The sequence below is a fragment of the Dipodomys spectabilis genome, unplaced genomic scaffold (genome assembly GCF_019054845.1).
Source record: "Dipodomys spectabilis isolate Male_0828 unplaced genomic scaffold, ASM1905484v1 ptg000783l, whole genome shotgun sequence".
NCBI classification, from domain to species: domain Eukaryota; kingdom Metazoa; phylum Chordata; class Mammalia; order Rodentia; family Heteromyidae; genus Dipodomys; species Dipodomys spectabilis.
The window spans coordinates 5,509,616-5,632,500 of record NW_024871460.1 but is presented as its reverse complement, the minus strand read 5'-3'; the positions used below and the strand labels follow the sequence as shown (position 1 = coordinate 5,632,500).

Below are 122,885 nucleotides of genomic sequence, written 5' to 3'. Positions count from 1 at the left end.
CTATTTTACTCCATATCCTTTTGCATCTGGGGATGCTTATGTGCCTATTTGGGTTGCCTTGGCCTCCAATCACCTCCTGGTGAGCTTCAAGCTAAAACTGCAAACCTCTCTTGGAAAGCCACCCTTACATCCACAGGCCACCACGTGCTTCTTCAGGTTGTTGATGTCTGAATCTCCACTGGTTCCTTGAGGACAGAATTTTATCACACTTATGTTTGTATTGATAGATCTCAACCCAGTGTCTGATACATAGAGTATTTTATATGTATTTGTTAGAGAAAAAGAAATAGAGGGAAGGAAAGAAGGAAGGATGGAGGGAGAGAGAAAATAAGGAAGGAAGGAAGGAAGGAAGGAAGGAGAAAAGGAAGGAAGGAAAAAAGGAAGGAAGGAAATGAGAGAAAGGAAGTTGGTGTTCTGATTAGGCTGATGATTGAGGGGTTATTAGAAGGCTACTTTTACAGATTAGGAGTCAGGTTAGCTAAAGACCTCTGAAGCCAGCCTAATATATTTAGATTTTGTTGAACAAATATCTTTAGTATGTAGGATTTGGACCATGAGATCATTCCTCTCCATTTCAGCACTAAAATCTATGAATATATGAATGGAGCTACTGTATTTCCTTTTCTTTATATTTCAAACGTTCCTAAAGTTAAAGAAAATATGTGGCTCTTTTTCCTACCTTCATGCATAGGGACTGTGTGTGTTTTATGTCAAGTATACTTTGGTGGAGTTATGGGCCTTCACTTGCTCAGGAATTTTTATTTTATTTTACTTTGCAAAAATCAAAGGAAAGATGTCAGAGTAGTTGGAAAAAAATAATTTCTTGCTGTAGTGATATTTCACTAAAAGATCTTTCATTGCTTGTCCTTTAACTACTTAATAATGAGCATCATGAAACTGAATGTGAGGAATTTCAGGCCCAATTAAACATATCAATCTCAACATTCTAGAAAGAGCCAGTAGTATGCTGTCCACTTACTGACTACAGTGCAATCAGGTTTGCACTATAATTCCTTTCTTCAAATGTGAAGCATTTTCAAACAAGTCAGTATAATAAATGATAGTAATGGAAATGTCCAAAAGCAGAATTCAAGCCCTAGTACCAGCACACATCCCCTTCTCCTCCCCACACCAGACTGAGGGCTTAAACCTCTTAAACTCCTGGGTTGAAAGAAGTTCTTTGCACTTCTTTTAGAGATGGTATTTTAGAATTGAAAACACTTAGACAGACGAGAAATGATATACTCAATGTATGTAGATGAAAATGGAACCAGGGACTTTAGAGGATATGTGGGGTTGGGATAGATGGAGCGGGGAAGGGTAAGTGGAAGGGACAATGTTGATCAAGATGCATTCTGCTTATAAATCGACATGTAGCACTGAAACTCCTTTGTACTCTACTTGAAGATAATCTTAAAAGTTGAAATCATTCTGCTATTTAGAAGACATTAGTTATGGAGTATTGGTAAAATTCAGTAGAGTGGTATTTATGTGGAAAGATGTAAAGGCCTATTTGGTGAAAACACTTTACAATGGAATATTACTACAGGATTCCAATTTTATAGCCATTTTTTAAAAAACCTATATCTCTGCATGAAGAGGCTGCAGGAGTAAATGGTTAAAGGAGCTATTTGTGCTTAGATGGGGTTACAGGTTGCTGCCTGTTTTATTTTTGTCTTGCATAACTATTTTTCTAGTCAAAGCTGGGAAACGTTTCTTCAATAAGGAAAAATGCAGTGCTGTTACTTGAGCTGAGCACTGCATCCCAAGTATCTCACCTTTTTTTTCTTTTACTTTTACAGGGTGTCCCTGGAGCAAAGGGAGAGCGAGGTGAACGAGTAAGTCTGGGCATGTTTGCTGGGTAGAGTTGACTGCACATAAGCTATGGCATTATCTTGGTAAAAGGTAGCCATTCAGCACCATGGTTATTTGTTGCTATTACATGAGCCCCTCTCCTTCTTTCTCCCTTACTCACTTGTCTGAGAGCTCATTTACTAATAGAAGGAAAAACAACAACGACAACTGGGTGCTGGACCAGATCCTGGAAGCTATTTTCGAGTCACACATCTGCCACCATCCTGTTCAATGATTTTGGGCTTTATTCCTTAAAGATAAAGGAAGGAGATAGTCTTGTCACTCACAGAGTGGATTTGCTAAGTCAGTTTTATAATGGATATAAACGAGTTTCTGGTATAACCACATAGTAGCATGAGATTGCTGTTTTCCTTATGTCTAATATCAACACCCAAGAAGACAAGGGATGGACAGGATGAATGCTGGCCCTCAAAGTTAAGTCAGTTTATTTTAGATATCTTCTCTCTCCTTAAAGAAATGGTGCAGTTGCCAATAGAATTCTATGGTTGGCTGTACTAAGAACTGGCCTTTCCTCAGCAAAATCCTGAGGAATGTGCTTAATGCTGATCAGTTACAATAAAATGAGTTTAACAGTTGTACTCTGAGTGATTGGTATTAGATGAGCCACTGCTTGAGAAAGCACTGTATTTATGAGCTCCAAAGAACTGTAAATGAGGCATTAAATATCTATGGGTTTATTTCAAAGCTGTAATTATTTACTTTTGAATCTGGGATCCTTTATACTTAGTTTTTAAATCTAATATGGACTCTGGTGGCTGGAACCATGCCTACAAATTGCCTCCTCCTCTGTGTGCATCCTGGTTGTTGGTCTACCCTGTTGCTAGGAGCCCAGAGCTCTTCTGGGCGCATTCAGTCAGGTCCTGGCTGTGTGGCTGAGCTGAGCTGTGGTGGATGGACTGATGGACTTTCTTCTCCTCTAGGGTGACCTGCAGTCTCAGGCCATGGTCAGGGCAGTGGCACGTCAAGTGTGTGAGCAGCTCATCCAGAGTAAGTGTATTATATTCACCAAGGGTGTGACCCATTGGGACGGGCCTTTCTCATGACCACAGTGACAAAGGAAGACAACCCTGATCCTTTATAAATTCTAACAGTAATCCATCTAGCACAGCCGGAACGGGTTACTCCGCAGCTCTATGTCAGCGATATAGAAACCAAACTCCTGTGTCACCATCCCAAGGACTATGGAGTTGCCCAGATCAAATCTGCTGTTCTGTCTTTTCCCTCCCCCAAAATAGGCCTCCCCCACCCCCTGCCCTCAGTGTTACACATTGAACTACCAAGATACATCTCAGAAGCTACCTTTGAAAATATCCTTTAAGATACTGAGTTCTACTCATTCGTAAGGTTTAAATCTTGTCTATTTTTTAACCTACTGTATTTTGGTAATCATAAAATCTTTCCTTTTATTCCTTAGGCTTAGGCCAAAATATATACAGAGAAACGGGGAGGGGAGGGAGAGAGGGGAAGGGCGAGTGTTAATGTGACATTTGATAGGGCACATATAATTGGGGCATGTGGTCTTGTGCCAAAAATGATACCAGACCTTGATAAAAACACCCGTCCCACTTTTTATTTTATACCTGAACAGTTTGACAGCATTGCATTTCAAGTATTGATACCTTCCTGTTCACAATATGCCAGTCTGTTTGCACATTTGCCGCTGTCTGCTGACTACGTGTTTTGTCCCATTAATGCAGCCAGAGGATTACTAGGGTTAATGCAGCTAGAGGATTACCAGAGGATTACCCTTCTCTTTTCTAGTACTTTGGTCAGTACTAAAGGAGCCGATGCCAAGTAAAGGCAAAATATTCCTCTCAAATGCGTCCAGCCTTTGTCTAGCACAGCAGTCATCCGTCCTCTGCTCTGATAACACCCTTCCCCTTGCGGGACTGACATTTGCAGTGTGAGTCTCTTATCAGTTTCAGGGTTATAGTTATTTTAACCCAGGGAAGTTTGAGAGGTAAGCCAGGGGAGTCTAACATATGTCTAAGAAGATTCTCTTGGCCGGGTCCAAAAGTCCCACCTGCAATTCCAAGATAGAGGGGAGGTATGAAGATCCCAAACTTACAAGAATTTTCATTGAAATGAAAACATTGGAGCAAAAAGAGGTCAAAGCTACAGACACAGTAGTTTTCCTCCTTATTGGTTAATACTACTTAATTTTATAATATGCACACTAAATGTGTATGGGGAGAATTGATGAATTCAATGAACTATTCAGTTTAATGCCAAAATAAGACATTTGAAAACAATGAATTACAGGACTAGGGCATGATTCAAGTGGTAGAATACTTGCCTAGCAAACACAGGCCCTAAATTAAACCCCAGTATAGCCATTTCACAGCAACAACAATAACAACAATAAATTATCAAAGGGAAAAATCTGTATCCTAGATTGCTCCATAGGATTCTCATTTCAAATGAACAATGTAAATTGACTAAGAGTGATTGATTATTATTGGAAGAAAATGTAAAGGGTTAAATGTTCATATGGCTAATGGCCTTGTTCCACTATAGAATGAAAACCTCATACAACCAGATGATTATTTAGAACATGCCCTAAAAACTGAGGATTCAAAATTCAGTTTTTTGCCCTTAGTAATTCTCAAACTCTTGTGAATAATTTCTTAGTAGAGGCAGTGAATTAGACAGAGCCTAAGTGGCTAAGAAATTAAGAAGCCTTGCTTGTCAGTGCAGTTTTAAGAGAAGGAAATTGAAGACGCTGTATGCTCCCTACTCGGCTGAAGCGCTGTTATCACAATTGTTTTCCTAACCATTGCTCTGGTTTTCTCTGTACACTTTATTTTCTTCTTTAGGCCTGAGTTATTCGTTTGTATATAATTCCTTACAGGCTCAGTCATCTGGTTTCTAGTTCTTACTTGATCAAAATAATGTTAAGAAGGGTTATAAGGGAAACTTCGAGACTCAGGTGACGTCAGCTGGGACAGTAATGAAGGACAGACAGCCTCTTGTCAAAGCAGAGCTGAAAGTCATGTATAGAAACAACGCCTCTATCCAAGAAGCAATAGATATAATCCGAGTCCCACACTTAAGGACTTTAAGACTACTTCCTGAAGGTGGTTCTTATTTTCATTTAGATTTACATATATGAGAAGGGCATCTAGAAAATTCTATTTATGATGCTGGAAAAAATGAGACATTTATTTATTATAAAGTATCAAATATTTTATAAATCTATACTTCTGATTACTAAAATATGTTCTCTCTGGCGTAAGTTGAGGGATCATGGAAGATAGTGCTATAATTTTTATTATATAAAGCCACTGGAAGTTTCTCCAGCTGAAACCCAAGGGAAAGTTTCTTGGAAAAAAAGTATCTTGCAAACTGAGAGCTGTGTGGAGACAGGGCAATTGTCTGGGGATTTGTGAGCAAGAGGGTGGAGCAGACTTGGTAGGTTGGAAAAAAGACAAATAACATGGAAGGAAATTGCCGGAGAAGGGCAGCTGTGTGAGGGTTCAGGGTCAAATAAACGTTGGGGGTGAAGATAAAATGTATGATTTCTGCTCAGCGATGCTTGTCACCACTCTGACATTTGCTGTGCAGTGCGAGCACATAGAATCGAAGCCAGACGTTTCTATCACTCTACACAAAATAGAAAATATTCAAAGTTGGACATCAGTGTGTCTCCAAGGGGTGGGCTTTCTGCCATTGGTGGATATTGAACACAATTGTTCAGAGCTTTCTGGAATGACAATCCAGACTTCTCTAGGACTATCCTTTGCATGTTGCATTTTGGTGTCTTTTCGCAGGTCACATGGCTAGGTACACAGCCATCCTCAACCAGATTCCCAGCCATTCCACATCCACCAGGACCATCCAAGGGCCTCCTGGCGAGCCAGGCAGACCAGGCTCACCTGGAACCCCTGGTGAACAAGGACCCCCAGGTGCCCCAGGCTTTCCAGGAAATGCAGGTGTGCCGGGGACCCCAGGAGAACGAGGTAAGCCAGCCTAGTCCTCGTGAGGATCTCCAGACGAGAGGTCAGGGCAGCAGAGCATGGCCGTGGTACTTATACAGCGATAAAGTCAAATAGGGGACAAAAGTTAATTCTATCCCTACCCTATACTTGCATTTCCTATTTGTCCCCAAGACTAAAAAAAATTAAATTGAACAGTGAACAGCATAAGTAGCAAAAATCATATCTACCTAAAGGATAAAGGCTCCAACTCACATGTAAGAGGCCTTGAACTAACACAAAACGGATGTCCCAGCTGAGCAATGAGGGCTCATTTTTGTCATCTTGGCTACTCAGCAGACTGAGATCTGAGGATGTCGATTCAAGCCCAGTAGACCCTTATCTCCAAGTAACAGCACAAACTAAAATGGAACTGTGGCTCAAATGGTAGAGTGCCATCCTTGAGTGAAAAAAAAAAAACAAAACAAAACTAAGAGCCAGTGTCTAGGCCTGAGTTCAAGCCACAGTCCCAGCACCAAAAAAAGAAAAAGGGTTGCTCAATTTGAAGAGTAAGAAAATGATGTACACCTTTGTGCAGAAGTGTTTCATATGAATCATAGCTCTGTATGTACAGTTGTGTGTGTGTGTGTGTGTGTGTGTGTGTGTGTGTGTGTGCAATGCCCAGATTGGGCAGCAATCAATGGCAGCAGTTTAATAGTTTCATGGGCCAATGATTTCACTTTTATTTAAGTTTCATTGACATAGAAACCCTACTAAGGCCTTTCTTCTCCTATCTATAGCTCTTCCAAGTATTGTGTAAATCACTGGTGATTCCTTTGGTTGAATTTCACTTAATTTCAAAAATGAACCAAAACCTGTCATTCCAAAAGCAGCAAAAAAGATCTGGGAATCGGTGGTGATGACATATTAATCATGAAGAAAATAATAGGGAAAAGAGACAAGTGACAAAGTGTTGCCTAAGACACAGTTTTCAGACTGTAGATGGGGTGGGGGGAGGGGAGCTAACCCGTCTACCTGTGTAGCTGTCAGCTCTCTGTCTGCTCTGTGAACTATGTGCACTTTTATAAAATGTGGGGTGTAAGATGGGGATCCCAAAGACAGAATTTCATGTCAATTCCCGAGCCATGCCAACAATATATTTCTGCCCATGCACTCTGAAAATACATATGGCTTTCTTCCTTTGGAAATATCCTTTTCTTCCTTTGTCTTACATGTATCTTATGTCATTCAGGGTTTACCTTAATTCCTGTCTCATGAATAAAAGTTTGGATTGTTTTATTGGGGTTTCTTTTTGGTCCTGCGGCTTAAACTCAAGACCTACATGCTGTCCTACATACTGTCCCACAGCTCTACTTCTAGATTTTCTTTGGTAGTTAATTGGAGAGAAGAGTCTCCCATGTTTTCCTGTCTGAGCTAGCTTTGAATATCTATCTTCACATTTTAGCCTCCTGAGTAGAATAGGTAGGATTACAAGCCCGGCTTATGCATGGAGTTTTCATTGGTCACTGCAAGCCAGATACCTCCATCTTGAGCATCTGATGCTTTTAGTGTCTTTTCCTCTCACGATACACTTCAGATGTTAATGAACAGATGTCTGACTACATTGTGAATGGCTCTGCTTTGTACTAAGTAGATGCTCACAAGGGGTTGTATCGATTGTGATGCAGTTAATGGTTTTCTTTCTGAATGTCAGCAGCATAGAGAAAGACATAATTTCCTCACATCTCTCCAGAGCTCTGTGCGCCGGGGAGGTGTCCACTTGTGTCAGCAGAGCCCCCTCCATGGCGTCCGGGTAGGGAAGCTGTCGACTCAGGACTCACAGAGCCAGAGCCTGAATCACTCCAAGCAAGTCACAAGTTGTCTCAGCTCTTTTTTGGAAGTACTAGACTCTGTTCTTGCCAAACTGAGTCTTTCTGCCTTGCAACATTATTTGAGTAGTCAGATGAGAGAAAAAAAATTACCTCAGAAATCTCAAAGAAGAGCCCAGACAACCATTAAAAATATGAACTTCCAAGATGCAAATGCCTGACATGCATGAAGATGTGTATTCCTTAAGAGCATAATAGAAAACAATGCTCTCTATCTCATAAATACAAGGACAGAAAGAAAGAGAGAGGGAGAGAGAGGGAAAAAGAGAGAGAAGGAGAAGGAGACAGAGGGAGAGAGAGAAAAAACAGGGAAAGATGATCTGAGCTGAATCCCAGTAGAAGGGTGCTTGGAGGATTAGCAGATTGGAGTTTATATCCCAATATTCAACTGACTCTTCATTTCCAGCCGCGTTTCACGGTTCATTCTTACAAGGTGGGCACTGAGATTTTGTTTTTGCCCTTGTCTTCCAAGTACCTCAGGAAAAATAAAGAGGGAAAAGTGAATGTCTTTCCCCAAAAGTATAACCACAGATTTTTGTCACTGAAGTCTTTAGCCATCTGTTCTCTGATCCTTCTGTTTTATATAAAAGGATGAGTACAGAGAGTGAGGCCAAAAGTGGCTCAATGTCAGCCAATGTCAGGACCAGAAAGAACTAGAGACCACTAGAGGCCATTATTTGTTTCTACTGTTTGAACTGTGATGATCATGATGCTGTGTCCGATAGTCTTTAAAAAGATACTGCATTATAATGAGGAAGATGAACTGTTAATAGTAAGCACCACAAGAAACAATGGAAACAGGATTAAAAGCAATATAGCTTAGCATTGAAAAGATTTAGGATGCCAATTGCTTTGGCTAGTTTTTCATCAGAAGTTGCTTCATCTAGTGTCTCTGTTGTTGTTTCCTAAAATTAACCAAGGCAACAATGACTTTTTATTATGTACTAGAATGGGTTTATTTAATTGAAAAGAACCAGAAAAGTTTTCTGGCTTATGTCTTCATGCAATGCCTTCAGTTTCTCTGATTCTTCAAAAATCTTTGCAACACAGCCACTATCCACCTAAAGACTTTTATTTGTATATTGCCAATCTATAACAGCTAGAATTCATATCTGGTTTGTTTATCTAATAAGTCAGAAAATATTTATTGAATGCAGGGTTTAGGTAGGGCTTTTTGGCTAAACTGTGTATGAGCTAATACTATTATTATGACGTTCACTTAAGCACCAAATTCATCTTCCAATATCGTGCTCAGATCTGTTCACGTACTGTTTCATTTGGAAAAACTAGATTTGTTTAAGGAAGGAATGGGAAATGTTACTGAAAGTGCCAGGTGAGGGATGGGAAATGGCTCAATGCTTTCATTAGGTAGAAAGAAAATGGCGTCGGGATTTGATTGTGGCCTTGCTAAGATAGGGTGCTAGAGTGGATTTAAGTTACTAAGCATGCATATTATGCTCATAAAACTGCTAGGTGATCAGGATTACCACCATTTTTAGGTGAAGAAAATGAAAGTTTATCTGTATTGCTAATTGTTAAAAACTACACAATAGAACAAGAAGACTGGGGACTAAATGTAGATTACCACGATCCCTAGAATGCAGTATCTAGTGACCCTGTTTTTTTTTTCCTACTGAGAGCCACCAAATTCAAAACCTGCTACCTGCTATGCTAACCAGAATGATTGGTGGGCTATGGTCTCTCTATTTATATACTTCCATACCCTTGTCTCCTTAGCCAGGGGGAATCTATAACTGCAAACGTCACAGTAAGCCAGGTGATCTGTTAGGTAAACATAAAGGAATAGGTACATTTTGCATGGTGATACACTTCAACATATGACAATTCTCCTAGGATTTTGGCAAATACTCCAGGCTATAATGTAGTTACATAAACATAACTGGAGCAATTACTTATACAATAGTATAAATAATGGTTTATGGATCTAGAGGTACAGTTATAGAAATTATTCTCCTCTGACTATACATGACTTTGGGGGCAAAGAGAGGAAAAAGCTGGAATGCAATTTATTCTTGATATACTTCTGATATTTTAGATGAGAAACCATCGATACCTCTCAATTTGAGGTGCTAGGTTAGCACCCCAAAAATTTCATCAGTGAGGGATGGAAAGAATGTGGTTTGGAAATTCATAGGAAATTATGGGAATACCCAATGGATGTTATGTAAGTGAATATAAATGATATCTATCAAAAGACCCACCCTACCCCAGCAAATACAATATAACTGGACTTAGACTGGGTCTATTCTCTGAGTAATGGCAATTCCTTTCAGACACTCAGAAATGGCAATGGGACCAGAAATGGTGCCCTACCCTGACATTTATCTGTATCTCTAATGCTCAGGATGTGAGACAGCAATCTAGGGAGAAAACAGAGACTCTGATTTAAAGAGAAAAGTAGGGTTCTTGTGTTCAGTATTCCTGTGGTCAGCATTCCTTGTGTTCAGTATTCCTGTGAGCTGAAGATAAATTTGGCAGAATACGTTGGTAAGAAATTAGATAGAGCACAACAGCTCAGAGCCAGGACTATTGCAGTGGTGAGAAGCAATTCTGTGAAACTTCTTAATAGCCTATATAGACTGGTTTGTTGTTGGGGGAAAATGAGCTCTATGGGACAGATCGGCTTGCGGAAAAGCATGGTGCAGAATAATTATGATCTGCTGCTTGGGCTTGAGTATATCTAAATCTCTCCATGATTCTGTATTTCAATTGGGATTCAATTATGTGACATGTTACTTCTTCACATTGCTATAAGAAATCTACTGTAGTTCGCTGTGCCTTCTTATCCTCTGCCTCTCATTTCCTGAGAGATGGCGTATTTTCTTTTCTTGTTCAATAACCAATGGCTAGAGTCCAAGTTGAATTGCTTTGGAGTCAAACCTTTGAAGGTTTGATGGGTCATGTTTTTTTCCTAATGTACATCCACCTTAGTCACTGGCAGTAAATGCTCTTTCTGTTATTCTGCCCCACTCCCCTTCATTGTGGCTGTTGGAACTCCTTGTATTGGCACTCTACTACTCTAACAAATTACCTAAAAACGTAGTGACTTAAAGCAATGAACATAAATGGCTTTATTCTTCGTGGGTCAGGGATTACAGTTTACTCTGAGCCAATCATGAAATTGAGATGTCATCCAGGGCTGCTGTCAGTGGGAATTTTGGTTGGAGTTGGAGGCTCTGTTTCCAGCACAACCTGCTTTCCCCCGAGACTGTAGGCAGGACTTTCAGGCCCTGGCTGACTACTGCAGGAGGGCTCCAGTTCTCCCCATGGAACTCTGCACAGCCACTTTCTTCATAGACAGTGACCATAGTCCATGAATGAGACTTTATAAAGCCTCTGAATCTGGTTTCATGAGTCCCATGCTTTTACTTCCACCATTTTCTGTCAGGGGTCATGAAGGTCAGGGGGACTTGACTTTGTATGTAAGTCATCACTCTCCTCTAAGTGAATCTCAGACATGATGCTTCCGTTCAGAACAGTGGCTCTTCTGCAGTGTGACTTCCAGGACCCTGAGATTTGGGGGGCTTGAAACAGACCAACCAATTCATTGTCTGTTTGTCTCACCACTTGTGTGTAGAGTTCTCTCCAGTAATCTTTCAAATCATTCAATGGTATATGTAGTTCTTAGAGAGAAATGTAAGATATGGGCTAAAAACAGAATAGTAGCACACACTAGAAAAGCTTATTTTGAGAAAGCTAGCATCTTTTAGGTTCCTATTTCTGAGAATAATTGCAGTCAGGACAAAACCATTCTCCAGATAAACACACGGAATGATAAAAGTCATTGACAAATTGAAATTAAATTGTCTGTATGCTCTGTAATTAGAACAAGATAGCTATTCTAATAACAAATAGTCATCACTAGTGTTGATCATCATGTTTCTTTTTTCCCTTTTGTGCATCTTGTATATTTGATATCCTCTATATTTTATATTTTATATCCTCTATATTTTATTTTTCCCCTGAACTTCAAAAAGTTGTAAATATGGGTTACAATTTAGTGTGACCATCTAGGTGTTCAATGCTTCTTGTCAGACGCACTCCTTGCATCTTGCTCCCCAATCCCCATACCTCATTTCCCATTCTCCATTTTTGCAACAGAAGCCAATATAATATTTTTCCACAGCTTAAAACAATTTAAGACCTCAGACACACTGATAGCTCACACCTGTACACATGGGTAGCTCACGCCTGTAATTCTAGCTACATAAGAGCCTGAGATCTGAGGATCATAGTTCAAAGGCAGTTTGGGCAGGAAAGTCTGTGAGATTCTGTTCTTCAGTTCACCAGAAAACAGCTGGAAGTACAGCTGTGGGGCACTAGCCTGGGGTGCAAAAAATCTCAGGTATACTGCCCAGGCCTGGCACAAAACCACCACTACCACTAACACAACAAAAATTCCAAAACCAAACCCCCTAGAGAATAATATATAATACTCTCTCTGAATAAATATGCAATAAATCAATCCTGTCTGAGTTTGAGTTAGAGGAGAATGAAGATATAAATATATACCCACAGATTACCTGACACGCCCCGCCCCCTCCAGAATGTACAGTCCAGCTGCTCTCTATCCTACCTCATTAGACCTCATACAGGTCATTTAATGCCCAGGTAGAGTTCACTTTCTCACATTGAGTTTTAATCATTTCACTTCTTGTAATCCTATCTCAGATGGCTATTTTGTCTTTAAAGGTCAAATTAAATGTGTATTTTTCTTCTATTATGCAGAATACCTGCCATATAATAGGTATTTCAAAAATCTTCAGTGATTATGGTGTTGATTTGCTCTTGGCTAGCTTTGTGACTGTCATTACTCATTCTCCCTAGGGCCCCATTAAAAGCCAAAGCCTGTGTGGTTATAGTGCGTCAGTCCTGAGATTTCATGTTCATAGCACATTCCTACCAAGTTAACAATGTAAGCATTTTCTTTCAAGTTGTCTTCCTGGTGCAAAGTTAGTCAGAAAATAAGTGTAACTTTTAAAGTAGTTTTGGATCATCTGAGGAAGGCACACTCACTCCGATAGATCCAGGTTCCTCCTACACCCCTCTCTGGTCTAGAGAAGCATGGCTTGTAGACTTCCTGTCTGGGGTCAGCCATATTGGAAAGCCTCTGTCTGTCCACAGATGCATCCTGTGCTCTCTAGTTCTGTTCTGGCTGTTCTCACCCTACACTATTACCTCTTCCTATCTACATGTTTTTCCCTACTCCATGGCGACTTCCTTTGAACAGAGAGTGTGAGAGTGTACCTTTGAGACTGGATTCTTTTTTTTTTTTTTTGGCTCGGTCGTGGGTCTTGAACTCTGGGCCTGGGCACCGTCCCTCAGCTCTTCAGCTCAAGGCGAGGACTCTACCACTTGAGCCACCACGCCACTTCCGGTTTGCTAGTGGTTTATCAGAGATAAGAGTCTCATGGACTTTCCTGCCCAGGCTAGCTTTGAACGTGATCCTCAGATCTTAGCTTCCTGAGTAGCTAGGATTACAGGCGTGAGCCACTGGTGCCTGGTGATTCTTAACGCCTTCCTTATCTTCTTTTTTCTGTCTTTCTGTTCCTTGATATGTGATTTAACTGTGTGACACTGAATCAATCCCCAGTCCATTCTGGACATGATCAGCTTATGGAAGGCATTGACACAGATTAGAGGATAACAAAGAAGGCAAAAGGCAGGATACTCCTCCCCTCAACCCTACCACGGCCTACTCTCTTACTCCACTTATGGCCAAAACCCTTCTGTGGTTCTGAGTTCTACTGGACAACCTCTCTCTCTATCTAGATCTTTCCAGTGGGCTATAGGCTTTAGGTTCCACTCACAAATTTTTCCCATTGATTGCTCTTACATCCCTATGGGTGTTAGTGACTTCCTACGGTTGCTAATTTGTACATTGCATCTTTGCTTGACATGTTACCTTTCTGTTACCCCTCTAATTGAGTATGTGAAATTCCTTCTGCTATAGAGATCCACAGTGGTTTATATGCCAAAACCCAGAATTATAAAGGCAGAGTAGATGGCCAGTTGTTAACATGAAAAAGGTAATTAAAAAGAGGGATCTTTAGCAAGATTTATTTACTTAGAATGTGCATTTTCCTACCTGGAACACGTCCACACAAAGCATGGAACATACTCTGTAAAGACCAAACATAGACATAGCAGAACCTGGCAAGGTACATAGAACATTTGTTGAACTGAGTCCAATTACTCTGCTGTCTTGTAACTAGGTATTAAGTACTTTCCACCTAGTGCCGTGTATTTAAGCATGCATTGAACTAGCAACATACTATACTTGGAATTGATTGCCAGTATTTCCCAGGCAACAGACAAATATAACACAGCTGAAGCTTTGCTCCACAGTCTCGGTGACTTTCTTGGTGCAATGACAATGAAAGCATTCCCTGGGCCTTGCATATCTGCCTGGGCATAAATCCTGGGAGTTCTTCAGAAGGTCTGGACTCAGGAAGAAGTGACTGTGTTCTGTGGAACAGCAAGGGAGACCAGCCTGGATTGCTTGATGTGGTCAGGCAGCCAGAGGAATGAGCAAAATCTTCCTACATGGAAGCCAACAGGCCAAAGAAAATAGGAAACAGACAACAAAGAGCCAGATTCAGCACATTGTAGTGTGAGCAAAAGAAATCCTCTTGAATTCAGTTCCAATATTGCACAAAACAAAGGGCCAGTAGCAAAGGTAACCGGGGAAGCGTAATAAACACAGGCTGAAAACCCAGTGTGGAGGCAGGGAGAAAAGCCGACCGATTTGACAGACAGTCAGGAAGACAAGAAACACAGCCCGCAGGTCCAGTATGGAGTCCAAGACAGTGAGAGCAATGGTTACGCATGGAGGTTTCTATACCTATCTGCCTGGATTGCAATCTCAGTTCTGTTGCTTCCTAACCAAGGTCAAGTGACTGAAGGCTTCTCCACCACAGCCCTCTTTCAGGGACACTAGTAATATCTGTCCTCTTGTTTCCTCTTGTGGAGAGTCGATGAGTCTGTATATGCAGAGTATGTAACAGTCAGATTCACGTGGAATGGTGGCTCCACCAGGAGCCACATCTTTCCTTTGCCACAATCTGTAACTGAACTGCATTTCATTTACTCATCCAGTTGGTGGGCAGATGCTTTTAAACCTATTTTTTCAATCATGCATATTAATTATACAGAATATCAAGTACCCTTTTTAGGCCTACCATACTTTAATTATAAACACTCTTCCTTATCTTCCTTCTTTTCTCCTCCTGACAGGTGTTTTTCGGGTGCTTGCTATTTGTGGCTGGCACTGGGGACACAGTGAAGAATTAAGCTGATCTGATCCCTGCTTTGGCGAATCAGTAAATATTAGAGAATAGTGTTAGGAAATCTGTAGTGTGAAATGGTGCCAAATGAGACAGTAAGGGATGAGTGAAAATAACAAATGTGGGATTGTAATGGAAGATGTTGGTGGTGGGTGGGGGTGATAGGCATATAAGCAGGCAGGGAGTATATGGGAAATCTCTAGACTTTGTGCTTAACTGTACTATGAAGCTGAAACAGCTCTAATTATTTTTTTAAAAAACGACAAAACCAGAGAAAGTCAGAAAAAAAAGATTTTAAACGAAAGACAAGAAGAAAGGAAAAGAGGAAGAGGGGGAAAAGACCTCTCTCTTATGAATCCTAAATACTTTTAGTAATTTCACAGATATAGTGTTTTAGTCTTTGTTAAATTGTATTTTTGGGGTATGTTGGCTCTTTTTACATTAATGATGTTCATGATAAAATGGCAGAACCTTAAGCCTCAGTGAAGCCAATTACAGTCATTTTCAAAAGGCATTAGAAGTAGGCATTCCACACCGGGACTTGCTTTTAACAAGCAGTGTTCCCATGATTCAGGAGTGGGGAAGTAGCAAGACTTCAGCCTAAGGACTTCGGTCTGTGGATCCTTCAGCGGCTCTGTTGCTTATAAGGTGCAGCAGGGTGTTAGTCTGGATATTCATTTGTTCAGCCTTCCCACATTTACTCAGCCCTTTATTAACTGTGAGGTTCTCCTTGGGTCTGATGCTAAAGAGATCAATAAAAAATTGTCTCTTCAGTCAAAAGGCCCAGAGTCAGATTGACATGGGAATAAGCAATGCAGTAGGATAATTGGTACCAAAGGAGACATCCATACCTTGGAAGGAAAAAAATTGATTTATTCCTTTGTTAGTGTTTGTTGTGTGGTTCAAGTAGTAGACTGCTAGACTTTAGTAGAGAAAACTGAAACAGCATCTAGGCCCTGAGTTCAAGTCCCAGTATCTATCTATCTATCTATCTATCTAGCTAGCTAGCTAGCTATCTTCCCAGATCAACTTTTAGAGCAATAAAGGGTGTAAGGTTAGACTTCAATTTCAGTCCTCATGATTTAATGTGATCCTTTTCACTTAAAAGAAAAGGGAGGGGGTCAGAGATACACAGAGATAGATAGAGAGACAAAGATAGAGAGAAATCCATAGTCATGTTTAGTTAGCATGGATGTGAATATTCCTTATGTGTTCTCATAGAAAAATATTAATATATTAGGTTCAGATAGTTTAGAAAGAATCATAGCTTCATTCAGTCTTCCTCACAAATAAGCCAAGGATAGATAGAAAAGGATAGGCTAGAAAACTTTTCTGGATGTCTGGTAAGGCTCTGCTGGCATACCAAGGTTTTCACTACGAGGTCGTGAGAGGTCTCTGAGTCACCACAATGTTAATCAGTAGCAGCTTGGTGTTAGTCATCATTATAGTTTGTTATTTTCTAGTTCTTTCATTTGAGTTTTAACAGACGAAGAAGAATTTTGGCCAAATTTTCAGCTGTATGTAAGGGAGCAAGCATTGACAAGTTATGGGACCACCCATCAGCTAAGAAGAACAAACCCTAAGGCTGGGTGTAATAGCTCCTGTCTATAATCATAGCAACTTGGGAAGTAGAGCTTGAGAGAATCCAAGTTCAAAGCCAGCCTGGGCAAAAAAAAAATTAGCAATACCACTTTCTCACCATTAGGCAAGCACCGTGGTGTATGACTGTGATGTCAGCTACTTAGCAGCTGTAAATAAGACTGAACTCTAGGGCAGTTGAGCAAAATAATGTAAGAGTGTACCTGAAAATTAAATCCAAAAAAGGGCTGGAGGTATGGCTGAAATACCAAGCACTAAGCCTGGACTCCAAACTCCACTGTTCAAATAACGACAACAATAATAATTAATAATAAAAAGGAATTAACTTAGATGAGCTCCTAGGAGAATACCCAATGGATTGGTATTTTGTCTGTCTCAACAACTTGATGAGCAACTGAGCATTAAATGTTGACTAGTCTGAGTGAATTATGTACCTTTCAAGCTCAGAGGAGATTGCATTTCCACTTTTGAGAAATCACTGTTTCCCTTATGGAAACAGTCAGAGACTGTCACAGATATGGTAGCCTGTGCCCTAGGCTAACACAGGAGTAGTGGTCTTGGGGAGCTCCGTTGGCATCAGCAATGCTCCATGCAGTAGAATTGGGTGTTTAGGAGGCACCGTGGTGTTTAATGCAGGCAGGGTGACTCCTAGCCAGAAAGAACATTCGCTGTTTCCAAGATGACATGTTACCTTACCCTCAGCAGCTGGTGATAAGAAACAATTCACACTGCAAGGACAATCATTACACATGCAATCTTAAAAAAAAATACAAGAAAACCTGTTAGTTAACCTACCACTGTTAAGTATATCACATTCATTTTTTCCCTTTTGGAACTTAGAAAACAAAGAGATTACAACTGATTATTTTCAAAGTATCAGGATTCTTGCTCATTGTAACTTGTAGCAATATATATATACATATACTTACAGTAAGGGAAAAAGTTATTTTCAATTTAGATTGTTTTCAAACATTTATGTGCATGCCACTTCCTAAACTGCCTATTCTCTTTTATTTATAATTTCTTCTAGAGTTTTCCAATTTGATATTGCTAGGTATGAATTAATGGAGCTACAATATTACATTGGGCTCTTCCAAAAAGCTGTCACTCCCCCCAAAAATAGACCGCAGGATTCTTTTTCTATTTTAAATTTACTTGATTGTTATTATAGAGGTGATGTACAGAGAGATTATAATTACATGAGTCAGGTAGTGAGTGCATTTCTTTCGTCCAGTGTCTTCTGTTCCCCCACTCTCTCCCAGTCCCTCCCTCCCATCTTTACCCATGAGTGGTAGGGTTCACTTTCATCAGTGTCCGGTGACTGCCGCTGCTTCACTTTTTGTCCTTTTCCCCTCGAGTTCTGTGCCTTCTTCTCCCCTCCCCAAGATATATACATGAATATACATCGTATACAGGGTAAAGGACACTGAATCATCAGCAACTAAAAAAAGAAAAACAAGTATTTTGTTCCATATCTTGGAGTTCATTTCAGTATGTGTATTATTTTATATAAATATGAAGAAGCACTTAGGCATTGCATCTCTCCTAAGTGATTCTCTCCTAAGAGTAGCCTCTTTTGGGCTCACTGTGAGAATCTAGAATCCTGTGTAACTTGTCATATCCCAGTGTGTTATGGATCTAACTTCTCCATATCCGAGAGAACATCGCTGTGTGTCTCTCAGACAGCAGGATTTCCTACAATGTTATCCAGAGCACCTGCATTCAAGTCCAACATCATCGTCTCTTGAATTAAGATTGGGACTCTGTACAGGTGCTCCATCCTGTCCAGTGGTCTTGTGATAAGATCTTTTGAATGATGAGGTGTCAAAGTGTGTAATTCTTTTATTATTTTTTCCTATGAAAATGTATAGTTTGTTAATGGTACTATAAATTGTTTGGTATGAGTTCTGTTCAATGGAAAAGAAGCTCAAGCAGGTTTGGATTTTATGGGGCTGAAACAGCCAAATCAAGCACAGGCTTTCTTGAAGCTTCCAAGTTTTAAATGGAAACTCACGCTTGTCAGAACTTTGTTGCCTAATTATAATTCATGCCTCTTGCAGATACATTACAGGGTGGACCAGAAGGAAAATGTTAGGCATGTCCACTTCTGATTTCTATTGTACTATTTGTGGAGTGCCAACTGCATACGTCAAGTGTCCTGATTTATGAAAAGCCACTGGGCAGAGTTTGACAGGCCGAACTACTTCAGTAGGAAGGAGAAAGATAAGAATTGTTGCTGTGTTCCAAATACACACTACATTCGAACACACAGAACCAGCCTTCTGTAGTGGGATTTTGCATTAGCCACACAGGCCAGGATTAAATCCAAAAGTCTCAAGGGGCCCATAACCTTAAATCAACACCCTTCATTGTCTACATCAGAAATATAACTGTTGAAACTTATACAAAAGAAGTACCAGGACAGAATTCTAAAGATAATTTTCTTTCCTTCCTTTCTTCTTTCCTACTTCCTTCCTTCCTTGCTTCTTTCCCTTTTCCTTCCTTCTTTCCCTCTTTTTCTCTTCTCCTTCCTTCCCCTTTCCTTATTTCCCTTCCTCCTTCTTCTCTTTCTTCTCCCTTTCTTATTCTCTCTTTCTGCCTTCCTTTTTTCCTCCCTTCCTTCTCCTGCCTTTCTGCCTTCCTTTTTTCTCTTTGAAACAGGTCTCACTGGTTTCAAGGGAGAGAAAGGAAATCCAGGCATTGGAACTCAAGGTCCAAGAGGCCCACCTGGACCAACAGGTACATCTTTCTACTTAACAAGAAACTGCAGGATACAAAGCTTTACATTTACTGATATCACAGTAAATGTGATTGTATTACATCTTTATACCCAGCTTGAATATCTACGTTTCTCATTTATGCTATTGGCAGGCCAATTTATTAGTAACAGTCCACCCATGACTGCTCTTCAGCAAGATCTTTAGATACAGAAACAGTATCCTCAGATAAAGGCATAGAAATAAAAACTCCTACAACTAAACACCATCTTCAGGATTATGTTAACTCTTTGAGAAAGTGAATGCCTTATTACAATATGATCTTCTACCCAGAGAATCAGATTCAGGTTAAAAAAAGTCAATGAGTAGAGAGCGATACCTTTCCCCAGTTGCGAAAATGTGTTAAGGCTTCTTATAGGCATTCAGGTACTAGGTAGTGATCTCAAAATTCACCACATTATGGTAGATGAACCATCCTTTTCACCTGTGACTGCCTCTCAGGACCTTCAGGAGAAAGTCGACCTGGCAGCCCAGGGCCCCCTGGCTCTCCTGGACCAAGGGGACCCCCGGGTCACTTGGGGGTACCTGGACCACAAGGCCCTTCTGGCCAGCCTGGATATTGTGACCCCTCGTCATGTTCTTCCTATGGTGTAGGAGGTAAGTGTCATCTTCTTTGGGGCCTTGAACAGTTTTGCTAGGGTTAGTACCAAATCAGGATAAGGTGCTTTGAAAATAGAATAGAGCAGTAGAGGAGGAAGCATTGGATGTCTTCCTCCCTCCCTCCCATTAATTACCCAGAAGCATCTTCTAGAAAGTGAAAATTACTTTCAAAGCCATTCCTTTTACATCTCCCAGAGGAAATTCAAATACCAGCACACCGAAGCCTTCCTCTAGATGGAGATTCACATAAAGTTGGCCTCCAACTTTTTCATATTGGGTCATTTGGAGGTACATGTAGTTGGACTTTGACTGGGGGGAGGGGTTCCCATACTATATTACTTCTGTGGTCATTGCCATGACACCCTGTGAAATGGAGTCTTACTGTTTGAGAAATCTCCAACTTAGAACTTCATCCATAATTAGCAGGGTCTCCAAGAGTCTTTCTGGGTGACATCCTGCCCACCACATGCATTTTAGGTAATGAAGGATAGTCTGGAGCAGGAAGAACAGGGGTTAGGCTGGCCTGGCTGACAGAATCTGGAAGATGAAGTGTCCTTAAATCTCCTGTGGTGGGCGTGCCGGTGTGTGGTTCAGTGGGACCACCTCAGCCAGTTACTCCTGAAAACTTTAAAAAGACAGAGGGTCAGTGAGGCATAGGGAAGCAATAAACTTCCTAGTCAATGAGTTTCAAGTTTTCTGCTTCAGGAGAAATTTAACGTTAGTTGCTAGGGGAATCGGTCCAAGTTTTGCTGATGTGTTTTTCTCTGTTCATCTTTTCCCTCCCCGTTCTCTCAAATCCCTCTGTCCCTTATTAAGACCTGATTCCTTACAATGATTACCAGCACTGAGGTGGAAGTCCTTTACTGTACCTACATTGGCCCAGGCATTGTCTATGGATCCAGAACTGCTCTGTTTGCCACCACCACCATTAAGACCCTGTTCCTAACAATTCCTGCACTACTACCTGCTTCCCTGACTTCCCACCTTTCAAACGCTCACCCACCTGCTCCAAATAGACAGCAAATTTTAACCAAATCATACACACCAATTGTAACAGAAATGGACTGTTCTAGGTCAGCCTGGATAGAGGTCTATGATGCTGACAACCATTTACTCCAAAGGCTCTGTGAAAAAATCTCCATAATGTCCTTCTCTTGCCCTCTTCACCCCCACACTGTGGTGATCAGCCCTTCTTTCCCATGACCCTGTCCTCCCTTCTGCCCCCTCCCCCACTTTCCGTGGTGATGGACTTCTAACATGAGATTGGTTATTAAATTTTATTTTTCTTTTATAAGTCTGCGGTGTTTCCAGGGTTTCTTTTATATATAAAACATACAATATTTAAGCGTTCAGCTATCACTTTACTCTTCTAACCATTTCTCTCTCTTCACCTTCCTCCTTTAACTGTGAAATCTCCTGGGGAAGTGGCACAGTGAGAGAGATACCTGCAGTTCTCTACCAACACAGGGGATCTCTATAGTTCACTGACCAAATCAGTGTCTCTAAGGACCCAGGGGAGGGGAGGATATCAACTTACGGTTCCCGGGTCCTATCAAGTCCGCACCCCCCCACTTTTCCTCTTTAGCTCCCCATCCAGATGAGCCTGAGTTCACTCCTGTCCACGATGAGCAGGAAGCTATGGAACTGTGGGGCTCTGGGATCTGACAGCCTCAGGGAATATTGAAGACCAAAGGCAAGACCTCTCAAGGAACGTTACTCAAGAAAATGTTATGTGGTTTGTATGTTATTTTCTGTGTGTGGGGGGGGGAGTCATTTCAACAACTTCTATTTCCTCTAAGGAGAAAAATATTTCGTTGACAGTAACTTCTATTTCCTGTCAACGAAATATTTTTCATAAAAGATCTCCTTAATTCAAGAGGGCATAGAAGTGATTTCCCTTCAGTGTTTTAATGACAGACCAAATAACTTGTCTTCCCAGAGAAGAGCACACTCAAAGATAAATTTAGGAAGTTGTACTTACGATGTTTTCTCTGTGAAGAAGATATGATCATGTTGGAGAGTCATGGGTCCCAGCAGCAGAGGAATGAATCTCACGAGATTCACAGATTATACCACTTATCCTATCCCCAAGGAAAAAGATTATTATTGGTCAACTACCTCTTACTTAATTGATCTGTCAAACTCCGAGATCACGGGTATTCAAAAATAAGTGGTAGAAAATAACTTTTCTGGATCTAATAATTTTAAAAATAGATTTAGTAATTTTTTTAAAATTTCGTGTCATGAGTTTCTGCCAGCTGTGATACAAAGAGTCCATTTTCTTAAAGAACAATTTGTCCAGTAATATGGATGTTCCAGGCTTGCCTCTCCTTACCTACAGGGATTGTTTTTACCTGCACCAGATACGTTTTCAATGACCTTGTTTTATTCTTTGTTGTTTTTTGTAAGCAAATAAAACTTTTAAATATCAGTGGATTCTTTTCATTGCATTTCTAAATTTCACCTTCAATTCACCTTCATCTTCACCTTCAACTTAAGCACTTCCCTGAAAAGCTGTAGCTGCCTTCCTTTGGGTAACACTTCCAACTTTCAGCCCTTGTTCAGGGTGGAGAAGAAAGCTTAAGAGAAAAAGTGGACTCAGGACAACATGACCAGAAGAATTTTATTACTCATCTATAGCACCAGACAGTGAAGGCAGGACAAATGGGTGAATACTGCCAAGTACATGTTTATCAACGGTTGACCACAGAGCACATCTGTCTTCCAGTACTGAAAAAAGTCTGACAAACTCTCTAGAAGACAGAAAGAGAATGCAATTGAATCTAGTAGACTGTAGCTAAAACTGGAACATGTCTTTCTCTTACAAAGAAGAATGCTTAAGTATTTCAGAAAGGTCTTAGTGCTATTACTTGCCAGTTAAAAAGAAGAAATAACAAAGAACAGTAACTTAAAGTCTGTTCTCTTTCTTCTGTTGCATCACTCTGGTAACAAGGTATTTAATAAAGGTTTGGGTGGGGTTATTTACAACCAGATTCTTGGATTCTTTCAAGACTCCACATATAGAAACAAGACCAAGGGGAGAAAAACTTGCACAAGGTTAATCAATACGGGCTTACCCAGAATCCTTTGGGATCACTGTCCCAACTTAAATAACTGAGGAATTCAATTAGTCATTCCATAGTCTTGTGTCTCAGATTTTGCCATCTGTGACATTTAATGTGTGACTACAGAGAAGTTTTATTAAATGAATTTTACTGTTTGGGCTCTTACAGACAAATAGTCTAACATGTCAGTCTAAAGACTCATAGTCTCATAGTTTGTTTTAAATTGTGAAATATAAACCACCAGAACCATAGGTTTTAGTCTATGTACATCATTCTTGAGTTGTAGAAATACACTGAGTGCTGATTTTACTTAGTGACTGAAATTTATTTAAGCTACAGGAAAGTTTCATTAGTCTAAAATGTGTCATCACTTGGACTCAGCATATCAAAATTTTATTGAGTGAAATATTCAAAATAAAAGGCGTAACTCAGATTTGGGATTTGTGTGTTTATATTATGTTGTCTGAAATAAAAGCTGACTTTGAAGTACATTTTTATCGACTTGTTTATTCTGGCAGGCAGAGGCCTCTATTTTTACATTATATCTTTTTTTTTTTTAAGTAATAAAGCATCATTTCACAAGAAAGACATTACTTCTCAGAATTTACACCATGTTAAAGAAATCTCAATCTCCTTTGGGGCTAGTCATTTTGGGTATTTTGTATTGAAAAAGGAATAGTGAGTGCATCAGTGGCGCAAACCTATAATTCCTAGCTACTCAAGAGGCTGAGATTTGAGGATTGTGGTTTGAAGCCAGCCTGGGAAAGAATGTCTGTTGAGTCCCTTAACTCCAATAGCTGTGGCTCAAATGGTACAGCAAAAAAGCTAAGGGACAGAGTGATCAGTACCTGAGATCAAGCACCAGGACCAGCAACAACAAACAAGCAAACAAAAGTCAATAAAGAGCCAGCCCTGATGGCTCACACCTGTAATCCTAGCTACTCAGGAGGCTGAGATCTGAGGATCGCGGTTCAAAGCCAGCCCAGGCAGGAAAGTCCATGAGACTCTTGTTTCCAATAAACCACCAGAAAACCGGAAGTGGTGCTGTGACTCAAGTGATAGAGCACTAGCCTTGAGCTGAAGAGCTGAGGGACAGCGCCCAGGCCCAAAGTTCAAGCCCCACCACACACACACACACACCCTTCAATAAAGGTTTCAACTGAGGAGTTATCTGATCTGGTCATGTTTTAGGTTCATATAGGGAAATAGCTCTTCCATTCAGCCACCTTCCTGGGCTCTGTTCTGTCACTATTTAGGCAGTCACTATAAGCCAAACCAACTAAAAGAACTTAGACACTGTATCTGTTATAAAGTTGTTAGGTTGGGCTAGGCTATGCCATGGTAACAACCAGACTTAAGATCTCGAGAGCTTAGCACAATACACATTTCTTTCTTATATACATAGCAGGATAACTGTCCACCTTGTTTTGGATCAATATTCTGCATGACTTCCATCTTGGAAAGTTCTATTAGCAACCACTCCTTCCATGATTTCCATTGCAAGAGAAAAGAGAGCCTGGAGAGCTATTGGCATCTTTCAGAGAGGGCATGTGTTGGGTCCACTTCTGTGCTTTTGAACTAAGGAAAACAATTTTATACCTTATTTAATTTCACAAAAGTGGTCAAGGACAACCATCACATAAACTGTGAAGTATAAGAGAATCAAAAATATTAAAGAGGAACCATGAAAACTTATCAGTGCTGTTCTATCTCATTTGGAACTATTTAATTTTTCCTTCCTTCTTTCCTTCCTTTCTTCCTTCTTTCCTTCTTCCCTCCCCCCTCTCCTTTCTCCCTCTCTCTCCTTCTACCCTCCTTCTTTCCCTCCCTCCATCTCAATCTTGCCTCCTACCCTCCCTCACTCTCTTTCCTTCCTTCTCTTCTTCTTTATCAGCCATCCTTCCCTCTTTCCTCTTCTCTCTCCCTTCTTTCCTCTCTTTCTCTTTCCCTCTCTCCCTCTTCCTCTCTTTTTCCTTTCTTTTCTTTCCTTATTTATTCCTTCTTTCCCTGGGTTTGAACCCAGGACCCTTTGTGCTTTCTAGTCAAGGACTCTACCACTCAAGCCATAACCCCTAGCTCTCCAATCTAGACTTTCTGGCCAAATAATGTGCACTCTTAATCTCTAAGCTACTCTGTCATAAATATTGGTAATCCTCTAATTATAATAGTAGAAAATAGTGGAGATGGAGCTCATTAACATGAAGATTCCCAGAAGAACTCGAAGATCTGTCTCTGTTCTCTGAGTTGCTTTATTTTTCAACCAAGTGCTTCAGTTACCTCATGGGCAATTGTTGGGATTATTCTACGTGTGGTAAAGAATGGATTGGAGGAGGTCATAGCAGGTCAGAAAACATGTCAGTGCTGTTGTGATGGACTGGTGGCAGAAAATGGAGGACTGGCAGAGTTGCCAGAACCAATACAGCTTACTAATTAACTGGAAGAGGAGATGAGGAAAGTCTCTGGACTCTGGTGTAAGCCACAGGATGGATAGAGGTACATTTATCCCTCTGGGAATTGCAAATTTGAGACAAGAAGGTTGAACAGTTCTCTTGAGAAGGTAAACAATGTGAGGTTTGAAAGAAGCAAGTTGGAGCTTGAGGAAGAAATCAAGCCTGGAGGTGAATTTAGGAGCTTCAATCCCCAGGTAGTATTTTAAAGCTAATAGCTTTGAGCTGGAGTAGGGGGGAAAGAACGTGATTAGCAGGGAGAATGTCCCACTTTCTTCAAAGCCTCTTTCAAACTCTTTAGCTGGTCATTCAGATTTATGTTCATTAAATGTTTATATATCCAAACCAAATATTTTATTACAAACTATAGCCACAGTGAACAAGTTGCCAAACCCTTTCTCCATGTTCTCTCCTGTTTCTGTATCTTTGACGTTTTTTTTTTTTTTTTCTCCATTGGAAAGCCATGCCTCCTGTTAGATGACAGTCTAGACTCACTGGAGGCTCCTCTTCCCATGCGATGCTTTTCTTTTCTTTTTGCTAATCCTAGGGCTTGAACTCAGGGCCTAGCCACTATCCCTGAGCTTCTTTTGCTCAAGGCTAGCACTACCACTTGAGCCACAGCACCACTTCCAGCCTTTTCTGTTTATATGGTACTGAAGAATTGATCCCAGGGCTTCATGCATGCTAGGCAAGCCACATTCCCAACCCACGTGATGCTTTTCTTAACCCCCACCATGACCATCTTGATAAGCATGCTGCCCGAGTCTCACTCCTCTTTCCCCAACTAATGCCTTAACCTCTGTACTCCCATATCAGGTGTGATGTTTCGCAGAAGTCAGGCTGCTCAGCGTGTGCTTGACACTTGACAGCTGTTCCATTTTTTTTTTTTTTTACAATGCTTCTGGGAATTCTTGCATCCTGGCACAGTTTCATCATTCATCTGAGCCAAATCTTATACTCTGCTTACGCAGGAAGACTCTTCTCTAGGTAGAAGGTAGAAATATGGGAAACAGAAATAATGCCTTCATAGGAAAGGTCAGTTTCATGGAAGCTCTCAAATTCAGATCTAAAAAACTGGTTCAGGATGTGAGGGAAGGCAATATTGATATCTTATCTTCCTATACACTTATTCCTTCATATGTGTCTCTGCTCATCCATCTCTTCATGCATGTGAATATCCACCCATCCAACATATAATTAGTATCTGCTGTGGGTTCAACCATGTTATGGGGTGCTTGAAAAGAAGATCTGCTGCTGATCTGAGTTAAAGCAGAGAAGATAACTCAGACTAGATTCCAAGAGATTTGTTTTTGTTCTGTTTTAATTTTATTTTCATTTTAAGTAGCTGCGCAAAGGAATTGCCATTCTACAAAGTAGAATATAAATCCAGGGCATCTTGATGACTGGCACTCTTTCATCGTTCTCCCTCACCCCTCCCAACCTTCACCCTTCCCTCACTATTCTTAATTTTATAACTGCATTTCCCCCTTCATCTCTTTGTCTGTTCCCCTTCGCTTGATCCCACCCTCTCCCCTTTCCTGGTGTTTATTTCGTTGGATTATGAGTTAGCCTTTCTAAGAAATTACACCGTTTGAGTATTCTTATTGAGTCATATGTCAGTTCACACACTTCTGTACTCTTGGATAGTAACTGAAGTGTATATTAATATATGTGTAGCTTAATTCTAGCTTCCATATATGAGAGAAAGCATACATCTGTTGTCTCTCTGGGCTTGACTTACTTTTCTATCACATACAAAATATTCAGATCTCTTTCTAAAAATGATAGGAAGCCGGCTGATGTTATGGTTTGAATATGAAATGTGACTCCTTTCAACAACTAGCTCTCAGTTTAACAAGATGAATACCAGGAAGCTGGAACTTGTGGTGTGTGTGGGATGAGGTCAAGAGGAGGGAGGGTTGGTGAATGGAGAGGGGAAAGGTAGGTGGATGTGATCATGGCATTCCATGTATACATGAGAAAGTAGAACTGGATACATTGAAAGGAGAGATGGATAGGATCTAGAAAGATGATGAGAGAATCATGGAAAGAATTACACTGATCAAAATGTATTGTACTCATAAAGTGACCTGTTGAATTGAAATCCCTTTTACAAATACATAAAAATAATAAAATTTCCTTTAAAAACCCACTATAACTCAACAATGAGGGCGGGAGGAAAGTTCCCTGACAGGTTCACATGCTAGATGCATGGTCATCAATAGGTGGTTCTATTTTGAGCGGCCCTGGGAACTCTCAGAGCTGGGGCCTAGCTATACTCAGGGTGGGTCATTGGAGGAGGGGTATCATGTCTCTGTCCCTCTTGCTGTCTATTTCCTGTCCACCTAGATGTACACAGTAGCCTCCAGCACATATTATAGCCACCACGTTATTCTGTTCAAGTGCATGGAGCCAATGGGGCATGGACTGAACTCTCTGACCCCAAACAACCATTCCTCACTTGTTTCCATCAAGCATCAAGTCATAGTGATGAGAAAAGTAACATAGTGCTTTAAAGCAGACAAGGGACTTGCTTAGAATTATTTGGGAGCATAGTTTTGGCAGAGTGTAGATGCTAGATTGAAGCAGGGGAAAACCATTTAATGAAGACACATTATGAGTGTGTTCTGGACATATTGTTTGAAAAACATTTTGCAATAAGTGTATCCTATTAAAGACTTTGACTTTACTAGAAAATTATGAAAGATTTCAAAATCAAATCCTATATGATAAAATAATGTATTCATCCATCAATGTCTCTAGAAGAATGGGTTGTTGGTGATTAGAAAAATAATAGACAATGAGAATTTTAGAAGCAGAATAAAAGAAGCAATAGATGGGCATTGTGGAATGATCTATTTGCTTGGGTGCATATACAAATGTATTCATGTGTTTGATGGTGCTCTACACCTTACTATATAATTAAAATATATATGGGTGTGAATAACCTTATTTTGTGGCTTGTTTTTTTGTAGTTTTATTTTAACTTTATTGATTAAAATAGTTATGGCCAATTTAGTAAATGCTCACTTTATTAACTTAAGTTTTATAATAAAATTCAGAGCAGTCATATTATATATAGTATATTATATATTGTATATATACATTACCAAAGCAAAAAATAACAAATAAGGCAGAAAAGGGAAGATATATAGGGTCCTGTCCTCTGTGAAATCATGATAAAATATTGCCTTAAAAACCATGTCATAAAACTATTGGCCAGATCAACTTTCACTACAAGAAACTATCAGTGTTCAAGTGTGCTCAGTTACTCAGTGAGATGTACGGAGAATTTGTTTCTAGTGTACATTTCCTTCTATGTTTGTATAATACTACTACATTATACATAAACACATATCTGTTATCTACATAGCATTTTGAGTGGATGATGGAATGCTGTTAAGCATATTTTCTTTATGTTTCATTTTAACAAGCTTATTCCATAATTGGGAGAAAATAAGATAACAGGATATTCATTGAGGGATGGGGGGATGGGGGAGGTGGGGAGGCAGGACAGGAGGAGGCAGCAATAGATATGTTTCACTTTACCTGTCTTTCATATATTTGTATGGCACCTTTGAACTGAGAAGTTTGAAGGCAAAAAGAATTGAGCTTCACAAATAAAACATTCTGTTATCAGATTTGGATCCCTCAAGTGGAAGTCATGCTAACTCCATCTCTGTTGTCACTGCCAGCTGGCTGGTATTCTTGGATGGTGGCCCAGGCTCCGTGCTATCTCTGTTCTACTCTCCAGCAAGAATGGGTCTTATCAAACAGCACAGAGACACACCTCTGGAGACTTATGAGAGACACTAGCAAAATAGATACACTTCAGAAGCTGGCTGTGCAATAGCAATAACTGTTATTTCTGTTCTACAGCTTTGGCGAAGTTTATTTTTCTTCTCTGGAAATGTCTACCTTTTTCCCATAGCTAAGGGTGTTTTCTGAGGGAACTACGTATATAGTTGCATGGCTTAAAGTAGCCTGTTCAACCAGCAGCTTGGTAGTGTGGAAATAAGCTGGTGGCTTCTGTTGTTTCTTGTCTAAACAGCAGTACATGGTCATTTCCGGTTACTAGAAAGATTGTAACTTGTACACCCTTTCTGAATCTTTTTATTTTGGGGGAAGGGTCTATTTGTTTATTGTTCATTGTAGGACTTGAATTCGAGGCTTGGGAGCTGTCCCTGAGCTCTTTTGCTCAAGGCTAACACTCTACTACTTTGAGCCACAGTTCCACTTCCAGTTTTCTGGTGGTTTATTGGAGATAAAAATCTCACAGACTTTCTGCCCTGGCTGGCTTTGAACCATAAGCCTCAGATCTGAGCCTCCTGAGTAGCTGGTATTATAGGTGTGAGCCATCAGTGCCTGACCCATTTCTGAATTCAGTGTTTACCAGTGCCCAGCCCATTGAATCTCAATGTTAATATCTCCATTTGCAGGGCTTGGCATTGATTTCAGTGTCTCACACATGCTAGGCAAGTGCTCTACCACTCAGCTATATACCCAGCCCAATTTTTACTCATTTAAGAATATCATGCGATCTACATAGGCCTGACTGCAGCTAACTCAGCTGTATTTGGAAGCAGTCACCTGCTTTGTGACTCTTTAGGGACCAAGATTTACTTATAAATGTTGTCCATGCATTCTTACCTTAGTGCACTGAAGTCTGGAGTTTTTCTCTCCCTAAGTTGAGTATCAGCAAAGAGATAGCCATGTCTGATCACAGAGAATTTCATGGCAACTGTTGTGTCTGAGATTAGCAACCCATGTGGCAGTTCATTTCTTCCTTATTAAATATAAGTTGGATTTTAATTTCCCAGACTCCCTCAGTACAGCTTATGACACATTTCTACCAGAGAAATATCTATGTGCTTCAGAGTCAAGGGAGGTAAGAAATATAGGGTTTTCATGTGCCAGTTTTCATTTATACCTGGATGGAAGGCGGGCAGAGTCCAGCTGGAAGCTGATCTGGCTCCTGAATAATTTTGTGGAAATCCAGTGATGGATAAGGAACACATGCATTATATTGTTACAGGAGCAAGGAGCGAAATTTTAATGTGTTACAGGCCAGAAATTGTGTGTGTGTGTGTGTGTATGTGTGTGCTTATGTTTGTGTGTATGAGAAAGAGTTTAGCAGTATTACTCTATAATTACTCATACAGCAAATCTTTAATAAGAACCAACTATGTACCTTTTCTGTTTACAGGACACACACATACCTGAACACAAACACACATGATTCTTTTGTTCCCAAGCTTAACTTATCTATAGAGAAATAAGGAATTATAACATTATATGGAACTGATTATAAAATACATATGCGGGGAAGTTAGCAAGGGAGAAGAAATTTCTAAGGATCCTCAGAAAGAACAGAGGAAATATTGTGGACAGGAGGAGATACTGTGGAAAGCAGAGGAAAGTTGGAGGAAATTGTTCCAAGCAGAGCAAAAGATATGGAGAAAGAAGTGCATGGTTTTGACTTAATGATTGTGAGAAGCTGGAATATAAAGTTCAAACATAGGAAACATGGAGATGAGGATGAAGGAGTACAATTAGGAAAATCCTTGCTAAGCTCTATGGATTTTATGGTAGGCGATGGTGAAATCATTTTCTACTTGGGCTGAGAATGATATGTCTGAGCTAGAACTAACTGCCAGGTTTCATTATGAAGCCAATGTGTCTTGAATTCTTCTCAAGAAAGAACATAAAGCAGTGATTTTGGTGCAGGCAATCTATTTGAAAGGTGGTCCAGTGGAACAGTAGGAAGCAGAGCAAGTTAAGCTATCTGTAAAAACTATCTGCTTCTCCCTGCCTCTTTCCACCACTTCCATACTGGAGTATTTTGACTTACACCAGCCTACAGGAGGTTAGTGTGCACAGCACCTATAGAAATTTGAAATATCCTTGCACAGGTAAAAGCTTGTTTGGGCACCTTTCTTTCCTCCTCCGACTGGTCCAAACTAATCAGGGGCATGTGATCTAGACTTTGGAGGTCAGCCCCATTGAGTCCAAGAGGAATCTGTGGAATTCCACCAGTCATATGCACATATGAAAAAAAAAATCCATTGCATTAGGGTACTGTTTGTTATGCAGGAGTATCCTGGAATGCCTGAGAGATCTCCCATTTAACATCTACTAGTATAACTTGTAAATATTTAATGTAACTTACAGATAATATTTTAATCTACATTCCTGCACTAGAATATGGCTCTGTAATAAAGTGAGACTTGGATTTAGTTACATACGTAGCTCAGGCACCCTAGAAAATGACTCAAGCCACTTAAGGTTGGGATAGAAATGTTGGTTGATGATTGAATACAGTACTGTAGCTGATCCTTTGTCAATATAGATTGCAGCATTGGCTGCTTGACGCTTCTAAGGTTTAGACTTCCAGGTTCAATTTTCTTTCTTTTTTTTTTTTTTTTTGGGTCCAGTCGTGGGGCCTGAACACTGTGCCTGAGTGCTGTCCCTCAGCTCTTCAGCTCAAGGCTAGCGCTCTACCACTTGAGCCACAGCGCCACTTCTGGCTTTTTTTTCTTTTTGCTTATGTGGTACTGAGGAATCGAACCCAGGGCCTCAGGCATGCAAGGCAAGCACTCTACCACTGAGCCAACTTCCCAGCCCGAGGTTCAATTTTCTGAAGAATACACTTATTCTACACTGGCTGTACCTCCATACCATGCTGGGGACAGCAAATGGATAGCAAAAGAGCTGGTAATAGTCTCCTAACACATTATACTAATATTTTATTTGGACTGGCTGACTTTGCCAAAGACTAAAAGACAGATGCTTTAATGCTCAGAATTTCCTCCAAATGCCAGACTCCTTTCAGTTCTGTGATTACTCAAAATGATGCCAAATGGTGTCATAATTTCAAAGCATTGATGCTAAATGGTTTGATCCAGGCTGATGAGCTGGAGCTCCACATGAGCCTATAAAGCACAGGTGCTCGGCCACTAACAGGATAGTCTTCGAGTGGCTACTGGAAGCAAGGTTTTAATAAGTATTAGACTTGGAATTGAATCATGAGGGTAGTGGAATCAGATTTAAATCATGAAGAGAGTATCTGTTTGAAATCCAAGAGAATCCCGTGGCTCAAATGGCTGTTACAGACATGTGTCTTTTCAGAGACTGTTCAGGCTGTCTGCATGTGGAAAATGCATCCTAAAGCTTGCTGGCAGCCTGCCTAATCCAATCGGGTCCTCAGGTGGCGTTGGGCATCTGTTTTAACTGTGTCCCTCTCAGATTTACATCTTCCAAGGTGTAGCCCTGAATAGTAGGAAGACTGCAGAGCGACTCGCTTGTCTTCTTTCAAATGTTTTGGCCAGAGGAGAAATACCATTTCTCTGCAAGAGCTTGTATTTAAGTTGATTTGAAGACTTCATATCTGCCTTGGGAGGCTAAGACCTTCTTAATCAGGGTTGTATCCAATTTAAACCCCAAGCTGCAGAGTTTGGCAGCAGAACACTCCCAAGGCTCTTCGGCTTTGCAGCTTTTGACCTTGCTACCTGTTCCACAGCAGGATTTTTTTTAGCCAGGAGAGATCTGGACTTAATGTTGCTCTTGGCTGAATATGATACCAATCCCCTTTTCCAAAAGGTAGGAAAACAAATCAGTCAAATGCAGCATAGAAAAAAAGATGAAGTGCATGCCCAGCCAGTAGCTACCCCTGGCTTAGCAGCAACTATAATAAAGGAGAACCACTGAAGGACTCTGCTAACTGCAATGTATGTGTGTTTAATTTTTTTAAAAAGACTCCATCTGCATTAAATAATATAAGCAAAACAAAATTCTTAAGAAATCACTTAAAAAAATGGTATGACCACTAACCATCACCACCAATTCCAGCCTCTGGCTCCAGTTTATTTTCCTCAGTTATTTACTAAAGTTCAAACTCGGGGCCTTGAGCTTCACCACTCCAGCTTCCCATTTCTTCCAGTTTGTCTAAACTAAGAGAGCTAATTTATCAACCCCAGAAATCTTAGCTGATGTCTTCTTAAGGTAAGAATTAAGAGATTGAAAGTCTGGGCAAAGATACTTGTGAAGATCATCTTTAAACCACGTTGTCTTGTCCCTCAGGCTAAGTCCTGATTGAACCTCTGAGATAGTCCGTGTCTCCAGACAAGGCATGTTGCTGATCAGTTAAGTGGGTGACTGCAGGCACACTGAATGGCCTTGTATGGTTGGGGAAGTGTGATCTTCAGGACTCTGCAAGAGGATGTGATAGGTCAGTTACAACTAGTGTGTTTGCTTGTTTATGCCAGACAGGGAGTATACAACCCTGCATAGCAAGGTTCTGCCATCTGAAAAAGTATCACAGTGGTGGGAGGCTCTGAGCAGCACTGAGCAAAAAAGCTAAGGGACAGTGCTTAAACTCTAAGTTCAAATCCCAGTACTAGCACCAAAAGCAAAACAAAACAAAGAGGGATAGGGGAAAAATGAAGCAGAAAATTCAAGGCTTGTAATTTTATAGGTAACTGCAAACATCATACCTTTCTAGTAAAACTAGACTACTGAAAATGCTGGATTTTATTTATAAGACACGAGAAGTTCGCTTGGTGGAAGAGGAGGCTGAGGTTTCTTGCCATGTAGAAGGAAGATAATCATTTGTGAATGATGTGAGGAACTTGATACAGAACTTGGCTGCAGACTATTGTTCTGTTTTCTAATCCAACTAGCTTGACACAGAAATGCATCATTGTTTTAAGTACCCTTTCTCACAACGATGTGAGGCTAAATGAGACTAAATGGCTTTTCTTTTGCTGCTGTTGTGCTGGTACTGAGACTTGAACTCAAGGCTGGTGTTCTAGCACTTGAACCATGCCTCTAGTTATGGCTTTTTGATAACTGTAGAGTCTTTCAGACCTTTATTTCCCACCTGGCTTTAAACCTTGATCCTCAGATTTCAGCCTCTGGAGTATCTGGGATTACAGGCAGGGACTCTCAGCCCCCAGCAACACAATGCACTCTTGTGCTACATGAGGTGAAAATACTTTGCTGTCATTTCTCTGGAAAGCAGATGATTACTGGGAAGTTAACAGAGGATCTTGCTTCCTTTATTTTCAGTGTTGTTACTGATGTTTATCAATATTGTTTATCTCTGCCCTCAATAGCAGCGCTGGCACAGTAGATGAGGTACCTCCCACTTCCGGCCCCCAATGAAATAAAAGGGGCCTCCAAGGAGCTGGATGATGCCATTTTCTCCCTTTCCTCGTGAGAATTTGGTTTTGTCAGCTCTGCTGGCAACAAATCTTCTCCTCTACCTTGTGATCTTGTCCGAAGGTCTTTTGGGTTACTTTCTGCCTGGGTTACATTTTCCTTTCAAATATAATCACATGTTCTTGTGTTCCCAAGCTTTGCAACACTGCAAGTTGGAATAAAGTGAAACAAATCACACAGGGGACAAGAGTATAGCATATTTTGCAAGATCAGAATGCACAGTTGGCTGCTGTTCTTCATGTTTACTTGGTATTAACTGGAGAAAACCTGCTTAGGAACCAATAGGATGATGTGAACTATATGGCTCATTATAGACACATGTAGTAAGAAGATATTCATCCGTTTTCTTCCTATGCTGTTCTGGAGAACTGGATTGGCTCTCTAGAACACAGAAAAAGATGACAGCAGCCTGAAGATACTTTAAACATTACAGCACTAAATTGGAAAGGTGAGCTCAGCCGGATGGAAGACTAGGTAAAGTAGACAAAGAAAGGAAACAAAGGCGAGGCTTGTTCCCAGGGCATAAGAACAGGGATCTAGAACTGGAGAAAAATCCAGTGATGGGCATGTTGGCAACTTACATCTGTGAGCTACATCCATGAAATGTGACATTGACTAGTTAACCAAATAGGCAATTTTATTATCATCATTTATGACATTTAAATCAGATTAAATAAAATAATGCATTTCATTGCAGTTTCCTGATGGACCAGCCCTCCCTTGGTGGGCTTCATCCTGCTGCATGGAAGTAGTTGCTCCAGCCTTGTCCTAAGTCAGAGAAACTTCAAGAAGCAGCTTAACCACCTCTGTAATTGCCACTCTCCTACAGTCGGTAATCTTCAGGTCTGAAAGACAAAAGCAATACTTACTTTTTCAGGAATCATGATTTCACTTCCTCCTGGCTGACAAAAGATTTCTTGTCCAATTTAAAATGAAAATAACTGTTCATTGAGAAATATCTATGAATAGTATATCTAAAGATTTGATAAAAATATTCAAATCAAGGAAGAGTTAAATGACAATTCCATGGACCTTTAGAAAATACCGATATGGCCACCTGATACCTACTGGCTTCAATTTTCAGTAAGCTCTTCTCACAGAAAAGACTACTGTGATCTTAAGAATTGGAAGGATTTATCCTATAAATACAAATTTTGAGCAAGCAATCTCCCTATTGGTATTATTATATGTTACATTTTATCTATCTCTTGAGATTGGGTCTTGCTATGAACCTTATCCTCTTGAATGCTGAGATTACAGGTGTACAATCAGATGTAAGCTTTCATTATGAAATATATATCACATGTTTCTACCTCAGGTATTTTCTCTTTTTATATACATATAATTGTTTTTTCCATATTTATGTCTCAATAGTATTAATCATGACTAAAGGTCATTTCCCTTAGTAAATTAGAACATTTTCAAATACATGCTAAATCTGGCTCAAATGATGAGCAGAATCATAGCAAAAAGAATAAGGAATCATACAATGCACAAAAGTAAAGTGTCCTGTTATCTCTCAATAGTGTGTTGGTATTAGGTTTTCATGGAGTTTTCTAAAAAAGATAGTAACACAAAATGAGCAGATAGTTTTGAAACAGCTGTAAAAATATTTGATAATCTGGAGTTCCTTCAGAAAACTAGATGCACCCTGCTTGCCTTGGAATGATTTATCTAGCTGAGAAAACATTTACAGTATTTTTTTCTCAAACTGAATACTTATGAGAAACCAGATAGCCCAGATCAGCTGACCCATAGCCTACTGGCTGAGTAAAAATACTATATTGCAACTTGAAATTGTTTAGTGTGAAACTGATGAGCACAGGCACTGACCTAGGCAACCAGCCAGAAAGTCTTCTCCATATCAGCGGACCAGAACAACACGCAGACAAGCCTGTCACTGTGGTTACGCAATCTCTGAAGGTAAAAGCTACAACTGAAGTCTAGGAAACAAGGTGATGTGATCCTTCCCAGCGGCTCCCGTGTGCACGGGGAAGGCCCGCAGGGTGACTGGTGCAGTCCCTGCACACCCTGGTGGTGGGGTGCCACACATGCGACCAACCATCCGTTCCCCATCCCCCTTCCTGAAGACTGCAAAGGGAGCTGGTGATACAACTGGAAAGAAACGTAAGACATGGTTCCACAAGCAGCCTCGGTAACGCCACTCAAGGAAATTGTGTTTAGTCAGCCACTAGCTGTCTCTCCGTCCCAGGTTCACTGTTAAGTCAGGATGAAATGACACCACCACTGTTTTGGTGGAATTCAGAAGCAGAACTGGAAATACAGGTGAAGGATGTAATCTTCTAGGCATATAGCCACTGACCTCAAGGGAAAAGGGGGTACACAAAGCCCTAATTTAGTTCCAAATAATTTTGGAGAAAGATTAGGGACAGTTTGGACTGAGGGAGTAAGGAGTGAGAAGAAAGGTGGGGTTCAGGATTTTGAAGAAGCAGTAACACATAGGGGTGATTGGCTGGATAGGAGAGGGAGGAGGGAGAGACAGAGGAGGAGCTACAGGAAGAAAACTATTCAAAGACAACTACTAATTTCCAGCTTCAAGAACTCAGTGAATGGCCAAGTTACTTTTCAGGATGGGGACTGGAAGACTGGTGTTGAGTACATGGTAAGTAGGCAGACACTGGGGTTGGGAGTTTCAGGCAAGTTGAGGGAAGTGGGGACACACTCACTGGCGTCTAACACCGATCCTTTCTCTTCCACCTCCCTTCTTCGTATCTCATTACCTTGTTTAATACTTGGCCACGGCCCACTCTTCGGCAAAGTGGACATACTTCAGAAGAAAACACACCATCTTCTGTGACATGGCCCTAGCTAACCTCTTTGGGTCATTATTTTTAATCCCAGGTTTCTGCATTCTGGTCCCTCTATACCGCTTGGTTGCTTGGATGAAACTGTCATACTGCTGAGCTTGAGATTTTCTCCTCTGCTTGGGATGACTCTAATCTTTTCTCTGCGTGACTAATCTTTCAGACTCCACCTGAAAGGTTCTATCTTCTCGCAAGTTCTTCACAACTCTCCCTTTCTAAACCTCGCAGGCCACCTTTTTCTAAGGCTGTGAGAACGTCATGCACACTGCTACTAGAGATTTTGCAACTGCACTGGCTCTCACTTGTACATAGCACATGCTGAGTGAACTAGTAGGAGACACACATGATAAGACCTGTTCTATATGAGACATTTTACTTTATCCTCACAACACCTTCATGAGAAAGTCTTTTTTTTTTTTGTCGGTCATGGGGATTGAACTTTGGGCCTGGGCGCTGTCCCTGCACTCTTCAGCTCAAGACTAGTGCTCTACCACTTGAGACACAGCGCCACTTCTGGTTTTCTGGTCGTTTATTGGAGATAAGAGTCTCATGGACTTTGCTGCCTGGGCTGGCTTTGAAATGCGATCCTCAGATCTCAGCCTCCTGAGTAGCTAGGATTACAGGCATGAGCCACCAGCGCCGGGCTAGAAAGTCATTTTTTTAAACCCCTCTTTACCCTAATGTGTGTCTAAGGACACACTCACAGTGAGAGAGTAGTAGGTTTATCAACTCACCCGTTCCTTTCTTTTACTGACAAGTAACTGGGATCTTTTTCAGATGATTAATTTGCTCCTGGAGGGGGGTGGGAAGTTTCATGGCCAAGACATTGGACACTGGGATGCTGACCTAACTAGTGATGTGTTTTCATACTGAAGGTGACCAACACTGCCTGGCTTCAGGAGGTTCTCCTGTGGGGAAGCCAGGCTTATGCTAAATATGGTTCTGCCTCTTTCTGTAAACACAAACAAAAGCCAGAGCACATATAACTCATTTGCCCTGCATATTCCTTTCTACTTAAAGAGGGAAAGCTAAGACACTACAAGAGGTGAAGCCAGATGTGGTGTTACATACCTGTAACCATAGCACTGGGGAGGCTGAGGCAGGATGTGCTTTGTTTTTCTTTTTAACTTTCAAAATTTTTATTATCTTTAAGCAGTTGGACAAAAGGAGTTCAACTCAACATATGAATTTATGACTACAATGCATCTTGCCTTTTAAATACTTTGTTAAAATAAACACATTCTTTGTTCAGTTAGGTTCTTTCAGGCTACTGGGACTAGGCAACCCTAGCTACTTTGTACTTATGCTTTTAAATGTTTCCATCCCTATCATCTGAAGAGCAATAACCTTTCTCTTCCTTAACTTCTTTCTCTTTTCCTGCCTCTTTTTCTTCTTTTCTTTTAAATTTGATTTTTTTCTTTTTATCAGTCATGGAGCTTGAACTCTGGGCTTGGGCACTGTCCCTGAGCTCTTCAGCTCAAGGCAAGTGTTCTACCACTTGAGCCACAGCACCACTTCTAGTTTTTTAAGTGGTTTATTGGAGATAAGAGTCTCACAGGGTCCTTCCTTCCCAGTTTGGCTTTGAACCACAATCCTCAGATCTCAGCCTCCTGAGTAGCTAAGATTATAGGCGTGAACCACGGACAACCAGCTATGTGCTTTGTTTTTCAAAAAAAATTTTTTTGGAAAAATTACAATATTTTCTTTGATTAAAATAAAATGGGAATTACTGTTACATTCAACGATTACTTTTTAAAGTCAGAGTCTATAAAGCATAGGACCTGTACATTGGTCTGGGGGGTTTTGTCATTTAAGTAGATTGCTTTTTTAACAGCCCACTCCGGATCTGTTCATATCCAAAGGAGCACTACAATTTACAATAACTAATTTGAGCAAAACTCAGCCCTGGAAATACTGAGGGCTTTGGTTTACACCAATAGGAACTGGTTGAAATGGCTGGGAAAGTTGGAAAGTAGCCAGCTCTCTAAGTCCAGCTAATAACTTCTGACAGTGAAGGGGAGCAAATTAAGCTAGATCATGTGGGAAGAATGCCACATGACCAGACCAGCATAAAATTATGGAAAATCTTACAGCAGGCCAGATCCCTGATCTTGAGGGGATTCAGAATACAGAAAAGTCTCTGATATAAAAAAGTATATTTTATACAGACATAAGTAACTTTTTTCTTAATATTACTTTAAAATAGAAGGTAAGTATATTTTTTGGAGCAATAGTGGTCAGGTCAGAGAGCATGTACTAGCTTAAGCCCTTATTCTCTTCAAGCGTGGCATAGTAAGACAGCCACTGAATAAGATGCTTGCCAAGAAAATTCTAGGGCTACTGTTCCCAGCACCAGGAACTACTCATTCCTGTGCACATCTGGATGGATTACTATTAAACCCTATAAATCTAATCCCTTTCTACAGAAAGACACTTTGGGCCTTTTCCCAGAAAGACACCATGGTCATTCTTATTCTTCCTCACCCTTCCCACCTCTATTTTGTATATTTTTCATAGAATATTCTGTAAAGAGCAGGTACTAGGAACATAGATATTCATCATAAATACCTGTTTTTAAGTATTCATTGATGTTGAATTTTTCTACTTACTTCCTCTAAAAGGTGAAAGTTTTGCTTAAAAACTCTCGATTCACAAGTGAGGAATTACAATGTAAAGCAATTCAAGTTGACATTTCCCACCTATTTTATTTTTCTTGAGAAGCTCTGGTATAGAATTTTGTAAAACTTGAAAATAAAAGTTTTATATGATCGAAATTAAAAAAATTTAGCCTACATAATAAAAACAAAACTTCCAAGCCAGGCGCCAGTGGCTCACGCCTGTAATCCCAGCTACTCAGGAGGCTGAGATTTGGGGATCATGGTTCAAAGCCAGCCCGGGCAGAAAAGTCCATGAGACTCTTATCTCCAATAAAGCACTAGAAAACTGGAAGTGGCACTGTGGTTCAAGTGGTAGAGTGCTCGCCTTGAGCTGAAGAGCACAAGGACAATGCCTAAGCCCTAAGTTCGCTGGGAAAGTGGCTCAGTGGTAGAGCGCTTGCCTTGTATGCATGAGGCCTTGGGTTCGATTCCTCAGCACAACATAAGCAAAAAGAAAAAAGCTGGAAGTGGCGCTGTGGCTCAAGTGGTAGAGCACTAGCCTTGAGCTGAAGAGCTGAGGGAAAGAGCCCAGGGCCAGAGTTCAGGCCCCACGACCGGACCCCCCCTACCCCCCAAAAAAAGCCCCATGACTGACAAAACAAAAACAAAAACAAATTAAAAAAGCTTCCATTACAATGACAGTATTATAACTTCCACGATTAGGTTTTGTGATGTGCTGGCAAAACTGCAGTAATTATGAAATAATTTTTGGTATTGTTGAAGTAAGCTGTCCATTTGAAAGCTACAATTTCAGGCATGTGAACCACAAAGAAAGGATATTGCTAGAGCTTGCTTTTTTACTTTCTCCCCTTCCCTAGAAAAAGAAAAATTCCAATTGCAAACCCTATGATCACCTCTTGCATAAGGTAAACACATTTATTTTGTTCCACCAAGAAACATAAAACATAGCTCCATGGTTATTGTCTTATAAGCTTACTTGTTTGTATACAAGACACCAAGTATATCTGGTAATTTAAGAAATGAAATAAACAGCCAATATCACCCATGTGGGAAAATGGCTTTTCATTTAAAAACATATGGCTTGTCATAGACATGTTTCCTTCTTTATATTCTACCATTATTTTAAAAAGTGATTAATCATATAGTTAGAAAAAGCAAACCTATGGACAAATGGGATTGCATAAAATTGCAGAGCTTCTGCATGGCAAAGGACATTGCTAGCAAGATCAATAGAAAGCCCACGGGTTGGGAGAAGATCTTCACTAGCCATACAACAGACAAGGGTCTCATATCTAAAATATACTTGGAACTCAAAAAATTAAATCCCCCAACAACAAATCCTCAAAGAAACAACTGCCCAATAAATAAGTGGGCTAAAGACTTACAGAGAAACTTCTCTGAAGAAGAAAAAAGGATGGCCAATAGACACATGCAGAAATGCTCAACCTCCCTAGCCATAAAAGAAATGCAAATCAACACAACATTGAGATACCACCTCACCCCAGTTAGAATGGCTATAATCAAGAACTCTAATAACAACAGATGCTGGAGGGGATGTGGATAGAAGGGAAGCTTACTGCATTGTTGGTGGGAGTGTAAACTTGTTCAATCTCTTTGGAAAGCAATATGGAGGTTCCTCAAAAGATTCCACATAGAGCTCCCCTATGACCCAGCAATCCCACTTTTGGGCATTTACCCAAATGATCACAAACAAGACCACACTAAAGCTACCAGCACAACTATGTTTATTGTAGCCAGATGCCCCTCAGTAGATGAATGGATCAAGAAAATGTGACATATATATACAATGGAATTCTATGCCTCCATCAGAAAGAATGACATTGCCACATTTGTTAGGAAATAGAAAGACTTGGAAAAAAATTATATTAAGTGAAGTAAGCCAGGCCCAAAGAAACATAGATCCCATGGTTTCCCTTATTTGCAATAACTAGTATATGTATGAGTCAAGCAGAAAAGGTCAGATAAGTTGATGTTAGGGGAATGAACCCCAAGATAAGTATTCAAATGTTTTTTTTTCTTTCTTGTAATTGTTTCTAACATATTTATAAGATGATTTCTTTGTTGCTTTGTATGTCCCTCCCCCATGGTATAACACCTGCTTTCAATGTATTTGATGGTTGGTATAATTTGTGGAGGGGAAGGGAAAAAACAAATAGTTTAAATAGGGATACAGGTGGACCCATTGCAACAATGAGATGTACAAGTCGTTATGTCGAAAAACGAACTTTACAACTTTGGTGGGGGGGGGGGGGTTGGGTGATGGGGGCGGGCTGATGGGAAGGGGAAACAAAGGAGGAGGCAACAATGCTTGATAAGAAATCTACTCATTACCTGGCCCACGTAATTTAACACCTCTGTACAGGATTTTCACAGTTAAAAAAAAAAAGAAAAAAAAAGAAAAGCAAACCTAACATGCTGAACAGAATATAGCCTCTGTTAGTGATTTATAATTGTTAAAATAAAATCCCAATAATGGTAGGTTTTAATTAAGAGTAAAACAATTTTGTTAGTTATCTGCTGGGTACAACGCTCAACCTGAGAATTATTACTACTGTCTAAAAGTTCTTAACTTATTACAAAATAGCTAATAGATATATTTTACCGAAAGTAATACAGTAGCCCAATTACATTATGAACACGTCAAGTTGTATTACCAGGGAAACACAAAGATCAAAGCAGGCTACTTGGATGTCTATGTGCTTGTGGAGCAAGGCAGGGACATCTCTTTCAGTCAAGTCTCTGCACATTCACTATCAGATTCGTCTTGAATTAACTCCAATAACTACATTCCAAAGGAAGATTGTACTCTTGGCTTAGCTATTTTGGGTGGAACAAAAGCATATTTTATGTAGGTTCCTCCTCCAACAGATTTTCTTTATTTCTTTTTATAAAAGCAAGCTTGCATAAGCACTCTCATTTCCAGTGCACTGTATGGCGTGGTGTATCTAATGCTTACTAGCAGAACAACTGAAATGCTAGTCCAGTAAGGCAAGTGCTAGCCACATGAATTTATTAGCTCTTAGGTATAGCGGTTGCAGGGAAAATGCTCAGCAACTATGTGGCCAGTGGCTACTGTATCTGAGACTCAGGTAGAAAACTTTCTCATCACTGCAGAAACTTGTTTAAGACAGCATGAAATAAAAGATATCTGTTTCTCAGGCGAGATTTGGTTAGCCCCAATGACTACTTTATCACGGATACATGCTTTTCATGTAATAAAAGACTAACTGGATTAGATGTCAGTTCTAACATGAGGGGAGAATGACATTTTGAAAGATTGATGTTAAATGACTAGTATACCATACCCATGATACAGCCTCAAGTTTCAGTAAGTGTATATCTACTTTATTATTTTGGCATTGGCAGCTAACATATGTTATTGTGTGACTACTTATATGGAAAGATCATAACTTTAAAAAACCATAAAGAGAAGCCTGCTGTTTAATGCTAATGCATATTCCTGCTATAGAGAAATGCAGAGTAAAAAGGGCAGGAAAAGCCACTCCTAGACTAGTCACTAAAAAAATGCACCAAGTAGTTCTAAATTTCTTCAAACATTATCCTTTAAATGACCACAGAAAAACACATTCTAATTCTATTACTATGTAACACAGCTATTGAGTGACCTAATTTGTTTTAAAAATGAAGCAGGAACCATTTAATGAAGGAAGCATTCTGATCAGAACTTTTTGATTATCATAAGAGGAATGACAATTAGTTGTGGATGTTAGTACACTGCCACACTGCTTTGGTCAAACTGCTTTAGAGTTCATTTGAGAATAGTCATGACCTATAACTGTGGATGTTTATAGATTCAATGCCATCTTTGGGAGGTCTAGTCTTCAGAAAAAGGCATCACAAGGACTCAATGTAAACTCAATTATGACAGTAGTTCTGCAAACAAACTTTTTTCCCCCATTTTTCTAAAACAATGAGTATACTCTTCCCGTCTCAGGGAATACCAAGTTCTACTTTAAAGATAAAGAAGGAAGACAAGAGGAAGGACACTTACGGAGACCACACTCTTGGGAAAGCTTCTATTTCTTCCTGGGTATATTCATCCAGTCGTTTGGGCACTTTCCGTGGCTGAGGAAGCTCTTCCACTAAATTCTTAAGAATAGCTTCTGGAATATCCTATGTTAAACACATTTGAGGCTAAGCATCTTTACTATACCTTTCTTAAGAACGAATTATTAATACTTAGGAATTAAAATTAAGCAAAAGTAACCCCACTTTTGTAATAACTATAAAACATTAAAAAAACACAACAAAAGCAAAAGAGCTCAAAGAATGAGTAAATACAATCTTTATATAAATCCTTGAAACAGTGGGCCAACAATCTAATCCTATTATGATACACTGTTAAAAAAAAAAAAAAGAACAACAACAAAACCTATTTATAGAGCCAAATGTGGTGGTATATGATGTAAGCCCCAAACTGGGGAGGCTATAGCAGGAAGAATGTGAGTTCAAGGCCAAAAATATAAACAAACAACCAAAAAACCCAGAACAAAAAAATTGTTCACTCCCTCTTCCGCTGTAAGAAGGCGTTGCCTTGGTCCATGACCATTTATTCACCGGTGAGTGTGCACTGTCTGCCCAGGGCTCACACACCCAGTGCCACTGCCTTTCCACTTGCCTTCATGTTGCTAGCAGTTCCTAGAAATGGCTCAAACTATACACAGACTGGGTGGTTATCAACATATACAAAACAAAGACATCTACTGGTAGTGGATTGTCCTGAGAAGCGTTTTAAACATATTTTCATCTCCTTCCCATCACTTCCTCCAGACATTCTAATACTCATGCATAATCGCAGATTCCGAACAAGCAGAGATGACGTCTGGACACACGAAACACTGTTAAGTGACAGTTTTTACATACAGAGAGGGGCTATGTGATGGTTTTGTATTTATGAACTTTAACGACTATCACACTCTTCTTTGGGAAGCCATTAGCAAAAGCCTGAGATCACTTGATAAGACAATTCTCAGAGCTGCTTACTCAGTGGAGGCTGCAGGTCACATGGCTGCTGGTAAATGTGTGCTAAACAATGGAATTCTGACAAACATGACTTTTCCAAATTTCCTTACCATTAAGAGGAATTTACTGAAATGAAACAACTGATGTGAAATGAAGAATTAAAGTTGTTGATTAAGCATTATACAGAATAAGAGCAGAAGAGCCTCCTTTAGTCTGCACACAGAGACAGTGCCCAGAAATGCTAACTGACTGGATTTAGTGATGCTAAGAGTTCTTCACAGAAGGGGTATTAGCCTAATGAGTAAGATGAGAAAAAGAAATAGTGTAAGGGCTTGGTGATCACTTGCTTTGTTACTACTGTTTGTGTAGCAGTTTTTCTTTATATCCCTCAGACCAGCCTGGCATTCACTATGTGCTCAGGCTGGGCTTGAACTCACCATTCTCTGCCTATATTGGGACTACAGATGGGCCATGTTTGCAACTTTTTATTGCACAAAAATCTCAAATCTATAGAAATGCTGTGAGAATACAGGGAACACTCATCAGAATATGGTGAGATTACACTGAATACTTAAATTCCCCAAAAGTTAACTTGCTATGTCTGCTTTCTGGTTTTGTCTACTTGTATACCCTTTCTGGGTGAACTATTTCAGTAACCTGAAAATTATTCAACTCTAAAAATTTCATTAGGTATCTCCTAAATATAAGCATAGTCTATATATCTATGTCACAAGTGTATGTTCTACAAGGTGAATACCAATAAAATACTTTTCATCTATTAAATAACATTTATTTCAACTTCTCAAAACTGGTTTCTTTCATATAAAATAAATTCACAATTTAGTCAAGGATTACATGCTCCTTTAATATGAAGTTTCCTTGCCTTCTTTTTATGCAATTAGCATTTAGAAGAGGTCTATTATGTTGTGGAATCTCTTTATATTTGGATTTTCCCAAATGTTTGTTCATGATGAAACCTAGGGTATTTTTCTGCTAGATGCCACACAGTTTATTTGGAATCTTCAGTGTTTCACAGCAAGAGGCAGTTCATGCCACTTTGTCCCATACCAGCATGTCTGATCTTGGGTTTAGGGTAAGAATACCTCAAAATGGCTGTGTTCCCTTGATTCTTCTGCCTCAGTGTTTGAGTCTTATTTTTGTTACTTTCTATTATTTTACTATTATCACTGCAGAAACAGAAATCCCATGCAAGTGTATAATCCATAATAACTTTGTCCTTTTTCTCAAGAAAGAGTTCCTTGTTCAAAAGACAGCAGATACTAAGAGGAAAAAACAAAGAACTTGTAGACTCTTGTTAGCCTAATGATAGTTTGTTTTACAGCTTAAAACAGGATGACTTATCATTTTATATATGTGCATGTTTTATGTGTGTGTATTTAAAAATATAAAATATATCAGAAGTTGGGATACAATTATGACTAATCCTAGCAATATGAAAGGAAGAAAAAATGCTTAACGAAACATTAGTAAAGGTATCTTTACCACTGATTATGGACCCACCTCGTCTGGGAAAAGATGTAGCCTTTGCATCATTGTTCTCCTGTGAAGGTTTTTTGGCAGCATGCCATAAATAGCCAGTTTCACAATCTGAAAAACAGATATACTTAGTAAGAAAAACTTTACTTGGGTATAAGGAAAGGAAACAATTAGATAGGCTGACAAAAATTCATAACTATGGTTCAGCATGAGGGTCAGAAAGAAACTTAAGTAAACGTGAAAAGAATACAAAAGGAACTTTTATTTGTATATTATCATACTCTAGGCTGCTAATTATGCTATTTTTGTTTAGTTTTTTCATTTAATGAGGAAATATTAAAAATATTAAAAGATTAAATATTAAAAGAATCCACTTTTGTGCTAATTTTAGATAGCCTCAGAAGAAATTCTCTAGCCTGATGCAATTAACTGGTTCAAATAATCTGTCACCCACAGCAGAATCTAGGATGCCTTCACCTGTTTCTTGCTGGTTGGTAAGTTTTCAATTCATAAATTAAGACTAACTACAGTTACTACAGACTAACTACAGACACACTCTCTAAGACACAAGCCTACAACAAGAATCATGGCTAACATTCTAGGGAAACTTACATTGTGCACAATACTGGTTAGAAATCTTTCTTATGACTCAGGGAAGTATCCATTATAGCTAGACTTGTTTTGTAGATAAGGAAATGGATTTAGTGAAGATAAAGAATTTCCCTAGTTTCAGTTTCCGTAGTTCCCTAGTTGGAACTCAAACCAAGCATGCAGGCACCCCATATAGGCAGACACACTCTCTGTGACTTATACAGAGGCCAATGCCCTTTCACTCTATCACATCCATTCCCAAAGCGGTACTCTAGGTTTTCCATGACTTACTTATCCATTTTATAGTTCTATACATTGCTGGTATGAACATAATTTTATGTACACTTGGTCAAGGCTATGTAGTTTTACCGTGTTCTACATTTCCTGGGTTGAAGAGAGTGCTCCTGGTATATAATATAGATGAATATAGTATCAGTTCTTCATGAAAGTACTGAGACTTTAGAAGTGTTAAGTTGATTTTTAATAATTCCATAAGACAATTTGATGTGTACTAGCGTCAAACCATGAGAAGAAAATGTATTAGAACAGGGCTCCATTGCCGTTTCCTACTCCTTTTATTTACTTATTAAATCAGTATGTACCTTAGGACAGATAAAAGATAATGACATATCACATATATTTTCTGTGTGAGTGCTGTATTGAATCTATGTTGCGGAGACTTTATTTCAATGTAGATTTATAATGTAAAAATTACAAGTAACTAAAATTCACTTGCTCAGTCCCACAAACCACATTTCAAGTGGTGACTACTATGTCGTTACAGGCTATCACAGCTGATAGGAGAGAGAGAAGATTTTCATGATGGCAGACATTTCTATTGGACAGCACTGATCTAGGGGCTGTGTATTTGATATTCTGAACATCGTAGTGGTAAGTAAATTCTATTACTTTTCATGATCTTAGAAAATTTAGTAGTATTTATCTGAATTACTATGTTGGCGCTTAAAACTTTTGTTCAATTAAAATGCAACATCATCCTCAAAGTAGTGAAAGTGAAAAAAATGTAAAAATGTTACATGCTAACAAGGGGGAAAAGACATCATATAAACCCATGATAAAATACCATGTACACACAATCTAGTTGGATAGACTTCAAGGATAAAGACTTTAATACTTCAGGAAGTTCAGAAAGTAAAAAAGTTAGAACAAGTATGATGAACAAATGTGAAAGAGCTTATTCCAGGGCATGTGCTACTTATTTCACATAAAAGAATTGTATTAGATATAAAAAGTAGTTGCTGGGGGCCAGTGGCTCATGCCTATAATCCTAACTACTCAGGAGGCTGAAATCTGAGGACTGCAGTTCAAAGCCAGCCCAGGCAGGAAAGTCCATGAGACTCTTATCTCCAATTACCACCAGAAAACCAGAAGTGGTGTTGTGGTTCAAGCACTAGCCTTGAGCTGAAAAGCTGAGGGACAGTGCTCAGGCCCAGAATTCAAGCCCCTTGACTGACAAAAATAAAATAAAAAGGAGTTAACATACAAAAGGCTCTATGCTACAACTTACAAGGACAGCAAAACTTCTATGTACCTAAAATTAGAATTTACTGTCTAGTCATAATAGTATTTAAAAATATTTTTAAAAATTATACCCTATTTAAATATTAAGTCTATGTACATCAGACGTCCGTATCTGGTAAGTCAGATAAGCCAAGTACTGATTAGCAAATTATGTCTGCAGGCACGCTCGTCTGTTCTAGACAAACATAATTGGAAATACAACAACTGATATCTTCCTTAAGAAGATAGTTTTTTCTCAAAATTAAAGTCAAAATTAAATTTTCTAAATTAGTAAGATCTCTTAATGAGGTAATAAGAATAGATTTAACTAAACTATCTTCTAAGCTTTTAGCAATTATTTGTAATTCATTTCAATGTTTATTCATAAAAATATTTGAAATAATTATTGCAAGTGTCATCAAATATTTATGTTAAAAAGTTGGACTGTGGTGCCTCCTAGTGTACGGTTAAAATGTATGAATAAAAAAAAATTAATTTAGAAACTCCTTAAATATTTATAAAGTACTAAAAGTACAATTCATTGTAATATTTATGGTATACTGTCAGCATTCTTTGCTATCACTTTCAATATATAATATCCAAATCTTATTAGTTGTTAAACAGATTACAATAACATGTAATAGTCTAAAAAATACTAGCTGTAAAACAGAACACTATTTTCTAAGAAGTGCTCTCTGAGCACACTTCTGAAAATCGATATAAATAAAACCAATAGTAGTGTACTGTCAACTGAAACCTTGAAAGAAACAAAAGAAAAATTCAGAAAACCATAGGCATATTTGCTGAGTAGAATTGCCCGGAAAGTAAATACAGGAATTAAAAAAAAAATAGGACTGCAGCTGGGCACTGGTAGTTCACTTCTGTAATCCTAGCTACTCAGGAGGCTGAGATCTTAGGATCACAGTTCAAAGCCAGCCTTCACAGTAAAGTCCACGAGAATCTTAACTGCAAGTATGCACTAAACACCAGAAGTAGAACTGTGGGTCACATGGTAGAACACTAGCCTTTCACATGATAGAGCACTAGCCTTAAGCAAGTTCAAGCTTCAGGACTGGTATGTATACACATATACACACACACACCAAATTAAAAAAAAAAAAAAAGGAAAAGAAAGGATGGTATCAAATTATAGTTTCTGCACAACAAATGAACCAGAATGAAGACACCTTCTCTGAATCTCAGGAGGCTGAGCCCTGAGGGTCTGAGTACAAAAAGTCTGATCAGAAAAGTCTATGAGACTGTTTCTCTAATTAACTACCAAAAAAGCTGGACTAGAGATGGGACTCAGGCACAGAATGACAGCCATTAGTAAAAAAAGTCAAGTGGGAGTTTGAGGCTCTGAGCTCAAGTCCTGGTTTCCGTGTAATAAAAACAAAAACTAGGAGCTGGGAAGGTGGCTCAGTGGTAGAGCGCTTGCCTTGCATGCATGAGGCCCTGGGTTCGATTCTCCAGCACCACATAAGCAAAAAGAAAAAAAGCCGGAAGTGGTGCTGTGGCAAGTGTAGAGCAATAGCCTTGAGCTGAAGAGCTGAGGGACAGCGCTCAGGCCCAGAGTTCAGGCCCCACAACCGGACCCCCCCACCTAAAAAAAACAAAAAAAACCCCAAAAAACAAAAACTAAAAATTAAAACAAAACCTTGAGCAGAGAAAGTACATAGACTGGGAAAAGAGTAGATGTTAAGAGTCAAAAAAGTCTACAAAGCAGAAAATGACATAGGCAAATATAAATCAGAAAGAGGCTAATATAGTCAATATTAGGAAAAAACAGACCTCATTATAAGTGTTAGTGGAGATAAAGTTAGTGTATAATGACCTTGACTTATTCTTCAGGGAATATCATACTTCTAAGTTAATCTGACTCAATTTTCAAAATGTACAAAACAAAAACCAAGATTGTAATAATAATAAACTAACAGTGTAATAACAATCAAAATCCATAAACAAACTCTCAGATAAACAATATATTAAAAACTTATTTAGCGTGTTTGTTAATATATACAGATATATGCATATATACATAGTCACATGGGCATAAACATCTACATCAGTCTATCTTTTCTCCAAGGAATTTAGAAAAAAATTAATCATATAATAGGTAATTTATACAGATATTAAGAAAAGAAAGCATAAGAATTATTCAATTAAATGTACAGTATAATAAAGAGCAGTTGGAACATACACATAGAACTAAATGATAATGAAAATACTACTTATCAAAGCTTGTGTGACATACTTTAAGTGAAGTTTTTGCAGCACTGAATGGCAGTTACATTAGAAAAGAAGGAAGATTATTTAAAAACTCGAGTCTAAACCAATTTTCCCCAGATGACAAATAAAAACTCAGTAGACTTACTGCCACTGGATCCCTCTGGTGAAGCTGAGCAGCTGTTACTTGTTTAAATCCACCAGGGTAGCTGTTAAAAGAAGCAAGATAATTAAACTGGGCATAGGCTATGATACTGTATACTTAAAACTGATCATTCTTTTTAATAAATTATTATTTCTGAACTAAGATAATTATTAATGAATTAAATAGTAAGGCTATTCCTAAAACAACCAACTACCTCATAAGTACTTTTACTTTTAACTTTCTTGGTAGAATTCTATTATTGCTTGTAGTTTTAGTCATTCATTCATTCATTTCCTATAGGTAGTTTATCACTTCTTTTTTTTTTTTCCGTCTGTCATGAGGCTTGAACTCTGTCCCTCTGCTCTTTAGCTTAAATCTTGTGCTCTACCACTTGAGCCACAGCTCCACTTCTGGTTTTCTGCCTGGGCTGGCTTTGGACCGTGATCCTCAGATCTCAGCCTCCTGAATAGCTAGGATTACAGGCGTGAACCACTGGCGCCCAGCAGCTTATCACTTCCTGATGAAAAAAATAACAATGAATCAAATATATCATGTTAAATGATAACATATTGTTTAAAATATTTATAAATCAAAATATTTAAATTACAAACTATGGAAGGGAAGGCTTAGGAAGATAAAGTGGCACACTATTTGATTCTGAAGTCAAGTTCAGATTCCAAAGAGATAATTATTCTTATTTGCGTGTGTTGTGTTGGGGCTTGAACTCAGGGTCTTGCACTCACTTGGCTATTTTGTTCAAGATAGCACTCTACTTGAATCATTAGAGGTAAGTCTCTTAGATTTGTCTGCCATAATTGAATTGGCTTCAAACTTTGATCCTCAAATCTCAGCTTTCTGAGTAGCTAGGATTACAAACCTGAGCCAACAGTGCCCAGCTCCTGTTTAATGGCTATTAAAAGGCCACTAGTATATATTTGCCTAAATAATATCTCCTTTGTTCATATAAAATATTATATTAAAGTATGGGTAAAATGGAATAATACTGAAGTAAGCTTAATAATGTGGATGTTTTAGATCCAGGTCTAGAAACTAGGCTTTGCAACTCATTTTCCCATTATAATATTAGCAACTTGTTTTACCCTTCTATATATAATTTTACTCAAAACAAAACAATACTTGCCTAATCTGCTTCATAATACTGTATGTATCAAGTGGGAAAATATTTGTTAAAAAGCCTAATAAATTCACCATCAAAACACATGGATGTACACAGGATTTTTATCCTGAATAAAGTTTCAACATTTTTTTTATGCAATGGGAAAAAAGTGGAAAGTCAGTGGAGTGAGAAAAATTGAATGTTACATAAGTGTGATTTCATCCAAGAGAATTTAAAAACATTCTTAAGAGGACTGGGGGACATCAGATTTTAGGAAAAAAATATAAGAAAATTTAGAGATTTGCTGAGAAGGATGGTTCATTTTCAAACTGATTTGATTTTGTTTCATGGAATTTGCATTAGAAAAAGATATACCAGGCTAGACTTCTATTTCTGTCTTCTTTTCTCTGCATGGAAAGCTATCTTTTATGCTAAAAAGATAATTCTATTTTTTAAAACACTGGGATGGCAAGTTCTAAGGCAAAATGCCATTTATGCTATATTTTAGGAGCTTGGACTTCATCCTGAGTATCTGGAAAGCTAATGTAAAATTCTGAGTTGGGAACAATTTGAATCATGGAATACTCATCGACTTTTATTAGTGAAAAATAACTACATTTTCCCTCCACTAGGAGATACCCTGGACAGAGTGAGGTAAATTGATTTAAAATGCTAGCTGTTAAATTAATGAACCCTTACTGAATGTCTACTGTCCTGGGTACTGGGGCTGCACAAATATGCCAGGATCCTGTCCTTAAGAAAAATGATGACATAAATTCTTTTGCTACAACTAACAGTAGTTCTAAATCATGCCAATATTTTTTAGATGGCAAAAGAGTCAGATGTGAGAATTTACCTCCAACTCACATAACCCCTAAAAAAATTAGAAGTGGACATTTACGAAAATAAAGATTTTGAGACTAGAAGTCAGAAGAAATTACAAAGAAAAATGTAGAACTAATCATACAAAGATGAAAAAGTATCATAAAGAAAGTTTATAGTAAGCAAAAAATACAACAGCACATTAATAATAGCTAAAATATTGAGAGAATAATACGAAAAATAGGGAGTCCCATTATTATGCAAATCAGAGTTTAAGAGAGGCTGGATGTGGCAGTGAATGTCTGTAATCCCAGCTATTTAAGAGGTGGCCATCTGGAGGATTATAGTTCCAGGCCAGGCAAAGAAGTTAGTGAGCATGGTGTTTCATACCTATCATCTCAGCTAAACAGGAGGCACAGGCAGAAGAATCATAGTCTAAGGCTGGTTCTACACAGAAACATGAGCGCTAAACAAAAACAGGTTACCTGTCTGTTTTTTTTTTTTAAAAAAATCATACAGTATAGTGCATGCTTATTAAGTGTAAGGCTAAGTTCAAACTCTGGTTCTACCCAAACAAACAAACAAATACTGGAAGAGACAAGTTTCTAATTATTTATAAAGGCAAATATGAACAATAGCACATATCTCACAGAAACCACGAGAGCAGTGAGAGTCCGGAATGATCAATTTCAGTCCCAATTAGTATATACAGCAAAGTTATCTGTTAGGTAGGTCTGAGACTGGAATGTGAACTTGGTACCTGCCCCTCTCACTCACTGACTTGTGATCTACCAACTGAGTCATGCCTCCAACACCAAATTACATTAAACATCAAAAGAGAGCTTCTGCTATAAACACAAAAGAAATTTATGACCACTAAGCCAGCGATGTATCAGATAATAAAAGAACACTACACACACTACCTACACACACACACACACACACACACACACACGCGCGCGCGCAAGGAAGAGATACACAATGGATTTACCTCCTTTTTAGATAAACAAATACTGTCAGGTAGTATGGCAGAGTTGTGTTTGGTTTACTTCAGTAAATTATACATGTAATGTGGGTAAAGGCAGTCCTTTTTTAGATGGTAGCAATTGAAAAATACTTTTCTTTCTTTTAAATAAGAGCAACAGTGTTTTAAAATTCAAACATTTTCAGTATCTACCTTTTTTTATTGTGAAAATACTGTACAGAAGGGTTACAATTACATGGGCAAGATAATGATTACATTTCTTATCAAGCATTGTAGCCTCCTCCTTTGTTTCCCTTTCCCATCCCATCCTTTACCTCCCCACCAAAAGCTTTTTTTTTTTCTTTGGGTCCGGTTGTGGGGCCTGAACTCTGGGCCTGGGCGCTATCCCTCAGCTCTAGGTTAGCGCTCTACCACTTGAGCCACAGCACCACTTCCAGCTTTTTTCTTTTTGCTTATGTGGTGCTGAGGAATCAAACTCAGGGCCTCAGGCATGCAAGGCAAGCTACTCTACCACTGAGCCACCTTCCCAGCCCAGTATCTACTTTTTGACAACATGATTTTCTTACCCAGTATGAGAGGAATATACTTTTTGTTCCCATTTGTTTCCAGAAAATGCAATATGCCTTGTGTTCATTATGACAACATGATCTCCACAGTCACCTAGATTTAAAAAGAAATAAAATACACTTGATTTTAAAAAATAAAAACTTAAGTGGTCTTTGTTATTTATAAAGTTATCAACCTGCAAACAATACACTTGGGAAAGAAAAAGCAAGCCATAGTATACTGCAATCCTGGAACAGATTTCAGTTACTTTTTTTATACATCACCTAAGCATAGAAAGAGTTGGCTGGCCATTTGGAAAAACCTCAACATAGGAAGCTAAAAGAAATTTAATAAAGATGCCAATAACAACAATACATCTTTTAGAGGCAAATGATTATCCTATTCCATTCTTCACATTAATAACTCACTCTACCAAAATGGTTATGTATTAGTACTCTTAAAACCTGAAATTTTCTTTTATAAATAGAGAAAATGGAAACAATATGTATATAGATGTTAAAAAAAGACAAATTGAAAACAAATGGTACATATTACAGTTGATTTTTATTTTCTTCAAAAGAAGAGAACAATGGAACATTTATGGCTTTATGCTTGCTTAACAACTGCTAAAGGCTTTTTCCAGCCATATTTAATGAATTTTTAACTGTCATTCTCCACTATGACTATAAATGTATTTGACAGAACAGATGACCTCAAAAATCAAAATATATGCATTGCATGAATTTCCTCTGGAAAAATACTGCTAAGTATGCTTGTGACTGTTCCTTTAAGAACAAACTAAAAAGTCAGCAAGAAGTTTTTCTTGTAAATTACTACTCATGACAAAAATCAGGTAATCTGAAACATTTATTAAATGTATATTTTATGAGGGAAAACTTCAAAAGATTCTAGAAGTGTATTTAAGAAAAAATGCTGCTAAAAATAAGAAGTATAAGTAAGTACAGTATATAAACTCTGAAGATTACATAGTAGAATTTCATGTAGACTGAAATCAAACAGCAAAATGTTCTGAGAGACCATATTCCACATGGACAAGGAAGTGTGATTTCATCACAAAAGACAGAACACAGTGGTTTGAAGGAAAGATCTGAAAAGCTTGTTGTCAGTAGACTCAAAAGGAAAGGCTTCTAGTATTTGGCTAAAGAAATGTTGTTCCTCTTCCTTTCCCTAATTCAGATAAACACATATTCAACACCAGGAAACCAAAATCAAATCCAGTGACAACAGGGGGAGGAACATACAACAACATCAAAGAAAAACCTCTTGTGTCCATGTCTTGGAGTTCCTTTCACTTAGCATCATCTTTTATGTTCATATGTATGTACCTATTGAGCTATTTCTGCTCACCTGCTAAGATTATCCTAGATGTTACTATTGTATGTTTTTCTGAATTAGGGAAGGAAGGGGAACAACAGAATGCTGAGACAAAGGACAAGGGGGAACCAATGTGACAGGGATATTCACAAGACAGTATGTTGGAAATGATCTGTACAAATGGGGGGAGGGAAAGTAGGAGAAAAATGAGGAAAGGGGTAACTAGTTTGACAAGAAATGTACTTATTATCTTACTTATATAACTGTAATCCCTTTGCACACCACCTTGACAAAAAAAAAATGGCAAAGTGACATGGTGGGTTTCTAAGGCAAGTGTTTATGTAGATACTCAGAGCAGATCTATTCCTGTGTTTTGATCATCTACTCCCATAAGAAAGGACTCATTTTTTCCCCCTCAAATTTGCCTGGGAGGGAAGAAGGTAACATTGACTTCTATGGACAAGGTACTAAGGCATTTCTCATCACTTACTGGAATTCTCACAATGATCATCTCCCTCATTCCCCTGCCCTGCCTTTCACCATCTTCCACCAGTACCAGGATTTGAACTTGGACCTTTGAACTTGGAGCTTATATTGGCTTGCTTGCTTGGCTGGTGCTTTACAATTGAGCCACTAGCTTTGGAGATGGGAGTCTCAAGCTGGCTTCAAATCTTGATCCTGAGATCTCAACTGAGTAGCTATGATCATAAATGTAAGCCACCTAGCTCTACATACAACTGTCTTACTAGTCTGCTTTCTCTACCTCTACTCTTTAGGATATAGAGCCATATCTCCATTTCCGGTGGTTTTTTTTTTTTTTTGAGGGGGGGGTAGGAAACTGGAAATAAGAGTCTCATGGACTTTCCCCACTATGCTGGCTTTTACCTGATCACAGCTTCCTGAGTAATTAGGATCATAGGCATGAGCCACTAGTATCCAAGCTTTCTCTACCTTCACTCTTCTCCACTTTTATATTTTAATGAGCAAAATTAGTCCAAGGTTAAACTTTTTGTCTAAGATTGCATGGCTTATAAGTGGCAAACTTAAAAATTTTAAACCCAACACTAATGACTTAAAAACAAATTTTACCCTTCACTACAGCCAAGATGGCATGCAAACAATATTGCCTCTCACTAATGGTCAGGCACTCTTTCTGGTAACCTAGACACACTTTATTGTCTAGGTTAATTGTCAACTTTGTACTTTTCCATATCACCATGTACCAATTGCTCCTGAGGTATTGGAAAGGGTAATTTTTTTTAAAAAACAAGTTCCTTTATGTGAGGTAAGCCACATCACTTGCTATTCGTAGATGTTATTCTAGGATTTCTATTTAATTTCACTAGGAATGCCTGCATGATGTAGCTCCACTTGTATCCATATATTGGAACTGTGAGTTTCAACATACATATCAGTTATATCTTTCCAATATAAAAATCAACTTCCTCAATTCTACAAATATGAGTAAATTTATCTTTGGATTAGAATACTTTGTTTTAGCAAGATTTTTTTTTTTTTTTTTTAGGTCTGGTCATGGGGCCTGAACTCTGGGCCTGGGCCACTGTCCCTCAGTTCTTCAGCTCAAGGCTAGCGCTCTATCACTTGAGCCACAGTGCCACTTCTGGCTTTTTTTTCTTTTTGCTTATGTGGTGCTGAAGAATCGAACCCAGAGCCTCATGCATGCAAGGCAAGCACTCTACCACTAAGCCACCTTCCCAGCTCCATAGCAAGGTATTTGTATGATGTTACTTCCTACTTAAAATTAGATCCTTCCAGGATGGGAAGCCTTTTTCTGCCAAAGGCCATTTGGATATTTGTATCTTTAGGGCCATATAAAATTATCAAAACAGATAGAGGGGTTGCAGGTAGCAATGAGAAGCATTGTGTGCTTTCCTTTCAAAGAGCAAATGATTTCACCAGCAGTATAAGGGGCTGGTGTGTTGTGTATGGGTAGGGCTATATAAGGCTAGACGTGGAAGGAATGAACAGACAAGCCTCAAGGACATGTGTGCATGCTTGCATAGGAACATGTATGTGTAGAATATGAGAGATCACCAGAAATGTATGCGAATCTGTGTGCATGTGTATTACACAGAAATCACAGGAAAATGCATGGGAGCACGCACATGTGGCGATCACAGGAAAATGCTTCAAGGGAAGGATTTTGGGGGCTTTATAAGGGCTTGATATTCCCTACTCCTGTCTTTTATAATGAGTAATATATAATGGCTAGTACTATAACACTACTAATAGCAAAAGTGTTAGTCTCAAATTCTCCCCAAATCTACTTCATGATTCTTTTTCATTGATGAATAATCCACTCACTTTGTATTATATACTTACTAATGTCAAATACTGGTCTTGCTACTGGGAATATAGTAATGAAGATCACTTAATTCCTTGTTCAACATAGAGGCAGTTGGACAATAAAGAACCAATAAAATAAATAAATAGACAACATGCCAGGAGGTGGTAAAGTTAGGGAAATAAAGAATAATGGGGGTGAAGATATTATGAGTTGGTATAGTGTTTTTTCATTTCTTTGGAAAAAATTTCTGAGTGCAACTGTTATACTATATAGTAAACACATGTTTAGTTTTTTTGTTTGTCAGTCATGGGTCTTGAACTCTGGGCTTTGGCACTGTCCCTGAGAGTGCTCTGCCGCTTGAGCTATAGCGCCACTTCTGGCTTTCTAGTGCTTAATTGGAGATAAGAGCTCACAGACTTTCATGCCCAGGCTGGTTTTGAAGCGTGATCCTCAGGTCTCAGCCTCCTGAGTAGCTAGGATTCCAGGCGTGAGCCACTCAGCTCATGTTTAGTTTTATGGGAAACTGCTACCCTCTTTTCCAGTGTCTGTATCATTTTACATTTCTACTGCATTAGATGAAGAATCCAGTTCTCTGCCTTCTCTTTTTTGTTTTGCTTATGTGGTGCTGAGGAATTGAACCCAGGGCCTCAGGCATGCAAGGCAAGCGCTCTACCACTGAGCCACCTTCCCAGCCCCTCTGCCTTCTCATCAGTATTCACTACCACTGTTTTTTATTTCAGCGATTCTGCTGAAATTTTACTGTGGCTTAAATTTGCATTTCCCTAAGGTTTATGTCAGACATCTCCTCATGTATTTTGCCCATTTTCAAATTAAACTATGGAGTTTTTTTCTGGTAAATTTCAACAGACATCTTTATTCATTCTAGACACAAGTGTTTTGTTGATTACATGGTTTACAAAAATTTTCTCCCCGTCTGTATCTTGCCTTTTCATTACTTTCAGAGTCAAGTCCTTCCTTAGAAGCTCTTTTTTTAGCACAGTGGTTTTCACACTGTACTTGAAAGTCTTAGGTTCCTTAGAAAGTAACATGGCGAGAGGGGCCAGGGTCTTCTCTCTCCTTCAAATAGTGCAGTATTGCTTTTAGAAACTTAAAAGATTTGATGTCAGAAATGTTTGAAAAATAGCTATTCCAAATGAGTGATAACTAAGTTTGGCTTTGGACTTTATGCTCATTTCCAGTTTTGGAAGGATAGACATTCAAATACTCATTTTACCATTATTTTTGGCATCCCTACCTTGTATATAACTATTCCGACAGTGATATGCAGGTTATCATAAAACCTTTGTGCAAAGGTTTACTGTCATAATACCAAAGCATGTTGTTAAGACTCAATGCTGATTTTCAAAATTCACTTCCAAAAGAATTAAGTATTCTAGATACAGTCTTAAGCAAAAACGAAAACAAAAACAAAAAACTCATCAGTGCTTTATAGAATGATACTCTAGGAATAAGGTGCAAAATAAACATGCAGTTTACACTGCAAAGTTAAAATGATCTGACAGTCACCTTTTCCAACAGACTGAACCTAGCTAAACAGTAAGGGAGACTAGTTAGGCAACTTTATAAAAGGTATACACAAACCCAGAAGGCAGAATGCTGGATCAGATCATAAATCTGAACTTTTCTGAATTCTGATGTTTGCACTCATAACATTACCCTTTCAGAACTACAACTTTTATTCCATTCCATGCAGATGAGGAAAATTGTCAGGTAATATAACGTTAAGGAAAAGTTCCCCTCCGTTTCTTTTAAATGTTCACATATTCTAATGAGCGAATCTGTTAGCAGAAGTGGAGTCTGCTTGAAGAGCAAGTCACAGTCCACAAATTACCACCTGCTTTCTTTTGATTTAATGGTAAGAAAAATTAAACACATTAAAAAAGTTTCAAATTTAGAAGGGCAATTCTAATTAAAAGTACAAGAGGATCTTTTTCTAATTTCCTATCATTTGCATGTTGATCCACATTTTCCATAAAAATTAACTTTGTAGGGGTCAGGGGTGAACAACAGTGGCAAAGAGCTTGCTTGAGGAGTTTAATCCTTGGTTACCTGCCCCTCCCCCCCATACCACATGATGGAAAAAAAATAAAACAAAAACCTTTCTAAATGGACGGTTAATTTTTTTTTTTTTAACACTTTACAAAGGTCTATTTGACAAATGAAGTTCAAATATAGATAATACATGCAGTTACATTATCAATCAATTTTTCCAGACATGGCTAGGAGTATGATCATTTGTAATAATATTTTCTTGGAAAACTGTACATGAATTTTCAAATGAACATTTTCAGCAATTATGAGCTTGGTAAACTAATAAATGTTAGAAATAAACTCTGAGAAAACAATGTATTCAGAAACATGGAAATTGCTTCCAAGCCAAGAGATGTGGCCCAGTTTAAAATTTGATTGCAGTGACATCTTGTGGCCATGAGTAGTTCTGCTGATGTAAGTTACACATTCAATATACTGAGAGAAAAAAAGGGATTCAGTCTTTAAATAACAGCACAAGTATGTTTATCGCAGCATTAGTGACCATAGCTAAGATATGGAACCAACTCAGATGCCCTTCAGTAGATAAATGGATCAAAAAAATGTGGTATATGTATATAATGGAATTCTATGCCTACATTAGAAAGAATGACATTGCCCCATTTGTCAGGAAATGTAAAGACTTGGAAAAAATTGTATTAGGTGAAGTAAGCCAGGCCCCAAGAAACATAGGTTCCATGGTTTCCCTTATTTGCAATAACTAGTATAAGTCTGGGACAAGCAGAAAAGGTCAAAAGCTATGTACATATGACCATATAAGATGATGTTACGTGAAATGAACCCCAAGATAGGGACACAGTGGTTTTTTTCTTTCTTGCTATTGTTTTTAATGTATTTATAATGTATTATGTCATTTTTTTTTTTGTTTCTCTTGTATGTTCTTCCCCCATGGTAAAACCCCTGTTTTCATTGTATTTGATGTCAGTGCCCTGTATCTTGTATATACATTTTTCTAATTTGGGGAGGGGAAGGGAAATAATAAATGCTGAAATAAGGATACAGGTTGACCCATTGTAACAATGAGATGTACAAGACACTATGTTGAAATTGAACTTTACAACTTGGGTGGGGAGGAATTGGGGAGGTGGAGAGGGAAGGGATGGTAGGGGGAAAACAAAGGAGGAGGTAAAAATGCTCGATAGGAAACGTTCTCATTACCTTACTCATTTAACTGTAACCCTTCCAACAACAAACAAAAACCTCTTGTGTCCATGACTTGGAGTTCATTTTGCTTAGCATCATCTACATGGTTATTATATACATGTGATTTCTTGTTTCTTAACCTTAACGTTCTTAACCCTGTGGTATATCCCCTGTTGTCTCTGTATTTGATTTTGGTGCCCTGGTATTGTATATACATTTGTCTGAATTAGGGAAGGGAAGGGGAACAACAGAATGGTGAGACAAAGGACAAGGGGGGAACCAATGCAACAGTGATATTCACAAGACAATATGTTGGAAATGATCTGTACAACTTGGGGGGTGGGTTGGGAGAAAAGGAAAGTAGGAGAAAAGTGAGGGAAGAGGTAACAAGTTTGACAAGAAATGTACCTTACTTATGTAACTGTAACCTCTCTGTACATCACCTTGACAATACAAAAAAAAAAAAAAGAGTAAAACTGACAAAAAAAAGCACAAAAATCCTGCAAATTTTCTAGTTTCATGATAAAACTATTTTCTATTATTGGAAAGGATGTTCTGACAGGTGGCTATAATAGTGCTTGTAGTGGTCTAGCAGAATGCATATTCATTAGTATTTAGTGAGTGGTAAGAATTGTAAGGAAGCAGAATTTTAATTGAATGGGTAGATGATAAACGATAACTGCTCTACTTAGAGAAGGAAATTAGGTGATTATTACTAGTTCCACTTTCTCTCAAATTTTGTATTAGTGTTCCTATGAAGACAAACTAGAGAAATACCTTTCTTACTACTTGCTGATACTATTCCTGAGGAAAAGCAGCCAGTGTGACTCAATCATCCTCAAGTGGACTGTGATGCTCTACCTTCTTGCTACACCTTTCACACTACCACCAAGTGCCACTTTTGGTCTATTCAGTGTTGTATTTCCAAAATTATGTATTTGTTAGTGAAATCATTGTTTGCAATGGGTGTGGGTCTTCAAAATCATCTGGTAGATAACAGACATATACGCTCTTCCTAACTACCCAAAGCCTTCTGCTTCTACTGATAACTATATGGCTACTGACTGACTGATAAAAATATAGCGACTAGAGGCTTAAAGGAATTTATTCCCGAATTTCTCCTAGAAGCAATGGTTCAGTGTTCACTAATTCAGTGTTCATGATGACCTTATAGAACATGACTCTCAGGAATAACAAGAGCTGGCTATACTTATTAAACATCCGTTTGATAGAGTCATGGCACAAACTATTTCTCAGAAGCCTGTATTATTGTAGTAAATACTTGAAAGACAAAGCTTGATTTAACAAAACCTTTGGATTTGTAATCTATAGAGATATTCTAGTGTACTGGCTTAATGTTATTGAAACACTCATTAAGTGGAGGAACAGCTTAGAAGAACTAGTTTGACATCTAGTGGACTAAACAAACAAACTCAAGTATGACAACATCTAGTGTTACTGAGGAGGAACATCTAGTGTTACTTTTAATATGCTGTTGGTGGGAGAAGATGAATTTAAAGACTGAATAGCTTCTCATGTACCACTGATTATTGTGCCATGTCTGCATTTTGGAAAACCTTTTTGAGGTGTGTACTGAGAGAAAGGTACAAGAATATTGGTAATTTGTAATGGGGGGGAGGCAAGGATAAACAACCAAATGTCATATGTATTAATCACCTTTATTAATCATTATTAATCATTATCATTAGCTACTAGTAACTCTATTCACAGACACATGCATACTTTTATATGCTTAGTACACCTCTAACTAAAAAGGAAGGCAAAAACACAATCAGTTGTAGCAAATGCTATTGATAGGAAAAAGGAGGTGAGGATTGAGAACTGACCTATGGACCTGGTAATGAAGTACCTTACTATCCAAAGTCAAGTCGAACCCCCCTACTCTTCTAGAATGAAAACAAACTCTTCTGTTTTAGAAAAAGCATACAAAAAAGGCAAATCTGTTCATCTGAAACAGTGAAATGTAACCTTTCATACCTAGGTAGCTTTCTATAGAGTTCTGGGAAAGGATTGTTAGAAATAGCATGATTACTTTTCTTATTTTCAAAGGCTCTCTAGTTACATGCATGCCATTATGTGAACCGATATGTAAAACAAGAGCATGTTTGATTTGCTATTGTTAATTTCTACATGTAGGAAAATGTCATAATAAAACCTAATAAAGCAATAAAAAAATTCCATCTTGGGCTGAAAAACTATGCATGCTAATGACAGGTGTAAAATGGTACTCACTCAGTTGATGGTACATAGGTTTATGTAATCCCTGAAGTTTTACAGATGCTACAGCAGCCAGTTTGCCAGGAGGCTGCATTTTCCCATCTAAAAGATACCATATTCGAGCAAAAGTGGCCCATTGCTGGAAAACAAAAAACAAAATGAATAAAATTGAAATATTTAAATGTATTATTGTAGCCCATCATCTGTACACTTAATTTTAATAGTTACTCTGAAAAAGAGACTATCATTAAAATTTTTTGTGAGTATTTCTATTTTTTTTTGTAAATGGAGGCTGTTTTCTTTTGGTAAGTCTGTTATACTGACGATAGGACCATTATTCTGGAGTGTTCCTGAAGACAATTCAGGAACTGAGTTCTAGGGGGAGAGTTACATAAACTCATGCAAGCAGGAGTTAGTCTGAAGTTGACCATATTTAAATTTTAAATTACCTCTTATGAAACTATCTTTAGGTTGCTTCAAATATAGAACATATTTATCTGAACTCTAAAAAATACCAACCCTAGCAAGATCTAGACTGGACACTTTTATTAAGTAGCTCCACAAGACGTGAAATAATGGTTTTATTTATTACAAGCTTCACACATAAGCAAAAAGTAAGTTTCACTCATCTAATTTACTACTCACTTTGATACTTTTGTTGAAAAAAATACTTCCATAAAAATACAATGAGCTGCCACAATGTCAAATTACTAGAACATTACTACTACAAAAAAAAATGTCTGATCTCACTTTCTGTATTTCCCTTGTCACATGTAGAACAAACAAACTTGAGGGAAGTATCCTTGAAGTGGCACTGGGCCAAGTCATTTTGGGCAAACAAATCCAAAACGCACTCCTACTCTTCCTCTAGAAACCTGCTTCACCCCTATAATATGCTCTCCCATCAGTCCAAATTAAAACAAAAACACAACCTAAAGCAAACCCGTGTGTCTTCTTTTATGTAGATCAACACTAAGCCCGTTAAGGCAGCCTACTGGTTTCCGCCTCAAAAATACCGGATCACTTTGCAACACTCCCGGGTTACTGCCCTTCGGACGGGTTCCTTCGCATGTCAACACCCCCCCCCCCCCCGACCTCTGCCCCCTATTTTACTAAGGAAAAAAAAATCCCCTATTCTTCCAATAGTTGTTTTCAACGTCCAAAGCGATTCGCTTTGGTTTTTCCACCTTCTCTCCTAATACTCTTTCCCAGGGGGAACCACTGTGAAAAGAACTGAATGAAAAGAGCGGAGACACGTTCCAAGAGAGGGGGGGAGAGAGAGGAAAGGGGAGAGGGGGAGAGGGGAGGGGAGGGGAGGGGAGAGAGGAAGGGAGGGGAGAGAAGGGGAGCGGGGAGGGAAGGGGAGGGGAGAGGAAAGGGGAGAGGAGAGGGGAGAGAAGAGGAGAGGGGAGAGGAGAGGAGTGGGGAGAGGAGAGGGGAGGGAAGAGAGGAGGGGAGAGGGGAGGGGAGAGGAGGGGAAAAGGGGAGAGGGGAGGGGAGAGGAGTGGAATAGGGGAGAGGGGAGGGGAGAGGGGAGGGGAGAGGGGAGGGGAGAGGGGAGGGGAGAGGGGAGGGGAGAGGGGAGGGGAGAGGGGAGGGGAGAGGGGAGGGGAGAGGGGAGGGGAGAGGGGAGGGGAGAGGGGAGGGGAGGCACCCCTAGGCCACCGTTTGCTGGCGGTCACCTGTACGCTGCCCGCTTCCCCGCGGGCTCGGCGGAGCCGCCAGCAAGGCGCCCGCCTGCCGTCAGTGAAACGACCAAGCCACGAGAGCCCGAGCTCACCTGGTGCGCCCTGGAGAAACTCGACATGTCGGTCTCGCCGCCCGCAGGACAGGACCGTGTGTTTCCGGAAGTCCAGCCATGCGCCACCCATTTCGGAGGCCGGACAGGAAACGCCTAGGCGGAACACAACAGTTCCTAGTGTGTCACGTTCTCGCCGATTCGCCTCCTTTCCTGAGCTCCCTTAGCGTCTTTCTGCGGTTCGGTTAGCAATGTCATCGTGGGAGGGGGAAAAAGACTGTAGTTAGGCAGAGAATCATCCTCTCGTGTAAGCCCGGAAAGTTCGTGGGAAACCGGCCTGGAGCTGGGGGAGGGGGAACCATTTCCAGAGGCTCTAGGCGGAAGGAGACCGGAAGTGGCGGAGCGCGGCTGTTTTTGAGCGCCGCGGGGAAGATGGATCGGTACCTGCTGCTGGTCATCTGGGGGGAGGGAAAGCTTCCCTCGGCCGCCTCTGGGCCGACCGAGCGGGCACCGGAGGAGCCTTCGGGGGAGGGACTCGAGAAGCCGCCAGGTCAGTGCGGGGCTGGGAACGAGAAAAGGCGGGAACTGCTGGGGTCCGGGGCCGGGTCCCTGGAGGCGGCTGCGGGTCCGAGGGCTCAGGCCGCCGTGACGCTCTTTGGGGGGACACCTCCTAGGAGCTGAGAAACAGTCCCCGCGGGAAAATGGCCCCGGATGTGTGGATAAGAGATCCCCAAAGCTGGTATCGACCTTAAAAAAATTAACTTTGACTCTCCTGTGCCTTCTTACACGGAATTGCTGGTCCTGGGGCTTGAACTCGGGGTCTAGGCTCTGGCGTTGAGCTTTTTGGATCAAGGCTAGCGCTCTACCACGTCAACTACCACTTGCGCTACACTTCGGCTTTTGTTTCCTTTTTGGTGGTTAATTGGAGTGGAGGGTCTCCTGGACTGCCCTGCCCAGGTTGACATGGAACTGTGATCCTCAGATCTCAGCCTCCCGAGTAACTAGGCTCTCCCCGGTAACCAGGTTTATAGGCATGAGCTGTGTGCCGGGCGTAAATTTAATATTTATGTTTCCTGAGTTCCAAAGGCAGATAATACAGAAAGGAGCAAAATACATAAGTGCCTTGCTGGCCAAGACTTTACATTTTCATAAGAGTCATCTAAGTTAAAAAATACATTTAAAAGATTTTAATGGATATTGAGCTTCTTTCAGGAGCTAGACTGTTTTGCCTTTTATCTTATTTTGATCAAGCAAGCACTTGGGGGAGGAAATGTATGTGGTTGAAAGTTTCCTTGGTTTTTTTTTTGGGGGGGTGGGTGGGAATTTTCATGTCTGCTAATTGGATAACATACAAATCAGGAAATTTTGATATGAGAAAGTGAATCAGAAAAAAAGTCTAGGTTTGCTATGATTTATTATATAAATGCTCCAATAGTGCTCCAATACATGGTGGTCTTAAGAATCTAAGATGGTGAAACTGGAACAGGCTTAGATTATGTAACTCTTACAACCTATTGAGTTAGACTGCCTTCACTTTCCAGACTTTACTGCAGCAAGTATTTATCATCTCCTGAAAAGAAGCATCAGTGCTTCCATTAATCCAGATGACAGTACTTTTCCTGGTAAGTATCATGTAAGGGCTTCTATAGCATGGCATTTGAATTGGACATTAATTAATTTGATCACTGATGAGTATAAGAAATACATGTACACATGAACACATGAACACTACTGTACTGACTGACCTCCTTCCCCTCGTGTTTTTGTCCTCTCACTGATTCTCTTAAAATTAAAAAAAAAAAACCTTTGTAATTGTTAAACACAGCAGACTTGTTGCTCATCTGTTTTGACTTTTTGAAGCATTTCACTTTGTAATAGTTATCTGTTAACATTAAGTAACATTTCTAGTGAAACTTCTATTGTCATTTTATGACTTCATCTAATTATTTGATAGTTACTTTCCCTTTTGCTTTTTTTCATGGTTTCTATCTGAACATGTCCCTTAACTGCTCAGAAATAGAAATGTCAAAACAGATCAAACCTAAAGCTGAAGGAAATGTCTGTATATGCCAGGAGAGCCTGATCATTTGGATAACTTTGTATTTCTTGTGACTGTGTAACTGCCTCCTCTTTTCTTTCATTAACAAACGTTTTGTTGCTCAGTCAGTGATCACCATTGGTAAATGATTTGTACTGTGTGTGTATATGCTGCTCTAGCCTGTCTGTGAAGATCTGGAAGTACTTTTAGTAAGTTCTTACCACATAAGACACTTAAGTGTTATCACCTAAGTGTTGGTTACAATTATGATCTTTAGGCAGATTGTTCTGTTTGAATTTTTAGGAAAGATTTTATTAAGGTACATACACATACATATGGATTACAGAACTATAGAATATATTTCAAAGTCACATAACTCTCAAATGTCTATGACACCTGCTGATTCAAGAACTTTCTTCTTTCTGATTTTATCTTCAAGCCTGTTCAGTCGGTGGTGTACCCAGTGCCAGGAAGTGGTTCTTTGCAGTGCAGGCCATATGTGGATTGTATCAGGTAATGGTTACTAATCAATACATTTTCTACTTTATAGAATAACGCAAACCCATTTTTAAAAGTCATCTTTTGATGTGTTAGTTTTGTAGTTCTGATTGGGAGGAGATCCATTTTGATGCAGAAAAAGATACTATTGAAGAAGTTCTTCAAACAAACATCGAAGAATGTTTGAGTGCTGTTGAATGCTTTGAAGAAGAAGATAGTAGTAGCAGAGAATCCATATCCTTGGCTGAGTATGCTTGTCTAATTTTGGACAGTTATTTTAAGCCTAATATTTTAGCAACTCTTTCTTTAGGTATTTAACATTGGACAATTATTTTAAGCTCAATATTTTAGCAACTATAGTAAGGGAATTTTCTTAATGAGCTGAAAGTTTTTAACTTTTCATTTTGGAAGACATATCTGATAAAGTTCCTTAAATTGCAGAAATTGATCATTGAAAATATTCTGTCCTTTAGGCTTGCGTAATAGTAAGAATTACACAGAGAAAATTTTATAGACTTCACTGTCTTGAAGATAAATTCTCAGTTATTGTATTTTAAGAGCTTGACTAGAAAATCTTAATGTTAACAGATAATGTTCTTAAACATATTTTCATTTTGCTATACAAGACTGAAATACTGTTTTTTTTTCAGTTCTTACGTATGTGTGTTGTTTTTCAATTGTTATGTATCTTCAGTGTTCCAATCACTGTCTAAAACTCACACAGCGAGTTTTTGAGGCATATAAACAGTTTAGGGTTAACTTTTAGGATTTTTGAATTGTGCTATACAGATGACGATCCAGGTGATAAGTTGTAATTATTCTTTTCTCTATAAAATACTCCTGTCTCTGACCACTTTGAGTTCTTCAAGTACTTTGAGTTTGTTTTAGTCTTCTTAATACAGTGTGACAAAAAACTGCCTTTGCTTTTAGTATGCATATATTGTAAAATACCTGTAAGGTCACAGGCTTTAAAGATTTTCTTTTCTCATATCTAGATCATATGTTTATATTGTATAATGAAGGAAGAAATATTAGAACCAGGGAAAGAACACTGGGCCAGATGTTGGAACCATAGTCATCATTTCCATGATCTTAGGCTAGGCAATTAACTTCTCTAGTTCTTTATTTTCACATCCCTCAAGTGATAAGGCCCTCTCCTAAGTTGCCTTGATTTGATCTTTGTAGCTAGAATTACAGGCACAAGTTACCTGTGCCCAGCAAGAGCTCCTATTAATTCATGCTTTCCTATCACTGTTAAAAGATAACAAATGCCAAAGTCAGTAAGTGAACTAATAATTATCTCCACAAGAGGGAGCCTGAAAACTAGAATTTAATAACATGGTTTCAGTTTTTTTTAAAGGCAAAATTGGGTTAAATACCTTTATGCTATATGGCATTTTTTATTTTTTTGAGAAAAAAAATGTCATCCCTGTGGATAAAACTGACAGGCTTTAAAGAATCTAAAAAGTACATCATAATCTTAGTAAGGACTATGAAATGTGATTCAGAGACACATACTGTCTTTTCCTAAATAGTTAGAGGTATCTTACTTTGATGGTTCAGAATGAAAATGTTTGGTGTATCATTCATATATAATATGCTAAGTATAATTTAGGATTTTTTATTTCCTTTGTTGTTTATTACATTTGTTTTTTGTGTATGAAGGTAAGAACTTATCCCAGAATTCAAATCCTATCTTCCACATAGCATAGTTATATGAGTTTAAGCAAGTTATTTAAAATGAGATATAGTAGCCTTCTATTAATAACCACATGGCTTTGTCATCAGGGTCAGTCAAAAAAAATGGTGAAGCTAACATACTTAACATTGTCTGGTACATAGAACATTATTATTACCTATTGTGAAGATATGTATATGTATTGATTTCTTTTTCTCTACGTATTTCCTTTTATTTTAGACTATATGAAGAATCTGCAGAAAATTTACATCAGTTATCAGATAAGCTTCCTGCTCCCGGTAATTTATGAATGCTTTCAGTAGTTTGTATCTTACCTTCCACTTTCTATGGGTGTGTGATGGATTTAGTATGTTCTGTAGACCACTAATCCTATAAACTCTGTGAGAAGGAGCTTTAACCTAGATGCTTTGTGTAGTGTTCTTTGGTGAAGCTAGTCTATTCATTATCAAATGGAATGTGGTGCAGTTAAAAAAAAAAAGCTCTTTCCTCAGCATTTTTCAAATAGAACCCATTTTTCTTCCTGTAATGGAAAGCATACTTTGTGAAAAATTCTTAAAAGTGTTTTTTTCTTTTGTCCTTAATCCTTCTTTATATTAATCAAGTACCTGTTACTTAAAATTTGGTAAAATTTGACTTTCATAAATTCTTTTACAGGACTTTTGTTTTCCTGAATGTTTTCACAATTGAAAATTCACATTTTTCTTTTTCTTTTTTTAAAATAGTATTAGGGTTTGAACTCAAGACCTTACACTAGGCAGGCATTCTATCACTTGGGAGCTATATCACCTCTCTGCCCTTCCCCTCCTTTTTTGTTTGTTTTGCTTTGCTTTAGGTTTTTTTTTTTTTGAGAATCTCCCACTTTTTGCCAAGGGCAGGCCTTGAGTCATGATCTTCCTACTTATGCCTCTTGCCTAGATGGATTATACAGATGCCCTACTAATATGTTGAGATGGGGCCTTGGTAATTTTTTGTTTCGCCCATGCTGGCCTGGAACCAATAGCCTTTTGATCTCTTCCCAAGTAGCTGAAATTATAGGTGTGAGTCACTATGTCCAGGTTGATGGCCATCTATTAAGCAGAAGTTTGTTGTTTCTATTGTATGTCATATATTTTACTAGGAACCAGATTTATAATGGTGTGTATAGATGACTATTATAATCTTATATCTCACACACAATGTAATCTTTGTTAGGGAAATATATGTAAGGCAAAAATTAATGCAGAAAGTCCCACATGGGAAATAACAACACATTGATAAACATAACTGTTTTAGTGTGGGGGATTGAACCTTGGGTCATTCTGAGCTCCTACCCGAGTCCCTCAATTACTTATTATTAAATGTGTGAGGATCAAAATATATACTGAAATCTCATACATTTTGAAAAGTTATTGTCAAATTTTTATTTGGTTTTTGTTTCATTTTGATTTTTCGGGTCTTTGGGTAAACCTGATGTTCGCCATCTTTCTCAGAGTCCAATGATAATCAGCATAATTGGTTTTTCTGAATGTTTTATTGTCCTTTAGAGAGAAGCAATTTATTTCAGCATTACAATTCTATACTAATTCATTCCCTTTTGGATAACCAAATTAAGTTTAGAACAACATAATGAAATTGCACAGGTCTTTTTTTCCCTCTGTGAACACTACAATAACATTGGTGATCTCCAGAGCAATTTGTATAATTAATGACTGCCACACAGTCAGTAAGTAATTATGATATGCTTCATTGTTTTCTAGCATATGCTACTTATCACATGACTTTAAAATCCAAGGATGAGCACAAAATTCTGAGTGCCAGAGGATATGTATTGTTTTAAGACTTTTCAGAGATTAGAGTTAAAATAAGATGTGTCAGATTTAAGATCTTAAAAAAATAATATCATGTTTCTTTCCCCTTTCTAGGCAGAGCAATGATTGACATAATGCTACTGCCCTTTGACAAGGATCCTCCTAATTTAAAGGACTGTTTACCTGCAGTTGGAGCATTGAAGCATCTGAGGGAATGGCACTCCGCAAAAGTGACCATGGCAGGAAGTCATTTTGAAATGTAAGCTCCTTTGGTCATATTTGATCATTGTTTTTGTTGTTCAGAACGGCATGTTACCCTGCTTGGAATAGATTTAGTATTTTAACATAAGAAAGTATAATTTTATGTTGTAATTGCAGGGTTACATCTTGGAAAGAACCTATATTTTTCTTAATTTGTATGTCCAAGATGTTTTAAGTTTTTGGTAAATATGATCAATGCTCATTTATAACTACTGTTGAGCATAGATTCTTCAACCTTACTGTGTGCCTTATGTAGTCTTGAATCCTCCAGTGTATACCAGGGTTACATAGCTATACTGACTGGAATTAGGACGACATACTGATCTTCTCTGTGGCATTTTTGACAGTGTAGTAGGGATCAATTATATATTGAATGGTTGATGCTTTGTTTTTTAATGTCCGGTCATGGGGCCTGAACTCTAGGCCTGGGCGCTGTCCCTCAGCTCTTCAGCTCAAGGCTAGCGCTCTAACACTTGAGTCACAGCGCCACTTCCGGCTTTTTTTTCTTTTTGCTTATTTGGTGCTGAGGAATCGAACCCAGGGACTCAGGCATGCAAGGCAAGTGCTCTACCACTGAGCCACCTTCCCAGCCCCCTGAACTGTTGATTCTTAAGATAGTATTCTAATTGGAATTGTAAATGACATGGTGTTTTGTTCTACTCAGCATGTTTTTTGAGCACTGTCTTGATGCCAAGCAAGCAGTAGGTGCTGGTGAGTTCAGGAGTAAGGAGACATAATCTTTGTTAGAGAAATACAGGGAGAGGCAGGAATGCCAGCAATCAAGACAGGCTGCTGATAAGTGCTGTCCCAGGATTATATACAAAGCTCTATGGAAACAATTAAGTCTGTGTGTGTCTGTGCATCTGACATATTTAAGCCAATAATGAGAGGAAAGTCTATTTCTTCATCCTTAGTACTAAGGAAAGCTAATCTTACTTTGTGAGGCTAAGACATTGAACCAACATATGACAGGATTTACTCAGAGACTGGATAATTGCTATTTCATAATATTAGAAAAAAAACAAAAATCTTGCCTTTTTAGCTCATAAAGAAACTAACCATTAAATGTAAGTGAAATACACAACCTGTTTCTAATTTTCCTGTGTCTGTATATTTTTACAGGAATTGTCAGAAAATTGCACAATACCTTTCTGCTAATGTTGTGTCCTTAGAAGATCTCGGAAATGCTATTGACTCAAAGGAATTATGGAGGGGAAAGATTCAGATATGGGAAAGAAAGGTAAGTGGATTTCTCAGTTACCACAGTGTAAAAACTGGGCCTCCCAACTATATTTATAATGAAGTTAGTTTAAATCTTTATGAAAATGTACTCGATGAAGATGTTCTAGACTAGTAGTAAGTAGAGCTTTCTGTCATAAGAATGTTCTGTATTCTGCCAACACTATGGCCCACTAGCCACATATTGCTTTGGCAATACCTCATGTATGAGGAGTTTAATTGATGGACTTGGTTCATTTTATTTGTTTTATTTAGTTATTTATTTGATTTTAATTAGTTTTAATTTAAATAGTTACTGTGATTATGTTTTGTGCACTTCAGTTCTAGAATATAACACTTAAATTAGAATTGGAGAAGTTCATGTTGTTATTGCATGTGTGTTCTACTAGAAAAGTGTGTGACAGTTCCTTCTGCTCTCATCTGAGGTGATCTGTGCCTTCTACTACCCTGCTCTCAGATTTTGGGCACTTTTTTTTTTTAAATTTTAACTTGACCACAGATGTTTCAACCATTCCTAAATTCTGAGTCATATTTTACCATAAATGAATATATTTTGTTTATATATATATATATATATATACATATACATATATATATATATATGTATATGTATATATATATATATATTTGGGGAGGGGGTGTCAGTCATAGCGCTTGAACTCTGGGCCTGGGCGCTGTCCCTCAGCTCTTCAGCTCAAGGCTAGTGCTCTACCACTTGAGCCACAGCACCACATCTGGCTTTTTCTTCTTATGTGGTGCTGAGGAATCGATCCCAGGGCCTCATGCATGCAAGGCAAGTGCTCTACCACTGATCTACCTTCCCAGCCCCATAATTTATATATTTTTGTAGATAGGCAAAATGAAACCAAGAAAATTTCCTTATGTTTGCTCAGGGTGTCATGGAAGCATGAATAGGCCCTTGTATTCCTTTAAAGTATTTGTGTACTTACTAAAACCTCTATAGTTAGACAAAGAGGAATTAAGGTGCATTTGCATGATGGCTTGTCCTGAACTTAAGAAGGTTGAATTTTTAAGTGAACCATCTTACCAGTCTAGCCAAATGAAAGAATTAAAAATGTGAATAGCTAAGAGAATCATTTTTGTATACGTTTTTGAAATTGCATGTTTACATACAGGCAGGTGATGCTCACGTTCTTTGTATGTGATTCTTTCATCCCTTTTCATGGGAAATTCTATGGCCATTCATATACAGTATGCATTTAAAACTTGAAGTCACCGTTTTTAGTAGAGGTGTTTTTCAGCCAAGAAGCAAGGACATAGATTCTACAGTTACAGTGCTTGCCATTCATATCCAAATATTTTTTAGGGTCCTGTTTTTTGTGACATTTTGATGCCAGTTGTCTTCATCTATAGGATGAGAATAATCGTTTCCCTAATAGGCTTTTGTGAGAGTTCATTATTGAAAGCACAGAAAAATATTGGCTATCATTCTTGTTGCTGCCATTACTGGTATTAGCATCACTACCATGGCATCTATAGTATTTTCTTCTCATTAACAATATATTTTGAAGGCACTCTATGTGTGAGGCACTGTACTAAGTATCTAGTAGTGAATAAGACAGATGACTTATATTCTTCGCATATCTTACAGTCAGGTATTGAAGAAGCTTATGCAGAAGAGGTGGTTTGGTCCTGTGCTTGCATAAAACATGCAGTGTTAATCTTGCTTGTTAATTAAGTGTCTGTGAGAACTTTTCATGAAAAAAATATCTTAAATTAAAATAGGAGATTGATTATTCATCTGAATGGAGAACTGTCTTTTGGTATAAAGAATGAAAATAAATTTATATTTATTTTTGAATCCTGTTTATATGAAGTTGAATTTCCTCTCAACTTTTATTTTACAATGAAACATATTAATCTTTCTACCTTTATTCTCAGTGATTTTAATTGTATACTGGTGTTTTTTTTTCAGTTTGGATTTGAAATTAGTTTTCCTGAATTTTGCTTAAAAGGAGTCACACCAAAGAGTTTTAGTACATCAAATTTAAATACTGGCTTTCTTGCCCAAAAGATAATACCACCAATGGATAAGAATATTTTGCCTAAGGTAATAGTATGGTTAATTTTTCTGTTACTTGTTATTTGTTTGAACCTTGAATTACCTTTACTAATAGGTATGCTTATGTCATGGCTCATAATTCTTGCATTATTATTGTAATTCTTATAAGTAAGAACTGCTATCAGGATTAAATGATGAAACTATTATTGCTATAGATATTCCTTGAATGTAATCATCCCAACTTTAAATCATAGGCCTGAAACTACCTCTTGCTTGGACTTTACAATGTAACCTTTTAAAGCTCAGTTTGTAGAGTGTCTGATACAATGGAAAAGGCTAAGAATTAATCTTGGTTAGACTTGGAATTGAAACTTGACTGTCACCTGATGACTGTTGGTATAACCTTGGATAGAGGGATTAACCTATTGGTAAGATGGTAGCAGTACTAACACAGTTATATCACAGAGTTATTGTGAAAATTAGATGAGATTACCACCTGACACAGAGCCTGATTAATTCTTAATTTGTAGTAGTGATAATTCTCATGTCTTTTATATATTTTTTCTTAAAATGCAAGCAAAGTTATGATATGTAATAATTAGAAAAAGGTTGAGGTGGCTATTTTTTAATTGGAAAAATAATGTTAGAAGGCATTTCATAGTAGCACAAATTCACATTAAAAGAGTGAATTTAAGTATACAAGTCACAGTGGTCAGTTATGAAGTTACGTGGATATGAAATTAATGATCCATATTTTTCTGATGAAAGGATGGCAAAAAGAGGATGTCATTTTTGATGTGAACTTACTTCCCAGTAATAGTTTAGAACTGCTTACTTTAAGTAACTTTCTATGGCCCTCTTTCACTGGAATTTACTTTTCTAAAAATTAGTCTAAGATTGCTAACCTTTGCTTCTCTTTTGATAGTACAACATTCAGGTATAACATCTAATTTTTTTGTTTCTATTGAAGACTATCTTAGGATACAACCTCTTTAGTAAATGTAAGATTCTTCTCTCCACATCCATATATAATAGTGTGTGTATAGCTATATTGTACCAGACACACGTATGTACACAAAAATCATACATGTTGTAATTATTTTCTATAGATATTAACTGTATAATTCCTTCATGTAAGCCATTTGAACTTCAGCTATTGAAATAACTGTCCTTTACTAGCTCTATTTTAGTGTTAGTCTCTAACAAGAAAATACTGGTATATATTTCTAAGTGGGACTCTAGGCTAATTAGTCCCTGTTAACCTCGTTGGTTTTTCTCTGATTTCCTTGGTCTTTCTCCAGAATATCTTTCAATCCAAGTTCATTTTGGAGTTTATTTTATTTTTTTAACTTGTATTTTTTAATTTAAACCCTGCAGACCCTGCTTGCAGAGGTCAGTTGCTGAATTGTTTCTTCTTGAATCACCTCTCTTACTGGGATAAAGAGCAAAAGTTGGGGACTCTTATCCACTGTCACTTGCCTCTTTTCTTACTTATTTTCTCTCATGGAAACTTTTGCTAATTATGAGAAATCTCCATACCTGTCTATTCTGAAAGATAGACTTGAAATAGAAGAGATGGTTCTCTGTTATAGATCATTTCATGTTTGGCTTGCATAATGTATAAAATATTGCCTTGTAAAGATCCATCTTAAAGTCTTAAACTTAAAATCTCTAAGTTGCTTTAATTGCATAAAGCAATGTATAACTTTAATTTCTTTTCTAGGTTTACTACTACTATGGTCCTGCTTTACAATTTGTGCAGATGATAAAATTATCAGATGTGCCCTCCTGCTACATATCCGACATGGAATTTGAATTGTATCCTTTCATTTACATACTCATTTTAGATGAAACTTTTGGTGTCAGGTGGAATGTGATGGTATTGGCAGGTAACTGTGTTAACTGTGCATTTATTTTAATTTCATTGTGTTTGTTGTTTTAATGTCATTGCCCAGTGGGACTTCCTATGGTTTGAATTGTTGGGGAAGTTTTACTGCATTCTGAATTCTATACTTTTCCCAACAGAAATCTTTCTTCCTAGGCAAACAGCCTTATTTTTATTTAGAATTACTTGTGTACTTGTTATGAATGGGGTTAGGAAAAGAATACAGAGGTGACTGAGCTTTGCTGCTAAAATGTAGTATCAATATTCTCTGACTGCATAGGCTAGAATGTACTCTCTTATGTAATATAACATTAAGAAAAACTGTCTAAATACACCTACAGACACATTTTTTGTTTTTGTTACTTTTTATTTAGGGCTTAATGTTTTTTTAAAAAGGAACTTTCCTTTTTCTGAAATCCAAGCTTCATCTCCATAACTTACATGTTTTTTTTTTAAGAACTACTTTGCTATTGAAGTCTTTTCTGAAATCCAAGCTGCATCTCCATAACTTACATGTTTTTTTAAGAACTATTTTGCTATTGAAGTGTATTAATACAGTGTTGTCAGTAAACTTTGTAGAATGTACAACTTTTCATTTTGTTAATGCCAACCAGAATGTTCATTAGTTTCTTCTTGCAAATTTCTTGCTACCGAAAAGATAAAGACCTTTGTGTTTTGGACACCTTGGAGATCTTCAACAGCTGAGCACTGTTTGTGTAGTCCAGAGTCACTAACATGGGTGGGGGGTTTGTTTCCTTTGTTTTTTGAGGTTTTTAATTTTGTGTGTGTGTGTGTTGGTTTGGGTTATTTTTTGGGATGGGATGTTGCTGAGACAGATTGGAAAGCCTTTTCACACTGATAAATAAATCCTCAAATCCTTATACCATGATGATGAATCAAGTTTTAGCCTAAAGATGATGAGGAACTATAGAACGGTAATAAACTAGGAAGTGGCCTAATCAAAAGTTATTTTCAGATCGTATTTATCAGATTTGGAGAAACTCATTAGAGCTTGAAGAAGTGACATTTTGGAATGAAAAGCCAGGGTAACAATACAGGATCTATCTAAGCTGTGAAATCAGCAGGATATCCTGCTCTGTTATGCACAGTAAAGAGAGGAAGCAGGACAATGCCCAATGACTCCCCACATTGAAATTAGTGCTGCTGATTGCCTTCACATTGTACGTTTCCTACAGGAAGAGAAGTTCAATTTTGGGTAGGAGTTTGAATAATGATATACCAGGATGAGTTCTGACACTTTCTGTCTGTTGGATATTATTGTTTAGATCCATGTGGTGAGCATGTAACAGTGGGAAGTGCTTCCAAATATTAGAGGAACTTATCTGTGCAAAACTAGAACATTCTACAAGTTTCATGTGAGATACTTCATCTAGATCTTTGGTTTTTGAATATCTTACAATTAAAGAAAGCTTTCTGGGGTGTGAGATTATAAGGTAAATTAAATTACTCTAGGCTTCCTGGATCTTGCCCTTCCAGATCTCACTTTCTAAAAACTGTTTGCATCATAAAAGCTTTAAAAAGTGCATTTTATTATTTACTTATTTATTTATTTTCCAGTACTGAGTTTGAATTCAGGGCTTTGTGCTTATTTGGCTTGCTTGCTTGATTGGCTCTCTACCGCTTGAGCCATGCCATGAGCCTGGCTTTTTGGCAGGTTAATTTGAGATGGAATGTTGGGCTGACTTTGAACTGTGATCCTCTAGATTTTAAATAGCTAGGATTACAGACATGAGGCACAAGTACCTGGATACTTTAATCTATTTTCATGATTTTACTACACATTTAGATGTTTCATATTTTAAAATAATACTTAGTATACTTTTTCTTGTCATGGTTTTAGTAAAGCCTCAATATCTTGCAAAAAAAAATAGACAAAGATCAAAGTCATGTTAGCCATGACTTACAAGGTAAAGAGAAGAATGTTAGGAATCTTGGTGGAGATAGTAATTTATAAACTCGTGAAATGTTCACATCATTGACAAGTCCTAATTGGTTGGTGTATTGTTATAATGCTTAAATAGTTGTAAGTGCTATCATACAGCTACATATATTCAACATATTTTACTCTTTTAGAAATTGTAATAAGATCTTTTAGACATTGCAAATACAGCATAGTATATAAAATGAACTTGTTGACAAAAAAATGATATACTAACGAAATGCTGACTTTTATTCAGAAATGTTTTCACATTTCTTGTTTTGGTAATTTATAATCACATTCAGAATATAATTAGAAAAATATGCAAGAAAAGGAATAATTGTTCGTTCCTGTGGTTGAACTTTTAAATAAGGGATTTTAATTCTGGTGAGAGAATTGGAATCCTTGAGTTCTAGTAATGGAGTAGAATTATTGCATGCTATTACTTGTCTTTAACTCGTGGTACAGAAGAGTGACAGAAAGCAACACCAGGGAGAATTCCGTGTTGCTCTTGGAGCAGATTTCATCTCTGCGTGGTCAGGTATGGAAGGCCTTTTTGATGTTTGGTTTTTATATTTAACACTTAGGATGTATACGCAAAATAGATTCTGCCTTGTTAATCCATTCTTGCTTGTTAAACTTGGTTCTTTTGATGTAACATAACATAATTTTGCTCGTGATTCACATGTTAAGATACTTGCTTCTCACAATAATTCTAAGGTGACAGGTAAGATGACATTTCAGCTTTAGAAAAGATTTTTCAGAAATAAGCTCTGTGCATGATAATTGCTTCAAGTTTTAACATTTTAGAAGACATTATTGTTCATTATTGTTGGCTGACTTCTTCAGCATTCTGTTTTAATTCTGTACCTTCTCTACTTTTGTCATGGTAGATAGAATAGAACCAAAGAAACTAATAAAGCTTCTCTGAACTATGATTTAAAGGATTTTTGTTTTTCCTTCTTAATTCTAATTATACTTAGGAGATTTTCTTTGTAGGTATATGAACATATAACTATTAACTATTAATTGTAGATAACAAATAGCGCCATCACATATATGAACTATGACAATATTGGTGCATCTTTAACCTTTTGAAAACTAGAATAAAGAACACTTTAAGTAGAGTCATGGATTGAAAGTCAAACAATTTTTTTTTTTTTTGCCAGTCCTGGGGCTTGAACTCTCCAGGCCTGGGCTCTGTCCCCGAGCCTCTCTATGCTTAAGGCTAGCACTCTACTACTTGAGCCACAGCGCCATGTTTGGTTTTCTGAGAGTTGTTTCATTAGAGATAAGAATCTCACTGGCTTTCCTGCCCAGGCTGGCTTTGAATGGCCATCTTCAGATCTCAGCAGCTAGAATAACAGGCATGAACCACTGATGCTCAACCATATAATGTTTTTAATAGCAAAAATGAAAGCTTGCATTTTTTTGGTCATTGATTTAACTTAATGTTTCTATGAAGATAATTTTAATGCGTGAAGTGTTTACTACATTTTACTATGTTTACGTAAGTTTATTGTTATCTTAACATCAAATTGACTATTATCAAATAGTCCAGAAGGGAGAAAATTACTTTATGTTTCCCTGTTGTGCTATAATTAATTCTTGGCTGTAATTCTTCAGAAAATTGATATAGTAAAGGAAATCTGACCCTGGCCCTAAGATACTTGTCTATGTGATAACTTAGTATCCAGCTTCATTTTTTTAAATTAAATTTAATAGGGTTTTGAATAATATATTAATTTTTAATGAATTGGCCTTTAATAATAATTCAAGTAAGTAGGACATGTACCTACAATTTGTTTAATAGAGGTATAAAATAATATTTACTCCACCTAGTTATTGAAGGTAGGCAGGACTAGTTCTAGAAGTACATAAGATTGTTGTTACTTAATATCACATCTTCAATTTCTTTTTTTGTTGTTTTATGTTTTTGTAAAAATACTGTATAGAGGGTTACTAAATGAATAAGGTAATGAGAACATTTCCTATTGAGCATTTTTACCTCCTCCTTTGTTTTCCCCCTACCATTCCTTCCTTTCCCACCTCCCCAATTCCTACCGCCCCCCAAGTTGTAAAGTTCATTTTCAACATAGTGTCTTGTATATCTCATTGTTACAGTGGGTCAACCTGTATCCTTATTTCAGCATTTTGTTATTTCCTTTCCCCTTCCCAAATTAGAAAAATGTATATATAAGATACAGGGCACCGACATCAAATACAATAAAAACAGGGGTTATACCATGGGGGAAGAACATACAAGAGAAACAAAAAAAAATCACATAATACATTGCAAATATATTAAAAACAACAGCAAGAAAGAAAAAAACCACTGTGTCCCTATCTTGGGGTTCATTTCACTTAACATCATCTTATTTGGTCATATGTACATAGCTTTTGACCTTTTCTGCTTGTCCCAGACTTATACTAGTTATTGCAAATAAGGGAAGCCATGGGACCTATGTTTCTTTGGTCCTGGCTTACTTCATGTAATAGAATTTTTTCTAAGTCTTTTCATTTCCTAACAAATGGGGCAATGTCATTCTTTCTGATGGAGACATAGAACTCCATTGTATAAATATACTACATTTTCTTAATCCATTTATCTACTGAGGGATTGGTTCCCTATCTTGGGTTGGTTCCATATCTTAGCTATGGTAAATAATGCTGTGATCAACAGTTGTGCTGGTAGCTTTAGTATGGTCTTGTTTGTGGTCATTTGGGTAAATGCCCAAAAGTGGGATAGCTGGGTCATAGGGGAGCTCTTATGTGGAGTCCTTTGAAGAACCTTCATACTGCTTTCCAAAGTGGTTGAACAAGTTTACACTGGTACCAACAATGCATTAGGGTTTCCTTTTGGCCACATCCCTTCCAGCATCTGTTGTTAATTAGATTTCTTGATTATAGCCATTCTAGCTGGGGTGAGGTGGTATCTCAATGTTGTTTTGATTTGCATTTCTTTTATGGCTAGAGAAGATGAGCATTTCTTCATGTGTCTATTGGCCATTGTAATTTCCTCTTCAGAGAAGTTTCTCTTTAAGTCTTTAGCCCACTTACTTATTGGGCAGTTGTTTCTTTGAGTATTTGTTGTTGGGTGATTTAGTTTTTTGAGTTCTGAGTATATTTTAAGTATGAGACCCCTGTCTGTTGTATGGCTAGTGAAGATCTTCTCCCAATCATGGGCTTTCTATTGATCTTGCTAGCTATGTCCTTTGCCATGCAGCAGTTCTGAACTTTCATGCAATCCCATTTGTCCAACCTTTCTTTGATTTGTTGTGTTTCTGAGTCTCTATTAAGAAAATATCAGCCTGTGCCAAGGAACCCTAGAGTTTCTTCTATTCCTTCTTGTAATGTTTTCAGGGTGTCTACTTTGACTTTGAGGTCTTTGATCCATTTGGAGTTGATTCTGGTGCAGGGTGATATATAAGGATCTAGCTTTAGTTTTCTACAGGTGTTTAACCAATTTTGCCAGCACCATTTACTGAAGAGGTTGTCTTTCTTCCCTTCTATTTTTTCTAGCTCCCTTATCGAAGATTAGGTGGCTATTGGTCTGTGAGTTCATTTCTGGGTCTTCAGTCCTATTCCATTGTTCCTCAGGTCTGTTCTTGTGCCAGTACCAAGCTTTTTTGATTACTATGGCTTTTTAGTAGAGTTTGAAATTTGGTATTGATATTCCTCCAGTACTGTTCTTTCTGCTAATGATTGTTTTTGCTATTTGAAGTCTTTTATTGTTCCAAATGAATTTTTGGGTTGCCATTGAGGAATGAGGTTGGAATATTGATAGGTATCACTTTGAATTTGTACATAGCCTTTGGAAGTATTGCCATTTTCACGATGTTAATCCTCCCATTCTAGGAACATGGGAGGTTTTTCCACTTCCTAAGTTCCGGTTTAATTTACTTTTTTTGGGTTTTGAAAGTTTTCATCGTAGAGTTCCTTCACTTCTTTAGTTCCTTCACTTCTTTAGTTAAGTTAGCTCTTAGGTATTTTAGTTTTTGTGGGGCTATTACAAAAGGAGTTGCTTTCCTGATTTCATCTGTGCTCTTCTCATTTTTGGCATACCCATACCCTGCTACTTTGCCAAAGTTTCGAATCAGCTTGAATAATTTGGGAGTGGAGTCTGTGGGATTCTTTACAAGATCAGGTCATATGCAAAGAGGGAGTGTTTTCATCTCTCCCTATTTGGATCCCCTTTATGTTTGCATCTTTTCTTATTGCTTTCGCTAGGCATTCTAATACTAAATGGAAGAAAAATGGATAGAGTGGACATCCTTGTCTTGCTCCTGAGTTTAGAGGGAATGGCTTTAGCTTTTCGCCAATAAGCATAATACTGGCTATAGGTTTGTCATACACAGCCTTTATTATATTGAGTAATGTTCCATGGATTCCTAGTTTTTCCAGCACCTTCATCATAAAGGGGTGTTGGGTCTTGTCAAATGCTTTTTCTGCATCTATTGAGATAATCATGTGGTTCTTACCTTTGTTCTTGTTGATAGGATGAATTATATTAATTAATTTGTGTATACTGAGCCAGCTTTGTGTCTCTGAAATGAATCCTGTTTGATTATGGTGTATGATTTTTTTGATGAGTTGTTGAAGTTGATTGGCCAAAATATTGTTGAGAAGTTTTGTATCAATTTTATCAAAGAAATGGGTCTATAGTTCTCTTTCTTTGATGAGTCCCTGCCTGCTTTTGTGATGAAAGTTATAATGGCTTCATAGAAATAGTTTGGTAGTGAACTTTCAATTTCATTGAAGAGTTGGAGGAGTAATGGTGTGAGTTCTGCTTTGAATGCCTTGTAGTAGTCAGCTGTAAATCCAGTCCCGGCTTTTTTTTTTTTTTAATGTGAGAATACCATACAGAGGTGTTACAAGTACATGGGCAAGATAACGAGAACATTTCTTATCAAGCATTGTTGCCTCTCGTTGTTTCCCCTTCCCAGGCTTTTCTTGAGTGGGAGGTCTCTTATTGCTGTTTCTATTTCGATGTTTGATATGGGTCTGTTAAGTTGGTTTAAATCATCTTGGTTGAGTTTCGGCACGTCGATATTTGCTAGAAAATTGTCCATTTCTTCCAGATTCTCAAACTTATTAGCATAAAGGTTTGAGAAGTATTCCCTTATAATGTTCTGAATCTTGGTTGTTTCTGTGGTGATGATTTCATTTTCATGTCTGAGTTTGTTTATTTGGGTGTGTTCTCTTTTTTTCTGATACGATTTGCTAAGGGTCTGTCAATTTTGTTAATTTTTTGAAGAACCGACTCTTTGTTGTGTTGATTTTTTTCTATTTTTTTAAATTCTAATTCATTTAATTCTGATTTAATTTTAATTATTTGTTTCTGTCTACTGGATTGGGGTTTAGCTTGTTGCTCTTTTCAAGAAACTTCGGTGTCTCATTCAATTGTTGGTTTCAGAGCTCTCCAATTTGTTGATATAGGAACTCAGAGCTATAAACTTGCCTCTGAATACTGCTTTCGACACAGCAATTTGTGTAATTTGTGTGTTCATTTTTGTTGAATATCATGAACATTTGAATTTCCTTTCTAATCTCTTCTATGACCCATTGATGTTTCAACATTGGTGTTGTTCAGCCTCCATGTGTTACAGGACTTTCTTTGGTTGCTTTTGGTGTTGAGTTCTAATTTTATTCCCTTGTGGTCTGAGAGAATGCAGGGTATAATTTCAATGTTTCTGAAATTGGACAAACTTGCTTTGTGACCTAAAATGTGGTCTGTTTTGGAGAATGTTCCTTGTGCTGCTAAGAAGAACGTGTATTCTGATTCTGTTGGGTGGAACAATTTCTTTGTTTTTAAATGGATTGATTTATGAGATGTTCATTTTTTGCTTCTTTGTCCCATTATTATAAAATGTTAGAATGTATAATTTAGCTTATAAATTTACAAGTAAATACATTGGGTGGTATGCAAGTATATAAAAATGTATTAATTGAAATATAGTAGATGTGAGGGAATTCTTAAATAGTGTAATTCCTTAGAAAAGCAAAATCAAAGTTCATCAAAATAAAACACCAGGAAGCACGTACTCAAAAACGGTGGGATGGCAGTCAAGGGAAAGGCATGAACAAATAAAGAGGAGAAGTGGAACATTTTCTAACTTAGATAAAAATATGTAGATCTGAAGTACTTTATTTTTCTTTTACGTTTGAATATTATTTGTTTCTTACATTTTTGAAAAAAACTAAATGTTACATGATATTCCTTGTAAGAATATGTTGGTTTTAGCTGGATGGGTGGCTCATGCCTGAAATCCTAGCTGCTCAGGAGGCTGAGATCAGGTTCAAAGCTAGCCTGGGAAGAAAAGTCTGTGAGATTCTTACCTCCAATGAAAAACTACTCAAGCCAAAAGCAGTGCTGTGACTCAAGTGGAAGACCACTAGCCTTAGCACAAAGAGGTCAGGGACAGTACCTAGGCCTAGAGTTCAAGCCCCAGGACTGGCAAAAAAAACCCAAAAAGAATATCTTGGTTTCATATCCTTGGCACATCTACTATGTGCCAGATACTTAATCAGATATTATTGGAGTCAGTAAGGCAGACAAGCCCTTCCTCAGAGCTTACACAATACTTAACAGTCATTTCTGTGGTCATTAGTGAATATATGAGCTTTAAAATAATTTTTTAAAAAAGTATGCATCCAAACTGGGAGCTTGTTGCTCACTCCCGTCATTGTAAATATTCACAAGACTGCCAGCCAGGCTGGGCAGAAAAAAATCCAAGAAACTCCATCATCAAAATAACCAGGAAAAAAACCTTGCCAGAAAGCATGGATCAAATGGTAAGAGTTCCAGCCTATCGAGTAAGCTGAGCAAGTGAGAAACCCTGAATTTAAACTGATACTGTGTGTTGTGTGGGGGGAAGATTCCTTCATCTGTCTTCTATCTCATTAGTTTTCATTATGTGTACATAAACATATACATATATGTACACACATAAGCTTCATTGAATAAAGCTTATTTTCTTAGGTTAGGGAAAGACAATACAAGATTGTTAGGGAGGCTAATGTCTTTAAAACAGTTTCTTTTTAATTGTTGTTATAAAGGTGATGTATAGAGGAGTTACAGTTACATAAGTCAGGTAGAGTACATTTCTTTTTGAACCATGTCATGCTTTTCCTTGCTCTCTCCCAGTTTTTCCCTTCCATCCCTACCCATAAGTTGTATCGTTCATTTTCAGCATAGTGTCCAGTGAGTATCATTGGTGCTTTTGTTCACCCTTTGTCCCTCCCTTTCTGTGCCTCTTCTTGCATTCCCAAAGACATATAAATGAATAAACCGAACAAAATAGTATCCATTATCTTACAGCTAGGAAATTTTTTTTCTTTTGGGGGGGAGGGGTTGGTCCTGGCTCTTGAACTCTAGCTTGGGCGCTATCTCTGCGCTCTTCAGCTCAAGTGCACTTGAGCCACAGTGCCACTTCCTAGTTTTCTAGTGGTTTATTTGAGATAAGAGTCTCACAGACTTTCCTGCCTGGGCTGGCTTTGAACTACGATCCTCAGATCTCAGCCTCCTGAGTAGCTAGGATTACAGGTGTGAGCCACCGGCACCTGGCTAGGAAATACTTTTTTCAGAGAGAGAATTTTGCAAAGCTGTAAACATGATTTTCATAGTGTCTACTTGATAAGGAGAATCTATTGAAATGATGGAATGGAAGTTTGGAAGCTCAGGTTTGAAATGCTGTTTGGTCTTTAAATTCTGGAGATAGATGACAGCTTAAATGGATTACCTTCATGTCTCCAAGGTTATCTCATGATGAGTGTGTGGGTGAGAACAAGTTATCCATAGCCAAGTTTGTTATGAATGTAGTAAAAACAACCAACATGTTGATTTTGTAGGGAATTAAAGCTTGTGAGATCTAGAAATACTGTATCTTCATCTTTGTAGCAAATATTTAATCAGAATTAAGCTGGCTAAAAAATGTGACCAATTCATGACCTTATGGGTAGTGATACATTTATATCATGTTCTAAGTAATTCATTGAACAGTATTTCATAGCCCATGAATAATGAGAAAGCTGTACCAGGAACCTGAGGTGGCATATTCTTGTTATAATTATCAGCCTCTAGGACCAGAGTCTTGTTATGTATTTTGAACTACAAAACCTTATTTACATAAGAACTAGAATTTGATGTTTAAAGAATTAGATGGTGTGGGCACCAGTGGCTCATGCCTGTAATCCTAGCTACTTAGGAGACTGAGATCTGAGTGAATCAGGGTTCAAACCCAGCCTAGGAAGGAAAGTCTGTGGTGACTCCTACCTCCACTTAACCAGGGGAAAAAAAAAATCCACAAGTGGAGCTGTGGCTCAAGTAGTAGATTGCCATCCTTATCAAAAAATGCCCAGGTCCTGATTTCAGTCCCCAAGATTAGCCAGTAAAACCCCCCAAACAAGAAAGAATAAGACATGTCTTTTAAATTTAATCACTTTTCAATTGTCAAATAATTTATTTTATTTGCCAGTTGTGGGTCTGGAACTCTGGGCCTGGGCGCTGTCCCTCAGCTCTTGAGCTCTTCAGTTCAAGACGAGTGCTCTACCACTTGAGCTGCAGTGCCACTCCCAGTTTTCTGGTGGTTTATTGGAGATAAGAGTCTCATGGACTTTTCTGCCCGGGCTGGCTTTGAACCACGATCCTCATATCTTAGCCTTTTGAGTAGCTAGGATTACAGGTGTAAGCCAGCTCCCAGCAGGAATTAACTTTTTTGTTTTTACAGATTTTAATTTTTACAGTAGAGTTGTTGAGAGAATATAATTCAGTGCTAGTTGAATACCAGAAATTTGAGTGGAATGTTGTCATATGATACTTTATGCAACTAACTTTCAGTCTTTAATCAATAAAAATATCTGCTTTTCTAGGTTGGTGCTCTTTTTGTATTGCCATGTACTATTAGTAACATACTTGTCCCACCTCCCAACCAGCTCAATTCAAGGAAATGGAAGGAATATATAGCAAAAAAGCCTAAGACAATTGGTGGTAAGTTGTTGATCTTAACATTGTCTTAATAATGGAACACAACTGTTGTATTGTATCTCAGATTTGAAATTAATATTTTAATTGTATCTACCCATGTTCTTTATGAGAAAACAGTATTTAATGATATCTAATCATGTTCATTAAAAAATTTGTAAAGGCATAGTTTTGATTAATTAGAGGCTAGTTGAATTAGACATTGGTTTCTTAACACATCTCAGGAACCTGTAATGTCAAAATAAAGGGATACATTTATTATCTGATGTACTGGAAAATGAACTGTGGCTGCAGTTTCATAAAAGAATGAAAACTTAGGAGCTTAACTGCATGCTACCCATTGTCCTGTGTACTTCAGAAATACTGATTCATTTTATTTTTATAATAATCTTACATGTTTATTTTTGCTCCCATTCTATCGATGAGGAAACGTGTTTGAAGAGTTAAAGAGCTATTCATTGACAACCTAGAGTAATCCTGGCCTGCTATGTACTAGTTCTGTATGTGTTCTTAGGATTTGAACCTGGGCTTTACTATATACTGTGTTCAAGATATCACCATATATAAATTCTGTTATAAAGTTAGAGGTTATTTAAGTGGGGATCATAGTATTTTGTTACATAATTGTGAATAAAAAGGTTAAAGTTACTTCCCTAAATTCATAGGGATAGCTAAGGTGTATTTGTTGCAATGTTGTGAGCCTATAGGTATTGTGATAAGACTGAGAACTGCAGTTGAAACACTTGTATCAAGACTGCTTGGGAGGAAACCTGTACAAATACTTGACTGTGATCTAGTATTCTATGTATATGATTTAAAAAAATAAGTGTCTTTTTGCTGGGCACAGTGATTCAGTCCTGTAATCCCTGCAATTTAGGAGCAGAGTGGGGTGGATTATTGGATTATGGTTTGATGCCAGCCTGCAAAAAAAAAAAAATAATAATAATTGTGAGACTCAGCAAACAAGGCAGATGTGGTAGTTTGACTTCTGGAATCTTAACTATATGGGAGACATAATTTGGAGGATCAGTGTTCAGTGCTGTCTTGGCAAAACACAAGACCCTCACCGAAAGAAAAAAAAAGAGGAATTGAGAGTACAGCAAGTATAAGGCTTTGTTGAAATGCCAGTGCCTCAAAACAAAAAGAGCGAGGATGGGTCATTTATTTAGTATAATAGGTAAGATATGGGTTTCTTTTTTGTTTGCTTGTTTATTTACTGTTGTTTTATTATCTTTAAGTAGTTGTACAAAGGAGGCGTCATTTAACAAAGCCGTTTGTGAACACAGTATCCCTTGATCAATGTCCCCCTTTTCAACATTCTCACCCAAGATGCTGGCTTCTAATTTAGCAAATGTTGAATCTGAGATCTTGGTAAAATGTCATTGTTGGAGTTTCAATCTGGAGTTTGAAATGTAAGTCTAGGTCTCTAGGAAACAGTCCAAAGAATTTAGATTCTGGGTTTATCAGCACCTTTGTTGATATCAAACATACATAGCAAGATTAAAAAGCAGTATACTTTATTTGCCCATAGTTCTGCAGTTTGAGTTGATCTTTCCTGGTTGGATCTTTTAGCCAGTCACTGGTAGTCAGGAATGTGTATCAGACACTGGGGTCAGCTGGGATGCAGAAATGGCTGGCTTTCATCTTCCTGTGGTTTAGGAGCCCCTTTCTTGTCACATGGTCCCTTCATTTGGTCTCCATAGACATTTTTACATGACACCTCAGGACATGTACCAACATTGAAATAGTCAAGACTTTTTAAGGTATAGTCCCTGAACTGGCTCTGTGTCACTTGTGCTACATTCTGTTATTTACCAGTAATCCTAAGAATAGCCCTCATTCACAGAAGAGGTGGCTATACAAGTTCTGAATACCAAGAAGCCATCAATGGGAAGGCTCACCATTAGGAATGGCTAACTAGAAACAACAACACAAATACAATATAGCTAGAGAGGAAAGCCAAGGATAGAATCTTTAGAAATGCCTGGGTGCTGGTGGTTCAAGACTGTACTCCTGACTAACTCAGGGGGCTGAGATCTGAGGACTGAAGTTCAAAGACAGCCCTGGCAGAAAACTTCATGAGACTGGAAGTAAGAGGTATGCCTCAAGTGGTAATGTTTCAGCTGTTTGTGAAAACGCCAAGCCAGACTGCAGAGCCCCAGTACCAGCACAAAGCCAAAACAAAACAAGAAATAACCTGTATTTCAGTTACATTGAAGGAAAAGTTAGGAGGGATTTAATATATCATTTCTGAAAGATCCTGCCATGTTGTAATGATCAAGTGGCATCAGAGTGCCATGTATTTCATTATATGGGATAGAGTGCAGGATGTGAGAAACATAGTCGCACTGGGTCATTACATGTAAGAAGGTTGGCTAGTGGTGCTTTTCTTTGTGAAATTGCTAATCAAGTGAAGAACACCCTTTAGAATATAATTGAAGTCTGTGTAACAGATAGTGTGAAGGTAAAGGAAAGGGCAGTCCAGAGTTCATTACCTAATGTAGTAAAAGCTCCAGGAAAGCTTCCTAGAGGAAGGGTCATTACTAATACTGCTCACTGTTCTGTGCTAGTATATACATCAGTGCAGCATTGGTACTTCTTAGCCACTTATGAGGAATAAATATATATCTGGTAACTTTAGAAGATGCTAACACAAAATCAGCAAGAGACATACGAGTGGCAATATAGTCAGTTTCACTTTACATTAGACAAAATTATGGGATAATATTTGTTTCTTATCACTGTGTATGTCTAAGACTGAAATTATGGACTAAATATTAGCATCTGCTAAATAATTGAAGATATCCTGGATATGCCCATCTGTTTGTTTATTTTTCTTCTTGTGACTTTCTACAACTTCATATGGGTTTTATGTTTGAAGTACTAATTGTAGTTGATTTAGAATTTACTCTTGGGTGTTTCTTCAGGATTTTTATTACAACTAAGAAACTTATCTTGTAGCTTGATTTCATTTTTTTAAAAATTATGGCCACTTGAAAATTTGGGGGTTGAATAGTGGTAGCTTCTGAATAATAATAAGACACAAATCACAAGATAATATTTGAAGCCAGATTGTTGATTACTGATTAGGTGGGATCATTAATGCCTGATTGAACTATTCTTTCACAGTATTTTTTTCTTTTCATTTTAAGAGTAGTTACAATACCAAATTGCATAGTTTATTAAGTTCTCCTCTACCTATAACCCTTTCTGAAGGGGAAATCTGGTACTTATGCCATTGATAAGTAGTTCAGAAGGAGTTTTCCTTTTGTAAAAATGAGAGAAGTCAAGTTTTACTGTGTGTAACAGCATCCAGAAATGCATCCAGAAAGCCTCACATCCCTGCTCTTGTGCATAGCTAATGATAGCTTTTCTCCTCATCCCAGATAGCAACTCACACTCCAGCCCCCCAACCGTCATTGTGTCTCTCCATAACCTAGTGAATTATGCCCAACTTTTCTTCATGGTTACTCTACACGTTCCAGAGTCCTGTTTGCTAAAACTTCTTCCCAATATTGTTGTTTTGTGTCTTATTGTTTTGTGATTGCATTCATTCATCCTATTTCTCAGTCACTCATTCATTCAGTTTCTCATTCACTTTGGTTTTTATTTACTCATTCAGTTCCTCATCCCTTTGTGTGTTGGAATATGGAATAGATATTGGGAACCAGGTGCATGCAGTATGATAATGTGGGGGTTAGTGCTGTTGGACATAGGCTTTACATTCCTCCCTTTAAATTTATACTGTAACATAAAAAGTAGATACACTATGAGTCAGTTATCATTGGATGTAGTCACAACTGGCTATATGAACCATCCTTAAGACACTGCATATAAATAGCACAATGTGCTAAGTGTTATGGTATGATTTGTGGTAAAAACAACAACTCACTGTGTTAAGACCCAGTACTTAAATATATTTTTATATGTATTATTCATTTTTTAACAGATAATGTTCCCTCCCACCCCCCTTACCCCCCCCCCCCCGCCCCAGTTTGTGGGTCTTGAACCTTGAGCCTGGTGCTGTCCCTGTACTCTTCAGCTCAAGGCGAGCGCTCTACCACTTGAGCCACAGTGCCACTTCTGGTTTTCTAGGGGTTTATTGGAAATAAGCATCTCACAGGCTTTCCTGCCCAAGCTTTGAATGTGATCCTCCAATGTCAGCCTCCTGAGTAGCTAGGATTACAGGTGTGAGCCACTGGTGCCCAGCCTTAACAGATCATTTTTATTGAGAACCCATAATATGCTGGTTACTGTTTTATATGCTGACCATCAACAGAAAACAATACAAAAACAAATTCCTTGCCCTCACAGAACTTACATTGTAGTGGAGAATTTAATTTTTCCCTCCAAATAGACAATAGCTAAGCCATTCATGTATTCTTGCCCTTTGCTACAAGTTTTTTTCTTATTCAAGATCTATTTTGTGATCTATAAGATCCAAACAGACGCTTCTTTTTTTCATTTTTTAATATATTTTTATTGTAAAGATACTGTACAAAGGGGTTACAGTTACATGAGTAACATAACGAGTACATTTCCTATCGAGCATTGTTACCCCTCTGTTTTCCCCTACCATCCCTTCCCTCCTCCCTTCCCCAACTCCCCTCCCCCCCTCAAACTGTGAAGTTCGTTTTCAACATAGTGTCTTGTACATCTCATTGTTACAGTGGGTCAACCTGTATCCTTATTTAATCATTTTGTTATTTCCCTTCCCCTCCCCAAATTAGAAAAATGTATATATGATATGCAGGACATCGGAATCAAATACAGTGAAAATGGGTTATACCATGGGGAAGAACATACAGAAGAAACAAAAACAAAATCACCAATACATTTTAAGTACATAGTTTTGTACATATGACCATATAAGATGATGCTAAGTGAAATGAACCCCAAGATAGGGGTTCAAACAGACGCAAAGCTCCTGTCTTTGCTCCTATGTGATCTTCTTAGCCCTTAATGTTATCATGGGGGGGCCTAGTTTTCATAGAGTTATTATGTGAAATTAGATAGTACACCAGCAGCAGCAGCAGCATAAGTTTGCATCCTAGGTAAATATTACCAGCCAATATCGAAAACCTACTATGTGCCATATACTTTGCGTTCGTTGTCTTTGAGTCTCAAAATAATACTGAAAGCACATTAAAACAATCTTTTTATTGCAAGCAACAAAACTTAATGACAGAGAAATCAAGGAACAAATGTCACCGGACAGAATCAGACCCTTCACTCAGTTCTGAATGCATCTAAAGGCTATGTATATCACTTTTGTTACATTATGTTTCTGTTGAGCAGAATCGTTAAAACCTGGTCTTTTCCACTTTGTGCTTTGACATTTATGGAAGTCATTTATTCCTAGGCAGCGAAATAATAGTGTCTGATAATTTTGTAATTCTAGAGCTCTGATAATTTTACAACCCTGGATTCGTGTTGCCATGGTTATGCAAACACATTACTTTGAAAGGGAAAATTTAAAGAAACTCTTGAAGAAAAATTATGTTTTACTTGGAAAAAATTATATCAAGTGAAGTAAGCCAGGCCCAAAGAAACGTAGGTCCCATGGTTTCCCTTATTTGTAATATCTAGTATATGTATGAGTCAAGCGGAAAAGGTCAGATAATGTGATGTCAGGAAAATGAACCCTTAGATGTGTATTTTAATGTTTTTTTCTTTCATGCATGTGTTTCTAACACATTTATAAGATTATCTCTTTGTTGCTTTGTATGTCCCTCCCCCACAGTATAACCCTTGCTTTCACTATATTTGATGTCAGTATAACTTGTGGAGGAGATGGGGAAAAACCAGTTGTTTAAGGATACAGGTGGACCTGTTGCAACAATGAGAAGTACAAGTTGTCATGTCCAAAACGAACTTTACAATGTTGGTGGGGGGGGGGGGGGGGCTGGGGGGAGGGAGGAAGGAGAAGGATTGGGATTAGGGGGGGAGGGGGGAGGCTGGGAAGGGATGTGAAGGATAAACAAAGGAGGAGGCTGCAATGCTTGGTAAGAAATGTACACATTATCCTGCCCATGTAACTGTAACTCCTCTGTACAGTATGTTCACAAATAAAATAAAATTAAATTAAAAAAAAAAAAAAAAAAAAAAAAAAGAAAAATTATGTTTTATTATCGTTTTCTGACAGAGAAATCTAATTGAAGAGGGACTAGACTAATAAAGACTGACTTGGTGCTTTGAAATGATGAAGCTGGTCCTTCTTAATACTCAAATCAGCATGATGAATTTGTTTTACAACCCTGAGCTAAAATGGATAAGGTTAATATGACACCACGTAACTGACTTATAAATAATTTCTATCTTAAGAAACTAAGCACTCAGTAAAGATTTTGAAAATAATTTTAGTGGCAGAGACCAACTACCCTTTAGTTAGGAGGGCTGTGCTAAGTTATGGAATGAATCAGTAAGTTTAGAAGTCAGAAATAATTTACAGGATGTTATCTGCAACAATAGAATTAAGTTACAAGTCAACCACAAAAATCTGAGAAATTCCCCAAATATTTGGAAATTAACACATTCCTAAATAAGGTTAAGGGGGAAAAAAAACAAAAGGAAGTTAGAAAATAGTTTTACTTGAATGAAACTAAAAACAAAATATATCAATCTTATGGAAAACAAAGCAATATTAAAAGATTTTAAATGTTTATTATTGGATGGAGGAATGATCTGAAATTAATAATCTAAGCATCAACCTCAAGAATCCCTGTTCCAAATGAATACAAGAACAAAAATAGGCCAAAGAGCAAACAATAAAATATTGTGACGTGTATCCCCCAAAATAGTGCAAATAACTATATGCTAAAAACCACAAACATGGCTGGAAGTAGAGAAGATAAACAATTAGAGAGGTACACCTGTGTAGATTAAATATCATTATTTTTATTAATAAGGATAATGATGTGTATATAACACATAATATTTATATTTAACAATTATAGGTTATATAGTTAAATGTATTTAGATATTTTCATAAAAGCGCAAATGAATTTTATATCCAAACTTAAGAACGAAAACTAATTTTTTGGGGCAGTAATGGGGTTTGAGCCTAGGACCTTATACTTTCTAAGCAGGTGCTCTATCAGTAGTGCCATGTATCCAATCCCTAAAACTGATATATACCAAAAGCACAGTATAAAATAGCAACAAAATCAATAAATTTGAATCTATCAAAATTAAAAATGCCTTTTTTGAAAAACACTTAAGAAAATAAAACACAAACTCCTCATTAAGAGAAATCGTTTAGTCAGATGCTTGACAATGGATAGATACATAAAAGAATTCTTTCAATTTGAATAAGACAGCTCAATTAATAAGTGGGTAAGACTTGAATAGAGATTTCATCAAAAAAGATATGTGAATGGCTAATAAAGCCCATGAAAAGACGTTCAACATGATTAGTCTTTTGGGAAATACAAATCACACCAGAATGTGATCCTATAATACATGCTAGAATGGCTATAATTAAAAACAATGACTACAAAATGTTGATGAGAATATAGAGAAATTGAAGCTCTTGCTCATCGTTAGGGACAGAACAGCTCCTATGGAAGACATTTTGGCAATTAAACTTAACACATAATGCTGTACCCCCATGTTTTCATGCCTGGGTATCTGCCGAGGAAACAGGAGAACATAAGATCACACCAACATTTTGAGCAGATGTCTCTGAAAGCATCATGCATAGTAACTAAGAATTGGATGCCAAACCTCCATGTGAATCAATAAAACTTGCTTTTCCCATGCGATGCTCAGTTATAACTGGGGAGCAGGGGGAGGAATCTTCAAGGTATACCTGAAAGCGTTATGCCGAGTTTGTAGTTAAAGCCAGATAAAATTAATCTAGTTCCTAACATTTATAGAATATTTAAGTGGCAAGAAGAGACAGAACACAGATGCGTGGTTTTCTGAGATCACAGGCCAGAAGGGAGAAGGGCTGCAGGGATGGAAGTTTTCCCTGGCTAGATGATAGTGATGAGTGGTGAGTTGTATACACTTCCCAACTTGTAAAAGTTTAATATACATATGTGCATGCATACTCAAAAATGATACCTCATTAAGGCTTCTTTGTTCTCTTTTGATTTCCATCTTTTTGTGTGTTTTTATAAACTTACGATAGATTTCCTGAAATTTATCTTCCAGTCATAAGATTCGTATTTCCTTATATTCCTGCTTCGTTAACTTTACTTCCTGTGAGCTCTTTATTTTTAAGATACTTTATTGACACATGATTAGTATTAGAATAAGCCATACAAATTTAATGTGTACAGCTTGATGAGTTTGGAGATAAGTGGGTATGTATCATGGAACTACTGTAATCTGTAGCGTGAACATAGCCATCACCTACAAAAGTTTCTTCTTGTGCTCTTGATTTGTTATCTAGTACAGCTAAACTCATGGAAGCAGTGAGTAAGTTGGTAGCTGATGGGCGGCAGGGAGAGGACAGTGGAAGGTCCTGTTCAGAGGGTACAGTGTCTGTGAGGCAAGATGAATAACTCCTAGATTTCTACTGTACTGTGTAGTGTAGGCTACTAATACTAAGCAAGTGTTCTTATCATGAGTTCTGGTCATTTCCTATTCTAGAATATCTAGCTGGGTGGCTCATGCCTGTAATTCTAGCTACTCAGGAGGCTGAGATCTGAGGATCACAGTTTGAAGCTAGCCCAGACAAGAAAGTTCGTGGGACTGTTGTCTTCAGTTAATCAGTAAAAAAGAAGCTGCAAGTGGAGCTGTGGCTCAAATGGTAAGGTGTTAGCCTTGAGGGGGAAAAAAAAACCCGCACCAACAAAGTGAGACAGCACCAACTCCCTGAGTTCAAAAAAAAGGAAGAAAAGAAAAAAAGCAATATCTGTTTCATTATTACTACCTTCAACATTTAAGGTTTGTGCTTGCTATATCCTCTTCGTTTCTTTATGTATTGTTCTGTTTGTTTATTTTGGCATCTGGTTTTCACACTGGAGACTTTGCTTGAGGGCTTATTCACATTTAATAGAGAGAAGCCTAAAGATGAGTGAAAAATGCAGGAACATGGGTAAAGCTTATGAATTGTGGTCTTTATTTTAGGCTGATCTCATTAGGATATTTTATTGGGTGACACCCTCCCCCCACGTTGAACTTTATTTAGTCTTTCCTCCAGGACTGCCCATGTTTTCAAAAGACGGGGCCATTCAGCTAACTGGCTTCCAACACTTTGAAAATTACATAGGGGAAGAAGGATGTAGGCCTCAATATTACCATATAAGCATTTTTACCATATAAGATTCGCTGATTAGTTGAGAACTCCAACTCTCAACTATTGTTTTGTGTCTGAAGTCAGAGACTCCTTTTGACTCTCTTCAGAGAATAAACCTATAATCTGTGCTAAGGAAAATTATTTGCTTAAATAAAATATAAGGAGCTCTATTTATTTCTGAAATAGGCTTTCAGTCAGTCCTCACATTGTAATTTCATTTCGATTGCCACACTCTCTGGAGCATGTCCCAGAGCCTCTGGGGGACATTTGTATATCTCGGTTGCGTCTAGGTTTGCTCTGTTATTTTTCTCTTTAGCAATGGAGAGATCAAATATCTTACAGTTGTTCAGATGCTTTCTTACTTTCAAACTTAATTATAGTTGTCTTTTCTCTCAGATAATAGATTTTGATTTCAGAATCTCGATATCTGTTTAGTGGGATTTCAGAAGATAGTGAAAATGGATGTCTATGCTCAGTTCACTATTATCAAGCAAAAAGGAGTTTACTTGTATTTTCACAGCTTTTCTTCAACCTTCACTGTAACTTTCACTTGATTTGTTTTTAAAATATATTGGAAGCTGTCTTCACTGACCTTCACACAACTGACATGGCAGATTAATGGATGCTGTGTGTTCACTCTGTAAAATACATTTTGAATGACCATTGCAAGAAAGAAAAAGCTACTTTTTAGTACAACCTTCAGAATCCATGGGAGAGGCTGTTTCAGGACCCCCACAACTACAAATCAGAAGATACTCAAATCTTTTATATACTATGGCCTAGTATTTGCATGTGACCTATACATACTCTCTGATATATTTTAAATCATCTCTACATTAATTATAGTATTGAATGCAATGTAAAACTGCATAAATAGCTGTTAACTTCTATTATTTATGAAATAATGACAAAAAAGGAAACTATTGTCATGTTAAAATAAAGATACAGTTTTTATTTCCTGACATTTTAGATCTGTGGTTGTTTAATCCAGGGACACAGAACTTGAGATGAAGCTTGATTCTTTTTTCTGTACACTGTTACCACTTGAGTTGTGAGAGTTTACAGGAGTCAGACCTTTCTACTTTAAAAAGTAGAAGCTGGAAATAAAGGATACATTAGGGGTATGCTGTATAAGAAAGATTATGGAATTCAGGTGAGTTGTTTAATATAAAACATTTGAGTATCATGTTTATGATTGAACAGCCACCTGCCCAGCTGTCTTGAGGACCGCCTGTTTTTGGAGTATCATGGAGACTTGATTATATTTCCTGGGGTGGAGCAGTTGCCATGCTGGACTGCACTCCACATACTAACTAACAGAACCCTTTCTCCAGTTCCAGATGTTGAAGTGAAAGGAGAGCATTCTAGCTATTATCTCTTGTTACAAGGTAATGGCAGTGGGAAATGCAAAGCCACATTGATTCACTCAGCCAACCAGATCAATGGCTCATTTGCACTCAACTTGATTCATGGAAGGATGAAAACAAAGACTGAAGAAGCCAATTCATGTAAGTTTTAACTGAGATAGGAAAAATTTCCTATGTGTGTTTGTGTCTTTTGATTTCTGAGGTTTTAAGGAGAAGACATACTAGTTATTTAATGAACTTATTTTCCCAAAACTTTTGTAATTAACCTTTTATTTAAAACATAGTATAACCTATTTAAAGCTCAAGAGAATTGACTCTTTTTATGTTATACACAGTCAAGTTTAGTAGATCTGCTTTCACTTCCCAACGGAAAGTTTTGAATATTCTCTGCTTTAACCATATATGATTTTTCTATTCTTTATTTTCATTGATTTACTTTGAGCCTTCTTCTGTCTTACTCCCTTTCTCTCTTTTTTCCCCTTTGTCTACACTATGATATATTCCTGCATGAAACACCACCCAAATTTAACAGGAAGTAACTTGTTAGCATTTGTCTCTCCTGGCTGTCTTTGCCAGAGTTGGGTCTGCTAGATGTTTCTCTTTTGAGTTCCCATATACAGTTGTTCCATATAGCCGGGTTTGCAGTCATTGGAAAATTCCAAAGGTAGTGTCCAGGATAGCTGCTGCTGCTATTTTATTTAGTGCTTCAACCGCCTTGGCTGGAGCAGATGAGCTGATTTTTCTCTCCTTTTCCCCAAGGTCTGCTTGGCTGTCCTTACAAGACTAGTCTCAGGGTAGTCTGACTTCCCTTAGAATGATTGTTCTAAGAGTTTACGGTACTTGGTGTGACTTGCCTAGAAGTCATTTAATATCACTTTTGCCGTACCTTATTGATTACACAGTGTGAAATGTTTTGGTTAATTACCATTCTCTAGGGAAGACTCCCACAGCATGGAGAATGACAAAGATTAACACCCTGTCAGCACCAGGACTGGAGTACAAATACTTCTGTTTGCTATATACTGTGCCACGCTTTACATTCATCATACACTGTTTACTCCTTTGTCTAAGTCCACACTTTCCACAGCAGGTTATTTGAAGTAGACATATTCCTCAGCAAAGGGACACAACAGCTCAGATCCATCAAGGTTTGAGAAGGCTGTGCAAGGCGAGAGTGACCTCATGCACCCTTAGTGTACCACAGCTGAGGGACCTGGAAGGTTGCATGTGTGGGTTACACACATCTGCAGGTCATATGATTCACTGGTAAAGCTTTTGAGGACATCCTATTGGAAAAAGAGGAATAAAGCCTCCCTGTCCTGGCCACATTAATCTTAAGATAGTACATTCTAGTATATTCTATAGTTATCTGGATATTGTAGATAGAAGAAATAGGCCAGAGTCAATCTTCTAAGTCTGTCGCAATCTTGTTTAGGTCAAGCCTGGATTCACTGTACAAGAGACTACCCAAAGGGAAACATGCGGTCCTGTGGTTCATTGTGGGGATTTCTTGTCTTTCGAAACCAGGTCCACACTGCATGTTTTCTGAAGTCTCCAGTGCTCGCAGTCCCTAAAAGGTTAAGAAAATGGCCAAAGCTTAAAATGCAAAACAATCTAGTGTTTTTATTCCTCCCCACATAGTTATTACTTTGAAATATATAAAATCAAGAATTTTAAACCATCCTGTCATAATTGAATGTTGTTAATGAAGAGTTATCTTTAATGTTGACCTTTTCTGTTTCCTAGGTTTTCCTTTTAACTTGCCCCTTCCATGCTTTTCTGGAGAGCAGATTTTACAGAGAGAGAAACAGTTAGCTCATGTTCAAGTTATGGCTTTGAAAGAATGCCTGAGTAAGTAACACTTGTACATTTCCTTCTGCCGGGTGAATGCTGATTTGATTAAACAGAAGCTGATCTTTATTTGAGCACTTGTTCTTGTACATGTTGCCCAGTAGGTCTAACATACCTTTTTATAGAACAACTGTTGATACAGAGATGTTGAAGAGTAGAAAAGTCCTTCAGCTTTATTTCCACTGGATTCAGACTATTTCTTTGTATATTGCTGAATACATTTAACAAATCATTTATATTTCAAAATATGTTTAACTATACTAGAAATGATACATGTTATTATTCTACTTAACGTATATAACTTTTACACATTTTTGGTAGCAGGAAGGTAAAGACTGTAAACATTTGAAAATGTAAATCCAGAGAAAGATTCTAATTGAGCATTGATTCTTGACCAGTCATAACTATCAATAATAGCTTAGCATACTCATGACATTGGCATTATGAATTGTCTTTAATTTGAACATTTGTTTAAGTGAGTCTAAACTGAAACACTTTCAGTGGGTTTCATTTTGTTTTCATGCTTGCATATGATATTCTTCAACCATATGCCCCATCAGCCTCATTCCTTTCTCCTCTCCTTTTGGTCCTCTCCCAAACATTCCCTCTTTTACTTCATATAATTAATTATTATTATTATTATTATTGATTTTAGGTCCCCATTCTGCATATGAGTGACCACATGATGCAGTTTGTCCTTTTGAGTGTGGCTTATCTTGTTCTACATAAAGATCTCCAGCTTTATCCATTTTTTTGTAATGACATAATTTCATTATTTTTCATCTTATGTGATTCTCCGTGTGTGTGTGTGTGTGTGTGTGTGTGTGTGTGTGTGTGTGTGTGTTTGTGTATCACATTTTCTTTGTCCACTTACCGGCTGATGAGCACCTCGTCTGATTCCATTGCTTGGCTATTGTAAACAGTACTGTTGTAAACATGGGTGTGCAGGTACCTCTGTGCTATACTGACTTACATTTATTACATATATGTAATATAGTTATTACATATATGTCCAGAAGTGATATAGTTAGATCCTATGGCAGTGCTAATTTTAGGCTCTTGAAAAACCACCATACTGCCACTAACAATGTACAAGGTTTTCTTTCTCCGTCTATCCTCATCAGCATTTATTGTTGTTGTTATTATTATTATTTTTTGTTGTTGGTTGTGAGGCCTGAACTCTGGGCCTGGGCACTGTCCCTCAGCTCTTCAGTTCAAGACTAGTGCTCTACCACTTGAGGCACAGTGCTACTTCTGGCTTTTACTGCTTATGTGGGGCTGAGGAATCGAACCCAACACCTCACGCATGCAAGGCAAGCACTCTACCACTGAGCCACCTTCCCAGCCCTATTCTTATTATTTTTAATAATAGCCATTCTGACTGGAGTGAGAAAACATCTTAGTGTCATTTGTATCATTCATACGGAATTTGAGGTAGAAAATCATTTACTCTCAGGATTTTGAAGTTAGAGTCCATTGCCTTTTGATTTGTTTGATCTTTGGGAAGAAATCTAATATTATTCCTGTTCTTTATGGTGATCTTAATCCTTGTTCTAGTTTGTCTCTCTCCCCCTAAAAGCTTTATTTCTGTAAGCTTTACTCTGAAATGTAGTGTGTATATCTCCACTCTTCATTTCCATCCCATTTATTGAACAGCTTGATAAGCCATTTCAACTCACACTAAAAAGTCTGAAAATTTTTCTTTACTTGCCTCTAATAATTTACTTCTGCCTAGTTTTTTCTTCTCTTTCTAGAAATCTTATTAGTTATATATAAAACTAATATATTTACATACATATGTATATACTTACGTTTTTGAAATATATGTATTTTATTTTGGGGGCTCGTACCAGAATTTGAACTCAGGGCCTTTCACTTGTTTGAGCTGGGCAGGCTTTGCGCTGCATTCCTCAGGATTTCAGGCTCCTGAGTAGCTAGGACTGCAGGTGTGAGCCACCTACACCTGACTCATTATATAGTTTCCTATACAGAATGCTTAATTTTTTTCCTATATCCATGCTATCTTTTTGTTCTAGTTTATGCATGACACCGTTCATTTCATTTTGCAGTCCTTTTGTGGAATATTTAAAATTTTAGCTCTCATTTGCTTCATTGTAGTAGTCTTTCTTTTTCATGGACTGTTAGATTCATTTATCAAAGGGTCTTATACTTGTTCTCTTATTTCTTGGAGATTATTAATTATAGAGAACTTTCTTTTGTTCTCTACAGTATTTTTATTTCTGCTGAGTTCTGACTTTCCTTTTGGGTGCACTAAATCTCTTTTAATCCTGGACCATTTTTGTATGTGTGCCCAGAATTGTACGTAGACACTGAATAACAGGACAAACCTTGGAAAGGAGGCCTCTTGCCTTCCCCATGACCTGCAGACTGGCCACCCCTGGTGAAAGAGAGGAACGGTTGATGGAAGCATGTCTGGTTGTTGCCGAGCTCAGTGAGGGATGGGAGGGGGAATGGTGGAGAGCTGAAGTGTTATTAAGTTAAAGTCCTTGGGCCTGAGACATGAAAAGAAGAGCTGTTCTTTCTCCCTTTAGCACTTTTTCTTATTTGTCTGCTGTTCTTTTCCGTTCATTCTGTCTTAAATGGCAAGTTTTATCGTTTGCCATTAATGTATCTGGGAAAATTCACTGGAGGATAGTAGGGTGAAAACATTTTGGTTCTGGCCATTTATGCTACCTCTACCCTAAAATTAGCAACTGGAGCTCTTTGTTCTGTGGGTGTTCAAATTTCCTTTCTTCTCTCCTTCCTTCCTTCCCTCATCCCTTCCTTTCTCTTTATCTTTTTTTTATGTTGGTACCAAGGCTTGACATCCAGGCCTTAAGCTATCTTGTTTTGACCCAGGGCTGATTATCATTTGAACTACGCTTCCAGCCCAGCCTTTTGCTGTTTAGTTGAAGATGGAATCCTGAAGACTTTTCTGCTAAGGCTGACCTCAAACTTTGATCCTCTAGATCTCAGCTTCCTAAATGGTTAAGATTAGTGGCATGAGCCAGTGGCACTCAACACGTTCAGATTTGCAAAAGGAAAATCCTCTGATCTTTCTAATACATCATTTGTAGCTGCTGTTTTTCTAGTGACAGAGTATGGTATCTGACCTTTCAGTACCACACAGACTTTTTTCTTTACTCCTTTACATACAATCCTATCTTTAACAATACTTTCCAGGATACCTGATACTCTGTAGTCTGAGACTGTTAAAAAACAAACAGAAGAACTAAGAGTTGCCTGGCTCTAAGGGCTGGAGGGTGGGATGGTGGTGGAAGTGGATCTGGACTGACTGCATCCTGTATTACAGTCCTGTTTCAGGCCAGCACATAGCACGTCCCTATACTGTGTGTCCCCTCATGCTCCCCATCATGCTTCTCTGTGGGCCCCTGAGTTGTCCCCATTGTGCTCAGACAACTCTGTTTACCCATTCACTGTCATTTCTGCCTTACACAGTTTGTTCCAATGTGTCCTTGTTTATCTTCTTTGTTACTATCTTATTTTATTCCTTTACTGTGATTTTAGGCTTGGAAAACAACATGTACAAGTGCCTGTCATTAAGTGCAAGTCTAACAGGTTTTAGTTTCACATAAATACTATCATAAGCTCCTTTCTAGTAGTCTGCAGTATATTTCTGAAGAATTTCAGTGCCTTTATTGTGTATTGGCTTGTGTGTGAGCTAATGGGTTTGTTTCTCCTCAAGTCACAGGAAGGGAAGTCCTACCACGGACTACAAGATAAGCTAGAAATGTTGGTTTACTGGTCATCTTCACTTAGTTGATTTTTAGAAATACTTTCTATTTTTAAAAAGTATAAATGAGCTCTGGGGAGGCCTAGATAGTTGTATGGTCAGCTGTGTTGATTTGTCCTGCAGAAAGAAGAAAGTTGGCAAAGAAGCCTGAAGCCCTTTCTGCCGATGAGCTCAAAAGACTGCTGATGCTCACAAGGGAGCGAGTCTTCCATCGCCTCACTGCTCTGGGTCCTCAAACGAGTCGAAGACAGACAAATGAAGTTAAAGCTTCCCACGTGTTGAAGAGTGAGTTTCCTAATTTGGCACTTGAAATTTAAAAAAAAAATTTTTTTTTGTTGGTCATGGGGCTTGAACTCTGGGCCTGAGCGCTGTCCCTCAGCTTTTCAGCTCAAGGCTAGTGCTCTACTACTTGAGCTACAGTGCCACTTCTGGTTTTCTGGTGGTTTATTGGAGATAAGAGTTTAATGGATTTTTCTGCCTGGGCTGGCTTTGAACCTCAATCCTCAGATCTCAGCCTCCTGAATAGCTAGGATTACAGGTGTGAGCCACCGGCACCTGGCAAAATTTTTTTACTCTGGATGTGGCATCTATGGTACTAACGTTTATTACTAAAATTCACAAGATATATTGTTCAAATCAAAATGTTTTATACCGGGTTCCAATGGCTCCTTTCTGCAATCCTAACTACTCAGGAGGCTGAGATGTGAGGATTACAGTTCAAAGACAGCTTGGGCAGGAAAGTCTATGAGACTTATCTCCAGTTAACCATCAAAAAGTTGGAAGTGAACAAAATAATTCAAGGACAGCACCCAGGCCTTGAGTTCAAGTCCAAGTACTAGCACAGACACATAAAAAAGTGAATTTTGTAAATGTAAATGATAGTATATCTATGTGTGTGTGTGTGTGTGTGTGTGTGTGTGTGCATGTGCGTGTGCGTGCGTGCACACGCAATATCAAGTGGTATTTCTCATCATTTAAACTTTACTGTTTTTTTACAATACAATTTTTATTATTATCTTTAAGTAGTTACACAAAGGGATTTCAATTCAGCATATCAATTTTTGAGTACATTGGGTCTTGATCTATGTCACCCCTTCCTCATTCCAAACTTTACAACTGTATGATAATGTCATTCATTAAACATGCTTGTTATAATTGTTTTTGAGAAGAGGGAGAAGTATGACAAAGGAATTATTTTTTACCAATTGTACTAAGCTGCTAGAATGAAAGTGTTTCTGTTAAGCTATATTTTCAGAAAGGGAAGAATAAAATCTACACAGTAAATTGAGTAGAGGCAAATGGCTGGCTTCACATTTACACTTTTAATGGCCAGAGAGGTTACATACCTCACTGAGGGAACACAGAATCTCTATCCTATTTCTCTCTCTCTCTCTCTCTCTCTCTCTCTCTTTCTATCTAACCTCTGTCTGTCTAATCTATTCCATCCATCTATCTAATCTTGCCAGTACTGGGACTTGAACTCAGAGCCTTCCACTCTTGCTTGGCTGTTTTGCTCAAGACTAATGCTCTAATAATTGAATTACACTTCCACCCTTGGCTTTTTGTTGGATTAATTGGAGATAAGAATCTCACAAATTCATCTTCCCAGGCTGTCTTGGAACCATGATCTTTAAATATCAGCTTCAGTAGTAGCTAGGATTATGGACATGAGCCACCAGCACAAGCATTCATTTTTCTATTTAATTGATTATTTTCATTTTTCTGGATTCTTTCATTATGATGCATTTGAATGGAGTGAAGCTTTTTTAATATCTGACAAAAACACATTCAAAAATTACTTGACAGAATTTTAAGTGAATATTTTTATTTTGTGAGAATTATTTTACTGCATAAGTTAATGAAAAGCTGATCACAGAATCAAACTAGTGAGTTTTGTTGAGTGCCTTTCCTGAGTTTGACACTGTGACAGGCACCAGGAAATGAAAACTGTGGTCCTTGGCTGTCCAGAAGATAATTGGTAAAGCAAGGCTCAGGAAGTGCCTAGAAGCTGACGCAGGAGCTTGAGTCTGAGGCCAACCTGGAGTAGATAGGGAGATTTTGTTTCAAGAAAAGAAAGAAGTGGAAACTCATGAAAAGCCATAAATATCATGTAATATTAATATTCCTCTATAAATGTATGATTTTTTTTGCTGTATTAGATTGTAACAACTATAATATAGCCTTTTCTTTGTGGTTCATTAGATACATAAGTTTCTACTAGCTGGTAGTAATTAAGCACATGTCATCAATGCTAGAGTTCATTTTTGTTTGCTGTCATTTATAATTTTGAAGAGTGGGCTTCCCTGTTTTTCCTACTATATTGATTTTGTTTGTTTTTCCTGTAGAATAATAGACTTTAAAAAGAAACAAACCAAAAAAAAAAAAAAAAAAAAACCAGCTTTGTTTTCTCGAAGAACCTTCCTATACCTTTCAGCATGGCAGTATCCTGCACATAAAACAATGGATATTATTTTGCTGTAAGAATTATATTGTGCTATTTGCCAAATCACAGTACACTTAGGAATATTTGCTTACTCAGTCTTAAATATTAGCCTGTGTCATTTATATTTATGTAAGTATGCAGTCAGTTAATAGTTAATTATAGCGTGTACAGACAGCTCAGTGTTTACTTTTTGAAGATGCTAGCGTTCTCCTGTGAGCTTACAACATGCAGCTATGGCGGAGTGCTGTTAAACGTTTTTTTTTATGCTTTAGTACAAAGCCATGTCTCTATTTCATAATAAAGCTCAATACTCTATAGATAGTGTTTTATCATTCCTGTGAAGAACTGGAAAGCAGGGTGTGTTTGGATGATGTTTTGTAAGGGTAATCCTATATAGATAATGAAAATATTTCAAAATGTTCATGGCTAAATGGTTTAGGAAGTAAAGAGAAAATGATACTCAGCTGTAATTTGCCTTTTTTACAAAAAGAAATGTGTAAAAATTCTTTATTAAATCATTAGCCTGTGACTTCTCTAAAACATAAAATAGGTGTTTTTGCCAATGGTGATGGATAAACAGCTCTCATCCATGAATTTATAGTCACTTATTATACTAGTTCAGTGTTTTTTGGGTGTGTGGGGGATGGGGCTTACTGGAGCAGTTTAAACTCAGAACCTCATGTTTACTCAGCTTGTTTGGTTTATCTAGTACTCTACCACTTGAACCATGCCTCTAGCCTGGCCTTTTGCTGGTTATTTTGCAGACGGTGTCTTGCTGACTTTTCTGCCAAGGCTGCCTTCGAACCAGCCTGGATCTCAGCCTCCCGAGTAGCTAGAGTTACAAGTGTAATCCACTGGTGCTTGGCTTCAAAGCAGTTTTTAAAGCTAGTTAGCTTTTGAGTTGAAAAAAACTTGTTCTGGTAGCAATTTGCCAGTGTCAATGCGATCTGGATTTGCTAGAAATTTCTAATGAAAGTGGAAGCTGTCACTTTGTTGAGCATTCAATGTAATCTCATATAGATGAGCTAAAAAAGTAAACACACCCTAACATTTTATTAAAGTTATATAATTGCTTTGAAGATGGTCTATGTTAAGGCCTCTTATTAACAGATAAGTGAATGTTATTCCAGAGTACCCTTTACCTGAAAGTTTCTTTTGTTATTTATTATTTTATCATACTTCTGAGAATGAGGGAATCTCCTTTTAGAAGAGCAGAATTTTTTAGTCTTCTTGTACTAATTCCCCTTTCTAGTATGAAGTTGACATACACATCCAATATGTTTTCATTTAGAACTAATTTCACTAAAAATGGTGAAGTTATGCTTTTGTTCTATAAGAATTCTAATACTGCAAATTTAGTTTTTTGAATTTTACCTTACTACTTTTTATTTTATTTTGAGTAATTTTTTTTCTTTTCCTTCCTTCTTTCCTTTTTTCCTTCCTTCTTTCCTTGCTTCCTTCTTCCCTCCCTCCCTTCTTCCCTCCCTTCCCTCCCCCCACCTCTCATTTTTATTTTTGTGCTGGTCCTGGGGCTTGAACTTGGTGCCAGCACACTGAGCTTTTTTGCTCAAAGCTAGTGCTCTTTTACTTCTTGCTCTTTGGTGGTTAATTGGAGATAAGAGTCTCATGGACATTACTCTCCAAGCTGGCTTTGAATCATGATCCTCAGATTTCAGCCTCCTGAGAAGCTAGGATTACAAGTGTAAGCCACCAGCAGGAGATAGTTTATTTCCAACAAAGTTCTCTTGGCATTTTCCACAGTTCTGTTAATTAGAAAGGTCTTTAATGGATGCCTAAGTGAAGTACTATATAACTAAACCAACATGCCTTTTAAAACACATTTGTATATGCAGTGTATCTATACTTTTTGGCTTGGTGTTTTGAGAAAGGGTCTGTGTAATTCAGGCTAGCATGACATTGGAACTGGCCAGGTGTTTAGTCCCCTCCCATCCTTATGCTGGGACTACAGATGTGAACACTTTATGTGCGCGTGCCTGTGTGCGCACGCATGCACACACACATCTTACATAGCAAAATTTAGTATGTTAGTACTTTCCAGTACTTACATGTATTTCTTTTCTCTTCAGCTTCCAGTTCAGTAGAAGCTTTTTCTTCAAGTTTAATAGAAACCGATCCTGTAGAATGGCCAGAAAGGCATGCTCTTCAGAATTGGGAAACTTTTGGAAAAGCTAAACAAAAAATGAGGTAATGTTTGAATTTTTAGTAATGTATGCTATAGCTCTGTAGTTTTAAATGAACTCTTTCTTATATTTAATGTCATATAGTTGATAGTTTTATTATAAAGCAAATATGTACTTTAAGTCCATGGATAACCAATAGAGTTACTTAGAAGGAAATGTTCCCTTTCCTCTGTCTGCTACTTTTTTTTTTTTTTTTTTCTGTCAGTTTTGGGGCTTGAACTCTGAGCCTAGACGCTGTCCCTCAGCTTTTCAGCTCAAGGCGAGCGCTCTACCACTTGAGCTACAGCGCCACTTCCAGTTTCCTAGTGGCTTATTGGAGATAGGAGTCTCACGGTCTTTCCTGCCCGAGCTGGCTTTGAACCGAGATCCTCAGATCTCAGCCTCCTGAGTAGCTAGGATTACTGGCATGAGCCACTGGTGCCCAGCGGGCTAATAAATTAATATATAAAACTAAATATTTGTGCAGGCACTGAAAAAATTCTATTTTTGCTCTATGACAGCAGTTATAGAGTACTGGTTAACTTTGTGTCATTCTCTGAAATGAAGGTATATTTTGTTTTGTTTTTTTAATATTGATACTGGGGCTTAAACTCAAGGCCTCTTTGCCTTACTTGGCTTTTTCACTCAAAGCTGACACTCTACCACTTGAGACCCCCGCTCCCCCACTTTTGGCTTTTTGCTGATTAATTGGAAATAATAGTCTCTGAATTGTCTGCTTAGACTGGCATTGAACCATACCTTCAGATCTCAGCCTCCTAAGTATCTAGGATTATAATTGTAAGCCACGGAGCTTGGCTTGTTATAGTTTTTATAATGTTCTGTGAGTTCTTTTTTAATAGAAAAGTCATACAGAATTTGGCATTAGTCTAGTTGTGACTCATTTTAAATATTTGTGTCAGCTCATTATATAAATATTTGTGTCAGCTCATTATAATGTCACCTGTTGTGTGCTGGAATGCTTACCTGAGAAATAGGAGTAAGGATAGGATTTAGGCCTGGAATGTTGATTTTCACTTTGCAAAGTACTCATCATCAAGTGAGGCTTCACATTCAAGAAAGACCTCATTTATCTTTTTCAAGGAAATTGTGAGTAATATATATATATATATATATGTATTTATGTAATATATACTTATAATATATTATAGTATTTGTATATATCTACATATATTTATATATAATGCATGTAAAGTAGCTTGAATAGTAGGAAGTCTTGCATTTATTTCAGATGTAATGTTGATTGATAATGTCATAATCATGCTTATAGGAAACCTTGGAGAGAATTCTGATTACTGTCTCATTTCATGGTTGTGCTTTAAGTAATCTTTCAAAGTCTCAGAAAATTGGAACATTCACTTCCTGGCCTCAGAAATTAAACATTATGGGCTTTCAGAACATATAAGAGTTTTAGATTTAAATTTTATAGTATTGGTGACTTCACATTATTGAATTACTAATATGATGCCTTTTATAAATAATGCAGTCATTATTTAGATAGGCTTTTTTTTTAATTGTTGGCATGTTAACTTCAAGTTTCTATGTGACCTGCAAGGTGTTTTGGGTTTTTTTTTCCATAAAAGTTGAAAGTAAGTGATTTGCTCAGATTTTACTTTGTTGACTTTCCTAAATATGTAATCCTTCCATTTCCTTTGTGTATTCTGGATTTTGCTCATATCATCTTCTCCTGATTTTTTCACATTACCAAATTCACTAAGGTGATAATGTACTTTTTCTCCCCCAGAACTGGTTCATTGCCTCGTTCATCTGAGCAGTTGCTGGGCCATAAAGAGAGCCCCCGGGATTCAGTCACATTATTGGATGCTAAAGAATTGCTGAAATATTTCACCTCGGATGGGTTACCAGTGGGAGATCTTCAACCTTTACAGATTCAAAAGGGGTAACTTTGAAAGTTAATGATTTCGAATTAACTTTGAAAAATCGTTTTAAAAGAAAATTTTATCTCATTTCCCTAGTTAGGTGATGCCCTAGGCTACTCAGGCAAAGATCACAGGTTTGCTTCCAGTATTTATTGCTTGGCATAGTCTTCATTTTTATCTTGTGCAAACATCCTGCAGCTCTGTGCTCTTGAGTAGAAGGGAGTCAGGGATGATGGGTGCAGCTCAGCATAGTCCCCACACAAGTCAGGAATTTCTTAACATAGGAATAATAGTACATGTGTGTGTGTGTGTGTGCGCGCGCGCGCGCGTGCACGCGTACTGCTACTAGGGCTTGAACTCAGGACTCAGGAATTGTCCCTTAGCTTTTTTTTCCACTCAAGGTTGGCACTCTACCACTTGAGGCAGCTTCCACTTCTGGCTTTCTGGTTGTCCATTGGTGATAAGTGTCTCATGGACTTTCCTGCCTTGGCTGGCTGAGAATCATGATTTGCAGGTCTCAGCCTCTGAAGTAACGAGGACAGTTCTTTTTAAGACAAAAATAGACTTGAAATATCTATTTAAGTTTTATTTATTTTCTGTAATATTCTACAGTTTTGAATTTTCCACCACTTGGCATGCTGTTAGGCTTTATGCCTGCTAAGAGCATAAAGCCTAGTAGCATTGCACATGAAAGGAGTGGGAATGTGTAAAATTCTTCTGAAACTGTACCAAGTCAGAGCTTAAAACCTACATGAATAATTTACACTTAAATTGACTTTTAAGATAATTTCCACTAAGTTGTTAGTTTACAAATGCCGGGTGTTGCTGAAGTTGACTTAATGGGTAAAATTGAGACATAAATTACTAGTAGAGATTGAATAACTTACTCATTGTACCATTTTCTTTTTAATTGTTATTCCATTACTTAGTAAAACATCAAAAAGACCATAAGAATTACACATCATTTTGATCACTTTTATAAAGCTTACATAGTGTGATAAATGCTGATTTTTAGAGGTGACTTTTCTAAAGGCTTCTTCTTTTAAAAATTGTATCTCAAAAATTGTCCCAAAATGTGTCTCAAAAATTGCACCATTGTCTTTGGTGTATGCTCCCTAAAGAGGGAGATAAGGGGACAACTTTGAAAGCATGAGGATGCCAATAACTCTGGGGTTTAATGACTTGATGATGTTAATGATATAAAACCTATATAATTTTGGACTAATTTTTCTTTTTCTTTGGTAACTCTTTTTGGTAGGAATTAAGAAGCAAAGAAGAATACAGATATTCCTCTCCTTAGTTGTAGTCTTTTTGTTATCATTGACCTCACCTGGCAGTGATAGTTGGTTGTGCCTAGCCTGAATTCGTTATTTATCTAGGTTGTGCTCTTTGGCTGGAATATATTTTCAAATTCAGGGCAAGAAAGATATAGGGACAGTTTGATATTGGAAAGAAGTGCAATCTTATCAAATGTGTCTTGTGTGAACTTGAAAGTTGAAGGGGGAAATTTCTGTTCTCACTAAATGTCTACTTGTGCAAGGATCCGTCTGATTCTGTGTTAAGTTATATAAAGTATAAACACTTTCTGACTCCTGAACATACCAGGGAAATAATAAATATTGCTAAAAACATTTATTAAGATGTTTCTTTTAGAAAGAACAGCTGTGAATGAATTCACTGCACTGCAAAACTGATTAAAGATAAAAATAAATATGAAATGTGATGAGGATTAAATCAGAAATGAGAGATAACTTGATAAGAAAAAACAGTGAAATGCTAGGTTGGCACCAGTGGGAGCCATAAGAATGAGGTTCAAAGCCAGTCCTAGCAGAAGAGTCCAAGAAGACACCATCTCCAAAGTAACCAACAAAAAGCTGGGTGGGAAGCATGGTCAAGTGGTGAAATGCCAGCTTAGCAAGCCACCCTGAGATCAAACCCTTGTTCTATCAGAAAGTAAAAATGAAAATAAACAAATAGGTGCTGTATACTTAAAGAGTTCTCTTTTATAGAACTATTTATTTTAATAATCTTCGAAATAGAGGGCTCATTGACATTTACTAGTGATCTTTTGTGTGGAGCACTTTAAGTAGATGCATTAAGATATGTAAAGTCTGTGTTTTCACAATTAATTTTAATTTTATTTTAAATAATTGTCATTGTACTACATATAATTTTCAAGGACAGAAAGGCAGTTTTAATTACTAATACCATGGGGCCAGAGGAAGAATAGAATAACAAATTTATTCTTGGTGCTCTGGTACTCTTAAGGTTTTTGGGTTTTTTGTTCTGGTACCAAAGCTTGAACTCAGGTCCTTTGACTCTCACTAGGTTAGTTTACCAGCTTGTGAGTCATGTCTCTAGTCTGAGAGGTTTGTTTTTTGTGTGCTAAGTGTTGAACTGGGCCTCATGTTCTTTCTTGATTGTTTTTACTCTTAGATGGCACTGTCATGTTTGAACCATGCCTTCATCTTTTACATATTGTTTCCAACTCTGTTGAATTCACACTACTGGTATTTCTGTTAGCTATGTCCAGACCAGCCACTGGTATACATTCCCATCTAACAAGTTTTGAGTTTCAAGACCATGGTCCCCTGTGTTAGATAATGAGGTTCAACTCAAGTGGAAGGAATAACCCAGAAAGAGCTGAACCTGATTGCAGTGGAAGTTTCCCTTGTCCCCAGAAATACATCTGCACATTGTGTGCGGAGGGGCTGACCGTGAATGTTTTACATAATCTCAACATGGATTAGTTTTAACAGTTCTCACATAACTGCCGATTGAAAGTCTAGTTCTTAAGAAAGGAAGTCAGAAGTTAGTCACCATATGCTCTGATGATTCTTAAGACAGGTGGCAAGCTGACTCCATGTCTTAGACAGTGAAAGATCTGGGGCCTTTATGGGGTATGGTAGGAAAGAAATATTTCTGTTACCAAAGATTCAGGTTAACTTTATTCTGGGAAAAAGAAAGAAGAAAAGAAAAGCATTTAACTAGCTGGGTACCAGTGGCTCAGACCTGTAATCCTAGTTAGTTACTCAGGAGGCTGAGATCTGAAGATTACGGTTCGAAGCCAGCCTAGGCAGGAACTCTGTGAAACTCTTAGCTCCAATTAACCACCAGAAAACAAGAAGTGGCACTGTGGCTCAAAGTGGTAGAACACTAACCTTGAGCAAAAAATCTCAGGGACAGCACCCAAGCCTTGAGTTCAAGCCCCATGACTGGGAGAGGAGAGGAGAGAATAGAGGAAGAGAGGAGAGGAAAAGAGGCATGTAACTAAATGAATAACTTCAATTTGCTTCACCAAGAAAAACAAGAACATTTAGAAATAATGACATGCTCTCAGTAGTCTCACTATTGATGACCTTTGTGGGTGTGGTCCTTGTGCCCCCTACAGAGTGAGTCAGTTTAACCTCCAGTGGGTACCTTCTGCTTCATAATCACTTTTGTAGCTTTTTAATTTTCATTTGCAATAAAGCATTAAAAATATAAAAACAGGCTGGGAAGGTGGCTCAGTGGTAAAGTGCTTGCCTTGCATGCATGAGGCCCTGGGTTCAATTCCTCAGCACCACATAAGCAGACAAAAAGCCGGAAGTAGCACTATGGCTCAAGTGGTAGAGCACTAGCCTTAAGCTGAAGAGCTGAGGGACAGCGCCCAGGCCCAGAGTTTAGACCCCACAACTGACCAAAAAATAAATAAATAAATAAAAACATAGAAGTAATAAATAATAATGCCTACTGGACTTCCATTACAGATCATTTCTCATTCTGAATTTATCTGTTTCTCAGAATTATTTGCAGAGATGTTACCCTAATTTCAAAAACTGGAGGCCTAGAATGTAAAGGGGCAAGCCCCAGCCCCCACTGTATTCATTTCATTCTTTTAAGCTACCGCGTGTTCCTTAATTTTTATACCTGAAAAATTCACAAGTAGGGGAAAAGTCAGATTTGTTTCTTTCGACACTTGACAACTTTCTCTGTCTCTAAGTAAACCTTCAATACAAATGTAAATCTTTCCCCTCCCTCCTCCCCTTAATTTCAGAGAAAAAACCTTTGTTTTGACACCAGAACTTAGTCCTCAGAAACTTCGGGCCTTACCTTTTGAAAAAGCCACAGTCTGTCATTATCATGGAATTGAGTAAGTTCCTATTTACACTTTGTTCTTTGTGTTTTGCTGATGGAGTGTGAAGTTGTCATAATATGATATAAAGTGAGCAGGGCCAAGAAAGAGTATGTCACCAAAAGCAGCACAGACAAATTACTGTTGATGAAAAAGTTATGAGCGTTAGCCTTACCGCATTTGGACATCCTCTGATTAGTTACTAGATATTTTAATCAAAGTTACTCTGGTTCAGACATTATTCTTGGGTATATTTACATTGTGGGTCACATTAATGTTGCTTGGTCACTAATTACACACTGTAATTGCATAGCAGCTATTAGATGAAATGAGTAGCCATTTTTAACATGTTAATTATATGTACTTTTATAGAATTTTGATTGACTGTTTAAGAATTCTCTTGCTTGGAGGTACTAGCAGATCTGAGTTCCCATGCCCATGTACCATTTTCATAAGAACAAGAGCTTGGAGATACTGATAATATCTTTTACCGTGAATTTTCAAAATCCTGGTGGTTCATTTTGCAATGTGTTTCACATTCCTAAAGTATTACTTTTATTAATTCTCCATAAAATAATAAAAGGCTTACTGAATGAACTATATATTTTTGAACTATAGATTTTTGGAAGAAGAAATACTATTATTACTTTTGAATAACTTGTGTTTTTGTAATGAGCAAATTATACTGTAATGAGAAGAAACCATGAATGTCATTGTTGACAGGGCAGAGAGATTGATGTTTATATGTAAGTGGTTAAAAAGAAAACAAGAAACCTTTGTTTTTAATGCCTGAAACTGTATTGCTCATTTTTATGCCATTATAGGAATTTAACTTCCTTTTTACAAACTGAATTAAAGTATTTCAAGCAAGGGATTAGAACAATGAAAGTAGAAATAATACAAACTAAAGAAGGAATAAGAAACTTAATAACCAATTACCCTTTTACTCATTCTAAACAAAAGAAGAATCTAAAATAAAGAATAACTGATGGATTATTTTAATAGTTATATCAGAAAAATAGTTATGCCAGAAGGATTACAGCCTTGTGCCTATAATTCTTGCTATTCAGGAAGCTGAGTACTGGAGAATTGGGGTTGGATGCTAGCTCAGGGAGAGAAGTTGGAGAGACTCCATCTCCAATTAGCCAACAAAATGCTAGACTGGAGGTTATATCCAAATGGTAGAGCAGCAGTCATGAGCAAGCAAACCTAGAGATTTTAAGGTCTTGAGGTCAGTCCTGGATACCAGCACACACACACACACACACAGTTATATCAGTAATTAACAAAAACATGATATCAATGATTAAAAGTCAGGGTGCATCTGGGGAAAATGTTATTAACATAAATAAGAGGCTAAATTTTCTTTAGACTCAGTAAGCAGAGAATGTAACTATCCTTTGGAAGAGTTGGCAAAATCATGAAATAACTTGTTTATCAAAGAAGAAATACAAATGACCAAGATACATGAAAAGCTGTTTGTTTTTCCCCCCACAAATCAATAGAAAATATAGATTGAACCAACCGTGAGATTACTTTTCACTTACAAAGTTGTCAGTTGTTTTAAGCATGACACTGAGTGGTACTAGATGAAAGGGACCAAGGACACAACAACAATATGAATCAGTATAACCTGCCAGAGGAAGGATGAGGAGTTTACTAAAAAACATGCTAAAATTTGTAACATCTGATTGGTTAACTCAGTTTTAACAAAATAATTGAGGGTATTATTTGAAATGAGAAGCAATGGTTATCTTTAGGGATGTAAAGAAATTAGAGTACATCCATAAGACGAAATTCTTTGCAGCCACAGAATGGTTAAAATTGGATGGATAATATTGGGGGATATGTAGAATAGTCAAAACCTTTATACATTGTTGGTGGGAGTATGAAATGGTATTTTCTGCAGAAAAGAAAGCATAGTTAACTATGCTTCCGAAAGGGATAGTTACTCTTATACAGTTAACCAGACTCACATCCTATAGCCTACTAATTCCAATATTAGGTATTTTCCCAACAGAAATGAAAGCATATCCCATAAAAAGAGTTGTTCAAGAATGTTGATAGCGATTTTCTTCAAAACATAGCCCAAAACTAGAAGTCTAGGAATGTTCAGTACCCTGTTCCTTGTACAATGACAAGGAACAGTGTATTGATACAAACCATTGTAAACATCTTATATGAAACAGCAGTAAAATTAAGAATTTACAAACTTCAAAATAAGTGTCACAAGTATAACATTTGATAGTAAATCATTCCAGAAGGAAATACTATATGAAATGCTAATTCGAATCCAAGTGTTCAGGTAAGAATTTTAAATTGAGCAACAGAAATGCAACTCAGAGACAAGTACTGCATTTTAATATTTGGTAAAAGTACTCTTTGAAGGAATTACTGTTTTTTTCTTTAACATCAAAAAGCTAATAAGGTTACTTCCCAAGCAGCCTTGAATTCATCTGAATCTTTTATTTGAACTATGTATATACCTTTTGTGCATTGATTTCAAAATTTACCTTTTATTTTTTTATTTTTTATTTTTTTGGGTCCGGTCGTGGGGCCTGAACTCTGGGCCTGGGCACTGTCCCTCAGCTCTTCAGCTCAAGGCTAGCACACTACCACTTGAGCCATAGCCCCAGTTCCGGCTTTTTTTTTTTTTTTCTGCTTATGTGGTGTTGAGGAATCGAACCCAGGGCCTCATGCATGCAAGGCAAGCGCTCTACCACTGAGCCACCTTCCCAGCCCCTTACCTTTTATTTTTACTTAATTTACCTTAAGTCACATTTATCTGAGAGCTCCATTGTTCTACTACATGCAAGTTTGATTAACGAGATATATTTTTCTTCTATACCCCCTTTTGATTTTATTAATGACCTAGTCTTAAAGACTGCAGAAATGTTTATAGTTTAGAATGTGTCCCTGTTTTGGGCTCTGTCATCACATGTGTGAAAGCATTTGTGTCAGTTTGTGAAGCCAGTAAATGGTGATTGTAGCAAGGTATGAAGGGGAAAGCTGTCAGCTTTGGAAGGTCACATGTCTTTTTGGCCATGTATACTGTACTTCCACATGGGATTTTTTTTTAAGTCCAGGAGCATTTTCTGAGTCATTGATTCCCCAAGTCAGATTTAGCTAGAAGCCAGATAAGCAGATGACCAAAGGGCTTGAAGAACATCTGTCAGTCTGGTAATCAGGTGAAGAGTGAGTTTCAGTGAAAAAAAATTCCAAGTACTCTGAGCTGTTTGGTGAGCCAGTGTAAAATGCCTTTATATTTGTACCTGTTTAATCTTCATGTTCAAAACCTTGCCCTTTGTAACAGAAGTCAGCATTTCACTTTTTTTTTTTTTTATCAATTATGCTGAGAAGTCAGAGGTTACTGGAGTTTTACAAAGTATTCAAATGGAAACTATATTATTTTGAGAATAAGCCAAGGATTAAGTTAACCTATTGTCCAGAAATGGTCAGAGAGAAATCAAATGGTACTTTACAGTTTTCAGTCTTCTACACTGTCATCTTAGCAGACTAGAAAAATACTGAATTGGGGAGGGGAAGTAGGTTATTTCTTCAATCTTACAACAAATATGAGGAGGCTAAATAAGAACTTTGTAAGTACCTGGCTTGTTATTTTCTATTGAAAGGGAAAACGCTTGCTGTTCTCCTGGATGCTTTGATTTGAATGCTCGTCCTCTCGTTTTAGGTATTGCTTGGACGAGCAAAAAGCTTTAGAGCGAGATGGAGGTTTTTCTGAACTTCAGTCTCGTCTTATTCGCTATGAAACTCAAACCACGTGCACCAGAGAAAATTTCCCCATCCCCACTATGCTGAGCCCCCTTCCGTCTCCTGCAGTTTTGTCAGAGCCTGGAAGCGTCCCTGACGGAGAAGCTCTACAAAGTGAACTCCGGAAAGGGGAACTCAGATCTGAAGTATCCCGGCTGAAACGGAGATCTAAAGATCAGAATGGCCTTTGTCTCCCCAAAAGGTGATCATGTCAAGTGCATATACAAACTGTCTTGACAGAAAGTATTTTAGTCTTCAGGGGATTTTTTTTTTCATACTAGTAGTCTTTAATGTTTTTAAGTCACTTTCTGCAGAGATTTTATATTAATCATTTTATGCCAGGACTCTAGTTTTTATTATGAGCAGTTACTAATTTTGCTTAAGTTGTGAAAGAAATGGCTAGGGGGGGATATTTTTGAAGAATCACAGGTTCTAGTTTTTTAAGTCTCTTAGCACAATCCATTGTGAAGTGTTTTAAAGCCATAGAGCACTAAAGCTCTCATGGTGTTGAATGAAGCAAAGGCACTAGAATGAAGCAGGTGAGCCCCTCCCTCCCTCCTTCCCGCTTTTCCTTCTTCCTACCTTCTTCCCCTCTAGTTTCCTGGCCCTTTAGTGAAGAATTCTATGGCACCATTTAAAAATCATTTGTTCTTTACATAATTTTAAAGCCTACTAATAAGGACATTTTTCTGAGACTTTTCCGGCTACTTCTTTTTTGCTAGATAAATAAAAATTTCCAAATACTTCATCAGAAATTACAAACTTAGGAAATGAATCCTGAACTTATCTGTCTTTATACCACATTTCAAGTTTAACTATGTTAAACTTTTGGGGGGGAAAAAAGTCTATGAAATATGTGAAAATAGAACTTTCAAGTATTTTTTGAATATTATAATACTGGTTCCCTGATATAGAATAGCTAAATTATGAGCACTTTATAAATTCATGGTAGTGTTTTTTTATAAATGATAAAAATAAAAAAGCAAGTTTGGAACACTGTTTTGTAACAGGATTTCTTATTTCTGCACTATAATGAATAAAAACATACATATTTGAGAAAAGAAAGCACACTGTGACTTTACAGTTAACAAAACTAAAAGCCATAGACCAAAAAGAAAAAAATTGTGAGTTTATAGAAGCAACGTTTTAGTCTGATTCAAGTTTCATAGTTTGACTAATATTTGATCTCACACTGTGACCTATTTTTGCCAAGTCAGTTGCATAGATACAATGTGATACAGGTTTCTCTTTGATAAAATTCTCTTCATGGTAAAGCATAATGGTTTAAGTAATGTAACAAGTGAATATAAAATATAAAGGTGATACCTAGCCAGGCATAGGTGCCTCATGCCCATATTCCTCCATTCTCTGGGGGCTAAGATCCAGAGGATTGCAGGTAGAAGCCAGCCTGAGCACAACAGTCCCTCAGAATCTGTTTCCAGATAACCAGGAGAAAAAAAATGCAACAACAACAGAAAAAGAGTACTCCCTAGCAACCTAGCATACTGTAGCTGATTTACATGAGACTTTGTAGGGAGAAGGAAGCAAGGCCAGGTAACACTACTTATGATTCTCATGTAAAAGGACTAAAAGGGCAATTACTATGTTCTTTGTTGATTAATTGTTTATTTAAGGCAAATTAGCAAGAAATTTTGTCTATTTCTTTTGAGTCTATGTGTGAATGGAACTAGTTATAACATAAAAAAACAAAATATAGTCTTCATTATTAAACTTGCTTTAACCTGCATTAATGATTTGATTTTTCTCCCCCTTTACTATATAGACTTATGAAATCGGAAAGTTCAGATTCTCTTCTTTCTCAAACAAGTGACAGTAATCATCAATATCCTCATCGTGTAGTGACATCCAGAAAGCCACAGGTGGAAAAATCACTACCAACGACTTCTCCGCTGGTTCCACTTCCTACCTTTGAAACTTCAAAAGTCACCACGAAGGCCCATTCGGGACGTAAAAGTGAACATGAATCCAGGACATCAAGACAAGGCAAAGAATCGAGATCACAGAAGCATACACGGGTAATTCTTTCCCTATCTTCTTTGGAGCTATATTCGACTAAATTCACTTATTTAAATGTTTGAAAATGTATGTCTAAAAGCTTTACAAATGAAATGAATACTTGCATGAAATGAATATTTGAAAATACTCCAGTGAAAGATGATGGGAGTATAGGTGGTTACAAATGAAACAAAATTAGGCACAAATTGATTTTCCTCAAAGTCAGTTGATAGATGATACATCAAGGGATGTTATAAAATGTTCTCTTTCCTTTCTGTGTTTCAAATTTTCCTTGATAAAAAAATGAATACACACCTGCATTTTTCTGCTTTTTGTAAGTACACATTAATATTTCAATTCAAATTTAAATTCCTTTCTTCAGATGGTCTCTAGTCCTTTCCTGCTAAAAGCTAATGTTATGACCACATAAATGTCAGAAAGTAATGTAGATACCTTTTCTTCCCAGTTGCATATCTTAATGGCCTTGTTTATATATCTTTAGTCTGACCAAGCGATGGTGTAATACACAGTCCATTTACAATTGAATTCTAAAGGTAAAGTACTATTTGAACCTTTCCCAAGAAATCTTAGTTATGGGTTTTATTCTGTCCAAGATCCTGAAAGAAGTAGTGACTGACACCCTGAAGAAACACCGTATCACGCAGGCCCACGAATGCTTCAGTGCATGCAGCCAGCGCCTCTTTGAGATCTCTAAGGTCTACCTGAAGGTACAGCATGTTGTGTGCTAACAACTGTGCTAACAGTTTACCTACTAATGCTGCTTCTATTTGACATAAACAACTTATTTGAATGAGTATTTTGTTATATGCATAGCACATAACTAACTGCCAGATGTTTTTAAGAAATGAAAATAGGACTGAAGATAAAATATATGAAATATGATTTATTTGGGTTTAGTCTTCACATGAAGAAAGTTGGGGTTACTGGTACAAGCCCCCTGCATCCAGCCAAGATACTTACAGAATATTTTAAGATAATTGCAAGTTCACTTACTAATAATGAACTAATGAATTTAATTAATGTGCACATTTCACAATGCTGTATTTTGTTAATGTTTAGGATCTTAAAACCTCAAGGGGTCTATTTGAAGAAATGAAGAAAACAGCAAACAACAATGTTGTACAGGTAAAGAAACCATAGTTAACTTAGTATTTTATTTCAGAGCGACACTGCTGCTGTTATATATGCAATAAGAATTATTGATAGGCTTTCCAACTCTGACCTGAGAACTCTTTAAGATACATAGTAGACTATTCTAGACGAAGTATTTAATATTACGAATAGGTTCTTTTGTTAGCAAAAGAGTTGCTAAAAGGTGTTTGGTTTAATTTCTTTGAGTGATTCTTTGAAAACACGTTTTCAAAGAAAGTTAAGAAAATGGAACAGAATTTTGATTTTTGTCCATTGAGAACAATATGAAGCAATGTAAGTCCAGTAAAAAGTGTTTTTTAAGGCTGGGAAGGTGGCTCAGTGTACTTGCCTTGCATTCATGAGGCCCTGGGTTTGATTCCTCAGCACCACATAAGCAGAAAAAATGCTGGAAGTAGTGCTATGGCTCAAGTGGTAGGGCGCTAATCCTTGAGCTGAGGAGCTGCGGGACAGTGCCCAGTCCCAGAGTTCAGTCCCCATGACCAACCAAAAAAAATTGGTTTTTAGTTGCAAAATAAAATGTTATATATAAGGTTTAGATTATTACTTTTTTTTTTTTTTTGTCGGTTGTGGGGCTTGAACTCTGGCCTGGGCGCTGTCCCTGAGTTCTTCAGCTGAAGGTGAGCGCTCTACTGCGTGAGCCACAGTGCCACTTCCGGTTTTCTGGTGGTTTATTGGAGATAAGAGTCTCATGGACTTTGTTGCCCACGCTGGCTTTGAACCATAATCCTCAGATCTCAGCCTCCTGAGTAGCTAGGATTACAGGCGTGAGCTACCGGCGCTGGCGATATATTACTTTTTATTTTAAGTTTTCCACCATGCTTGTTTGAATTTTTATATGTAATGTACATGTAATTTTTTCTCCCCTTAGGTGATTGAATGGGTATTAGAAAAGACAAGCAAGAAGTGATGGAGATCCCTTCTCTGTAGACAGTTACCAGTTCAGTAGTTGACTGCTACATTTCTAAAGAGTTTTATATATGTATATTGTTTCCCTGATGTTCTGTTAATGTATTTTAATTGTATATTTGTTTTATACAGTTTCCTAAGATTTTAATTTTTAAAGCTATTTTTATATGTTTTTAAAATTTTTATTCCTCGTTATTTAACTATTACAATAAATCAGACTATTTACTTCTTGGATTTCCTTGTCTCTGTTGTCTTGCCTGCTTCAGCCTCTGAATCTTGAGCGAGATGCTGCCCTTGCCCCTCGCAGGTATCCCAAGAGCAAGATTCAGTGACTGCTTTCATCTTACAAATATTGTCACGAACGTTCACATAGAATAGAAGCGTAAAAATCA

General features: G+C 37.8%; 3 protein-coding genes across 5 annotated transcripts in view; 2 read left to right on the top strand and 1 right to left on the bottom strand.

Annotated features, from left to right (window-relative positions):
* Nucleotides 1-22,392, top strand: part of Col14a1 (collagen type XIV alpha 1 chain) — a 167,833-nt gene extending 145,441 nt beyond the window's left edge. For 2 of the 3 annotated variants that reach the window (XM_042673144.1, XM_042673143.1), the window contains exons 42-47: nt 1,803-1,838; nt 2,796-2,862; nt 5,646-5,834; nt 19,246-19,323; nt 19,803-19,958; nt 21,547-22,392. In XM_042673144.1, the coding sequence (XP_042529078.1) occupies nt 1,803-1,838; nt 2,796-2,862; nt 5,646-5,834; nt 19,246-19,323; nt 19,803-19,958; nt 21,547-21,626 (606 nt within the window). In that variant the 3' untranslated portion in view covers nt 21,627-22,392. The other variant, XM_042673146.1, reaches the window with a different exon arrangement.
* Nucleotides 22,393-35,308: 12,916 nt separating this feature from the next.
* Nucleotides 35,309-65,542, bottom strand: Mrpl13 (mitochondrial ribosomal protein L13). Its single transcript, XM_042673215.1, has 7 exons — nt 65,464-65,542; nt 63,699-63,822; nt 54,610-54,703; nt 51,123-51,183; nt 46,661-46,747; nt 44,169-44,290; nt 35,309-35,537 (listed from the first exon to the last, which is right to left on the bottom strand). The coding sequence occupies exons 1-7, from the start codon at nt 65,488-65,490 to the stop codon at nt 35,516-35,518; spliced, it is 537 nt and encodes a 178-aa protein (XP_042529149.1). The 5' UTR covers nt 65,491-65,542; the 3' UTR covers nt 35,309-35,515.
* Nucleotides 65,543-65,688: 146 nt separating this feature from the next.
* LOC122102469 (MDM2 binding protein) lies at nt 65,689-122,672 on the top strand. Its single transcript, XM_042673213.1, has 22 exons — nt 65,689-65,971; nt 66,963-67,043; nt 67,899-67,972; nt 68,054-68,205; nt 69,876-69,934; nt 71,558-71,702; nt 72,827-72,944; nt 74,880-75,014; nt 76,690-76,784; nt 79,259-79,331; nt 87,662-87,779; nt 98,355-98,528; nt 100,134-100,238; nt 104,116-104,277; nt 108,523-108,640; nt 110,378-110,533; nt 114,550-114,645; nt 118,319-118,600; nt 120,182-120,434; nt 121,029-121,142; nt 121,495-121,560; nt 122,456-122,672. The coding sequence occupies exons 1-22, from the start codon at nt 65,854-65,856 to the stop codon at nt 122,492-122,494; spliced, it is 2,733 nt and encodes a 910-aa protein (XP_042529147.1). The 5' UTR covers nt 65,689-65,853; the 3' UTR covers nt 122,495-122,672.
* Nucleotides 122,673-122,885: the final 213 nt, after the last annotated feature.

Excerpts from the sequence above, each read along its gene's own strand:
- Mrpl13 (XM_042673215.1), bottom strand. The coding sequence starts at position 65,490 with ATGTCGAGTTTCTCCAGGGCGCACCAG. Across the intron at positions 63,823-65,463 it reads GTTTCTCCAGGGCGCACCAG|CAATGGGCCACTTTTGCTCG; the intron begins GTGAGCTCGGGC and ends TTTGTTTTCCAG. Across the intron at positions 51,184-54,609 it reads GTATATTCCTCTCATACTGG|CTACCCTGGTGGATTTAAAC; the intron begins GTAAGAAAATCA and ends TTCTTTTAACAG.
- LOC122102469 (XM_042673213.1), top strand. The coding sequence starts at position 65,854 with ATGGATCGGTACCTGCTGCTGGTCATCTGGGGGGAGGGAAAGCTTCCC. Across the intron at positions 100,239-104,115 it reads GGCTTTGAAAGAATGCCTGA|AAAGAAGAAAGTTGGCAAAG; the intron begins GTAAGTAACACT and ends TTTGTCCTGCAG. Across the intron at positions 121,561-122,455 it reads CAAACAACAATGTTGTACAG|GTGATTGAATGGGTATTAGA; the intron begins GTAAAGAAACCA and ends TTCTCCCCTTAG.